Below are 144,179 nucleotides of genomic sequence, written 5' to 3'. Positions count from 1 at the left end.
GTTGATTCAAGAAAATATGAAGCAAGTCAAATTTCACAATAGAAGAAGGATGAAAGACCATGCAGAACTAATCCAAATCCGAACTAATTTCATCTATCTTGAATCAAATAGAGAGACAAAGCTAACACAAAAAGAAAGGGTTCATAAAAATGTTGAATTTAATATACGTTAACTCAAAAAAGTCTACACATTTTCGGTTGAACATCCTAATGTTGATTATTTTCGGTTCAAATAGTTTCAAGTTTTTGTGGTTGCTGTAACCTCTTTTCTTGTAAACTATTTCTTGTAAATTTTGTTATCTATTAATACAAATTTTTGACTTATCAAAAAAGAAAAATCAAAAAAGTCTACACACTTCGTTATAAGTCGGAAATTGATTTCTGAGACTAAATTGTAAACTAGATAAATTCATCTTTAACAGAAAAAGTTTGAAAAATGTATTGTAATTACAATCAATATGTTCTAAGGCAATACATCTAGTAAAAATGGCATTTCTATGTACGTTGATTCAAGAAAATATGAAGGAAGTCAAATTTCACAATAGAAGAAGGATGAAAGACCATGCAGAACTAATCCAAATCCTAATAAATTTCATCTATCTTGTATCAAATAGAAAGACAAAGCCAACACAAAAAGAAAGAGTCCATAAAAATGTTGAATTTTATATACGTTAACTCAAAAAAGTCTACGCATTTCGTTATAAGTCGGAAATTGATTTCTGAGACTAAATTGTAAACTAGAAAGAAGCATCTTTAAAAGAAAAAGTTTGAAAAATGTATTGTAATTACAATCAATACGTTCTAAGGCAATACGTCTAGTAAAAATTGCATTTCTATGTACGTTGATTCAAGAAAATATGAAGGAAGTCAAATTTCACAATAGAAGAAGGATGAAAGACCATGCAAAACTAATCCAAATCCTAAAAAATTTTATCTATCTTGAATCAAATAGAAACACAAAGCCAACACAAATAGAAAGAGTTCATAAAAATGTTGAATTTTATATACGTTAACTCAAAAAAGTCTACACATTTCGTTATAAGTCGGAAATTGATTTCTGAGACTAAATTGTAAACTAGATAAACTAATCTATAACAGATAAAGTTTGAAAAATGTATTGTAATTACAATTAATATGTTCTAAGGCAATAGGTCTAGTAAAAATTGCATTTCTATGTGCGTTGATTCAAGAAAATATGAAGCAAGTCAAATTTCACAATAGAAGAAGAATGAAAGACCATGCATAACCAATCCAAATCCTAACAAATTTCATCTATCTTGAATCAAATAGAAAGACAAATCCAACACAAAAAGAAAGAGTTCATAAAAATGTTGAATTTAATATACGTTAACTCAAAAAAGTCTATACACTTCGTTATAATTCGGAAATTGATTTCTGAGACTAAATCGTAAACTAGATAAACTCATCTTTAGCAGAAAAGGTTTGAAAAATGTATTGTAATTACAATTAATATGTTCTAAGGAAATACGTCTAGTAAAAATTGCATTTCTATGTACGTTGATTCAAGAAAATATGAAGGAAGTCAAATTTCACAATAGAAGAAGGATGAAAGACCATGCAGAACTAATCTAAATCCTAAAAAATTTCATCTATCTTGAATCAAATAGAAAGACAAAGCCAACACAAAAAGAAAGAGTTCATAAAAATGTTGAATTTTATATACGTTAACCCAAAAAAGTCTACACATTTCGTTATAAGTCGGAAATTGATTTCTGAGACTAAATTGTAAACTAGATAAACTAATCTTTAACAGACAAAGTTTGAAAAATGTATTGTAATTACAATATATATGTTCTAAGGCAATACGTCTAGTAAAAATTGCATTTCTATGTGCGTTGATTCAAGAAAATATGAAGCAAGTCAAATTTCACAATAGAAGAAGGATGAAAGACCATGCATAACCAATCCAAATCCTAACAAATTTCATCTATCTTAAATCAAATAGAAAGACAAATCCAACACAAAAAGAAAGAGTTCATAAAAATGTTGAATTTAATATACGTTAACTCAAACAAGTCTACACACTTCGTTATAAGTCGGAAATTGATTTCTGAGACTAAATTATAAACTAGATAGACTCATCTTTAACAGAAAAAGTTTGAAAAATGTACTGTAATTACAATTAATATGTTCTAAGGCAATACGTCTAGTAAATATTGCATTTCTATGTACGTTGATTCAAGAAAATATGAAGCAAGTCAAATTTCACAATAGAAGAAAGATGAAAGACCATGCAGAACTAATCCAAATCCTAACTAATTTCATCTATCTTGAATCAAATAGAAAGACAAAACCAACACAAAAAGAAAGAGTTCATAAAAGTTTTGAATTTTATATACGTTAACTCAAAAAGTCTACACATTTCGTTATAACTCGGAAATTGATTTCTGAGACTAAATTGTAAACTAGATAAACTAATCTTTAACAGAAAAAGTTTGAAAAATGTATTGTAATTACAATATATATGTTCTAAGGCAATACGTCTAGTAAAAATTGCATTTCTATGTGCGTTGATTCAAGAAAATATGAAGCAAGTCAAATTTCACAATAGAAGAAGGATGAAAGACCATGCATAACCAATCCAAATCCTAACAAATTTCATCTATCTTGAATCAAATAGAAAGACAAAGCCAACACAAAAAGAAAGAGTTCATAAAAATGTTGAATTTTATATACGTTAACTCAAAAAAGTCTACACATTTCGTTATAAGTCGGAAATTGATTTCTGAGACTAAATTGTAAACTAGATAGACTCATCTTTAACAGAAAAAGTTTGAAAAATGTATTGTAATTAAAATCAATATGTTCTAAGCCAATACGTCTAGTAAAAATTGCATTTCTATGTACGTTGATTCAAGAAAATTTGAAGGAAGTCAAATTTCACAATAGAAGAAGGATGAAAGACCATGCAGAACTAATCCAAATCCTAACAAATTTCATCTATCTTGAATCAAATAGAAAGACAAAGCCAACACAAAAAGAAAGAGTTCATAAAAATGTTGAACTTTATATACGTTAACTCAAAAAAGTTGACACATTTCGTTATAAGTCGAAAATTGATTTCTGAGACTAAATTGTAAACTAGATAAAATCATCTTTAACAGAAAAAGTTTGAAAAATGTATTGTAATTACAATTAATATGTTCTAAGGCAATACCTCTAGTAAAAATTGCATTTCTATGTACGTTGATTCAAGAAAATATGAAGGAAGTCGGATTTCACAATAGAAGAAGGATGAAAGACCATGCAGAACTAATCCAAATCCTAACAAGTTTCATCTATCTTGAATCAAATAGAAAGACAAAGCCAACACAAAAAGAAAGAGTTCATAAAAATGTTGAATTTTATATACGTTAACTCAAAAAAGTCTACACATTTCGTTATAAGTCGGAAATTGATTTCTGAGACTAAATTGTAAACTAGATAGACTCATCTTTAACAGAAAAAGTTTGAAAAATTTATTGTAATTACAATTAATATGTTCTAAGGCAATACGTCTAGTAAAAATTGCATTTCTTTGTACGTTGATTCAAGAAAATATGAAGCAAGTCAAATTTCACAATAGAAGAAGGATGAAAGACAATGCAGAACTAATCCAAATCCTAACAAATTTCATCTATCTTGAATCAAATAGAAAGACAAAGCCAACACAAAAAGAAAGAGTTCATAAAATGTTGAATTTTATATACGTTATCTCAAAAAAGTCTACACATTTCGTTATAAGTCGGAAATTGATTTCTGAGACTAAATTGTAAACTAGATAGACTCATCTTTAACAGAAATTTTTTGAAAAATGTATTGTAATTACAATTAATATGTTCTAAGGCAATACGTGTAGTAAAAATTGCATTTCTATGTGCGTTGATTCAAGAAAATATGAAGCAAGTCAAATTTCACAATAGAAGAAGGATGAAAGACCATGCAGAACTAATCCAAATCCGAACTAATTTCATCTATCTTGAATTAAATAGAAAGACAAAGCCAACACAAAAAGAAAGAGTTCATAAAAATGTTGAATTTAATATACGTTAACTCAAAAAAGTCTACACATTTTCGGTTGAACATCCTAATGTTGATTATTTTCGGTTCAAATAGTTTCAAGTTTTTGGGGTTGCAGTAACCTCTTTTCTTGTAAACTATTTCTTGTAAATTTTGTTATCTATTAATACAAATTTTTGACTTATCAAAAAAGAAAAATCAAAAAAGTCTACAGACTTCGTTATAAGTCGGAAATTGATTTCTGAGACTAAATTGTAAACTAGATAAATTCATCTTTAACAGAAAAAGTTTGAAAAATGTATTGTAATTACAATCAATATGTTCTAAGGCAATACATCTAGTAAAAATGGCATTTCTATGTACGTTGATTCAAGAAAATATGAAGGAAGTCAAATTTCACAATAGAAGAAGGATGAAAGACCATGAAGAACTAATCCAAATCCTAATAAATTTCATCTATCTTGTATCAAATAGAAAGACAAAGCCAACACAAAAAGAAAGAGTCCATAAAAATGTTGAATTTTATATACGTTAACTCAAAAAAGTCTACGCATTTCGTTATAAGTCGGAAATTGATTTCTGAGACTAAATTGTAAACTAGAAAGAAGCATCTTTAAAAGAAAAAGTTTTAAAAATGTATTGTAATTACAATCAATATGTTCTAAGGCAATACGTCTAGTAAAAATTGCATTTCTATGTACGTTGATTCAAGAAAATATGAAGGAAGTCAAATTTCACAATAGAAGAAGGATGAAAGACCATGCAGAACTAATCCAAATCCTAAATTTTTTTATCTATCTTGAATCAAATAGAAACACAAAGCCAACACAAATAGAAAGAGTTCATAAAAATGTTGAATTTTATATACGTTAACTCAAAAAAGTCTACACATTTCGTTATAAGTCGGAAATTGATTTCTGAGACTAAATTGTAAACTAGATAAAGTAATCTTTAACAGATAAAGTTTGAAAAATGTATTGTAATTACAATTAATATGTTCTAAGGCAATACGTCTAGTAAAAATTGCATTTCTATGTGCGTTGATTCAAGAAAATATGAAGCAAGTCAAATTTCACAATAGAAGAAGAATGAAAGACCATGCATAACCAATCCAAATCCTAACAAATTTCATCTATCTTGAATCAAATAGAAAGACAAATCCAACACAAAAAGAAAGAGTTCATAAAAATGTTGAATTTAATATACGTTAACTCAAAAAAGTCTACACACTTCGTTATAATTCGGAAATCGATTTCTGAGACTAAATCGTAAACTAGATAAACTCATCTTTAGCAGAAAACGTTTGAAAAATGTATTGTAATTACAATTAATATGTTCTAAGGAAATACGTCTAGTAAAAATTGCATTTCTATGTACGTTGATTCAAGAAAATATGAAGGAAGTCAAATTTCACAATAGAAGAAGGATGAAAGACCATGCAGAACTAATCTAAATCCTAAAAAATTTCATCTATCTTGAATCAAATAGAAAGACAAAGCCAACACAAAAAGAAAGAGTTCATAAAAATGTTGAATTTTATATACGTTAACCCAAAAAAGTCTACACATTTCGTTATAAGTCGGAAATTGATTTCTGAGACTAAATTGTAAACTAGATAAACTAATCTTTAACAGAAAAAGTTTGAAAAATGTACTGTAATTACAATTAATATGTTCTAAGGCAATACGTCTAGTAAATATTGCATTTCTATGTACGTTGATTCAAGAAAATATGAAGCAAGTCAAATTTCACAATAGAAGAAAGATGAAAGACCATGCAGTACTAATCCAAATCCTAACAAATTTCATCTATCTTGAATCAAATAGAAAGACAAAACCAACACAAAAAGAAAGAGTTCATAAAATTTTTGAATTTTATATACGTTAACTCAAAAAAGTCTACACATTTCATTATAAGTCAGAAATTGATTTCTGAGACTAAATTGTAAACTAGATAAACTAATCTTTAACAGAAAAAGTTTGAAAAATGTATTGTAATTACAATATATATGTTCTAAGGCAATACGTCTAGTAAAAATTGCATTTCTATGTGCGTTGATTCAAGAAAATATGAAGCAAGTCAAATTTCACAATAGAAGAAGGATGAAAGACCATGCAGAAATAATCCAAATCCTAACAAATTTCATCTATCTTGAATCAAATAGAAATACAAAGCCAACACAAAAAGAAAGAGTTCATAAAAATGTTGAATTTTATACACTTTAACTCAAAAAAGTCTACACATTTCGTTATAAGTCGGAAATTGATTTCTGAGACTAAATTGTAAACTAGAAAGAAGCATCATTAAAAGAAAAAGTTAGAAAAATGTATTGTAATTACAATCAATATGTTCTAAGGCAATACGTCTAGTAAAAATTGCATTTCTATGTACGTTGATTCAAGAAAATATGAAGGAAGTCAAATTTCATAATAGAAGAAGGATGAAAGACCATGCAGAATTAATCCAAATCCTAAAAAATTTCATCTATCTTGAATCAAATAGAAAGACAAAGCCAACACAAAAAGAAAGAGTTCATAAAAATGTTGAATTTTATAAACGTTAACTCAAAAAAGTCTACACATTTCGTTATAAGTCGGAAATTGATTTCTGAGACTAAATTGTAAACTAGATAAACTAATCTTTAACAGACAAAGTTTGAAAAATGTATTGTAATTACAATATATATGTTCTAAGGCAATATGTCTAGTAAAAATTGCATTTCTATGTGCGTTGATTCAAGAAAATATGAAGCAAGTCAAATTTCACAATAGAAGAAGGATGAAAGACCATGCATAACCAATCCAAATCCTAACAAATTTCATCTATCTTAAATCAAATAGAAAGACAAATCCAACACAAAAAGAAAGAGTTCATAAAAATGTTGAATTTAATATACGTTAACTCAAAAAAGTCTACACACTTGGTTATAAGTCGGAAATTGATTTCTGAGATTAAATTATAAACTAGATAGACTCATCTTTAACAGAAAAAGTTTGAAAAATGTATTGTAATTACAATTAATATGTTCTAAGGCAATACGTCTAGTAAATATTGCATTTCTATGTACGTTGATTCAAGAAAATATGAAGCAAGTCAAATTTCACAATAGAAGAAGGATGAAAGACCATGCAGAACTAATCCAAATCCTAACAAATTTCATCTATCTTGAATCAAATAGAAAGACATAGCCAACACAAACAGAAAGAATTCATAAAAATGTTGAATTTTATATACGTTAACTCAAAAAAGTCTACGCATTTCGTTATAAGTCGGAAATTGATTTCTGAGACTAAATTGTAAACTTGATAGACTCATCTTTAACAGAAAAAGTTTGAAAAATGTATTGTAATTACAATTAATATGTTCTAAGGCAATACGTCTAGTAAAAATTGCATTTCTATGTACATTGATTCAAGAAAATATGAAGCAAGTCAAATTTCACAATAGAAGAAGGATGAAAGACCATGCAGAACTAATCCAAATCCTAACAAATTTCATCTATTTTGAATCAAATAGAAAGACAAAGCCAACACAAAAAGAAAGAGTTCATAAAAATGTTGAATTTAATATACGTTAACTCAAAAAAGTCTACACACTTCGTTATAAGTCGAAAATTGATTTCTGAGACTAAATTATAAACTAGATAGACTCATCTTTAACAGAAAAATTTTGAAAAATGTACTGTAATTATAATTAATATGTTCTAAGGCAATACGTCTAGTAAATATTGCATTTCTATGTACGTTGATTCAAGAAAATATGAAGCAAGTCAAATTTCACAATAGAAGAAAGATGAAAGAACTAATCCAAATCCTAACAAATTTCATCTATCTTGAATCAAATAGAAAGAAAAAACCAACACAAAAAGAAAGAGTTCATAAAGATTTTGAATTTTATATACGTTAACTCAAAAAAGTCTACACATTTCGTTATAAGTCGGAAATTGATTTCTGAGACTAAATTGTAAACTAGATAAACTAATCTTTAACAGAATAAGTTTGAAAAATGTATTGTAATTACAATATATATGTTCTAAGGCAATACGTCTAGTAAAAATTGCATTTCTATGTGCGTTGATTCAAGAAAATATGAAGCAAGTCAAATTTAACAATAGAAGATGGATGAAAGACCATGCATAACCAATCCAAATCCTAACAAATTTCATCTATCTTAAATCAAATAGAAAGACAAATCCAACATAAAAAGAAAGAGTTCATAAAAATGTTGAATTTTATATACATTAACTCAAAAAAGTCTACACATTTCGTTATAAGTCGGAAATTGATTTCTGAGACTAAATTGTAAACTAGAAAGACTCATCTTTAACAGAAAAAGTTTGAAAATTGTATTGTAATTACAATCAATATGTTCTAAGGCAATACATCTAGTAAAAATTGCATTTCTATGTACGTTGATTCAAGAAAATATGAAGGAAGTCAAATTTCATAATAGAAGAAGGATGAAAGACCATGCAGAATTAATCCAAATCCTAAAAAATTTCATCTATCTTGAATCAAATAGAAAGACAAAGCCAACACAAAAAGAAAGAGTTCATAAAAATGTTGAATTTTATAAACGTTAACTCAAAAAAGTCTACACATTTCGTTATAAGTCGGAAATTGATTTCTGGGACTAAATTATAAACTAGATAGACTCATCTTTAACAGAAAAATTTTGAAAAATGTACTGTAATTACAATATATATGTTCTAAGGCAATACGTCTAGTAAAAATTGCATTTCTATGTGCGTTGATTCAAGAAAATATGAAGCAAGTCAAATTTCACAATAGAAGAAGGATGAAAGACCATGCAGAACTAATCCAAATCCTAACAAATTTCATCTATCTTGAATCAAATAGAAATACAAAGCCAACACAAAAAGAAAGAGTTCATAAAAATGTTGAATTTTATATACGTTAACTCAAAAAAGTCTACACATTTCGTTATAAGTCAGAAATTGAGTTCTGAGACTAAATTGTAAACTACATAAACTCATCTTTAACAGAAAAAGTTTGTAAAATGTATTGTAATTACAATTAATATGTTCTAAGGCAATACGTCTAGTAATAATTGTATTTCTATGTACGTTGATTCAAGAAAATATGAAGCAAGTCAAATTTCACAATAGAAGAAGGATGAAAGACCATGCAGAACTAATCCAAATCCTAACAAATTTCATCTATCTTGAATCAAATAGAAAGACAAAGCCAACACAAAAAGAAAGAGTTCATAAAAATGTTGAATTTTATATACTTTAACTCAAAAAAGTCTACACATTTCGGTATAAGTCGGAAATTGATTTTTGAGACTAAATTGTAAACTAGATAAACTCATCATTAACTAGTAAAATTTTGAAAAATGTATTGTAATTACAATTAATATGTACTAAGGCAATACATCTAATAAAAATTGCATTTCTATGTACGTTGATTCAAGAAAATATGAAGGAAATCGGATTTCACAGTAGAAGAAGGATGAATGACCATGCAGAACTAATCCAAATCCTAACAAATTTCATCTATCTTGAATCAAATAGAAAGAAAAAGCAAACACAAAAAGAAAGAGTTCATAAAAATGTTGAATTTTATATACGTTAACTCAAAAAAGTCTACACATTTCGTTATAAGTCAGAAATTGAGTTCTGAGACTAAATTGTAAACTAGATAAACTCATCTTTAACAGAAAAAGTTTGTAAAATGTATTGTAATTACAATTAATATGTTCTTTGGCAATACGTCTAGTAAAAATTGTATTTCTATGTACGTTGATTCAAGAAGGATGAAAATTGTATAGTAAAAATTGTATTTCTAGTAAAAATTAATATGTTCTTTGGCAATACATCTAGTAAAAATTGTATTTCTATGTAAAAATTGTATTAGTTCTGCATGGTCTTTCATCCTTCTTCTATTTTTAAATTTGACTTGCTTCAAATTTAACAATAGAAGAAGGATGAAAGACCATGCAGAACTAATCCAAATCCTAACAAATTTCATCTATCTTGAATCAAATAGAAAGACAAAGCCAACACAAAAAGAAAGAGTTCAGAAAAATGTTGAATTTTATATACTTTAACTCAAAAAAGTCTACACATTTCGGTATAAGTCGGAAATTGATTTCTGAGACTAAATTGTAAACTAGATAAACTCATCATTAACAGAAAAATTTTGAAAAATGTATTGTAATTATAATTAATATGTACTAAGGCAATACGTCTAATAAAAATTGCATTTCTATGTACGTTGATTCAAGAAAATATGAAGGAAGTCGGATTTCACAATAGAAGAAGGATGAAAGACCATGCAGAACTAATCCAAATCCTAACAAATTTCATCTATCTTGAATCAAATAGAAAGACAAAGCCAACACAAAAAGAAAGAGTTCATAAAAATGTTGAATTTTATATACTTTAACTCAAAAAAGTCTACACATTTCGGTATAAGTCGGAAATTAATTTCTGAGACTAAATTGTAAACTAGATAAACTCATCATTAACAGAAAAAGTTTGTAAAATGTATTGTAATTACAATTAATATGTTCTAAGGCAATACGTCTAGTAAAAATTGTATTTCTATGTACGTTGATTCAAGAAAATATGAAGGAAGTCAAATTTCACAATAGAAGAAGGATGAAAGACCATGCAGAACTAATCCAAATCCTAACAAATTTCATCTATCTTGAATCAAATAGAAAGACAAGGCCAACACAAAAAGAAAGAGTTCATAAAAATGTTGAATTTTATATACGATAACTCAAAAAAGTCTACACATTTCGTTATAAGTCAGAAATTGATTTCTGAGACTAAATTGTAAACTAGATAGACTCATCTTTAACAGAAAAAGTTTGAAAAATGTATTGTAATTACAATTAATATGTTCTAAGGCAATACGTCTAGTAAAAATTGCATTTCTATGTACGTTGATTCAAAAAAATATGAAGCAAGTCAAATTTCACAATAGAAGAAGGATGAAAGACCATGCAGAACTAATCCAAATCCTAACAAATTTCATCTATCTTGAATCAAATAGAAAGACAAAGCCAACACAAAAAGAAAGAGTTCATAAAAATGTTGAATTTTATATACGTTAACTCAAAAAAGTCTACACATTTCGTTATAAGTCGGAAATTGATTTCTGAGACTAAATTGTAAACTAGATAGACTCATCTTTAACAGAAAAAGTTTGAAAAATATTAATATGTTCTAAGGCAATACGTCTAGTAAAAATTGCAATTCTATTTACATTGATTCAAGAAAATATGAAGGAAGTCAAATTTCACAATAGAAGAAGGATGAAAGACCATGCAGAACTAATCCAAATCCTAACAAATTTCATCTAACTTGAATCAAATAGAAAGACAAGGCCAACACAAAAAGAAAGAGTTCATAAAAATGTTGAATTTTATATACGTTAACTCAAAAAAGTCTACACATTTCGTTATAAGTCGGAAATTGATTTCTGAGACTAAATTGTAAACTAGATAGACTCATCTTTAACAGAAAAAGTTTGAAAAATGTATTGTAATTACAATCAATATGTTCCAAGGCAATACGTCTAGTAAAAATTGCATTTCTATGTGCGTTGATTCAAGAAAATATGAAGCAAGTCAAATTTCACAATAGAAGAAGGATGAAAGACCATGCAGAACTAATCCAAACCCTAACAAATTTCATCTATCTTGAATCAAATAGAAAGACAAATCCAACACAAAAAGAAAGAGTTCATAAAAATGTTGAATTTAATATACGTTAACTCAAAAAAGTCTACACACTTCGTTATAAGTCGGAAATTGATTTCTGAGACTAAATCGTAAACTAGATAAACTCATCTTTAACAAAAAAAAGTTTGAAAAATGTATTGTTATTACAATCAATATGTTCTAAGGCAATACGTCTAGTAAATATTGCATTTCTATGTGCGTTGATTCAAGAAAATATGAAGCAAGTCAAATTTCACAATAGAAGAAGGATGAAAGACCATGCAGAACTAATCCAAATCCTAACAAATTTCATCTATCTTGAATCAAATAGAAAGACAAAGCCAACACAAAAAGAAAGAGTTCATAAAAATGTTGAATTTTATATACGTTAACTCAAAAAAGTATACACATTTCGTTATGAGTCGGAAATTTATTTCTGAGACTAAATTGTAAACTAGAAAGACTCATCTTTAACAGAAAAAGTTTGAAAAATGTATTGTAATTACAATTAATATATTCTAAGGCAATACGTCTAGTAAAAATTGCATTTCTATGTACGTTGATTTAAGAAAATATGAAGCAAGTCAAATTTCACAATAGAAGAAGGATGAAAGACCATGCAGAACTAATCCAAATCCTAACAAGTTTCATTTATCTTGAATCAAATAGAAAGACAAAGCCAACACAAAAAGAAAGAGTTCATAAAAATGTTGAATTTTATATACGTTAACTCAAAAAAGTCTACACATTTCGTTATAAGTCGGAAATTGATTTCCGAGACTAAATAGTAAACTAGATAGACTCATCTTTAACAGAAAAAGTTTGAAAAATTTATTGTAATTACAATTAATATGTTCTAAGGCAATACGTCTAGTAAAAATTGCATTTCTTTGTACGTTGATTCAAGAAAATATGAAGCAAGTCAAATTTCACAATAGAAGAAGGATGAAAGACCATGCAGAACTAATCCAAATCCTAACAAATTTCATCTATCTTGAATCAAATAGAAAGACAAAGCCAACACAAAAAGAAAGAGTTCATAAAATGTTGAATTTTATATACGTTATCTCAAAAAAGTCTACACATTTCGTTATAAGTCGGAAATTGATTTCTGAGACTAAATTGTAAACTAGATAGACTCATCTTTAACAGAAATTTTTTGAAAAATGTATTGTAATTACAATTAATATGTTCTAAGGCAATACGTGTAGTAAAAATTGCATTTCTATGTGCGTTGATTCAAGAAAATATGAAGCAAGTCAAATTTCACAATAGAAGAAGGATGAAAGACCATGCAGAACTAATCCAAATCCGAACTAATTTCATCTATCTTGAATCAAATAGAGAGACAAAGCTAACACAAAAAGAAAGGGTTCATAAAAATGTTGAATTTAATATACGTTAACTCAAAAAAGTCTACACATTTTCGGTTGAACATCCTAATGTTGATTATTTTCGGTTCAAATAGTTTCAAGTTTTTGTGGTTGCTGTAACCTCTTTTCTTGTAAACTATTTCTTGTAAATTTTGTTATCTATTAATACAAATTTTTGACTTATCAAAAAAGAAAAATCAAAAAAGTCTACACACTTCGTTATAAGTCGGAAATTGATTTCTGAGACTAAATTGTAAACTAGATAAATTCATCTTTAACAGAAAAAGTTTGAAAAATGTATTGTAATTACAATCAATATGTTCTAAGGCAATACATCTAGTAAAAATGGCATTTCTATGTACGTTGATTCAAGAAAATATGAAGGAAGTCAAATTTCACAATAGAAGAAGGATGAAAGACCATGCAGAACTAATCCAAATCCTAATAAATTTCATCTATCTTGTATCAAATAGAAAGACAAAGCCAACACAAAAAGAAAGAGTCCATAAAAATGTTGAATTTTATATACGTTAACTCAAAAAAGTCTACGCATTTCGTTATAAGTCGGAAATTGATTTCTGAGACTAAATTGTAAACTAGAAAGAAGCATCTTTAAAAGAAAAAGTTTTAAAAATGTATTGGAATTACAATCAATATGTTCTAAGGCAATACGTCTAGTAAAAATTGCATTTCTATGTACGTTGATTCAAGAAAATATGAAGGAAGTCAAATTTCACAGTAGAAGAAGGATGAAAGACCATGCAGAACTAATCCAAATCCTAACAAATTTCATCTATCTTGAATCAAATAGAAAGACAAAGCCAACACAAAAAGAAAGAGTTCATAAAAATGTTGAATTTTATATACGTTAACTCAAAAAAGTCTACACATTTCGTTATAAGTCGGAAATTGATTTCTGAGACTAAATTGTAAACTAGATAGACTCATCTTTAACAGAAAAAGTTTGAAAAATGTATTGTAATTACAATTAATATATTCTAAGGCAATACGTCTAGTAAAAATTGCATTTCTATGTACGTTGATTCAAGCAAATATGAAGCAAGTCAAATTTCACAATAGAAGAAGGATGAAAGACCATGCAGAACTAATCCAAATCCTAACAAATTTCATCTATCTTGAATCAAATAGAAAGACAAGGCCAACACAAAAAGAAAGAGTTCATAAAAATGTTGAATTTTATATACGATAACTCAAAAAAGTCTACACATTTCGTTATAAGTCGGAAATTGATTTCTGAGACTAAATTGTAAACTAGATAGACTCATCTTTAACAGAAAAAGTTTGAAAAATGTATTGTAATTATAAATACTATGTTCTAAGGAAATAGCTCTAGTAAAAATTGCATTTCTATGTACGTTGATTCAATAAAATATGAAGGAAGTCAAATTTCACAATAGAAGAAGGATGAAAGACCATGCATAACCAATCCAAATCCTAAAAAATTTCATGTATCTTGAATGAAATTGAAAGACAAAACCAACACAAAAAGAAAGAGTTCATAAAAATGTTGAATTTTATATACGTTAACTCAAAAAAGTCTACACCCTTCGTTATAAGTCTGAAATTCATTTTTGAAACTAAATTGTAAACTAGATAAACTCATCTTTAACAAAAAAAGTTTGAAAACTTTATTCTAATCACAAATAATATGTTATAAAGCATTACGTCTAGTAAAAATTGCATTTCTATGTACACTGATTCTAGAAAATATGAAGGAAGTCAAATTTCACAATAGAAGAAGGATAAAAGACCAGCCAGAAGTAATCCTAATTCTAAAAAATTTCATCTATTTGAATCAAATTGAAAGACAAAACCAACGCAAAAAAGAAAGAGTTCATAAAAACGTTGAATTTTATATATGTTAACTCAAAAAAGGTTACACACTTCGTTATAAGTCGGAAATTGATTTCTGAGACTGAATTGTAAACTAGATAAACTCATCTTTAACAGAAAAAGTTTGAAAAATGTATTGTAATTACAATTAATAAGTTCTAAGGCAATAGCTCTAGTAAAAATTGCATTTCTATGTACGTTGATTCAAGAAAATATGAAGGAAGTCAAATTTCACAATAGAAGAAGGATGAAAGACCATGCAGAACTAATCCAAATCCTAACGAATTCCATGTATCTTGAATGAAATAGAGAGACAAAACCAACACAAAAAGAAAGAGTTCATAAAAATGTTGAATTTTATACACGTTAACTAAAAAAAGGCTACACACTTCGTTATAAGTCGGAAATTGATTTCTGAGACTAAATTGTAAACTCGATATACTCATCTTTAACCGAAAAAGTTTGAAAACTTTATTGTAATAACAAATAATATGTTCTAAGGTATTAGGTCTAGTAAAAATTGCATTTCTATGTACACTGATTCCAGAAAATATGAAGGATGTCAAATTTCACAATAGAAGAAGGATGAAAGACAATCAACAACTAATCCAAATTCTAACAAATTTCATCTATTTGAATCAAATTGAAAGACAAAACCAACACAAAAAGAAAGAGTTCATAAAAATGTTGAATTTTATACACGTTAACTAAAAAAAGGCTACACACTTCGTTATAAGTCGGAAATTGATTTCTGAGACTAAATTGTAAACTAGATATAGTCATCTTTAACCGAAAAAGTTTGGAAACTTTATTGTAATAACAAATAATATGTTCTAAGGCATTACATCTAGTAAAAATTGCATTTCTATGTACGTTGATTCTAGAAAATATGAAAGAAAGCAAATTACACAATAGAAGAAGGATGAAAGACCAAGAAGAACTAATCCAAATCCTAAAAAATTTCATCTATCTTGAATCAAATTGAAAGACAAAACCAACACAAAAAGAAAGGGTTCATAAAAATGTTGAATTTTATATACGTTAACTCAAAAAAGTCTACACACTTCGTTATAAGTCGGAAATTGATTTCTGAGACTAAATTGTAAACTAGATATACTGATCTTTAACCGAAAAAGTTTGAAAATTATATTATAATCACAAATAATATGTTTTAAGGCATTACATCTAGTAAAAATTGCATTTCTATGTACGTTGATTCTAGAAAATATGAAAGAAAGCAAATTTCACAATAGAAGAAGGATGAAAGACCAGCCAGAACTAATCCAAATCCTAACAAATTTCATCTATCTTGAATCAAATTGAAAGACAGAACCAACACAAAAAGAAAGAGTTCATAAAAATGTTGAATTTTATATACGTTGACTCAAAAAAGACTACACACTTCGTTATAAGTCGGAAATTGATTTGTGAGACTAAATTATAAACTAGATAAACTCATCTGTAACAGAAAAAGTTTGAAAAATGTATTGTAATTACAAAAACTATGTTCTAAGGCAATACCTCTATTAAAAATTGCGTTTCTATGTACGTTGATTCAAGAAAATATGAAGGAAGTCAAATTTCACAATAGAAGAAGGAGGAGAGACCAATAAGAACTAATCCATATCCTAAAAAATTTCATGTATCTTGAATGAAATTGAAAGACAAAACCAACACAAAAAGAAAGAGTTCATAAAACTGTTGAATTTTATATACGTTAACTCAAAAAAGGCTACACACTTCGTTATAAGTCGGAAATTGATTTCTGAGACTAAATTGTAAACTAGATAAACTCATCTTTAAATGAAAAAAGTTTGAAAACTTTATTGTAATCACAAATATGTTCTAAGGCATTACGTCTAGTAAAAATTGCATTTCTATGTACACTGATTCTAGAAAATATGAAGGAAGTCAAATTTCACAATAGAAGAAGGATGAAAGACCAGCCAGAACTAATCCAAATTCTAACAAATTTCATCTATTTGAATCAAATTGAAAGACAAAACCAAGACAAAAAGAAAGAGTTCATAAAAATGTTGAATTTTATGTACGTTAACTCAAAAAAGGCTACACACTTCGTTATAAGTCGGAAATTGATTTCTGAGACTAAATTGTAAACTAGATGAACTCATCTTTAACAGAAAAAGTTTGAAAAATGTATTGTAATTACAATTAATAAGTTCTAAGGCAGTAGCTCTAGTAAAAATTGCATTTCTATGTACGTTGATTCAAGAAAAGATGAAGGAAATCAAATTTCACAATAGAAGAAGGATGAAAGACCATGCAGAACTAATCCAAATCCTAACGAATTCCATGTATCTTGAATGAAATAGAAAGACAAAACCAACACAAAAAGAAAGAGTTCATAAAAATGTTGAATTTAATATACGTTGACTCAAAAAAGTCTACACCCTTCGTTATAAGTCTGAAATTGATTTCTGAAACTAAATTGTAAACTAGATAAACTCATCTTTAACCGAAAAAATTTGAAAACTTTATTGTAATCACAAATAATATGTTCTAAGGTATTACGTCTAGTAAAAATTGCATTTCTATGTACACTGATTCTAGAAAATATGAAGGAAGTCAAATTTCACAATAGAAGAAGGATGAAAGACCAAAACTAATCCAAATTCTAACAAATATCATCTATTTGAATCAAATTGAAAGACAAAACCAACACAACAAGAAAGAGTTCATAAAAATGTTGAATTTTATATACGTTAATTCAAGAAAGGCTACACACTTCGTTATAAGTCTGAAATTGATTTCTGAGACTAAATTGTAAACTAGATAAACTCATCTTTAACAAAAAAAAGTTTGAAAACTTTATTGTAACCACAAATAATATGTTCTAAGGCATTACGTCTAGTAAAAATTGCATTTCTATGTACACTGATTCTAGAAAATATGAAGGAAGTCAAATTTCACAATAGAAGAAGGATGAAAGACCAGCCAGAACTAATCCAAATTCTAACAAATTTCATCTATTTAAATCAAATTGAAAGACAAAACCAAGACAAAAAGAAAGAGTTCATAAAAATGTTGAATTTTATGTACGTTAACTCAAAAAAGGCTACACACTTCGTTATAAGTCGGAAATTGATTTCTGAGACTAAATTGTAAACTAGATGAACTCATCTTTAACAGAAAAAGTTTAAAAAATGTATTGTAATTACAATTAATAAGTTCTAAGGCAGTAGCTCTAGTAAAAATTGCATTTCTATGTACGTTGATTCAAGAAAATATGAAGGAAGTCAAATTTCACAATTGAAGAAGGATGAAAGACCAGCCAGAACTAATCCAAATTCTAACAAATATCATCTATTTGAATCAAATTGAAAGACAAAACCAACACAAAAAGAAAGAGTTCATAAAAATGTTGAATTTTATATACGTTAACTCAAAAAAGGCCACACACTTCGTTATAAGTCGGAAATTGATTTCTGAGACTAAATTGAAACTAGATATACTCATCTTTAACAGAAAAAGTTTGAAAATTGTATTGTAATTATAAATACTATGTTCTAAGGAAATAGCTCTAGTAAAAATTGCATTTCTATGTACGTTGATTCAATAAAATATGAAGGAAGTCAAATTTCACAATAGAAGAAGGATGAAAGACCATGCATAACCAATCCAAATCCTAAAAAATTTCATCTATCTTGAATCAAATTGAAAGACAAAACCAACACAAAAAGAAAGAGTTCATAAAAATGTTGAATTTTATATACGTTAACTCAAAAAAGTCTACACACTTCGTTATAAGTCGGAAATTGATTTCTGAGACTAAATTGTAAACTAGATATACTGATCTTTAACCGAAAAAGTTTGAAAATTATATTATAATCACAAATAATATGTTTTAAGGCATTACATCTAGTAAAAATTGCATTTCTATGTACGTTGATTCTAGAAAATATGAAAGAAAGCAAATTTCACAATAGAAGAAGGATGAAAGACCAGCCAGAACTAATCCAAATCCTAACAAATTTCATCTATCTTGAATCAAATTGAAAGACAGAACCAACACAAAAAGAAAGAGTTCATAAAAATGTTAAATTTTATATACGTTGACTCAAAAAAGACTACACACTTCGTTATAAGTCGGAAATTGATTTCTGAGACTAAATTGTAAACTAGATAAACTCATCTGTAACAGAAAAAGTTTGAAAAATGTATTGTAATTACAAAAACTATGTTCTAAGGCAATACCTCTATTAAAAATTGCGTTTCTATGTACGTTGATTCAAGAAAATATGAAGGAAGTCAAATTTCACAATAGAAGAAGGAGGAGAGACCAATAAGAACTAATCCATATCCTAAAAAATTTCATGTATCTTGAATGAAATTGAAAGACAAAACCAACACAAAAAGAAAGAGTTCATAAAAATGTTGAATTTTATATACGTTAACTCAAAAAAGGCTACACACTTCGTTATAAGTCGGAAATTGATTTCTGAGACTAAATTGTAAACTAGATAAACTCATCTTTAAATGAAAAAAGTTTGAAAACTTTATTGTAATCACAAATAATATGTTCTAAGGCATTACGTCTAGTAAAAATTGCATTTCTATGTACACTGATTCTAGAAAATATGAAGGAAGTCAAATTTCACAATAGAAGAAGGATGAAAGACCAGCCAGAACTAATCCAAATTCTAACAAATTTCATCTATTTGAATCAAATTGAAAGACAAAACCAAGACAAAAAGAAAGAGTTCATAAAAATGTTGAATTTTATGTACGTTAACTCAAAAAAGGCTACACACTTCGTTATAAGTCGGAAATTGATTTCTGAGACTGAATTGTAAACTAGATATACTGATCTTTAACCGAAAAAGTTTGAAAATTATATTATAATCACAAATAATATGTTTTAAGGCATTACATCTAGTAAAATTGCATTTCTATGTAAGTTGATTCTAGAAAATATGAAAGAAAGCAAATTTCACAATAGAAGAAGGATGAAAGACCAGCCAGAACTAATCCAAATCCTAACAAATTTCATCTATCTTGAATCAAATTGAAAGACAGAACCAACACAAAAAGAAAGAGTTCATAAAAATGTTGAATTTTATATACGTTGACTCAAAAAAGACTACACACTTCGTTATAAGTCGGAAATTGATTTCTGAGACTAAATTGTAAACTAGATAAACTCATCTGTAACAGAAAAAGTTTGAAAAATGTATTGTAATTACAATTACTATGTTCTAAGGCAATACCTCTATTAAAAATTGCGTTTCTATGTACGTTGATTCAAGAAAATATGAAGGAAGTCAAATTTCACAATAGAAGAAGGAGGAGAGACCAATAAGAACTAATCCATATCCTAAAAAATTTCATGTATCTTGAATGAAATTGAAAGACAAAACCAACACAAAAAGAAAGAGCTCATAAAAATGTTGAATTTTATATACGTTAACTCAAAAAAGGCTACACACTTCGTTATAAGTCGGAAATTGATTTCTGAGACTAAATTGTAAACTAGATAAACTCATCTTTAAATGAAAAAAGTTTGAAAACTTTATTGTAATCACAAATAATATGTTCTAAGGCATTACGTCTAGTAAAAATTGCATTTCTATGTACACTGATTCTAGAAAATATGAAGGAAGTCAAATTTCACAATAGAAGAAGGATGAAAGACCAGCCAGAACTAATCCAAATTCTAACAAATTTCATCTATTTGAATCAAATTGAAAGACAAAACCAAGACAAAAAGAAAGAGTTCATAAAAATGTTGAATTTTATGTACGTTAACTCAAAAAAGGCTACACACTTCGTTATAAGTCGGAAATTGATTTCTGAGACTAAATTGTAAACTAGATGAACTCATCTTTAACAGAAAAAGTTTAAAAAATGTATTGTAATTACAATTAATAAGTTCTAAGGCAGTAACTCTAGTAAAAATTGCATTTCTATGTACGTTGATTCAAGAAAATATGAAGGAAGTCAAATTTCACAATTGAAGAAGGATGAAAGACCAGCCAGAACTAATCCAAATTCTAACAAATATCATCTATTTGAATCAAATTGAAAGACAAAACCAACACAAAAAGAAAGAGTTCATAAAAATGTTGAATTTTATATACGTTAACTCAAAAAAGGCCACACACTTCGTTATAAGTCGGAAATTGATTTCTGAGACTAAATTGAAACTAGATATACTCATCTTTAACAGAAAAAGTTTGAAAAATGTATTGTAATTATAAATATTATGTTCTAAGGAAATAGCTCTAGTAAAAATTGCATTTCTATGTACGTTGATTCAATAAAATATGAAGGAAGTCAAATTTCACAATAGAAGAAGGATGAAAGACCATGCATAACCAATCCAAATCCTAAAAAATTTCATGTATCTTGAATGAAATTGAAAGACAAAACCAACACAAAAAGAAAGAGTTCATAAAAATGTTGAATTTTATATACGTTAACTCAAAAAAGTCTACACCCTTCGTTATAAGTCTGAAATTCATTTTTGAAACTAAATTGTAAACTAGATAAACTCATCTTTAACAAAAAAAGTTTGAAAACTTTATTCTAATCACAAATAATATGTTATAAAGCATTACGTCTAGTAAAAATTGCATTTCTATGTACACTGATTCTAGAAAATATGAAGGAAGTCAAATTTCACAATAGAAGAAGGATAAAAGACCAGCCAGAAGTAATCCAAATTCTAAAAAATTTCATCTATTTGAATCAAATTGAAAGACAAAACCAACGCAAAAAAGAAAGAGTTCATAAAAACGTTGAATTTTATATATGTTAACTCAAAAAAGGTTACACACTTCGTTATAAGTCGGAAATTGATTTCTGAGACTGAATTGTAAACTAGATAAACTCATCTTTAACAGAAAAAGTTTGAAAAATGTATTGTAATTACAATTAATAAGTTCTAAGGCAATAGCTCTAGTAAAAATTGCATTTCTATGTACGTTGATTCAAGAAAATATGAAGGAAGTCAAATTTCAAAATAGAAGAAGGATGAAAGACCATGCAGAACTAATCCAAATCCTAACGAATTCCATGTATCTTGAATGAAATAGAGAGACAAAACCAACACAAAAAGAAAGAGTTCATAAAAATGTTGAATTTTATACACGTTAACTAAAAAAAGGCTACACACTTCGTTATAAGTCGGAAATTGATTTCTGAGACTAAATTGTAAACTAGATATACTCATCTTTAACCGAAAAAGTTTGAAAACTTTATTGTAATAACAAATAATATGTTCTAAGGTATTACGTCTAGTAAAAATTGCATTTTCTATGTACACTGATTCCAGAAAATATGAAGGATGTCAAATTTCACAATAGAAGAAGGATGAAAGACAATCAACAACTAATCCAAATTCTAACAAATTTCATCTATTTGAATCAAATTGAAAGACAAAACCAACACAAAAAGAAAGAGTTCATAAAAATGTTGAATTTTATACACGTTAACTAAAAAAAGGCTACACACTTCGTTATAAGTCGGAAATTGATTTCTGAGACTAAATTGTAAACTAGATATACTCATCTTTAACCGAAAAAGTTTGAAAACTTTATTGTAATAACAGAAAATACGTTCTAAGGTATTACGTCTAGTAAAAATTGCATTTCTATGTACACTGATTCTAGAAAATATGAAGGATGTCAAATTTCACAATAGAAGAAGGATGAAAGACCAGCCAGAACTAATCCAAATCCTAAAAAATTTCATGTATCTTGAATGAAATTGAAAGATAAAACCAACACAAAAAGAAAGAGTTCATAAAAATGTTGAATTTTATATACGTTAACTCAAAAAAGTCTACACCCTTCGTTATAAGTCTGAAATTCATTTTTGAAACTAAATTGTAAACTAGATAAACTCATCTTTAACAAAAAAAGTTTGAAAACTTTATTCTAATCACAAATAATATGTTATAAAGCATTATGTCTAGTAAAAATTGCATTTCTATGTACACTGATTCTAGAAAATATGAAGGAAGTCAAATTTCACAATAGAAGAAGGATGAAAGACCAAAACTAATCCAAATTCTAACAAATATCATCTATTTGAATCAAATTGAAAGACAAAACCAACACAACAAGAAAGAGTTCATAAAAATGTTGAATTTTATATACGTTAATTCAAGAAAGGCTACACACTTCGTTATAAGTCTGAAATTGATTTCTGAGACTAAATTGTAAACTAGATAAACTCATCTTTAACAAAAAAAGTTTGAAAACTTTATTGTAACCACAAATAATATGTTCTAAGGCATTACGTCTAGTAAAAATTGCATTTCTATGTACACTGATTCTAGAAAATATGAAGGATGTCAAATTTCAAATTAGAAGAAGGATGAAAGACCAGCCCGAACTAATCCAAATTCTAACAAATATCATCTATTTGAATCAAATAGAAAGACAAAACCAACACAAAAAGAAAGAGTTCATAAAAATGTTGAATTTTATACACGTTAACTAAAAAAAAGCTACACACTTCGTTATAAGTCGGAAATTGATTTCTGAGACTAAATTGTAAACTCGATATACTCATCTTTAACCGAAAAAGTTTGAAAACTTTATTGTAATAACAAATAATATGTTCTAAGGTATTACGTCTAGTAAAAATTGCATTTCTATGTACACTGATTCCAGAAAATATGAAGGATGTCAAATTTCACAATAGAAGAAGGATGAAAGACAATCAACAACTAATCCAAATTCTAACAAATTTCATCTATTTGAATCAAATTGAAAGACAAAACCAACACAAAAAGAAAGAGTTCATAAAAATGTTGAATTTTATATACGTTAACTCAAAAAAGGCTACACACTTCGTAATAAGTCAGAAATTGATTTCTGAGACTGAATTATAAACTAGATAAACTCATCTTTAACAGAAAAAGTTTGAAAACTGTATTATAATCACAAATAACATGTTCTAAGGCATTACATCTAGTAAAAATTGCATTTCTATGTACGTTGATTCTAGAAAATATGAAAGAAAGCAAATTACACAATAGAAGAAGGATGAAAGACCAAGAAGAACTAATCCAAATCCTAAAAAATTTCATCTATCTTGAATCAAATTGAAAGACAAAACAAACACAAAAAGAAAGAGTTCATAAAAATGTTGAATTTTATATACGTTAACTCAAAAAAGTCTACACACTTAGTTATAAGTCTGAAATTGATTTCTGACACTAAATTGTAAACTAGATAAACTCATCTTTAACAGAAAAAGTTTGAAAATGTATTGTAATTACAATTACTATGTTCTAAGGCAATATCTCTATTAAAAATTGCATTTCTATGTACGTTGATTCAAGAAAATATGAAGGAAGTCAAATTTCTCAATAGAAGAAGGATGAAAGACCATGCAGACCTAATCCAAATCCTAACAAATTTCATCTATCTTGAATCAAATAGAAAGACAAAGCCAACACAAAAAGAAAGAGTTCATAAAAATGTTGAATTTTATATACGTTAACTCAAAAAAGTCTACACATTTCGGTATAAGTCGGAAATTGATTTCTGAGACTAAATTGTAAACTAGGTAAACTCATCTTTAACAGAAAAAGTTCGAAAAATTTATTGTAATTACAATTAATATGTTCTAAGGCAATACGTCTAGTAAAAATTACATTTCTATGTACGTTGATTCAAGAAAATATGAAGGAAGTCAAATTTCACAATAGAAGAAGGATGGAAGACCATGCAGACCTAATCGAAATCCTAACAAATATCATCTATCTTGAATCAAATAGAAAAACAAAGCCAACATAAAAAGAAAGAGTTCATAAAAATGTTGAATTTTATATACGTTGACTCAAAAAAGACTACACACTTCGTTATAAGTCGGAAATTGATTTCTGAGACTAAATTGTAAACTAGATAAACTCATCTGTAACAGAAAAAGTTTGAAAAATGTATTGTAATTACAATTACTATGTTCTAAGGAAATACCTCTATTAAAAATTGCGTTTCTATGTACGTTGATTCAAGAAAATATGAAGGAAGTCAAATTTCACAATAGAAGAAGGATGAGAGACCAATAAGAACTAATCCAAATCCTACAAAATTTCATGTATCTTGAATGAAATTGAAAAACAAAACCAACACAAAAAGAAAGAGCTCATAAAAATGTTGAATTTTATATACGTTAACTCAAAAAAGGCTACACACTTCGTTATAAGTCGGAAATTGATTTCTGAGACTATATTGTAAACTAGATAAACTCATCTTTAACAGAAAAAAGTTTGAAAACTTTATTGTAATCACAAATAATATGTTCTAAGGCATTACGTCTAGTAAAAATTGCATTTCTATGTACACTGATTCTAGAAAATATGAAGGAAGTCAAATTTCACAATAGAAGAAGGATGAAAGACCAGCCAGAACTAATCCAAATTCTAACAAATTTCATCTATTTGAATCAAATTGAAAGACAAAACCAAGACAAAAAGAAAGAGTTCATAAAAATGTTGAATTTTATGTACGTTAACTCAAAAAAGGCTACACACTTCGTTATAAGTCGGAAATTGATTTCTGAGACTAAATTGTAAACTAGATGAACTCATCTTTAACAGAAAAAGTTTGAAAAATGTATTGTAATTACAATTAATAAGTTCTAAGGCAGTAGCTCTAGTAAAAATTGCATTTCTATGTACGTGGATTCAAGAAAAGATGAAGGAAATCAAATTTCACAATAGAAGAAGGATGAAAGACCATGCAGAACTAATCCAAATCCTAACGAATTCCATGTATCTTGAATGAAATAGAAAGACAAAACCAACACAAAAAGAAAGAGTTCATAAAAATGTTGAATTTAATATACGTTAACTCAAAAAAGTCTACACCCTTCGTTATAAGTCTGAAATTGATTTCTGAAACTAAATTGTAAACTAGATAAACTCATCTTTAACAGAAAAAATTTGAAAACTTTATTGTAATCACAAATAATATGTTCTAAGGTATTACGTCTAGTAAAAATTGCATTTCTATGTACACTGATTCTAGAAAATATGAAGGAAGTCAAATTTCACAATAGAAGAAGGATGAAAGACCAAAACTAATCCAAATTCTAACAAATATCATCTATTTGAATCAAATTGAAAGACAAAACCAACACAACAAGAAAGAGTTCATAAAAATGTTGAATTTTATATACGTTAATTCAAGAAAGGCTACACACTTCGATATAAGTCTGAAATTGATTTCTGAGACTAAATTGTAAACTCGATATACTCATCTTTAACCGAAAAAGTTTGAAAACTTTATTGTAATAACAAATAATATGTTCTAAGGTATTACGTCTAGTAAAAATTGCATTTCTATGTACACTGATTCCAGAAAATATGAAGGATGTCAAATTTCACAATAGAAGAAGGATGAAAGACAATCAACAACTAATCCAAATTCTAACAAATTTCATCTATTTGAATCAAATTGAAAGACAAAACCAACACAAAAAGAAAGAGTTCATAAAAATGTTGAATTTTATACACGTTAACTAAAAAAAGGCTACACACTTCGTTATAAGTCGGAAATTGATTTCTGAGACTAAATTGTAAACTCGATATACTCATCTTTAACCGAAAAAGTTTGAAAACTTTAATCTAATCACAAATAATATGTTATAAAGCATTACGTCTAGTAAAAATTGCATTTCTATGTACACTGATTCTAGAAAATATGAAGGAAGTCAAATTTCACAATAGAAGAAGGATGAAAGACCAGCCAGAAGTAATCCAAATTCTAAAAAATTTCATCTATTTGAATCAAATTGAAAGACAAAACCAACGCAAAAAAGAAAGAGTTCATAAAAACGTTGAATTTTATATATGTTAACTCAAAAAAGGTTACACACTTCGTTATAAGTCGGAAATTGATTTTTGAGACTAAATTGTAAACTAGATAAACTCATCTTTAACAGAAAAAGTTTGAAAAATGTATTGTAATTACAATTAATAAGTTCTAAGGCAATAGCTCTAGTAAAAATTGCATTTCTATGTACGTTGATTCAAGAAAATATGAAGGAAGTCAAATTTCACAATAGAAGAAGGATGAAAGACCATGCAGAACCAATCCGAATCCTAAAAAATTTCATGTATCTTGAATGAAATTGAAAGATAAAACCAACACAAAAAGAAAGAGTTCATAAAAATGTTGAATTTTATATACGTTAACTCAAAAAAGTCTACACCCTTCGTTATAAGTCTGAAATTCATTTTTGAAACTAAATTGTAAACTAGATAAACTCATCTTTAACAAAAAAAGTTTGAAAACTTTAATCTAATCACAAATAATATGTTATAAAGCATTACGTCTAGTAAAAATTGCATTTCTATGTACACTGATTCTAGAAAATATGAAGGAAGTCAAATTTCACAATAGAAGAAGGATGAAAGACCAGCCAGAAGTAATCCAAATTCTAAAAAATTTCATCTATTTGAATCAAATTGAAAGACAAAACCAACGCAAAAAAGAAAGAGTTCATAAAAACGTTGAATTTTATATATGTTAACTCAAAAAAGGTTACACACTTCGTAATAAGTCGGAAATTGATTTCTGAGACTAAATTGTAAACTAGATAAACTCATCTTTAACAGAAAACGTTTGAAAAATGTATTGTAATTACAATTAATAAGTTCTAAGGCAATAGCTCTAGTAAAAATTGCATTTCTATGTACGTTGATTCAAGAAAATATGAAGGAAGTCAAATTTCACAATAGAAGAAGGATGAAAGACCATGCAGAACTAATCCAAATCCTAACGAATTCCATGTATCTTGAATGAAATAGAGAGACAAAACCAACACAAAAAGAAAGAGTTCATAAAAATGTTGAATTTTATACACGTTAACTAAAAAAAGGCTACACACTTCGTTATAAGTCGGAAATTGATTTCTGAGACTAAATTGTAAACTCGATATACTCATCTTTAACCGAAAAAGTTTGAAAACTTTATTGTAATAACAAATAATATGTTCTAAGGTATTACGTCTAGTAAAAATTGCATTTCTATGTACACTGATTCCAGAAAATATGAAGGATGTCAAATTTCACAATAGAAGAAGGATGAAAGACAATCAACAACTAATCCAAATTCTAACAAATTTCATCTATTTGAATCAAATTGAAAGACAAAACCAACACAAAAAGAAAGAGTTCATAAAAATGTTGAATTTTATACACGTTAACTAAAAAAAGGCTACACACTTCGTTATAAGTCGGAAATTGATTTCTGAGACTAAATTGTAAACTAGATATAGTCATCTTTAACCGAAAAAGGTTGGAAACTTTATTGTAATAACAAATAATATGTTCTAAGGCATTACATCTAGTAAAAATTGCATTTCTATGTACGTTGATTCTAGAAAATATGAAAGAAAGCAAATTACACAATAGAAGAAGGATGAAAGACCAAGAAGAACTAATCCAAATCCTAAAAAATTTCATCTATCTTGAATCAAATTGAAAGACAAAACCAACACAAAAAGAAAGAGTTCATAAAAATGTTGAATTTAATATACGTTAACTCAAAAAAGTCTACACACTTCGTTATAAGTCGGAAATTGATTTCTGAGACTAAATTGTAAACTAGATAAACTCATCTTTAACCGAAAAAGTTTGAAAAATGTATTGTAATTACAATCAATATGTTCTAAGGCAATACGTCTAGTAAAAATTGCAATTCTATTTACGTTGATTCAAGAAAATATGAAGCAAGTCAAATTTCACAATAGAAGAAGGATGAAAGACCATGCAGAACCAATCCAAATCCTAACAAATTTCATCTATCTTGAATCAAATAGAAAGACAAAGCCAACACAAAAAGAAAGAGTTCATAAAAATGTTGAATTTAATATACGTTAACTCAAAAAAGTCTACACATTTCGTTATAAGTCGGAAATTGATTTCTGAGACTAAATTGTAAACTAGAAAGAAGCATCTTTAAAAGAAAAAGTTTGAAAAATGTATTGTAATTACAATCAATATGTTCTAAGGCAATACATCTAGTAAAAATTGCATTTCTATGTACGTTGATTCAAGAAAATATGAAGGAAGTCAAATTTCATAATAGAAGAAGGATGAAAGACCATGCAGAATTAATCCAAATCCTAAAAAATTTCATCTATCTTGAATCAAATAGAAAGACAAAGCCAACACAAAAAGAAAGAGTTCATAAAAATGTTGAATTTTATAAACGTTAACTCAAAAAAGTCTACACATTTCGTTATAAGTCGGAAATTGATTTCTGGGACTAAATTGTAAACTAGATAAACTAATGTTTAACAGACAAAGTTTGAAAAATGTATTGTAATTATAATATATATGTTCTAAGGCAATATGTCTAGTAAAAATTGCATTTCTATGTGCGTTGATTCAAGAAAATATGAAGCAAGTCAAATTTCACAATAGAAGAAGGATGAAAGACCATGCATAACCAATCCAAATCCTAACAAATTTCATCTATCTTAAATCAAATAGAAAGACAAATCCAACACATAAAGAAAGAGTTCATAAAAATGTTGAATTTAATATACGTTAACTCAAAAAAGTCTACACACTTTGTTTAAGTCGGAAATTGATTTCTGAGATTAAATTATAAACTAGATAGACAAATCTTTAACAGAAAAAGTTTGAAAAATGTATTGTAATTACAATTAATATGTTCTAAGGCAATACGTCTAGTAAATATTGCATTTCTATGTACATTGATTCAAGAAAATATGAAGCAAGTCAAATTTCACAATAGAAGAAGGATGAAAGACCATGCAGAACTAATCCAAATCCTAACAAATTTCATCTATTTTGAATCAAATAGAAAGACAAAGCCAACACAAAAAGAAAGAGTTCATAAAAATGTTGAATTTAATATACGTTAACTCAAAAAAGTCTACACACTTCGTTATAAGTCGAAAATTGATTTCTGAGACTAAATTATAAACTAGATAGACTCATCTTTAACAGAAAAATTTTGAAAAATGTACTGTAATTATAATTAATATGTTCTAAGGCAATACGTCTAGTAAATATTGCATTTCTATGTACGTTGATTCAAGAAAATATGAAGCAAGTCAAATTTCACAATAGAAGAAAGATGAAAGAACTAATCCAAATCCTAACAAATTTCATCTATCTTGAATCAAATAGAAAGAAAAAACCAACACAAAAAGAAAGAGTTCATAAAGATTTTGAATTTTATATACGTTAACTCAAAAAAGTCTACACATTTCGTTATAAGTCGGAAATTGATTTCTGAGACTAAATTGTAAACTAGATAAACTAATCTTTAACAGAATAAGTTTGAAAAATGTATTGTAATTACAATATATATGTTCTAAGGCAATACGTCTAGTAAAAATTGTATTTCTATGTGCGTTGATTCAAGAAAATATGAAGCAAGTCAAATTTAACAATAGAAGATGGATGAAAGACCATGCATAACCAATCCAAATCCTAACAAATTTCATCTATCTTAAATCAAATAGAAAGACAAATCCAACATAAAAAGAAAGAGTTCATAAAAATGTTGAATTTTATATACATTAACTCAAAAAAGTCTACACATTTCGTTATAAGTCGGAAATTGATTTCTGAGACTAAATTGTAAACTAGAAAGACTCATCTTTAACAGAAAAAGTTTGAAAATTGTATTGTAATTACAATTAATATGTTCTAAGGCAATACGTCTAGTAAAAATTGCATTTCTATGTACGTTGATTCAAGAAAATATGAAGCAAGTCAAATTTCACAATAGAAGAAAGATGAAAGACCATGCAGAACTAATCCAAATCCTAACAAATTTCATCTATCTTGAATCAAATAGAAAGACAAAACCAACACAAAAAGAAAGAGTTCATAAAAATGTTGAATTTTATATACGTTAACTCAAAAAAGTCTACACATTTCGTTATAAGTCGGAAATTGATTTCTAAGACTAAATTGTAAACTAGATAGACTCATCTTTAACAGAAAAAGTTTGAAAAATGTATTGTAATTACAATTAATATGTTCTAAGGCTTTTTTTTTTTTGCTAGGTCAAAAAAGTTTATTAAAGCAAAAAAACGTAATTACAAGAATTACAAAATTGGAGCACAATTCTCCCTACCCCCATAAACCAAAGGGGACTAAATAACGATTAAAAAATAACAAAAGCAATAACCACAAAAAAGAAAAATAAAAGAAGCTACCTATATCTATAGCCAACTCCTTTCAATTTACTTCTGCTGCTACCAACTCTATACGATTTGCTCTTAGAAAAAATTCCATCCATAATATCCGTATCAAAAGCATAATTACCCAAGACATCCTCATCTTCATCCTCATAAAACTCTCCGTCTTCATCATCAGATGCAAAGTTACCAGGGACAAGCTTAATAGGAGACAACTTACTAGGAGATTTTTCCTTTGATAATTCTTCCTTAGACAAAATATCTTGATCAGCCCTAAACTTTGCATCAGCTGAACTCTCCTCCACATCTTGAATTGTTTCAATAGCATTATATCTGTTTTTATTCAAAAGAAACTCCCCAGCCGTAAGCTGATCACAAAGAGGAGTAGGAGTTGCGGTCACAATCCTAACAGGTTTGGGAATCCTAGTTCCAACCAAACTTGTTATAGTTGATGGATTAGTTTCACCCACTTTTCCATTCTTAACTAAAACTGATTTTGAAGCCTGCGCTTGTTTAGTTCTCGCCAATTCAACATAGACAGATTCAAAATCAGCTTTGGCTTGTGCCATAACAACCTCCAACTGCTGAGCCTTCACCAGCTTAGCAGCAAACTCCACATCAGCTTCTTCACCAGCAATATTATCAACAACATCACGAACATCTACATTGACGTTGTGAGATTTTTTCTTACCCTTCTTCTTACGCCTAGCCACTTGCCATTCCCCACCAGCAGGTTTAGGAATATTGCTCACGCCAGGTTGAGAATCATCAACGCTAACTTGTTTGCTTACCACAAGTTGTCGCTCAGTATTTTCCTTGTGCTGCTTTCTACATTCATGATCAGTATGCCCAATCAACTTGCACTTGGAACAATATTTTGGAACTTTTTGAATCTCAACAGCTTGCCAAATATCTAAACCCCCAACCGTAATATGAATAGCATCAGTAGCTGCTTCAGCAAAATTAATATCCACCAAAACTGATGCAAAGTGACCATATTCATGAGCAAGAGTACGTCTATCAACCACAATTGGAGTTCCTGGAAAAGAAACCCACACGGAAGCATGAGATGATCTTTGTTTTTCAGCATCAAAACCAGGAAACCATTCAATTAGGGTTAGCTTTTGATGCCTAAAAAACCAAGCTTCAGCATTCAAAAGCTTGTCTTTTGCTGTTTGGAATTGTAACTTGATGGTGAAGAAACCTCTACTCATAGGAATTAGCTGAACCGCACCTTGACCTAGCTGCCATTGATGTTCCAAATCATCCTTCACCTCTTGGAAAGTAATTCCTTTGAAATCTAAACGTCCAATAAGGCTGAATTTCCAAATATCACAACCTTCCAAATAGAAAGATTCAGGTAAAACAATCGCTGGTTTGCCTTCTTTTAACGTTGGCAATGGTAAAGAACTGAGATCAATAGATGTTGTTGGAAGCTGTTGCTTCCCCTTCACCTGATCAGCATAAGTACGAGACCTAACATGAGACGCATGAGAAGCATCTCCCATCTCAAATCACCCGTAGATGATTGAGGAGAACCAAAAAAATTGAAAAGTTTGAAAACCCAAAACCCTAAGGAAAAATCGCCTCAGAGCCAAGAGAGAGAAAAAAGTTTTCAAGAAAAATAAAAAGTGTGTTAATTTTCTTGAATCAACCTATATAGAAATGCAATTTTTACTAGACGTAATGCCTTTAAACATATTATTTGTGACTACAATACATTTTTCAAAATTTTTCTGTTAAAGATGAGTTTCTCTAGTTTACAATTTAGTTTCAGAAATCAATTTCAGACTTATAACGAATGGTGTAGCCTTTTTTGAGTTAACGTATATAAAATTCATCATTTTTAAGAACTCTTTCTTTTTGTGTTGGCTCTGTCTTTCTATTTGATTCAAGATAGATGAAATTGGTTAGGATTTGGATTAGTTCTTCTTGGTCTTTCATCCTTCTTCTATTGTGAAACTTGCCTTCCTTCATATTTTCTTGAATCAACGTACATAGAAATGCAATTTTTACTAGAGATAATGCTTTAGAACATATTATTTGTGATTACAATACATTTTTCTAACTTTTTATGTTAAAGATGAGTTTATCTAGTTTACAATTTAGTTTCAGAAATCAATTTCAGACTTATAACGAAGTGTGTAGACTTTTTGGAGTTAAGGTATATAAAACTCAACATTTTTATGAACTCTTTCTTTTTTTGTTGGTTCTGTCTTTCTAATTGATTCAAGATAGATGAAATTTGTTTGGATTTGGATTAGTTCTTCTTGGTCTTTCATCCTTCTTCTATTGTTAAATTTGCTTTCCTTCATATTTTCTTGAATCAACGTACATAGAAATGCAATTTTTACTAGACGTAATGCTTTAGAACATATAATTTGTGATTACAATACATTTTTCAAACTTTTTCTTTTAAAGATGAGTTTATCTAGTTTAAGATTTAGTCTCAGAAATCAATTTCCGACTTGTAGACTTTTTTGAGTTAACGTATATAAAATTCAAAATTTTATGAACTCTTTCATTTGTGTTGGCTTTGTCTTTCTATTTGATTCAAGATAGATGAAATTTGTTAGGATTTGGATTAGTTATGCATGGTCTTTCATCCTTCTTCTATTGTGAAATTTGACTTCCTTCATATTTTCTTGAATCAACGTACATAGAAATACAATTTTTACTAGACGTATTGCCTTAGAACATATTAATTGTAATTAAAATACATATCTCAAAATTTTTCTGTTAAAGATGAGTTTATCTAGTTTACAATTTAGTCTCAGAAATCAATTTCCGACTTATAACGAAATGCGTCAACTTTTTTGGGTTAACGTATATAAAATTCAACATTTTTATGAACTCTTTCTTTTTGTGTTGGCTTTGTCTTTCTATTTGATTCAAGATAGATGAAATTTGTTAGCATTTGGATTAGTTCTGCATGGTATTTCATCCTTCTTCTATTGTGAAATTTGACTTCCTTCATATTTTCTTGAATCAACGTACATAGAAATACAATTTTTACTAGACGTATTGCCTTAGAACATATTAATTGTAATTACAATACATTTCTCAAACTTTTTCTGTTAAAGATGAGTTTATCTAGTTTACAATTTAGTCTCAGAAATCAATTTTCGACTTATAACGAAATGTGTAGACTTTTTTGAGTTAATGTATATAAAATTCAACCTTTTTATGAACTCTTTCTTTTTCTGTTGGCTTTGTCTTTCTATTTGATTCAAGATAGATGAAATTTGTTAGGATTTGGATTAGTTCTGCATGGTCTTTCATCCTTCTTCTATTGTGAAATTTGACTTCCTTCATATTTTCTTGAATCAACGTACAGAGAAATGCAATTTTTACTAGACGTATTGCCTTAGAACATATTAATTGTAATTACAATACATTTTTCAAACTTTTTCTTTTAAAGATGAGTTTATCTAGTTTACAATTTAGTCTCAGAAATCAATTTCCGACTTATAACGAAATGTGTAGACTTTTTTGAGTTAACGTATATAATATTCAACATTTTTATGAACTCTTTCTTTTTGTGTTGGCTTTGTCTTTCTATTAGTGATATACGTTTAGGGTAGGAAAGAGAATGTCCGTTTTTTTCTCTTTTTGGCGATTTTGGAAAACCAAATTTTTTCACGTTTAGGGTTTCAAGTTTTACGTTTTTGGATTATCAGAATCAATACGTTGATTCATGATGATTCATTCTTCAGTTAATATTCCTAGTAGCTCAAATCAGAATCATGATAAACCAGTTTCTTTTGCTGAAAAAGTTAGGGAACGTAAAACCCTAAACCCAACTTCAGTTGATATTTCTTTGTTACCAAACCCTACTCTTGTTGAAGGTGAGCCAGCTCTTGTCATTCCTAATGATTATTATCAGGAAGGGTGCAAACCATTTCAATATAGCTTCATAGCTAGGCTGGATGCTACAGGTTTAAAGTTTGTTGAGGTTCAAAAAATCCTTGAAAATCAATGGAAACTTAAGAATAGGTGTAAGTTTATACCTATGAGCAAAGGATTCTTTGTTATTATGTTATCTTCAGAATTGGACAAGGAGAAGATTCGTGCTGAAAAGTGGTTTGTCAATCAACAAATTCTGAGGTTGATTGATTGGTACCCAGGTTTTAATCCTGATAAACAAAGAACGTCCCATGCAGCTGTTTGGGTACGTTTTCTTGGTCTCCCTATTGAGATATGGACTGAGAGATCATTACTCTCTATTGGGAAAATCCTTGGAACACCCATTGTGGTGGATCAAAGAACCCTAAATCTGGAATATGGTCACTTCGCAGCTGTTTTGGTAGATATAGACTTTGCAAAGCATATTCCTGAGCGCATCTCTATCACTGCTGGAGGTAAAAAAATTTGGCAATATGTTGATATACCAAATTCACCTAAATTCTGTTTATCTTGCAATATTATTGGGCATGTTGATGGTGAATGCAAAAGGAAGAACAACATGAAGACTGCTGGTAAGGAAAAACAGATTGTTCATAAACCTACAATCCAAGTTTGGCAAGCAAAATTAGCTAATGCGGAGGGGGAGAAGTCTTTGAATAAGGGTAATATGGAGGATAATATGATTGGTGTACGTTCACAATCTGCTCATGCAGACCATGCAATAGTTAGGCAAGGGGCAACAAATACTCAATTTCAGTCCGACCAAAACTCCGTGAGCAAACCAAATCCTATTGAAACTGTTGGGTCTCGTGAAACTGAAGATAATGTACGTACATATTCTATCCATGCAGGCCATGCTGAAGCTCTTGAGTCTGGTGTTCAGTCCGTGTTAAAAAACACCTCTAATGACGTTATTGATGAAGCAAATCAGTTAGAAAAGGATCTTGCTCAATCTTCTGTTGAGTTGCATGAGGCTCAGATGAGATTTATTCATTGTAAAAATAGTATTGCAGCTAAGAAAGATAGAGCTTTACGAAAAAATCATGAAGACATGGCTGCTCAGAGTTTTTCTAAAGAAGAATGGACTGAAGTGAAAGGAAAGAAACCCCCTAACAAAGGTACTTTCTCTTTTACTCCTTTTGAGAATGATTATACTCCTTTTGTGGATGAGTTGATGCAAACTGAAGTTGCGGTTAAAAACAAATTTGGTGTTCTAGCATCTGAGTTAGGCCTTGATATGGTTATTATTGAGGAGGAGGAGGAGGAGGAACAAGTGGAATCTAGTGACTCAGATGTTAGTATGGGCTCTAAAAGTTGGGGTGAGGTTGATGCTGACATTTTAGCAAGGAAAAAAGCTAGGAAAGTTGCCAAACAGGCTGCTATTATTATAGCAAAGCGTTCTTTACAATCTGATTCAAGTTTGGAATCTTCCCCTAGCAAGTCTATTGAGGAATCTCCGAGCCATGTTCAAGCGGGGTTGGTTGATACTGTTTTCGATAAGAATAATATTTTGTCTAAGGAAGAATTATCAAAGGAAAAATCTCCTAGTAAGTTGTCTCCTATTAAGCTTGTCCCTGGTAACTTTGCATCTGAGGATGAAGACGGAGAGTTTTATGAGGATGAAGATGAGGATGTCTTGGGTAATTATGCTTTTGATACGGATATTATGGATGGAATTTTTTCTAAGAGCAAATCGTATAGAGTTGGTAGCAGCAGAAGTAAATTGAAAGGAGTTGGCTATAGATATAGGTAGCTTCTTTTCTTTTTCTTTTTTGTGGTTATTGCTTTTGTTATTTCTTTATCGTTATTTAGTCCCCTTTGGTTTATGGGGGTAGGGAGAATTGTGCTCCATTTTTTTAATTCTTGTAATTACGTTTTTTTGCTTTAATAAACTTTTTTGACCTAGCAAAAAAAAAAATAACTCAAAAAAGTCTACACATTTCGTTATAAGTCGGAAATTGATTTCTGAGACTAAACTGTAAACTAGATAAACTCATCTTTAACAGAAAAAGTTTGAGAAATGTATTGTAATTACAATTAATATGTTCTAAGGCAATACGTCTAGTTAGAATTGCATTTCTATGTACGTTGATTCAAGAAAATATGAAGCAAGTCAAATTTCACAGTAGAAGAAAGATGAAAGACCATGCAGAACTAATCCAAATCCTAACGGGAACGAAAAAACCACTTTATTAAAAAGTCTACTGCATGTATTTTTCATTTTTTTCTCTCTCTTGGCTCTGAGGCGATTTTTCCTTAGGGTTTAGGGTTTTCAAACTTTTCAATTTTTTTGGTTCTCCTCAATCATCTACGGGTGATTTGAGATGGGAGATGCTTCTCATGTGTCTCATGTTAGGTCTCGTATTTATGCTGATCAGGTGAAGGGGAAGCAACAGCTTACAACAACATCTATTGATCTCAGTTCTTTACCATTGCCAACGATAAAAGAAGGCAAACCAGCGATTGTTTTACCTGACTCTTTCTATTTGGAAGGTTGTGATATTTGGAAATTCAGTCTTATTGGACGTTTAGATTTCAAAGGAATTACTTTCCAAGAGGTGAAGGATGATTTGGAACATCAATGGCAGCTAGGTCAAGGTGCGGTTCAGCTAATTCCTATGAGTAGAGGTTTCTTCACCATCAAGTTACAATCCCAAACAGCAAAAGACAAGCTTTTGAATGCTGAAGCTTGGTTTTTTAGGCATCAAAAGCTAACCCTAATTGAATGGTTTCCTGGTTTTGATGCTGAAAAACAAAGATCATCTCATGCTTCCGTGTGGGTTTCTTTTCCAGGGCTTCCATTAGAATTCTGGACAGAAAAAACGCTATTGTCCTTGGCTAAATCATTAGGAACTCCAATTGTGGTTGATAGACGTACTCTTGCTCATGAATATGGTCACTTTGCATCAGTTTTGGTGGATATTAATTTTGATGAAGCAGCTACTGATGCTATTCATATTACGGTTGGGGGTTTAGATTTTTGGCAATCTGTTGAGATTCAAAAAGTTCCAAAATATTGTTCCAAGTGCAAGTTGATTGGGCATACTGATCATGAATGTAGAAAGCAGCACAAGGAAAATACTGAGCGACAACTTGTGGTAAGCAAACAAGTTAGCGTTGATGATTCTCAACCTGGCGTGAGCAATATTCCTAAACCTGCTGGTGGGGAATGGCAAGTGGCTAGGCGTAAGAAGAAGGGTAAGAAAAAAGCTCACAACGTCAATGTAGATGTTCGTGATGTTGTTGATAATATTGCTGGTGAAGAAGCTGATGTGGAGTTTGCTGCTAAGCTGGTGAAGGCTCAGCAGTTGGAGGTTGTTATGGCACAAGCCAAAGCTGATTTTGAATCTGTCTATGTTGAATTGGCGAGAACTAAACAAGCGCAGGCTTCAAAATCAGTTTTAGTTAAGAATGGAAAAGTGGGTGAAACTAATCCATCAACTATAACAAGTTTGGTTGGAACTAGGATTCCCAAACCTGTTAGGATTGTGACCGCAACTCCTACTCCTCTTTGTGATCAGCTTACGGCTGGGGAGTTTCTTTTGAATAAAAACAGATATAATGCTATTGAAACAATTCAAGATGTGGAGGAGAGTTCAGCTGATGCAAAGTTTAGGGCTGATCAAGATATTTTGTCTAAGGAAGAATTATCAAAGGAAAAATCTCCTAGTAAGTTGTCTCCTATTAAGCTTGTCCCTGGTAACTTTGCATCTGATGATGAAGACGGAGAGTTTTATGAGGATGAAGATGAGGATGTCTTGGGTAATTATGCTTTTGATACGGATATTATGGATGGAATTTTTTCTAAGAGCAAATCGTATAGAGTTGGTAGCAGCAGAAGTAAATTGAAAGGAGTTGGCTATAGATATAGGTAGCTTCTTTTATTTTTCTTTTTTGTGGTTATTGCTTTTGTTATTTTTTAATCGTTATTTAGTCCCCTTTGGTTTATGGGGGTAGGGAGAATTGTGCTCCAATTTTGTAATTCTTGTAATTACGTTTTTTTGCTTTAATAAACTTTTTTGACCTAGCAAAAAAAAAAAAGCCTTAGAACATATTAATTGTAATTACAATACATTTTTCAAACTTTTTCTGTTAAAGATGAGTCTATCTAGTTTACAATTTAGTCTTAGAAATCAATTTCCGACTTATAACGAAATGTGTAGACTTTTTTGAGTTAACGTATATAAAATTCAACATTTTTATGAACTCTTTCTTTTTGTGTTGGTTTTGTCTTTCTATTTGATTCAAGATAGATGAAATTTGTTAGGATTTGGATTAGTTCTGCATGGTCTTTCATCCTTCTTCTATTGTGAAATTTGACTTCCTTCATATTTTCTTGAATCAACGTACATAGAAATGCAATGTTTTACTAGACGTATTGCCTTAGAACATATTGATTGTAATTACAATACATTTTTCAAACTTTTTCTGTTAAAGATGAGTTTATCTAGTTTACAATTTAGTCTCAGAAATCAATTTCCGACTTATAACGAAGTGTGTAGAATTTTTTGAGTTCACGTATATTAAAATCAACATTTTTATGAACTCTTTCTTTTTGTGTTGGATTTGTCTTTCTATTTGATTCAAGATAGATGAAATTTGTTAGGATTTGGATTAGTTCTGCATGGTCTTTCATCCTTCTTCTATTGTGAAATTTGACTTGCTTCATATTTGCTTGAATCAACGTACATAGAAATGCAATTTTTACTAGACGTATTGCCTTAGAACATATTAATTGTAATTACAATACATTTTTGAAACTTTTTCTGTTAAAGATGAGTCTATCTAGTTTACAATTTAGTCTCAGAAATCAATTTCCGACTTATAACGAAGTGTGTAGAATTTTTTGAGTTAACGTATATAAAATTCAACATTTTTATGAACTCTTTCTTTTTGTGTTGGCTTTGTCTTTCTATTTGATCTAGATAGATGAAATTTTTTAGGATTTGGATTAGTTCTGCATGGTCTGTCATCCTTCTTCTATTGTGAAATTTGACTTCCTTCATATTTTCTTGAATCAACGTAAATAGAATTGCAATTTTTACTAGATGTATTGCCTTTGAACATATTGATTGTAATTACAATACATTTTTCAAACTTTTTATGTTAAAGATGAGTCTATCTAGTTTACAATTTAATCTCAGAAATCAATTTCCGACTTATAACGAAATGTGTAAACTTTTTTGAGTTATCGTATATAAAATTCAACATTTTTATGAACTCTTTCTTTTTGTGTTGGCATTGTCTTTCTATTTGATTCAAGATAGATGTAATTTGTTAGGATTTGGATTAGTTCTGCATGGTCTTTCTATTGTGAAATTTGACTTCCTTCATATTTTCTTGAATCAACGTACATAGAAATGCAATTTTTACTAGACGTATTGCCTTAGAACATATTGATTGTAATTACAATACATTTTTCAAACTTTTTCTGTTAAAGATGAGTTTATCTAGTTTACAATTTAGTCTCAGAAATCAATTTCCGACTTATAACGAAGTGTGTAGACTTTTTTGAGTTAACGTATATTAAATTCAACATTTTTATGAACTCTTTCTTTTTGTGTTGGTTTTGTCTTTCAATTTGATTCAAGATAGATGAAATTTTTTAGGATTTGGATTAGTTCTTCTTGGTCTTTCATCCTTCTTCTATTGTGTAATTTGCTTTCTTTCATATTTTCTAGAATCAACGTACATAGAAATGCAATTTTTACTAGATGTAATGCCTTAGAACATATTATTTGTTATTACAATAAAGTTTCCAACCTTTTTCGGTTAAAGATGACTATATCTAGTTTACAATTTAGTCTCAGAAATCAATTTCCGACTTATAACGAAGTGTGTAGCCTTTTTTTAGTTAACGTGTATAAAATTCAACATTTTTATGAACTCTTTCTTTTTGTGTTGGTTTTGTCTTTCAATTTGATTCAAATAGATGAAATTTGTTAGAATTTGGATTAGTTGTTGATTGTCTTTCATCCTTCTTCTATTGTGAAATTTGACATCCTTCATATTTTCTGGAATCAGTGTACATAGAAATGCAATTTTTACTAGACGTAATACCTTAGAACATATTATTTGTTATTACAATAAAGTTTTCAAACTTTTTCGGTTAAAGATGAGTATATCGAGTTTACAATTTAGTCTCAGAAATCAATTTCCGACTTATAACGAAGTGTGTAGCCTTTTTTTAGTTAACGTGTATAAAATTCAACATTTTTATGAACTCTTTCTTTTTGTGTTGGTTTTGTCTCTCTATTTCATTCAAGATACATGGAATTCGTTAGGATTTGGATTAGTTCTGCATGGTCTTTCATCCTTCTTCTATTGTGAAATTTGACTTCCTTCATATTTTCTTGAATCAACGTACATAGAAATGCAATTTTTACTAGAGCTATTGCCTTAGAACTTATTAATTGTAATTACAATACATTTTTCAAACTTTTTCTGTTAAAGATGAGTTTATCTAGTTTACAATTTAGTCTCAAAAATCAATTTCCGACTTATAACGAAGTGTGTAACCTTTTTTGAGTTAACATATATAAAATTCAACGTTTTTATGAACTCTTTCTTTTTTGCGTTGGTTTTGTCTTTCAATTTGATTCAAATAGATGAAATTTTTTAGAATTTGGATTACTTCTGGCTGGTCTTTCATCCTTCTTCTATTGTGAAATTTGACTTCCTTCATATTTTCTAGAATCAGTGTACATAGAAATGCAATTTTTACTAGACGTAATGCTTTATAACATATTATTTGTGATTAGATTAAAGTTTTCAAACTTTTTTTGTTAAAGATGAGTTTATCTAGTTTACAATTTAGTTTCAAAAATGAATTTCAGACTTATAACGAAGGGTGTAGCCTTTTTTGAGTTAACGTATATAAAATTCAACATTTTTATGAACTCTTTCTTTTTGTGTTGGTTTTGTCTTTCAATTTCATTCAAGATACATGAAATTTTTTAGGATTTGGATTAGTTCTTATTGGTCTCTCATCCTTCTTCTATTGTGAAATTTGACTTCCTTCATATTTTCTTGAATCAACGTACATAGAAACGCAATTTTTAATAGAGGTATTGCCTTAGAACATAGTAATTGTAATTACAATACATTTTTCAAACTTTTTCTGTTACAGATGAGTTTATCTAGTTTACAATTTAGTCTCAGAAATCAATTTCCGACTTATAACGAAGTGTGTAGTCTTTTTTGAGTCAACGTATATAAAATTCAACATTTTTATGAACTCTTTCTTTTTGTGTTGGTTCTGTCTTTCAATTTGATTCAAGATAGATGAAATTTGTTAGGATTTGGATTAGTTCTGGCTGGTCTTTCATCCTTCTTCTATTGTGAAATTTGCTTTCTTTCATATTTTCTAGAATCAACGTACATAGAAATGCAATTTTTACTAGATGTAATGCCTTAAAACATATTATTTGTGATTATAATATAATTTTCAAACTTTTTCGGTTAAAGATCAGTATATCTAGTTTACAATTCAGTCTCAGAAATCAATTTCCTACTTATAACGAAGTGTGTAGCCTTTTTTGAGTTAACGTACATAAAATTCAACATTTTTATGAACTCTTTCTTTTTGTCTTGGTTTTGTCTTTCAATTTGATTCAAATAGATGAAATTTGTTAGAATTTGGATTAGTTCTGGCTGGTCTTTCATCCTTCTTCTATTGTGAAATTTGACTTCCTTCATATTTTCTAGAATCAGTGTACATAGAAATGCAATTTTTACTAGACGTAATGCCTTAGAACATATTATTTGTGATTACAATAAAGTTTTCAAACTTTTTTCTGTTAAAGATGAGTTTATCTAGTTTACAATTTAGTCTCAGAAATCAATTTCCGACTTATAACGAAGTGTGTAGCCTTTTTTGAGTTAACGTATATAAAATTCAACATTTTTATGAACTCTTTCTTTTTGTGTTGGTTTTGTCTTTCAATTTCATTCAAGATACATGAAATTTTTTAGGATTTGGATTAGTTCTTATTGGTCTCTCATCCTTCTTCTATTGTGAAATTTGACTTCCTTCATATTTTCTTGAATCAACGTACATAGAAACGCAATTTTTAATAGAGGTATTGCCTTAGAACATAGTAATTGTAATTACAATACATTTTTCAAACTTTTTCTGTTACAGATGAGTTTATCTAGTTTACAAATTAGTCTCAGAAATCAATTTCCGACTTATAACGAAGTGTGTAGTCTTTTTTGAGTCAACGTATATAAAATTCAACATTTTTATGAACTCTTTCTTTTTGTGTTGGTTCTGTCTTTCAATTTGATTCAAGATAGATGAAATTTGTTAGGATTTGGATTAGTTCTGGCTGGTATTTCATCCTTCTTCTATTGTGAAATTTGCTTTCTTTCATATTTTCTAGAATCAACGTACATAGAAATGCAATTTTTACTAGATGTAATTCCTTAAAACATATTATTTGTGATTATAATATAATTTTCAAACTTTTTCGGTTAAATATCAGTATATCTAGTTTACAATTTAGTCTCAGAAATCAATTTCCGACTTATAACGAAGTGTGTAGCCTTTTTTTAGTTAACGTGTATAAAATTCAACATTTTTATGAACTCTTTCTTTTTGTGTTGGTTTTGTCTCTCTATTTCATTCAAGATACATGAAATTCGTTAGGATTTGGATTAGTCCTGCATGGTCTTTCATCCTTCTTTTATTGTGAAATTTGACTTCCTTCATATTTTCTTGAATCAACGTACATAGAAATGCAATTTTTAATAGAGATATTGCCTTAGAACATAGTAATTGTAATTACAATACATTTTTCAAACTTTTTCTGTTAAAGATGAGTTTATCTAGTTTACAATTTAGTGTCAGAAATCAATTTCAGACTTATAACTAAGTGTGTAGACTTTTTTGAGTTAACGTATATAAAATTCAACATTTTTATGAACTCTTTCTTTTTGTGTTGGTTTTGTCTTTCAATTTGATTCAAGATAGATGAAATTTTTTAGGATTTGGATTAGTTCTTCTTGGTCTTTCATCCTTCTTCTATTGTGTAATTTGCTTTCTTTCATATTTTCTAGAATCAACGTACATAGAAATGCAATTTTTACTAGATGTAATGCCTTAGAACATATTATTTGTTATTACAATAAAGTTTCCAAACTTTTTCGGTTAAAGATGACTATATCTAGTTTACAATTTAGTCTCAGAAATCAATTTCCGACTTATAACGAAGTGTGTAACCTTTTTTGAGTTAACATATATAAAATTCAACGTTTTTATGAACTCTTTCTTTTTTGCGTTGGTTTTGTCTTTCAATTTGATTCAAATAGATGAAATTTTTTAGAATTTGGATTACTTCTGGCTGGTCTTTCATCCTTCTTCTATTGTGAAATTTGACTTCCTTCATATTTTCTAGAATCAGTGTACATAGAAATGCAATTTTTACTAGACGTAATGCTTTATAACATATTATTTGTGATTAGATTAAAGTTTTCAAACTTTTTCGGTTAAAGATGAGTATATCGAGTTTACAATTTAGTCTCAGAAATCAATTTCAGACTTATAACGAAGTGTGTAGCCTTTCTTGAATTAACGTATATAAAATTCAACATTTTTATGAACTCTTTCTTGTTGTGTTGGTTTTGTCTTTCAATTTGATTCAAATAGATGATATTTGTTAGAATTTGGATTAGTTTTGGTCTTTCATCCTTCTTCTATTGTGAAATTTGACTTCCTTCATATTTTCTAGAATCAGTGTACATAGAAATGCAATTTTTACTAGACGTAATACCTTAGAACATATTATTTGTGATTACAATAAAGTTTTCAAATTTTTTCGGTTAAAGATGAGTTTATCTAGTTTACAATTTAGTTTCAGAAATCAATTTCAGACTTATAACGAAGGGTGTAGACTTTTTTGAGTCAACGTATATTAAATTCAACATTTTTATGAACTCTTTCTTTTTGTGTTGGTTTTGTCTTTCTATTTCATTCAAGATACATGGAATTCGTTAGGATTTGGATTAGTTCTGCATGGTCTTTCATCCTTCTTCTATTGTGAAATTTGATTTCCTTCATCTTTTCTTGAATCAACGTACATAGAAATGCAATTTTTACTAGAGCTACTGCCTTAGAACTTATTAATTGTAATTACAATACATTTTTCAAACTTTTTCTGTTAAAGATGAGTTCATCTAGTTTACAATTTAGTCTCAGAAATCAATTTCCGACTTATAACGAAGTGTGTAGCCTTTTTTGAGTTAACGTACATAAAATTCAACATTTTTATGAACTCTTTCTTTTTGTCTTGGTTTTGTCTTTCAATTTGATTCAAATAGATGAAATTTGTTAGAATTTGGATTAGTTCTGGCTGGTCTTTCATCCTTCTTCTATTGTGAAATTTGACTTCCTTCATATTTTCTAGAATCAGTGTACATAGAAATGCAATTTTTACTAGACGTAATGCCTTAGAACATATTATTTGTGATTACAATAAAGTTTTCAAACTTTTTTCTGTTAAAGATGAGTTTATCTAGTTTACAATATAGTCTCAGAAATCAATTTCCGACTTATAACGAAGTGTGTAGCCTTTTTTGAGTTAACGTATATAAAATTCAACATTTTTATGAGCTCTTTCTTTTTGTGTTGGTTTTGTTTTTCAATTTCATTCAAGATACATGAAATTTTGTAGGATTTGGATTAGTTCTTATTGGTCTCTCATCCTTCTTCTATTGTGAAATTTGACTTCCTTCATATTTTCTTGAATCAACGTACATAGAAACGCAATTTTTAATAGAGGTATTTCCTTAGAACATAGTAATTGTAATTACAATACATTTTTCAAACTTTTTCTGTTACAGATGAGTTTATCTAGTTTACAATTTAGTCTCAGAAATCAATTTCCGACTTATAACGAAGTGTGTAGTCTTTTTTGAGTCAACGTATATAAAATTCAACATTTTTATGAACTCTTTCTTTTTGTGTTGGTTCTGTCTTTCAATTTGATTCAAGATAGATGAAATTTGTTAGGATTTGGATTAGTTCTGGCTGGTCTTTCATCCTTCTTCTATTGTGAAATTTGCTTTCTTTCATATTTTCTAGAATCAACGTACATAGAAATGCAATTTTTACTAGATGTAATGCCTTAAAACATATTATTTGTGATTATAATATAATTTTCAAACTTCTTCGGTTAAATATCAGTATATCTAGTTTACAATTTAGTCTCAGAAATCAATTTCCGACTTATAACGAAGTGTGTAGCCTTTTTTTAGTTAACGTGTATAAAATTCAACATTTTTATGAACTCTTTCTTTTTGTGTTGGTTTTGTCTCTCTATTTCATTCAAGATACATGAAATTCGTTAGGATTTAGATTAGTCCTGCATGGTATTTCATCCTTCTTCTATTGTGAAATTTCACTTCCTTCATATTTTCTTGAATCAACGTACATAGAAATGCAATTTTTAATAGAGATATTGCCTTAGAACATAGGAATTGTAATTACAATACATTTTTCAAACTTTTTCTGTTAAAGATGAGTTTATCTAGTTTACAATTTAGTGTCAGAAATCAATTTCAGACTTATAACTAAGTGTGTAGACTTTTTTGAGTTAACGTATATAAAATTCAACATTTTTATGAACTCTTTCTTTTTGTGTTGGTTTTGTCTTTCAATTTGATTCAAGATAGATGAAATTTTTTAGGATTTGGATTAGTTCTTCTTGGTCTTTCATCCTTCTTCTATTGTGTAATTTGCTTTCTTTCATATTTTCTAGAATCAACGTACATAGAAATGCAATTTTTACTAGATGTAATGCCTTAGAACATGTTATTTGTGATTATAATACAGTTTTCAAACTTTTTCTGTTAAAGATGAGTTTATCTAGTTTATAATTCAGTCTCAGAAATCAATTTCTGACTTATTACGAAGTGTGTAGCCTTTTTTGAGTTAACGTATATAAAATTCAACATTTTTATGAACTCTTTCTTTTTGTGTTGGTTTTGTCTTTCAATTTGATTCAAATAGATGAAATTTGTTAGAATTTGGATTAGTTGTTGATTGTCTTTCATCCTTCTTCTATTGTGAAATTTGACATCCTTCATATTTTCTGGAATCAGTGTACATAGAAATGCAATTTTTACTAGACGTAATACCTTAGAACATATTATTTGTTATTACAATAAAGTTTTCAAACTTTTTCGGTTAAAGATGAGTATATCGAGTTTACAATTTAGTCTCAGAAATCAATTTCCGACTTATAACGAAGTGTGTAGCTTTTTTTTAGTTAACGTGTATAAAATTCAACATTTTTATGAACTCTTTCTTTTTGTGTTGGTTTTGTCTTTCTATTTGATTCAAATAGATGATATTTGTTAGAATTTGGATTAGTTCGGGCTGGTCTTTCATCCTTCTTCTAATTTGAAATTTGACATCCTTCATATTTTCTAGAATCAGTGTACATAGAAATGCAATTTTTACTAGACGTAATGCCTTAGAACATATTATTTGTGGTTACAATAAAGTTTTCAAACTTTTTTTGTTAAAGATGAGTTTATCTAGTTTACAATTTAGTCTCAGAAATCAATTTCAGACTTATAACGAAGTGTGTAGCCTTTCTTGAATTAACGTATATAAAATTCAACATTTTTATGAACTCTTTCTTGTTGTGTTGGTTTTGTCTTTCAATTTGATTCAAATAGATGATATTTGTTAGAATTTGGATTAGTTTTGGTCTTTCATCCTTCTTCTATTGTGAAATTTGACTTCCTTCATATTTTCTAGAATCAGTGTACATAGAAATGCAATTTTTACTAGACATAATGCTTTATAACATATTATTTGTGATTAGAATAAAGTTTTCAAACTTTTTTTGTTAAAGATGAGTTTATCTAGTTTACAATTTAGTTTCAAAAATGAATTTCAGACTTATAACGAAGGGTGTAGACTTTTTTGAGTTAACGTATATAAAATTCAACATTTTTATGAACTCTTTCTTTTTGTGTTGGTTTTATCTTTCAATTTCATTCAAGATACATGAAATTTTTTAGGATTTGGATTAGTTCTGGCTGGTCTTTCATCCTTCTTCTATTGTGAAATTTGACATCCTTCATATTTTCTAGAATCAGTGTACATAGAAATGCAATTTTTACTAGACGTAATACCTTAGAACGTATTTTCTGTTATTACAATAAAGTTTTCAAACTTTTTCGGTTAAAGATGAGTATATCTAGTTTACAATTTAGTCTCAGAAATCAATTTCCGACTTATAACGAAGTGTGTAGCCTTTTTTTAGTTAACGTGTATAAAATTCAACATTTTTATGAACTCTTTCTTTTTGTGTTGGTTTTGTCTTTCAATTTGATTCAAATAGATGAAATTTGTTAGAATTTGGATTAGTTGTTGATTGTCTTTCATCCTTCTTCTATTGTGAAATTTGACATCCTTCATATTTTCTGGAATCAGTGTACATAGAAAATGCAATTTTTACTAGACGTAATACCTTAGAACATATTATTTGTTATTACAATAAAGTTTTCAAACTTTTTCGGTTAAAGATGAGTATATCTAGTTTACAATTTAGTCTCAGAAATCAATTTCCGACTTATAACGAAGTGTGTAGCCTTTTTTTAGTTAACGTGTATAAAATTCAACATTTTTATGAACTCTTTCTTTTTGTGTTGGTTTTGTCTCTCTATTTCATTCAAGATACATGGAATTCGTTAGGATTTGGATTAGTTCTGCATGGTCTTTCATCCTTCTTCTATTTTGAAATTTGACTTCCTTCATATTTTCTTGAATCAACGTACATAGAAATGCAATTTTTACTAGAGCTATTGCCTTAGAACTTATTAATTGTAATTACAATACATTTTTCAAACTTTTTCTGTTAAAGATGAGTTTATCTAGTTTACAATTCAGTCTCAGAAATCAATTTCCGACTTATAACGAAGTGTGTAACCTTTTTTGAGTTAACATATATAAAATTCAACGTTTTTATGAACTCTTTCTTTTTTGCGTTGGTTTTGTCTTTCAATTTGATTCAAATAGATGAAATTTTTTAGAATTTGGATTACTTCTGGCTGGTCTTTTATCCTTCTTCTATTGTGAAATTTGACTTCCTTCATATTTTCTAGAATCAGTGTACATAGAAATGCAATTTTTACTAGACGTAATGCTTTATAACATATTATTTGTGATTAGAATAAAGTTTTCAAACTTTTTTTGTTAAAGATGAGTTTATCTAGTTTACAATTTAGTTTCAAAAATGAATTTCAGACTTATAACGAAGGGTGTAGACTTTTTTGAGTTAACGTATATAAAATTCAACATTTTTATGAACTCTTTCTTTTTGTGTTGGTTTTGTCTTTCAATTTCATTCAAGATACATGAAATTTTTTAGGATTTGGATTGGTTATGCATGGTCTTTCATCCTTCTTCTATTGTGAAATTTGACTTCCTTCATATTTTATTGAATCAACGTACATAGAAATGCAATTTTTACTAGAGCTATTTCCTTAGAACATAATATTTATAATTACAATACATTTTTCAAACTTTTTCTGTTAAAGATGAGTATATCTAGTTTCAATTTAGTCTCAGAAATCAATTTCCGACTTATAACGAAGTGTGTGGCCTTTTTTGAGTTAACGTATATAAAATTCAACATTTTTATGAACTCTTTCTTTTTGTGTTGGTTTTGTCTTTCAATTTGATTCAAATAGATGATATTTGTTAGAATTTGGATTAGTTCTGGCTGGTCTTTCATCCTTCTTCAATTGTGAAATTTGACTTCCTTCATATTTTCTTGAATCAACGTACATAGAAATGCAATTTTTACTAGAGTTACTGCCTTAGAACTTATTAATTGTAATTACAATACATTTTTTAAACTTTTTCTGTTAAAGATGAGTTCATCTAGTTTACAATTTAGTCTCAGAAATCAATTTCCGACTTATAACGAAGTGTGTAGCCTTTTTTGAGTTAACGTACATAAAATTCAACATTTTTATGAACTCTTTCTTTTTGTCTTGGTTTTGTCTTTCAATTTGATTCAAATAGATGAAATTTGTTAGAATTTGGATTAGTTCTGGCTGGTCTTTCATCCTTCTTCTATTGTGAAATTTGACTTCCTTCATATTTTCTAGAATCAGTGTACATAGAAATGCAATTTTTACTAGACGTAATGCCTTAGAACATATTATTTGTGATTACAATAAAGTTTTCAAACTTTTTTCATTTAAAGATGAGTTTATCTAGTTTACAATTTAGTCTCAGAAATCAATTTCCGACTTATAACGAAGTGTGTAGCCTTTTTTGAGTTAACGTATATAAAATTCAACATTTTTATGAGCTCTTTCTTTTTGTGTTGGTTTTGTCTTTCAATTTCATTCAAGATACATGAAATTTTTTAGGATATGGATTAGTTCTTATTGGTCTCTCCTCCTTCTTCTATTGTGAAATTTGACTTCCTTCATATTTTCTTGAATCAACGTACATAGAAACGCAATTTTTAATAGAGGTATTGCCTTAGAACATAGTAATTGTAATTACAATACATTTTTCAAACTTTTTCTGTTACAGATGAGTTTATCTAGTTTACAATTTAGTCTCAGAAATCAATTTCCGACTTATAACGAAGTGTGTAGTCTTTTTTGAGTCAACGTATATAAAATTCAACATTTTTATGAACTCTTTCTTTTTGTGTTGGTTCTGTCTTTCAATTTGATTCAAGATAGATGAAATTTGTTAGGATTTGGATTAGTTCTGGCTGGTCTTTCATCCTTCTTCTATTGTGAAATTTGCTTTCTTTCATATTTTCTAGAATCAACTTACATAGAAATGCAATTTTACTAGATGTAATGCCTTAAAACATATTATTTGTGATTATAATATAATTTTCAAACTTTTTCGGTTAAAGATCAGTATATCTAGTTTACAATTCAGTCTCAGAAATCAATTTCCGACTTATAACGAAGTGTGTAGCCTTTTTTGAGTTAACGTACATAAAATTCAACATTTTTATGAACTCTTTCTTTTTGTCTTGGTTTTGTCTTTCAATTTGATTCAAATAGATGAAATTTGTTAGAATTTGGATTAGTTCTGGCTGGTCTTTCATCCTTCTTCTATTGTGAAATTTGACTTCCTTCATATTTTCTAGAATCAGTGTACATAGAAATGCAATTTTTACTAGACGTAATGCCTTAGAACATATTATTTGTGATTACAATAAAGTTTTCAAACTTTTTTCATTTAAAGATGAGTTTATCTAGTTTACAATTTAGTCTCAGAAATCAATTTCCGACTTATAACGAAGTGTGTAGCCTTTTTTGAGTTAACGTATATAAAATTCAACATTTTTATGAACTCTTTCTTTTTGTGTTGGTTTTGTCTTTCAATTTCATTCAAGATACATGAAATTTTTTAGGATATGGATTAGTTCTTATTGGTCTCTCCTCCTTCTTCTATTGTGAAATTTGACTTCCTTCATATTTTCTTGAATCAACGTACATAGAAACGCAATTTTTAATAGAGGTATTGCCTTAGAACATAGTTTTTGTAATTACAATACATTTTTCAAACTTTTTCTGTTACAGATGAGTTTATCTAGTTTACAATTTAGTCTCAGAAATCAATTTCCGACTTATAACGAAGTGTGTAGTCTTTTTTGAGTCAACGTATATAAAATTTAACATTTTTATGAACTCTTTCTTTTTGTGTTGGTTCTGTCTTTCAATTTGATTCAAGATAGATGAAATTTGTTAGGATTTGGATTAGTTCTGGCTGGTCTTTCATCCTTCTTCTATTGTGAAATTTGCTTTCTTTCATATTTTCTAGAATCAACGTACATAGAAATGCAATTTTTACTAGATGTAATGCCTTAAAACATATTATTTGTGATTATAATATAATTTTCAAACTTTTTCGGTTAAAGATCAGTATATCTAGTTTACAATTTAGTCTCAGAAATCAATTTCCGACTTATAACGAAGTGTGTAGACTTTTTTGAGTTAACGTATATAAAATTCAACATTTTTATGAACTCTTTCTTTTTGTGTTGGTTTTGTCTTTCAATTTGATTCAAGATAGATGAAATTTTTTAGGATTTGGATTGGTTATGCATGGTCTTTCATCCTTCTTCTATTGTGAAATTTGACTTCCTTCATATTTTATTGAATCAACGTACATAGAAATGCAATTTTTACTAGAGCTATTTCCTTAGAACATAGTATTTATAATTACAATACAATTTTCAAACTTTTTCTGTTAAAGATGAGTATATCTAGTTTCAATTTAGTCTCAGAAATCAATTTCCGACTTATAACGAAATGTGTGGCCTTTTTTGAGTTAACGTATATAAAATTCAACATTTTTATGAACTCTTTCTTTTTGTGTTGGTTTTGTCTTTCAATTTGATTCAAATTGATGATATTTGTTAGAATTTGGATTAGTTCTGGCTGGTCTTTCATCCTTCTTCAATTGTGAAATTTGACTTCCTTCATATTTTCTTGAATCAACGTACATAGAAATGCAATTTTTACTAGAGCTACTGCCTTAGAACTTATTAATTGTAATTACAATACATTTTTTAAACTTTTTCTGTTAAAGATGAGTTCATCTAGTTTACAATTTAGTCTCAGAAATCAATTTCCGACTTATAACGAAGTGTGTAGCCTTTTTTGAGTTAACGTACATAAAATTCAACATTTTTATGAACTCTTTCTTTTTGTCTTGGTTTTTTCTTTCAATTTGATTCAAGTAGATGAAATTTGTTAGAATTTGGATTAGTTCTGGCTGGTCTTTCATCCTTCTTCTATTGTGAAATTTGACTTCCTTCATATTTTCTAGAATCAGTGTACATAGAAATGCAATTTTTACTAGACGTAATGCCTTAGAACATATTATTTGTGATTACAATAAAGTTTTCAAACTTTTTTCTGTTAAAGATGAGTTTATCTAGTTTACAATTTAGTCTCAGAAATCAATTTCCGACTTATAACGAAGTGTGTAGCCTTTTTTGAGTTAACGTATATAAAATTCAACATTTTTATGAGCTCTTTCTTTTTGTGTTGGTTTTGTCTTTCAATTTCATTCAAGATACATGAAATTTTTTAGGATATGGATTAGTTCTTATTGGTCTCTCCTCCTTCTATTGTGAAATTTGACTTCCTTCATATTTTCTTGAATCAACGTACATAGAAACGCAATTTTTAATAGAGGTATTGCCTTAGAACATAGTAATTGTAATTACAATACATTTTTCAAACTTTTTCTGTTACAGATGAGTTTATCTAGTTTACAATTTAGTCTCAGAAATCAATTTCCGACTTATAACGAAGTGTGTAGTCTTTTTTGAGTCAACGTATATAAAATTCAACATTTTTATGAACTCTTTCTTTTTGTGTTGGTTCTGTCTTTCAATTTGATTCAAGATAGATGAAATTTGTTAGGATTTGGATTAGTTCTGGCTGGTCTTTCATCCTTCTTCTATTGTGAAATTTGCTTTCTTTCATATTTTCTAGAATCAACGTACATAGAAATGCAATTTTTACTAGATGTAATGCCTTAAAACATATTATTTGTGATTATAATATAATTTTCAAACTTTTTCGGTTAAAGATCAGTATATCTAGTTTACAATTTAGTCTCAGAAATCAATTTCCGACTTATAACGAAGTGTGTAGACTTTTTTGAGTTAACGTATATAAAATTCAACATTTTTATGAACTCTTTCTTTTTGTGTTGGTTTTGTCTTTCAATTTGATTCAAGATAGATGAAATTTTTTAGGATTTGGATTGGTTATGCATGGTCTTTCATCCTTCTTCTATTGTGAAATTTGACTTCCTTCATATTTTATTGAATCAACGTACATAGAAATGCAATTTTTACTAGAGCTATTTCCTTAGAACATAGTATTTATAATTACAATACAATTTTCAAACTTTTTCTGTTAAAGATGAGTATATCTAGTTTCAATTTAGTCTCAGAAATCAATTTCCGACTTATAACGAAATGTGTGGCCTTTTTTGAGTTAACGTATATAAAATTCAACATTTTTATGAACTCTTTCTTTTTGTGTTGGTTTTGTCTTTGAATTTGATTCAAATTGATGATATTTGTGAGAATTTGGATTAGTTCTGGCTGGTCTTTCATCCTTCTTCAATTGTGAAATTTGACTTCCTTCATATTTTCTTGAATCAACGTACATAGAAATGCAATTTTTACTAGAGCTACTGCCTTAGAACTTATTAATTGTAATTACAATACATTTTTTAAACTTTTTCTGTTAAAGATGAGTTCATCTAGTTTACAATTTAGTCTCAGAAATCAATTTCCGACTTATAACGAAGTGTGTAGCCTTTTTTGAGTTAACGTACATAAAATTCAACATTTTTATGAACTCTTTCTTTTTGTCTTGGTTTTGTCTTTCAATTTGATTCAAATAGATGAAATTTGTTAGAATTTGGATTAGTTCTGGCTGGTCTTTCATCCTTCTTCTATTGTGAAATTTGACTTCCTTCATATTTTCTAGAATCAGTGTACATAGAAATGCAATTTTTACTAGACGTAATGCCTTAGAACATATTATTTGTGATTACAATAAAGTTTTCAAACTTTTTTCATTTAAAGATGAGTTTATCTAGTTTACAATTTAGTCTCAGAAATCAATTTCCGACTTATAACGAAGTGTGTAGCCTTTTTTGAGTTAACGTATATAAAATTCAACATTTTTATGAGCTCTTTCTTTTTGTGTTGGTTTTGTCTTTCAATTTCATTCAAGATACATGAAATTTTTTAGGATATGGATTAGTTCTTATTGGTCTCTCCTCCTTCTTCTATTGTGAAATTTGACTTCCTTCATATTTTCTTGAATCAACGTACATAGAAACGCAATTTTTAATAGAGGTATTGCCTTAGAACATAGTAATTGTAATTACAATACATTTTTCAAACTTTTTCTGTTACAGATGAGTTTATCTAGTTTACAATTTAGTCTCAGAAATCAATTTCCGACTTATAACGAAGTGTGTAGTCTTTTTTGAGTCAACGTATATAAAATTCAACATTTTTATGAACTCTTTCTTTTTGTGTTGGTTCTGTCTTTCAATTTGATTCAAGATAGATGAAATTTGTTAGGATTTGGATTAGTTCTGGCTGGTCTTTCATCCTTCTTCTATTGTGAAATTTGCTTTCTTTCATATTTTCTAGAATCAACGTACATAGAAATGCAATTTTTACTAGATGTAATGCCTTAAAACATATTATTTGTGATTATAATATAATTTTCAAACTTTTTCGGTTAAAGATCAGTATATCTAGTTTACAATTCAGTCTCAGAAATCAATTTCCTACTTATAACGAAGTGTGTAGCCTTTTTTGAGTTAACGTACATAAAATTCAACATTTTTATGAACTCTTTCTTTTTGTCTTGGTTTTGTCTTTCAATTTGATTCAAATAGATGAAATTTGTTAGAATTTGGATTAGTTCTGGCTGGTCTTTCATCCTTCTTCTATTGTGAAATTTGACTTCCTTCATATTTTCTAGAATCAGTGTACATAGAAATGCAATTTTTACTAGACGTAATGCCTTAGAACATATTATTTGTGATTACAATAAAGTTTTCAAACTTTTTTCTGTTAAAGATGAGTTTATCTAGTTTACAATTTAGTCTCAGAAATCAATTTCCGACTTATAACGAAGTGTGTAGCCTTTTTTGAGTTAACGTATATAAAATTCAACATTTTTATGAGCTCTTTCTTTTTGTGTTAGTTTTGTCTTTCAATTTCATTCAAGATACATGAAATTTTTTAGGATATGGATTAGTTCTTATTGGTCTCTCCTCCTTCTTCTATTGTGAAATTTGACTTCCTTCATATTTTCTTGAATCAACGTACATAGAAACGCAATTTTTAATAGAGGTATTGCCTTAGAACATAGTAATTGTAAATACAATACATTTTTCAAACTTTTTCTGTTACAGATGAGTTTATCTAGTTTACAATTTAGTCTCAGAAATCAATTTCCGACTTATAACGAAGTGTGTAGTCTTTTTTGAGTCAACGTATATAAAATTCAACATTTTTATGAACTCTTTCTTTTTGTGTTGGTTCTGTCTTTCAATTTGATTCAAGATAGATGAAATTTGTTAGGATTTGGATTAGTTCTGGCTGGTCTTTTATCCTTCTTCTATTGTGAAATTTGCTTTCTTTCATATTTTCTAGAATCAACGTACATAGAAATGCAATTTTTACTAGATGTAATGCCTTAAAACATATTATTTGTGATTATAATATAATTTTCAAACTTTTTCGGTTAAAGATCAGTATATCTAGTTTACAATTTAGTCTCAGAAATCAATTTCCGACTTATAACGAAGTGTGTAGCCTTTTTTTAGTTAACGTGTATAAAATTCAACATTTTTATGAACTCTTTCTTTTTGTGTTGGTTTTGTCTCTCTATTTCATTCAAGATACATGAAATTCGTTAGGATTTGGATTAGTCCTGCATGGTCTTTCATCCTTCTTCTATTGTGAAATTTGACTTCCTTCATATTTTCTTGAATCAACGTACATAGAAATGCAATTTTTAATAGAGATATTTCCTTAGAACATAGTAATTGTAATTACAATACATTTTTCAAACTTTTTCTGTTAAAGATGAGTTTATCTAGTTTACAATTTAGTGTCAGAAATCAATTTCAGACTTATAACTAAGTGTGTAGACTTTTTTGAGTTAACGTATATAAAATTCAACATTTTTATGAACTCTTTCTTTTTGTGTTGGTTTTGTCTTTCAATTTGATTCAAGATAGATGAAATTTTTTAGGATTTGGATTAGTTCTTCTTGGTCTTTCATCCTTCTTCTATTGTGTAATTTGCTTTCTTTCATATTTTCTAGAATCAACGTACATAGAAATGCAATTTTTACTAGATGTAATGCCTTAGAACATATTATTTGTTATTACAATAAAGTTTCCAAACTTTTTCGGTTAAAGATGACTATATCTAGTTTACAATTTAGTCTCAGAAATCAATTTCCGACTTATAACGAAGTGTGTAGCCTTTTTTTAGTTAACGTGTATAAAATTCAACATTTTTATGAACTCTTTCTTTTTGTGTTGGTTTTGTCTCTCTATTTCATTCAAGATACATGAAATTCGTTAGGATTTGGATTAGTCCTGCATGGTCTTTCATCCTTCTTCTATTGTGAAATTTGACTTCCTTCATATTTTCTTGAATCAACGTACATAGAAATGCAATTTTTAATAGAGATATTGCCTTAGAACATAGTAATTGTAATTACAATACATTTTTCAAACTTTTTCTGTTAAAGATGAGTTCATCTAGTTTTCAAATTAGTCTCAGAAATCAATTTCCGACTTATAACGAAGGGTGTAGACTTTTTTGAGTTAACGTATATAAAATTCAACATTTTTATGAACTCTTTCTTTTTGTGTTGGTTTTGTCTTTCAATTTCATTCAAGATACATGAAATTTTTTAGGATTTGGATTGGTTATGCATGGTCTTTCATCCTTCTTCTATTGTGAAATTTGACTTCCTTCATATTTTATTGAATCAACGTACATAGAAATGCAATTTTTACTAGAGCTATTTCCTTAGAACATAGTATTTATAATTACAATACATTTTTCAAACTTTTTCTGTTAAAGATGATATATCTAGTTTCAATTTAGTCTCAGAAATCAATTTCCGACTTATAACGAAGTGTGTGGCCTTTTTTGAGTTAACGTATATAAAATTCAACATTTTTATGAACTCTTTCTTTTTGTGTTGGTTTTGTCTTTCAATTTGATTCAAATAGATGATATTTGTTAGAATTTGGATTAGTTCTGGCTGGTCTTTCATCCTTCTTCAATTGTGAAATTTGACTTCCTTCATATTTTCTTGAATCAACGTACATAGAAATGCAATTTTTACTAGAGCTACTGCCTTAGAACTTATTAATTGTAATTACAATACATTTTTTAAACTTTTTCTGTTAAAGATGAGTTCATCTAGTTTACAATTTAGTCTCAGAAATCAATTTCCGACTTATAACGAAGTGTGTAGCCTTTTTTGAGTTAACGTACATAAAATTCAACATTTTTATGAACTCTTTCTTTTTGTCTTGGTTTTGTCTTTCAATTTGATTTAAATAGATGAAATTTGTTAGAATTTGGATTAGTTCTGGCTGGTCTTTCATCCTTCTTCTATTGTGAAATTTGACTTCCTTCATATTTTCTAGAATCAGTGTACATAGAAATGCAATTTTTACTAGACGTAATGCCTTAGAACATATTATTTGTGGTTACAATAAAGTTTTCAAACTTTTTTTTGTTAAAGATGAGTTTATCTAGTTTACAATTTAGTCTCAGAAATCAATTTCAGACTTATAACGAAGTGTGTAGCCTTTCTTGAATTAACGTATATAAAATTCAACATTTTTATGAACTCTTTCTTGTTGTGTTGGTTTTGTCTTTCAATTTGATTCAAATAGATGATATTTGTTAGAATTTGGATTAGTTTTGGTCTTTCATCCTTCTTCTATTGTGAAATTTGACTTCCTTCATATTTTCTAGAATCAGTGTACATAGAAATGCAATTTTTACTAGACGTAATACCTTAGAACATATTATTTGTGATTACAATAAAGTTTTCAGATTTTTTCTGTTAAAGATGAGTTTATCTAGTTTACAATTTAGTTTCAGAAATCAATTTCAGACTTATAACGAAGGGTGTAGACTTTTTTGAGTTAACGTATATTAAATTCAACATTTTTATGAACTCTTTCTTTTTGTGTTGGTTTTGTCTTTCTATTTCATTCAAGATACATGGAATTCGTTAGGATTTGGATTAGTTCTGCATGGTCTTTCATCCTTCTTCTATTGTGAAATTTGATTTCCTTCATCTTTTCTTGAATCCACGTACATAGAAATGCAATTTTTACTAGAGCTACTGCCTTAGAACTTATTAATTGTAATTACAATACATTTTTCAAACTTTTTCTGTTAAAGATGAGTTCATCTAGTTTACAATTTAGTCTCAGAAATCAATTTCCGACTTATAACGAAGTGTGTAGCCTTTTTTGAGTTAACGTACATAAAATTCAACATTTTTATGAACTCTTTCTTTTTGTCTTGGTTTTGTCTTTCAATTTGATTCAAATAGATGAAATTTGTTAGAATTTGGATTAGTTCTGGCTGGTCTTTCATTCTTCTTCTATTGTGAAATTTGACTTCCTTCATATTTTCTAGAATCAGTGTACATAGAAATGCAATTTTTACTAGACGTAATGCCTTAGAACATATTATTTGTGATTACAATAAAGTTTTCAAACTTTTTTCTGTTAAAGATGAGTTTATCTAGTTTACAATTTAGTCTCAGAAATCAATTTCCGACTTATAACGAAGTGTGTAGCCTTTTTTGAGTTAACGTATATAAAATTCAACATTTTTATGAACTCTTTCTTTTTGTGTTGGTTTTGTCTTTCAATTTCATTCAAGATACATGAAATTTTTTAGGATTTGGATTAGTTCTTATTGGTCTCTCATCCTTCTTCTATTGTGAAATTTGACTTCCTTCATATTTTCTTGAATCAACGTACATAGAAACGCAATTTTTAATAGAGGTATTGCCTTAGAACATAGTAATTGTAATTACAATACATTTTTCAAACTTTTTCTGTTACAGATGAGTTTATCTAGTTTACAATTTAGTCTCAGAAATCAATTTCCGACTTATAACGAAGTGTGTAGTCTTTTTTGAGTCAACGTATATAAAATTCAACATTTTTATGAACTCTTTCTTTTTGTGTTGGTTCTGTCTTTCAATTTGATTCAAGATAGATGAAATTTGTTAGGATTTGGATTAGTTCTGGCTGGTCTTTCATCCTTCTTCTATTGTGAAATTTGCTTTCTTTCATATTTTCTAGAATCAACGTACATAGAAATGCAATTTTTACTAGATGTAATGCCTTAAAACATATTATTTGTGATTATAATATAATTTTCAAACTTTTTCGGTTAAAGATCAGTATATCTAGTTTACAATTCAGTCTCAGAAATCAATTTCCTACTTATAACGAAGTGTGTAGCCTTTTTTGAGTTAACGTACATAAAATTCAACATTTTTATGAACTCTTTCTTTTTGTCTTGGTTTTGTCTTTCAATTTGATTCAAATAGATGAAATTTGTTAGAATTTGGATTAGTTCTGGCTGGTCTTTCATCCTTCTTCTATTGTGAAATTTGACTTCCTTCATATTTTCTAGAATCAGTGTACATAGAAATGCAATTTTTACTAGACGTAATGCCTTAGAACATATTATTTGTGATTACAATAAAGTTTTCAAACTTTTTTCTGTTAAAGATGAGTTTATCTAGTTTACAATTTAGTCTCAGAAATCAATTTCCGACTTATCACGAAGTGTGTAGCCTTTTTTGAGTTAACGTATATAAAATTCAACATTTTTATGAGCTCTTTCTTTTTGTGTTGGTTTTGTCTTTCAATTTCATTCAAGATACATGAAATTTTTTAGGATTTGGATTAGTTCTTATTGGTCTCTCATCCTTCTTATATTGTGAAATTTGACTTCCTTCATATTTTCTTGAATCAACGTACATTGAAACGCAATTTTTAATAGAGGTATTGCCTTAGAACATAGTAATTGTAATTACAATACATTTTTCAAATTTTTCTGTTACAGATGAGTTTATCTAGTTTACAATTTAGTCTCAGAAATCAATTTCCGACTTATAACGAAGTGTGTAGTCTTTTTTGAGTCAATGTATATAAAATTCAACATTTTTATGAACTCTTTCTTTTTGTGTTGGTTTTGTCTTTCAATTTGCTTCAAGATAGATGAAATTTGTTAGGATTTGGATTAGTTCTGGCTGGTCTTTCATCCTTCTTCTATTGTGAAATTTGCTTTCTTTCATATTTTCTAGAATCAACGTACATAGAAATGCAATTTTTACTAGATGTAATGCCTTAGAACATATTATTTATGATTATAATATAATTGTCAAACTTTTTCGGTTAAAGATCAGTATATCTAGTTTACAATTTAGTCTCAGAAATTAATTTCCGACTTATAACGAAGTGTGTAGCCTTTTTTTAGTTAACGTGTATAAAATTCAACATTTTTATGAACTCTTTCTTTTTGTGTTGGTTTTGTCTCTCTATTTCATTCAAGATACATGAAATTCGTTAGGATTTGGATTAGTCCTGCATGGTCTTTCATCCTTCTTCTATTGTGAAATTTGACTTCCTTCATATTTTCTTGAATCAACGTACATAGAAATGCAATTTTTAATAGAGATATTGCCTTAGAACATAGTAATTGTAATTACAATACATTTTTCAAAATTTTTCTGTTAAAGATGAGTTTATCTGGTTTACAATTTAGTGTCAGTAATCAATTTCAGACTTATAACTAAGTGTGTAGACTTTTTTGAGTTAACGTATATAAAATTCAACATTTTTATGAACTCTTTCTTTTTGTGTTGGTTTTGTCTTTCAATTTGATTCAATATAGATGAAATTTTTTAGGATTTGGATTAGTTCTTCTTGGTCTTTCATCCTTCTTCTATTGTGTAATTTTCTTTCTTTCATATTTTCTAGAATCAACGTACATAGAAATTCAATTTTTACTAGATGTAATGCCTTAGAACATGTTATTTGTGATTATAATACAGTTTTCAAACTTTTTCTGTTAAAGATGAGTTTATCTAGTTTACAATTCAGTCTCAGAAATCAATTTCTGACTTATAACGAAGTGTGTAGCCTTTTTTGAGTTAACGTATATAAAATTCAACATTTTTATGAACTCTTTCTTTTTGTGTTGGTTTTGCCTTTCAATTTGATTCAAATAGATGAAATTTGTTAGAATTTGGATTAGTTGTTGATTGTCTTTCATCCTTCTTCTATTGTGAAATTTGACATCCTTCATATTTTCTAGAATCAGTGTACATAGAAATGCAATTTTTACTAGACGTAATACCTTAGAACATATTATTTGTGATTACAATAAAGTTTTCAAATTTTTTCTGTTAAAGATGAGTTTACCTAGTTTACAATTTAGTTTCAGAAATCAATTTCAGACTTATAACGAAGGGTGTAGACTTTTTTGAGTTAACGTATATTAAATTCGACATTTTTATGAACTCTTTCTTTTTGTGTTGGTTTTGTCTTTCAATTTCATTCAAGATACATGGAATTCGTTAGGATTTGGATTAGTTCTGCATGGTCTTTCTTCCTTCTTCTATTGTGAAATTTGACTTCCTTCATATTTTCTTGAATCAACGTACATAGAAATGCAATTTTTACTAGAGCTACTGCCTTAGAACTTATTAATTGTAATTACAATACATTTTTCAAACTTTTTCTGTTAAAGATGAGTATATCTAGTTTCAATTTAGTCTCAGAAATCAATTTCCGACTTATAACGAAGTGTGTGGCCTTTTTTGAGTTAACGTATATTAAATTCAACATTTTTATGAACTCTTTATTTTTGTGTTGGTTTTGTCTTTCAATTTGATTCAAATAGATGATATTTGTTAGAATTTGGATTAGTTCTGGCTGGTCTTTCATCCTTCTTCTATTTTGAAATTTGACATCCTTCATATTTTCTAGAATCAGTGTACATAGAAATGCAATTTTTACTAGACGTAATTCCTTAGAACATATTATTTGTGATTACAATAAAGTTTTCAAACTTTTTTTTGTTAAAGATGAGTTTATCTAGTTTAAAATTTAGTCTCATAAATCAATTTCAGACTTATAACGAAGTGTGTAGCCTTTCTTGAATTAACGTATATAAAATTCAACATTTTTATGAACTCTTTCTTGTTGTGTTGGTTTTGTCTTTCAATTTGATTCAAATAGATGATATTTGTTAGAATTTGGATTAGTTTTGGTCTTTCATCCTTCTTCTATTGTGAAATTTGACTTCCTTCATATTTTCTAGAATCAGTGTACATAGAAATGCAATTTTTACTAGACGTAATACCTTAGAACATATTATTTGTGATTACAATAAAGTTTTCAAATTTTTTCTGTTAAAGATGAGTTTATCTAGTTTACAATTTAGTTTCAGAAATCAATTTCAGACTTATAACGAAGGGTGTAGACTTTTTTGAGTTAACGTATATTAAATTCAACATTTTTATGAACTCTTTCTTTTTGTGTTGGTTTTGTCTTTCTATTTCATTCAAGATACATGGAATTCGTTAGGATTTGGATTAGTTCTGCATGGTCTTTCTTCCTTCTTCTATTGTGAAATTTGACTTCCTTCATATTTTCTTGAATCAACGTACATAGAAATGCAATTTTTACTAGAGCTACTGCCTTAGAACTTATTAATTGTAATTACAATACATTTTTCAAACTTTTTCTGTTAAAGATGATTTTTTTTTTGATAAGTCAATTGTTTTTTTTGCTATGTCAAGAAAATATATTGATAAAAAAGATATTTACAAGATAGGTGAAGGAGAAAAGGGATCAGAGAAACCCCTAAAAAACTCCTAAAACCTATTCAAAACGATAATAAATTACATTTGGAAACTCAATAGAACTTAAAAAAACTGGTCGACCATCAAAGTGAAAACCAACCCCATACTCTAATAAACAACCACGCTTTGCCATTGCATCAGCTGCAAAATTTGCCTTTCTAAAAGAATGTTCAAAACGAATTGAACCATATAAACCTTTAACTTCCATCCATCTTTGCCTAGCAAACCAAGGAACGTTATCTTCTTCCAAAGCCTTCAACACACTTGTAGAATCTGATCTAATAACAATGCAAGCATATCCCCACTGAACTGCCCACTCCATACCCACAATAATACCATACAATTCAGCCAAATAATTAGAAGTAACTCCCAAACCAATACACATTGCACCTACCACTTCACAATTTGCATTCCTTGCAACAACACCAGCTCCCGCCACCCATGGATTACCTCTTGAGGCGCCATCCGTGCACAAAAGCAATTCATTATCATTAGGAGGAAACCAAAAACACTCCTTGGGATCAGTAAACTTCACCTTTCTATGCCGAACCCTAAAAAACTCCAGAATTCTCAAGTCATCCATAGAATTATGCATATAACTCTTCATACGAACTGAATAATCTTGCATCAAACTAAAAACACGTTTTTGAAATAAAGACCAACAAGGGTTCTTCTTTTCATACACTTTTTTGTTCCTAGTGAACCATAATTCTGAACGCACAACCAAATTCACTACCAACCACAAATCCTTAACAATACCACTACGATTTTTTGCCTTTTGGTAAGAAGTAATAATATCATAATTAGGTTTAATTTTGAAAATACCTTCAATCCACTCCCAAGCTTGACGCGCAAAATTACAGCTCCAAAGAATATGTTGGAGAGACTCCTCCTCAATCTGACACACACTACATTTAGATGCAAGTTGAATTTTAAATCTGCTACGTACCTTATCAAGAGTAGCACATGCACCACGAATAAACTTCCAGTTCTGAGCCGCCAAAGAAGGATGCACCACCATCTTCCATAACAACCCCGCCTCCCTCAAAATAGGATATTTATTCCTAATCAATTCCCTAGCTGACTTGACAGAAAATTTACCTTGTAAATCGGGCATCCAAAAACGCCTATCCACTACCATATGAATTTTTGGTAAATCCTGTTGCACCACACCAGCACTTAAAAGGAGTTGCGAATGAACTCCATGAATCTGCCAATCACCTTGCACAATAATATCACAAACACGAGCTGATCTGTCTAAATCCATGCGATTTAAAACACTAGCTAAGGTTGTATTTCCATACCATATATCAAAGAATAAAGAAGTATCCCTACCGTCACCAATAAAACACTTCGTGTTGTCCACCATCTCCTTATGAACCCAACGAAGACCAGGAAGAATAGAAGATTTCACCCCTGCCATCTTAATACGACCATCCCTACAAGTGAATTTGGCTTCCAAAAACCTCGCCCACCTCTTACGAGAAGATTTTATAGCCCACCACAATTTCATCAGCAAAGCTTTATTCATAGTCCTTAGGCTAGTGATCCCAAGACCACCTTCCTTTAAAGGACTACAAATCTTATCAAAACCAACTACAAAAGCTCTAGTAAGATTAGAATCACCCGACCACAGAAAATTACGCATCGCACGCTCACATTGAAGTGTGAATTTAACCGGCCATTTGTACACAGCCATGTTATGAATAGAATAACTTGAAAGAACATTCTTAACAAGCACAACCCTATCTTGAAAAGATAACATCTTACCTTTCAGAACCGAAAGTTGATCCCTCAACTTATCAACAACGTTGCTGATGTGACTATACTTAACCATCCCCGGCATCACCTTAACTCCCAAATATCTATCAGGAAAGTTAGATATTGCCATACCTAAGAAAGTTGCAATGGTCTGGCGCCTACTCAAAGTCCCACCACCGAAGTAGATCTTGCTCTTCTCCCTACAAACCCTCTGACCAGAAGCTTGTTGGTAATTCTCCAAAAGTTTCACCAGATTCTTCACACTCTTCATATTTCCCTTGCAAAAAATCATAATATCATCAGCAAAAAATAAATGAGTAGGAGCAATACCCTTACGTTTTACCATATAAGACATATCCTTATTCTGAAAGAGTTTAGTGATGTTGCGGCTAAGCACATCCTCAATCAAAACAAAAATAAGAGGAGATAGAGGATCCCCCTGCCATAAACCCCTATTAATCTTGAAATAACCCTCCGGACTACCATTAAGAAGAATAGAAATACGCGCCGAATCCAGAATTTTCCAAATCCAAGAGCACCAATCTTCAGAAAAACCATACCTTCTAAAAACCTCAAGAACAAAAGACCATCTCACCGTATCAAAAGCCTGAGAGATATCAAGCTTCAAACCCAAATTACCGTCCTTCCTTTTGATGTGCAATTCATTCACCATCTCAGAAGCTAAACTAATATTCTCATGGATATTCCTTCCCTTCATGAAATCCACTTGCTCTTCAGACACCAACTTTCCCAACACCCTACCAAGCCTAGTAGCCAAGATTTTAGTAAAAATCTTAAAAAAGAAATTACTTAAACCAATCGGCCTAAAGTTCTTCAACCTAGCAGCTCCCCAAACCTTTGCAAGCAAAAGAATAAGACTAGAATTAACCCCATTAGGAACGGTTTTAGAAGACCAGCAATAAGTAACCGCTAAAATCAGATCCCTTTGAATAATCTCCCAATAATGTCTATAAAAACACCCCGAGAAACCATCTGGACTTGGCGCACTATCAGCTCCCAAATCAAAAACCGCCTGTTTAATCTCATCACAAGTAGGAATAGCATCCAACATATGCGACTCTTCCACAGTAATAGAATCATGATCATAATCAAAAAGAGTTTCACTTACCTGACCATCCTCACCATTGAATTTAGCCTGATAGTAAGAAACCACATGAGCACTAAGATGAACCGGATCAGTAATAGTACTCCCATCTTCAGCAACAAGCTCCGAGATTGTTTTAGCACTTCTACGAATTTTAATAGAGTTGTGAAAGAAAGAAGTGTTACTAGAACCCTCCAACAACCACTGATTTCTAGATTTTTGCTTTAACATTATATGCTGCTGCCTTTGAATATCTTGAACCTCAACAAGAGGATCCTTCATATTATTAAGTTTTGAAACATCAAACGGATCTTCATCAGAATTTCTACTAGCTACCTCAAACTTAAGCGTTGCTTGCTTTAGTCTAGCATTGACATTACCAAAAACCATTTGATTCCATAACTTAATTGCCTCCTTCAACCGCTTCAATTTGAAAGGAAAGATAAAACCATGATTACCATACACCGGCGTCATCCAAGATAACTCCACCATCTTCAAAAAATCCGGATGAGAAAACCACATCTTCTGTATACGAAAAGGAGCACGTCTAGGCCTAGGATCACAAAAAGGAAAACCAATAAGAGTCGAATGGTCAGAAACTTCCCTAGGAAGAGCTTTACACCGCCAATTCGAAAACTTAGACAGCCAAGGTTCATTAATAATAGCACGATCCAACTTACTAATAATTCTACAAACACCAGTCTGACAATTGGTCCAAGTAAACTTAGACCCCAACGAATCTGCTTCAAACAAGTTATTATCCTCCATCCAATCCGAAAACTCATTAATACAAGAGAGACGAGTTGTCCTACCCCCTTTCTTTTCATCTTGACGAAGAACACAATTGAAATCACCCATAACCAACCAAGGAGTAGTTACGTCAACCGCTTCAAGTTGACTCCAAAGCCTCCTACGAAAAACTTGAATATAACTAGCATGAACAAAAGAGATAAGAACCCCCTCAGTTTTAACCGTAATGGCCTGTCTAGACATATTAATCACCACCGGCTCCTCAATACAATCATCCCAAAGAATCCACAAATTACCCAAAGAACTAGAAGTAGAATTATGAATTACCTTTTTATTATAACCAGCCAAATTTAACCTTATCATTACATTGTCAGTGCAACGAATCTTAGGCTCAGCAATACAAAGAACTACCGGCTTGTATTCATGCACCAATTTACGTAACTTACTACCCGCTTCCACCTTCGCCACCCCATTAATATTCCAATATAGAACTCTCATCAGGAAACACTCTTCTATTTATTATGAATAGCTTGTGGAATCTTGCTAGGAATCCTACTTTGTAAAACAGGAGAGACACCCTTCCTAACTCGGTTTCCCAAAGCATTCACTTCAGAATCCGAATCTGATTTGGAATCATTAAAACGTTGTTGAGAAGAACTAGAACTTGTAATCAAAACCTGGCTTGGTTTTCTACTTTTCTTTGGCATATCCACTGGTATTTCCGCCCACTTAACACCCTTAACACCTGATGAAGCTTTCTCAGGCGTCAACTCTTCATCCGAACTACCTCCAGAAGTGTTTTCTGCCGCATCCGAACCCCCTCCAGAAAAGTGTTCAACATCATCATTATCCACACCCAACTCATCATTCAAAACATTGAACTTATTAGGAGAAACCACGATAGAAGTTTCAGCAACAGCTCTGTAGCTTGAGATATTCTCAATATTATCAACCACCATGTCTTGCAAAGACTTATTACTAGCCTCAACCAGTGTAAAAGAAGAACTCGCCTCATTCCTGTCACTAGAGTGATTAGTTCTTGCCTTTTTTTTTTGCTAGGTCAAAATGGTTTATTAAAGCAAAAAAACGTAATTACAAGAATTACAAAATGGGAGGCGCTAGGCCTCCACACCCCCATAAACCAAAGGGGCAAAAAAACTCTAAAAAACGCATAAAATAAACTCTTAAGCACTAAAAAATAGCATAAAGAAGAAAAATAATAACGTTTTCGCCCCTTATTTCCAACTCTAAAATTCCTCTTCTTGGGAATGAGATCATCAATTATTTTAGTCAAATCATAGTGCCCCTTGAATTCATCTTCATAATTCATCTTGCCAATTTACCACTCTTAGTTGACTTAGATGAGGTTGCAATTTCAACCATTGACAACCCAATAACCGAACTCTTTTGCAATGCTAACGCCTTCTTAGCCTTCTCAAAAGCTTCAGACGCTGCATGAAGATTGGCTTCAGTATTCGCTAAATCATTCTCTAGCTGAAGAGTTTGCTCCAAACCACCAGCATTCTCCACTAAACCAGCTTCAACCACCCCATTCACCACAGCTCCACCGTGCCCTACAGCAAGAGCATCATCCACATTACCACCAGCACCGTTAACAACATCATGAACCACAATAGCACCATCGTTTACACCACCTACAGCAACAGCGTTTGTACCACCAGCAACAGTCACGGTTGCGTCAGCTCCATCACCCTTACGGTTTCTCCTATTACGCACATTCTGCCACTCCCCTTTCGCATCATCCTTAGACGTTTTCTCATCATTATTTGATTGTCTTCTACATTCAACATCATTGTGACCAATTATGCAGCACTTCATACAGAATTTAGGTAATTTTGGGATATCCAAGTATTGCCAAAACGTCCTCCCCCCAGCTGTTATCTTAATTCTACTTGGAATGTGTTTTGCAAAATCCACATCTACCAAAACTGAAGCAAAGTTTCCATACTCCAGATTTAGGGTTCTTTGATCAACCACAATAGGAGTCCCTAAAACTTTTCCCATAGATAACAAGTTCTTCTCAGTCCATAGTTCTGCATGTAAACCAGGAAAGTTAACCCATACGTTTGCATGGGAAGTTTTTTGACGATCAGGATCAAAACCTGGGTACCAATCCATTAACTTGAGTTCATGCTGTTGAACAAACCACTTTGTACGTCTGATTCTCTCCTTAGTTTCCTCATCTTGTAGCATAATAACAAAGAAACCTTTTCCCATAGTCATAAACCTAACAGAATTAGGATTAATCTGCCATTGAGATATTAAAAGAGTTTTTACCTCAAAGAACTTCAGCCCCGTGAAGTTTAGTCTTGCAATGAAACTGTGTTGAAAGGGTTTACAACCCTCTTCATAGTAATCCGCGGGTATAACAAGGGATGGTTCTCCATCAATCAGAGTAGGATTAGGTAAACTAGTAATATCAACTCCTGTTGGTTTTAGGGTTTGTTTTGCCCTTACCTTGTCCGCAAAGGATTGGTGTTGCTGAATCCGTGATGAACTAGGATTATTTTCTACCATATTGAATCCGTGATGAACTATGAAACCTACGTGAAAAAACTAAACCCTAGTGTTTTCGCCAGAGTTTCTCTTTCCTTCCTTCATATTTTCTTCAACGAAACAACAACCGAATTTGATCGATCACAAGTATTTCCATAATTAGGTATAACCGATCCTAGTAATTGGTAGAACCGATTGAACCCATGTATGTGATTTGGTATTTGATTAATCACATAGTAGTCTTGGAAAACAGGTGAACCAATTCTAAACTTGTTTGGAAGTGTGGTATAATCGATTAAAAGAATGCAAATCCATGTAAATATGAAATAAGGATTTGCAGTGAAAAGATGTCAACATAGTTTGAACACGAACAATAACTCTCATCATTTATTATTCAAAGATATTCCTTATTACTCAAGGTGATCATGTGCCGAAATAAATTGAGAATCTTTTAATTAAGGTTTTGGTTTTATATGCTTTAATTACCAGCAATTAAATGCATATCTCTAGAGAATAAAAATTAGTAATATGCTTTTTTTTTGTTAAGTCCAAGGTTTATTATAACAAAAAAGCGTAATTACAAGAATTACAAGATGGGAGGCTCAAGGCCTCCCCATCCCATAAACCAAAGGGGCAGGAAAACGCTAAAAGCTCATAAAATAAGCTCATAAACACAAATAAATAACATAAAGTGAAAAACTAGGAACATTAAAATCGTTTGCGCCCCTTGTTTCCAACTCTAAAATTCCTCTTCTTGGAATGACCCAGTAATTATTTGTGTCAAATCAAGGTCTCCATAAGGATGCTTGTATTCATCTTCATAAATATCATCATATTCATCCTCATCTGAAGCATAATTACCACCAGGAATAAGCTTAATAGGAGATTGAGCTTTTTTCTTAGGTGTCATTCGATCCATTAGCTCCTTTTTCTCCTTGAAATAGTCTTGTCTAAAGGCTGGATTCCTAATAAAATTTTCACACACTTCAATATTCTCAATGTTACTTGCCTCCTCTAATTCCTCCATAGATAAAATATTATTAATATCAAATTCGGTTGTTGTTCCCTTGTTATGATCATTGTCGCAACCTAGAGATTCATCATTGGCCTTATTGAACTCCAAGCTAGCATCAGATTGCAAAGACCGCAACGCCAAGTGTTTTGCAGCTTTCTTGGCCACTTTTCTAGCTTGTTTCCTTGCTATAATATCTGCATCAACGTCATCCCATTCTTTCGAACCCATACTAATGTCTGAGTCACTAGAATCATCTTGTTCCTCCTCCACCAAAACCTCACTAGAATCATTAGCAAGGCCTAACTCAGAAGCTAGAGCACCATACTTGTTTTATTCACCACTAATTCAGATTGAAAATGTGCATCCACATAAGGAGTTTCAAAAGATTTAAATTTAAAAGGTGTACCCTTAGTAGGGGAGTTCTTACCTTTAACTGTTTTCCAATCCTCTTTAGATGACTCTTGTTTAGAATTAGCCTCAGAATTAGTCACGGCTTGATTTTCAGCTTGCTTGGCATGCTTATTCTTATTCACGGACTCTGACTTGGAATAAGTTTCCAAAACCGAGTTGGGTACAGACCCTGGCTTTGTATTCAAACCTGGAGAGATATTCAAGGCCTGAGTATGACAATTCACGGGCATAATCTCAGAGTTTTCCTTGTACACGAACTGCTGCTGAGTTTCCAAAACCAAGTTTTGCTTGGATACGGACTCAAAGTTCTTATTGGGCACGAAAGTTTTCTTCTGCATAACCACACCAGATTCCACGTTAGTCCTTGACTGAGTTTGCTTGCCAGTAATCTCGAAATTACTTTGCATACTATCTGACGGAACAGCTTCATGAACTGCATGAACAGAATTTTTACGTGCTGCAATATCCTTTTTTGCTGCTATTGCATTTTTACATCTTATTAGTTTGAGCTGAGCTTCACGATACTCAACAAAAGAGCTATTAAGCTCACCCTCCATTTGTTTATCCTCAGCTAATTCTTTCTCTTGATATGAAGAAAATCCAATACCTTGGTCAGTTTGTGATGTAATAGCACCAACAGACTGAATACCTTCCTTTGCTTCAATATTATTGACGTTCTCTGCATGGTTTTCATGGGAAACAATAACTTCAGAATGAATGCCCTTGTCTGCATTGGAACCATTACCATTCACGTTATTTTTTCCACGTACTTCACTCCAAGCATACTTTTTATTTGGATTGTTAACCTCTTTATCATCTTTCTGAGCTTTTTGAGACACATTAGAAGATTTAGAACCTCCCAAAAGCTTGCGAGCAGCAAGACAATTTTCAAACTTATGACCAATAAACTTACAATGTGTGCAAAACTTGATATTCTCCAAATCTTGAACTTCAACATATTTTCAAAACTCATTACCATTAGCTTTCAAACGAATTCTTTTAGGAATTGGTTTAGAAAAATCAATATTAATAAGCATAGCAGCATAGTTTCCAACATCATGATCCAAAGTTTTCTGATCAATAGCAATTGGCTTCCCAAGAATTTTCGCAATAGATAATAGAATCCTTTTTGTCCATAATTCTATGTACAAGCCAGGGAAACTAACCCAAATAGAAGCGCAAGATGTATTTTGCCTCTCCGGATCAAAATTAGTAATATGCATTCACTAATTGGATATTTTCTATTGAAAGATTTCGGAAATATTGGACAAGCTTTTATTAGAATTATGAAAACCGAATTTTTCCATTCATTGTATATCTTGAGAATATTTTCGGTTTTGGAAATTCCTTTGTGTCCAAGCATCCTTGGTCTATAAATACCTAAGTTTGCATTTCTAGCAGACCATCCTAAGAGCCAGGCAAACTTATTTCTTGTTGTTTCTGGTGGAGCCGTCTATTCGGAGACGAAAGTATTCTAATTAGGTGAAATCTCTTACGAACGCTCGTTTAAAGACTTTTGTGGGATCAAGAAGCTCTACGAGTACCGTTGGTGGGAAACTAGATAATTGCAGTGTTATTAGTTTTCGATTGATTTGATTGACTAATGGTTGTTGAAACTTTGATTGCACCTAGTTTGTTTATTCTTGAGAATCTTATCTTCTGATATCACTCAAAATAAATCGAAGTATCGATGGGATATTTAGAACTGTTGTTAGATCTAAAGACATCTTGTGATAATCCATTGTTAAAAGACTCTGTTCTGTGCGTGATTGATCACAAGAGAATATTTGAAGACGAAGAAGATTTCTTATTGGTTTTCGTATCTTGTGAATTGTGTGCACAAACCTTGATCGGATGGGATCCAACTAGAATCAGATTTATTCGATTGAGTGCGAATCTATACTTTACTATTTGGGTAGTTAAACTTAGATAGATATAACCAAACAAATGAGTTTATTAGATTAAACGGAAGAGCCTTTGTCAACAACTCATCTATATCTTATAGCAAAGATTGATTAGAGTGGTTACCAAACAGATTCTTCCTTTGTTGTTTGGAATACGATCCAAAGGACTTGTTATTCACGTGCGTGACTCTAGAAGCCGAAGGCGCAGGGATACCGAGGGAACTAAGTAGCTAAGGGTAGCCTGCTTGGTCTCAACAATACGAAGTTGGTTTAGATTTTGTATAGAGGCTTTTTTCTGAGAGTATTCAAAATTGGATATATTTCAGAGGGACGTGATATATTTCAGTTCAGTCTCATTGGGAGATTGATAGGTCAAAAAAGTTTATTAAGCAAAAAGAACGTAATTACAAGAATTACAAAAAAGAAGCACAAAACTCCCTACCCCCATAAACCAAAGGGGACTAAAAACAAAAAAGAAATAACAAAAGTAGTAACCAGAAAATTAAAAGAAGCTACCTATATCTATAACCAACTCCTTTCAATTTACTTCTGCTGCAACCAACTCTATACGATGTGCTCTTAAAAAAATTCCATCCATAATATCCATATCAAAATCATAGTTACCCAAGACATCTTCATCTTCATCCACATAAAACTCTCCATCTTCATCCTCGGAGGCAAAGTTACCAGGAACAAGCTTAATAGGAGACAACTTACTAGGAGATTTTTTCTTTGAATTCATATTTTCCATTTGCTCCCTCTTTTCTTTGAGATATTTTCGTCTAAAAGCTGGACTTCTAATGAACTGAGCACGCACATCTTCCAACTGAATATTGCTTGCCACCTCTAATTCTTCCTTAGACAAAATATTATTCTTATCAAAAACAGTATCAACCAACCCCGATTGAATTTCCATGTTAGTGTTACGGCTTGGAGATTCCTCAATAGACTTGCTGGGAGAAGATTCCAAACTTGAATCAGATTGCAAAGAACGCTTTGCTAAAATATTAGCAGCCTGTTTGGCAACTTTCCTAGTTTTTTTCCTTGCTAAAATGTCAGCATCAACCTCACCCCAACTTTTAGAACCCATACTAACATCTGAGTCACTAGATTCTACTTGATCCTCCTCCTCTTCCTCAATAATAACATTATTAAGGCCTAACTCAGATTCCAGAACATCAAATTTGTTTTTAACCACAACTTCAGTTTGCATCAAATCATCCGCAAAAGGAGTATAATCCTTCACAAAAGGAGTAAAAGAGAAAATACCTTTGCTAGGGGGTTTCTTTCCTTTCACTTGAGTCCATTCATCTTTAGAAAAGCTCTGAGCAGCCATATCTTCCTTACGTAAAGCTATATCTTTCTGAGCTGCAATATTATTTTTACAATGAAAACTTCATCTGAGCCTCACGCAACTCAGCAGCAGATTTAGCTAGCTCCTTTTCCAACTGATTAGCATCAATAACGTCAGTAGGAGTGTTTTTAAGATTTATCAAATCAACCACGGTCTGACCTGCATGGCCTGCATTGATACAATCTGTACGTGTAATATCTTCACTAGCTGTAGCTCCAACAACTTCAGAAGTTCCTTTATTCATGACTCTTATTTGAGTTTCCAAATCAGACACGGATTGAGTTGTAGATATTTTGTTTATCCCGGTCTGAGCTGAAGAGTTTTGGTTCATCCCGGACTCTGCATTGATAGAATCTGTTCGTGTAATATCTTCTCTAGCTGTAGCTCCAACAACTTCAGAAGTTTCTTTATTCACGACTCTTATTTCAGTTTCCAATTCAGACACGGATTGAGTTATCCCGGACTGAGCTGAAGTTTGGTTCATCCCGGACTTTGCATGGTCTGCATGAGCAGATTGTGTACGTGCAGCAAGCACTTTCTTGGCTGCAATTGCGTTTTGCAATCTAAGCTGAGCCGCATCATCCCTCTCAGCTGAAGCATCAACCATATTATCCTCCTTATTCTCCAGATTCAAAGACTTCTGCTCTTCCTCATTAGTTTTAGGTGATTTTGCTTGCCAAACTTTATGAACAAGCTGTTTTTCCTTACCAGCAGCCTTCATGCTATTCTTCTTTTTGCATTCACCATCAACATGCCGAATAATATTGCAAGATAAACAGAATTTAGGTGAATTTGGTATATCAACATATTGCCAAATTTTTTTACCTCCTGCAGTGATAGAGATTCGGTCAGGAATATGCTTTGCAAAGTCTATATCTACCAAAACAGCTGCAAAGTGACCATATTCCAGATTTAGGGTTCTTTGATCCACCACAATTGGTGTTCCAAGGATTTTCCCAATAGAAAGTAAAGATTTCTCAGTCCATATCTCAATAGGGAGACCAAGAAAACGTACCCAAACAGCTGCATGGGACGTTCTTTGTTTATCAGGATTAAAACCTGGGTACCAATCAATCAGCCTCAGAATTTGTTGATTGACAAACCACAATAGAAGTTTCAGCAACAACTCTGTAGCTTGAGATATCCTCAATATTATCCACCACCATGTCTTGCAAAGACTTAGTACCAGCCTCAACAGGCGTAAAAGAAGAAATCGCATCATTCCCGTCACTAGAGTGATTAGTTCTTGCCAATTCACCACTCTTAGTAGACTTAGATGAGGTTGCAATTTCAACCATTGACAACCCAATATCCGAACTCTTTTGCAATGCTAACGCCTTCTTAGCTTTCTCAAAAGCTTCAGACGCTGCATGAAGATTGGCTTCAGTATTCGCGAAATCCTTCTCTAGCTGAATAGTTCGCTCCAAACCACCAGCACTCTCCACTAAACCAGCTTCAACCACCCCATTCACCACAGCTCCACCGTGCCCTACAGCAAGAGCACTATCCACATTACCACCAGCACCGTTAACAACATCATGAACCACAATAGCACCATCGTTTACACCACCTACAGCAGCGCCAACACCTACAGCAACGTTGTTTACACCACCTACAGCAGCGTCAACACCTACAGCAACGTTGTTTACACCACCTACAGCAGCGTCAACACCTACAGCAGCTCCATCACCCTTACGGTTTCTCCTATTACGCACATTCTGCCACTCACCTGTCGCATCATCCTTAGAAGTTTTCTCATCATTCTTTGGTTGTCTTCTACATTCAACATCATTGTGACCAATTATGCAGCACTTCATACAGAATTTTGGTGATTTTGGGATATCCAAGTATTGCCAAAACGTCCTCCCCCCAGCTGTAATCTTAATTCTACTTGGAATGTGTTTTGCAAAATCCACATCTACCAAAACTGAAGCAAAGTTTCCATACTCCAGATTTAGGGTTCTTTGATCAACCACAATAGGAGTCCCTAAAACTTTTCCCATAGATAACAAGTTCTTCTCAGTCCAAAGTTCTGCATGTAGACCAGGAAAGTGAACCCATACGTTTGCATGGGAAGTTTTTTGACGATCAGGATCAAAACCTGGGTACCAATCCATTAACTTGAGTTCATGTTGTTGAACAAACCACTTTGTACGTCTGATTCTCTCCTTAGTTTCCTCATCTTGTAGCATAATAACAAAGAAACCTTTTCCCATAGTCATAAACCTAACAGAATTAGGATTAATCTGCCATTGAGATATTAAAAGAGTTTTTACCTCAAAGAACTTCAGCCCCGTGAAGTTTAGTCTTGCAATGAAACTGTGTTGAAAGGGTTTACAACCCTCTTCATAGTAATCCGCGGGTATAACAAGGGATGGTTCTCCATCAATCAGAGTAGGATTAAGTAAACTATTAATATCAACTCCTGTTGGTTTTAGGGTTTGTTTTGCCCTTACCTTGTCCGCAAAGGATTGGTGTTGCTGAATCCGTGATGAACTAGGATTATTTTCTACCATATTGAATCCGTGATGAACTATGAAACCTACGTGAAAAAACTAAACCCTAGTGTTTTCGCCAGAGTTTCCTAAAATCTACAAACCATTTTCCATCAAAATAGATCCGTCAATTTTTTTTTACTAATCCTGGGTCATTGGTTTCAAACAGAATTAGGATCCCATCCAAATACTATCCTCTTGAGTTGCTTAAGAAACTGAAGGTACTGTAATGCTCAACATTTGGCACAATTACTATTGAAATCGGTAAAACTGGCTTTTAGATAGCATATTATGGAATTTTCCTAAAATATAAACACCATTTTCCATCAAAATAGATCCCTCCTTAGTTTTTTTACTAATCCCGGGTCATTGGTTTCAAACAGGATATTTTCCTAGTATATAGGTTTTTCTTTTTATAAGTCAAAAATTATATTAATAGATAACAAAATTTACAAGAGAGGTTTACAAGAAAAGAGGCTTAAAGCCCCAAAAAATTATAAATTTATAAACTAGTATATAGGAACTACCCTTGAAAGCGCTCTGGAACTAGAAAAATAATTTCAAGAGCTGATAAACCTTAAAATCTTTGTTGAAAACTGAGGACCATGAGATGTACTGACATCGTTGGCCCTTTTCCCATCAAAATACAATCCTCTTGAGTTGTTTAAGAAACTCAAAGTTCTGTAACACTCAACATTTGGCATAATTACTATTAAAATGGGTAAAACTGGCTTTTTAATAGCATATTATGGAATTTTCCTAAAATATATACACCATTTTTCATCAAAATAGATCCCTCAATTATTATTTTTACTAATCCCGGGTCATTGGTGTCAGACAAGATATTTTCTGAGTATATAGGAACTACCCTTGAAAGCGTTCTGAAAGTGCTATGGAACTAGAAAACGACCTTTAAGAGCTGATAAACCTTAAAATCTTGGTGGAAAACTGAGGACCATGTGAGATAATGACATCGTTGGCCCTTTTCCCATCCAAATACTCTCCTCTTGAGTTGTTTACGAAACTCAAAGTGCAGTAACGCTCAAAATTTGGCATAACTACTATTAAAATCGGTAAAACTGGCTTTTCGATATCATATTACGGAATTTTCCTAAAATCTAAACACCCTTTCCCATCAAAATAGATCCCTCCTTAGTTTTCTTACTAATCCCGGGTCATTGGTTTCAAACAGGATATTTCCCTAGTATATTGGAACTACCCTTGAAAGCGCTCTGGAACTAGAAAACGACCTTTAAGAGATTATAAACCTTAAGATCTTGGTTGAAAACTGAAGACCATGTTTTTTTTTGCTAGGTCAAAAAAGTTTATTAAGCAAAAAGAACGTAATTACAAGAATTACAAAAAAGAAGCACAAAACTCCCTACCCCCATAAACCAAAGGGGACAAAAAACAAAAAAGAAATAACAAAAGTAGTAACCAGAAAATTAAAAGAAGCTACCTATATCTATAACCAACTCCTTTCAATTTACTTCTGCTGCAACCAACTCTATACGATTTGCTCTTAGAAAAAATTCCATCCATAATATCCGTATCAAAAGCATAGTTACCCAAGACATCTTCATCTTCATCCACATAAAACTCTCCATCTTCATCCTCAGAGGCAAAGTTACCAGGAACAAGCTTAATAGGAGACAACTTACTAGGAGATTTTTTCTTTGAATTCATACTTTCCATTTGCTCCCTCTTTTCTTTGAGATATTTTCGTCTAAAAGCTGGACTTCTAATGAACTGAGCACGCACATCTTCCAACTGAATATTGCTTGCCACCTCTAATTCTTCCTTAGACAAAATATTATTCTTATCAAAAACAGTATCAACCAACCCCGATTGAATTTCCATGTTAGTGTTACGGCTTGGAGATTCCTCAATAGACTTGCTGGGAGAAGATTCCAAACTTGAATCAGATTGCAAAGAACGCTTTGCTAAAATATTAGCAGCCTGTTTGGCAACTTTCCTACCTTTTTTCCTTGCTAAAATGTCAACATCAACCTCACCCCAACTTTTAGAACCCATACTAACATCTGAGTCACTAGATTCTACTTGATCTTCCTCCTCTTCCTCAATAATAACATTAATAAGGCCTAACTCAGATTCCAGAACATCAAATTTGTTTTTAACCACAACTTCAGTTTGCATCAAATCATCCGCAAAAGGAGTATAATTCTTCACAAAAGGAGTAAAAGAGAAAATACCTTTGCTAGGGGGTTTCTTTCCTTTCACTTGAGTCCATTCATCTTTAGAAAAGCTCTGAGCAGCCATATCTTTCTGAGCTGCAATATTATTTTTACAATGAATAAACTTCATCTGAGCCTCACGCAACTCAGCAGCAGATTTAGCTAGCTCCTTTTCCAACTGATTAGCATCAATAACGTCAGTAGGAGTGTTTTTAAGATTTATCAAATCAACCACGGTCTGACCTGCATGGCCTGCATTGATACAATCTGTACGTGTAATATCTTCACTAGCTGTAGCTCCAACAACTTCAGAAGTTCCTTTATTCACGACTCTTATTTGAGTTTCCAAATCAGACACGGATTGAGTTGTAGATATTTTGTTTATCCCGGTCTGAGCTGAAGAGTTTTGGTTCATCCCGGACTCAGCATTGATAGAATCTGTTCGTGTAATATCTTCTCTATCTGTATCTCCAACAACTTCAGAAGTTTCTTTATGCACGACTCTTATTTCAGTTTCCAATTCAGACACGGATTGAGTTATCCCGGACTGAGCTGAAGTTTGGTTCATCCCGGACTTTGCATGGTCTGCATGAGCAGATTGTGTACGTGCAGCAAGCACTTTCTTGGCTACAATTGCGTTTTGCAATCTAAGCTGAGTCGCATCATCCCTCTCAGCTGAAGCATCAACCATATTATCCTCCTTATTCTCCAGATTCAAAGACTTCTGCTCTTCCTCATTAGTTTTAGGTGACTTTGCTTGCCAAACTTTATGAACAAGCTGTTTTTCCTTACCAGCAGCCTTCATGCTATTCTTCTTTTTGCATTCACCATCAACATGCCCAATAATATTGCAAGATAAACAGAATTTAGGTGAATTTGGTATATCAACATATTGCCAAAAAAATTTACCTCCTGCAGTGATAGAGATTCGGTCAAGAATATGCTTTGCAAAGTCTATATCTACCAAAACAGCTGCGAAGTGACCATATTCCAGATTTAGGGTTCTTTGATCCACCACAATTGGTGTTCCAAGGATTTTCCCAATAGAAAGTACAGATTTCTCAGTCCATATCTCAATAGGGAGACCAAGAAAACGTACCCAAACAGCTGCATGGGACGTTCTTTGTTTATCAGGATTAAAACCTGGGTACCAATCAATCAGCCTCAGAATTTGTTGATTGACAAACCACTTTTCAGCACGAATCTTCTCCTTTTCCAATTCTGAAGATAACATAATAACAAAGAATCCTTTGCTCATAGATATAAACTTACACCTATTCTTAAGTTTCCATTGATTTTCAAGGATTTTTTGAACCTCAACAAACTTTAAACCTGTAGCATCCAGTCTAGCTATGAAGCTATATTGAAAAGGCTTGCATCCTTCCTGATAATAATCATTAGGGATGACAAGAGCTGGCTCACCCTCAACAAGAGTAGGATTTGGTAACAAGGAAATATCAACTGAAGTTGGATTTAGGGTTTTACGTTCCCTAACTTTTTCAGCAAAAGAAACTGTTTTAGCATGGTTCTGATTTGAGCTACTAGGAATATTATCTAAAGAATGAATCATCATGAATCAACGTATTGATTCTGATAATCCAAAAACATAAAGCTTGAAACCCTAAACGTGAAAATATTTGGTTTTCCAAAATCGCCAAAAAGAGAAAAAAACGGACATTCTCTTTCCTCCCTCCAAGATTTTTTGAGCAACCCCCCGGTTGCGTCAGCTCCATCACCCTTACGGTTTCTCCTATTACGCACACTCTGTCACTCCCCTTTCGCATCAGCCTTAGACGTTTTCTCATCATTCTTTGATTGTCTTCTACATTCAACATCATTGTGACCAATTATGCAGCACTTCATACAGAATTTAGGTGATTTTGGGATATCCAAGTATTGCCAAAACGTCCTCCCCCCAGCTGTTATCTTAATTCTACTTGGAATGTGTTTTGCAAAATCCACATCTACCAAAACTGAAGCAAAGTTTCCATACTCCAGATTTAGGGTTCTTTGATCAACCACAATAGGAGTCCCTAAAACTTTTCCCATAGATAACAAGTTCTTCTCAGTCCATAGTGCTGCATGTAAACCAGGACAGTGAACCCATACGTTTGCATGGGAAGTTTTTTGACGATCAGGATCAAAACCTGGGTACCAATCCATTAACTTGAGTTCATGTTGTTGAACAAACCACTTTGTACGTCTGATTCTCTCCTTAGTTTCCTCATCTTGTAGCATAATAACAAAGAAACCTTTTCCCATAGTCATAAACCTAACAGAATTAGGATTAATCTGCCATTGAGATATTAAAAGAGTTTTTACCTCAAAGAACTTCAGCCCCGTGAAGTTTAGTCTTGCAATGAAACTGTGTTGAAAGGGTTTACAACCCTCTTCATAGTAATCCGCGGATATAACAAGGGATGGTTCTCCATCAATCAGAGTAGGATTAGGTAAACTAGTAATATCAACTCTTGTTGGTTTTAGGGTTTGTTTTACCCTTACCTTGTCCGCAAAGGATTGGTGTTGCTGAATCCGTGATGAAATAGGATTATTTTCTACCATATTGAATCCGTGATGAACTATGAAACCTACATGAAAAAACTAAACCCTAGTGTTTTCGCCAGAGTTTCTCTTTCCTCTCATGTTTTTTTTCCCTAACTAATGAGGGATCTATTTTGATGGGAAAATAGATGTAATGCCTTAGAACATATTATTTGTGATTATAATATAATTTTCAAACTTTTTCGCTTAAAGATCAGTATATCTAGTTTACAATTTAGCCTCAGAAATCAATTTCCGACTTATAACGAAGTGTGTAGCCTTTTTTTAGTTAACGTGTATAAAATTAAACATTTTTATGAACTCTTTCTTTTTGTGTTGGTTTTGTCTCTCTATTTCATTCAAGATACATGGAATTCGTTAGGATTTGGATTAGTTCTGCATGGTCTTTCATCCTTCTTCTATTATGAAATTTGACTTCCTTCATATTTTCTTGAATCAACGTACATAGAAATGCAATTTTTAATAGAGATATTGCCTTAGAACATAGTAATTGTAATTACAGTACATTTTTCAAACTTTTTCTGTTAAAGATGAGTTTATCTAGTTTACAATTTAGTGTCAGAAATCAATTTCAGACTTATAACTAAGTGTGTAGACTTTTTTGAGTTAACGTATATAAAATTCAACATTTTTATGAACTCTTTCTTTTTGTGTTGGTTTTGTCTTTCAATTTGATTCAAGATAGATGAAATTTTTTAGGATTTGGATTAGTTCTTCTTGGTCTTTCATCCTTCTTCTATTGTGTAATTTGCTTTCTTTCATATTTTCTAGAATCAACGTACATAGAAATGCAATTTTTACTAGATGTAATGCCTTAGAACATATTATTTGTTATTACAATAAAGTTTCCAAACTTTTTCGGTTAAAGATGACTATATCTAGTTTACAATTTAGTCTCAGAAATCAATTTCCGACTTATAACGAAGTGTGTAACCTTTTTTGAGTTAACATATATAAAATTCAACGTTTTTATGAACTCTTTCTTTTTTGCGTTGGTTTTGTCTTTCAATTTGATTCAAATAGATGAAATTTTTTAGAATTTGGATTACTTCTGGCTGGTCTTTCATCCTTCTTCTATTGTGAAATTTGACTTCCTTCATATTTTCTAGAATCAGTGTACATAGAAATGCAATTTTTACTAGACGTAATGCTTTATAACATATTATTTGTGATTAGATTAAAGTTTTCAAACTTTTTCGGTTAAAGATGAGTATATCGAGTTTACAATTTAGTCTCAGAAATCAATTTCAGACTTATAACGAAGTGTGTAGCCTTTCTTGAATTAACGTATATAAAATTCAACATTTTTATGAACTCTTTCTTGTTGTGTTGGTTTTGTCTTTCAATTTGATTCAAATAGATGATATTTGTTAGAATTTGGATTAGTTTTGGTCTTTCATCCTTCTTCTATTGTGAAATTTGACTTCCTTCATATTTTCTAGAATCAGTGTACATAGAAATGCAATTTTTACTAGACGTAATACCTTAGAACATATTATTTGTGATTACAATAAAGTTTTCAAATTTTTTCGGTTAAAGATGAGTTTATCTAGTTTACAATTTAGTTTCAGAAATCAATTTCAGACTTATAACGAAGGGTGTAGACTTTTTTGAGTCAACGTATATTAAATTCAACATTTTTATGAACTCTTTCTTTTTGTGTTGGTTTTGTCTTTCTATTTCATTCAAGATACATGGAATTCGTTAGGATTTGGATTAGTTCTGCATGGTCTTTCATCCTTCTTCTATTGTGAAATTTGATTTCCTTCATCTTTTCTTGAATCAACGTACATAGAAATGCAATTTTTACTAGAGCTACTGCCTTAGAACTTATTAATTGTAATTACAATACATTTTTCAAACTTTTTCTGTTAAAGATGAGTTCATCTAGTTTACAATTTAGTCTCAGAAATCAATTTCCGACTTATAACGAAGTGTGTAGCCTTTTTTGAGTTAACGTACATAAAATTCAACATTTTTATGAACTCTTTCTTTTTGTCTTGGTTTTGTCTTTCAATTTGATTCAAATAGATGAAATTTGTTAGAATTTGGATTAGTTCTAGCTGGTCTTTCATCCTCTTCTATTGTGAAATTTGACTTCCTTCATATTTTCTAGAATCAGCGTACATAGAAATGCAATTTTTACTAGACGTAATGCCTTAGAACATATTATTTGTGATTACAATAAAGTTTTCAAACTTTTTTCTATTAAAGATGAGTTTATCTAGTTTACAATATAGTCTCAGAAATCAATTTCCGACTTATAACGAAGTATGTAGCCTTTTTTGAGTTAACGTATATAAAATTCAACATTTTTATGAGCTCTTTATTTTTGTGTTGGTTTTGTCTTTAAATTTCATTCAAGATACATGAAATTTTGTAGGATTTGGATTAGTTCTTATTGGTCTCTCATCCTTCTTCTATTGTGAAATTTGACTTCCTTCATATTTTCTTGAATCAACGTACATAGAAACGCAATTTTTAATAGAGGTATTGCCTTAGAACATAGTAATTGTAATTACAATACATTTTTCAAACTTTTTCTGTTACAGATGAGTTTATCTAGTTTACAATTTAGTCTCAGAAATCAATTTCCGACTTATAACGAAGTGTGTAGTCTTTTTTGAGTCAACGTATATAAAATTCAACATTTTTATGAACTCTTTCTTTTTATGTTGGCTTTGTTTTTCTATTTGATTCAAGATAGATGATATTTGTTAGGATTTCGATTAGGTCTGCATGGTCTTCCATCCTTCTTCTATTGTGAAATTTGACTTCCTTCATATTTTCTTGAATCAACGTACATAGAAATGCAATTTTTACTAGACGTAATGCCTTAGAACATATTATTTGTGATTACAATAAAGTTTTCAAACTTTTTTTGTTAAAGATGAGTTTATCTAGTTTACAATTTAGTCTCAGAAATCAATTTCAGACTTATAACGAAGTGTGTAGCCTTTCTTGAATTAACGTATATAAAATTCAACATTTTTATGAACTCTTTCTTGTTGTGTTGGTTTTGTCTTTCAATTTGATTCAAATAGATGATATTTGTTAGAATTTGGATTAGTTTTGGTCTTTCATCCTTCTTCTATTGTGAAATTTGACTTCCTTCATATTTTCTAGAATCAGTGTACATAGAAATGCAATTTTTACTAGACATAATGCTTTATAACATATTATTTGTGATTAGAATAAAGTTTTCAAACTTTTTTTGTTAAAGATGAGTTTATCTAGTTTACAATTTAGTTTCAAAAATGAATTTCAGACTTATAACGAAGGGTGTAGACTTTTTTGAGTTAACGTATATAAAATTCAACATTTTTATGAACTCTTTCTTTTTGTGTTGGTTTTATCTTTCAATTTCATTCAAGATACATGAAATTTTTTAGGATTTGGATTAGTTCTGGCTGGTCTTTCATCCTTCTTCTATTGTGAAATTTGACATCCTTCATATTTTCTAGAATCAGTGTACATAGAAATGCAATTTTTACTAGACGTAATACCTTAGAACGTATTTTCTGTTATTACAATAAAGTTTTCAAACTTTTTCGGTTAAAGATGAGTATATCTAGTTTACAATTTAGTCTCAGAAATCAATTTCCGACTTATAACGAAGTGTGTAGCCTTTTTTTAGTTAACGTGTATAAAATTCAACATTTTTATGAACTCTTTCTTTTTGTGTTGGTTTTGTCTCTCTATTTCATTCAAGATACATGAAATTCGTTAGGATTTGGATTAGTCCTGCATGGTCTTTCGTCCTTCTTCTATTGTGAAATTTGACTTCCTTCATATTTTCTTGAATCAACGTACATAGAAATGCAATTTTTAATAGAGATATTGCCTTAGAACATAGTAATTGTAATTACAATACATTTTTCAAACTTTTTCTGTTAAAGATGAGTTTATCTAGTTTACAATTTAGTGTCAGAAATCAATTTCAGACTTATAACTAAGTGTGTAGACTTTTTTGAGTTAACGTATATAAAATTCAACATTTTTATGAACTCTTTCTTTTTGTGTTGGTTTTGTCTTTCAATTTGATTCAAGATAGATGAAATTTTTTAGGATTTGGATTAGTTCTTCTTGGTCTTTCATCCTTCTTCTATTGTGTAATTTGCTTTCTTTCATATTTTCTAGAATCAACGTACATAGAAATGCAATTTTTACTAGATGTAATGCCTTAGAACATATTATTTGTGATTATAATACAGTTTTCAAACTTTTTCTGTTAAAGATGAGTTTATCTAGTTTACAATTCAGTCTCAGAAATCAATTTCCGACTTATAACGAAGTGTGTAGCCTTTTTTGAGTTAACGTATATAAAATTCAACATTTTTATGAACTCTTTCTTTTTGTGTTGGTTTTGTCTTTCAATTTGATTCAAATAGATGAAATTTGTTAGAATTTGGATTAGTTCTGGCTGGTCTTTCATCCTTCTTCTATTGTGAAATTTGACATCCTTCATATTTTCTAGAATCAGTGTACATAGAAATGCAATTTTTACTAGACGTAATACCTTAGAACATATTATTTGTTATTACAATAAAGTTTTCAAACTTTTTCGGTTAAAGATGAGTATATCTAGTTTACAATTTAGTCTCAGAAATCAATTTCCGACTTATAACGAAGTGTGTAGCCTTTTTTTAATTAACGTGTATCAAATTCAACATTTTTATGAACTCTTTCTTTTTGTGTTGGTTTTGTCTCTCTATTTCATTCAAGATCCATGGAATTCGTTAGGATTTGGATTAGTTCTGCATGGTCTTTCATCCTTCTTCTATTGTGAAATTTGACTTCCTTCATATTTTCCTTAATCAACGTACATAGAAATGCAATTTTTACTAGAGCTATTGCCTTAGAACTTATTAATTTTAATTACAATACATTTTTCAAACTTTTTATGTTAAAGATGAGTTTATCTAGTTTACAATTTAGTCTCAGAAATCAATTTCCGACTTATAACGAAGTGTGTAACCTTTTTTGAGTTAACATATATAAAATTCAACATTTTTATGAACTCTTTCTTTTTTGCGTTGGTTTTGTATTTCAATTTGATTCAAATAGATGAAATTTCTTAGAATTTAGATTAGTTCTGGCTGGTCTTTCATCCTTCTTCTATTGTGAAATTTGACTTCCTTCATATTTTCTAGAATCAGTGTACATAGAAATGCAATTTTTACTAGACGTAATGCCTTATAACATATTATTTGTGATTAGAATAAAGTTTTCAAACTTTTTTTGTTAAAGATGAGTTTATCTAGTTTACAATTTAGTTTCAAAAATCAATTTCAGACTTATAACGAAGGGTGTGGACTTTTTTGAGTTAACGTATATAAAATTCAACATTTTTATGAACTCTTTCTTTTTGTGTTGGTTTTGTCTTTCAATTTCATTCAAGATACATGAAATTTTTTAGGATTTGGATTGGTTCTGCATGGTCATTCATCCTTCTTCTATTGTGAAATTTGACTTCCTTCATATTTTCTTGAATCAACGTACATAGAAATGCAATTTTTACTAGAGCTATTGCCTTAGAACATAGTATTTATAATTACAATACATTTTTCAAACTTTTTCTGTTAAAGATGAGTATATCTAGTTTCAATTTAGTCTCAGAAATCAATTTCCGACTTATAACGAAGTGTGTGGCCTTTTTTGAGTTAACGTATATAAAATTCAACATTTTTATGAACTCTTTCTTTTTGTGTTGGTTTTGTCTTTCAATTTGATTCAAATAGATGATATTTGTTAGAATTTGGATTAGTTCTGGCTGGTCTTTCATCCTTCTTCTATTTTGAAATTTGACATCCTTCATATTTTCTAGAATCTGTGTAAATAGAAATGCAATTGTTACTAGACGTAATGCCTTAGAACATATTATTTGTGATTACAATAAAGTTTTCAAACTTTTTTTGTTAAAGATGAGTTTATCTAGTTTACAATTTAGTCTCAGAAATCAATTTCAGACTTATAACGAAGTGTGTAGCCTTTCTTGAATTAACGTATATAAAATTCAACATTTTTATGAACTCTTTCTTGTTGTGTTGGTTTTGTCTTTCAATTTGATTCAAATAGATGATATTTGTTAGAATTTGGATTAGTTTTGGTCTTTCATCCTTCTTCTATTGTGATATTTGACTTCCTTCATATTTTCTAGAATCAGTGAACATAGAAATGCAATTTTTACTAGACGTAATACCTTAGAACATATTATTTGTGATTACAATAAAGTTTTCAAATTTTTTCTGTTAAAGATGAGTTTATCTAATTTACAATTTAGGGCCTGTTTGGTACAGTTTTGAAAAACAGTTTTCAAAAATAGTTTTCCACTGTTTTAAAAACATACCCTTTTTTTCCTTGTTTTCATTTTCTAAAAATTGTTTGGTAAACTGTTTTTGAAAACAAGGAAAACCAACTAAATCGGATCAAATGTAAAGATTCGTCTAAGAGATAGTGATATTAGCCATGACTCACTTGCAGTCATTCCCCATCTCTTACTTTGTTCTGAAAAGAAGAAAAGAATAAAGAAAAGAAAAAAAGAGAAAACACAGAAAACAATAATTTGTTGTTTTCATTTTTTTGTTTTTAAAAACAGAAAACAGATAGAAAACATTTTCTGAAAATGTCCTTACCAAACGCGTTTTCTCCTGTTTTCTGTTTTCTCTGTTTTTAAAAACAGAAAACTGTTTTTGAAAACTATACCAAACAGGACCTTAGTTTCAGAAATCAATTTCAGACTTATAACGAAGGGTGTAGAATTTTTGAGTTAACGTATATTAAATTCAACATTTTTATGAACTCTTTCTTTTTGTGTTGGATTTGTCTTTCTATTTCATTCAAGATACATGGAATTCGTTAGGATTTGGATTAGTTCTGCATGGTCTTTCATCCTTCTTCTATTGTTAAATTTGACTTCCTTCATATTTTCTTGAATCAACGTACATAAAAATGCAATTTTTACTAGAGCTACTGCCTTAGAACTTATTAATTGTAATTAAAATACATTTTTCAAACTTTTTCTGTTAAATATGAGTTTATCTAGTTTACAATTTAGTCTCAGAAATCAATTTCCGACTTATAACGAAGTGTGTAGCCTTTTTTGAGTTAACGTACATAAAATTCAACATTCTTATGAACTCTTTCTTTTTGTCTTGGTTTTGTCTTTCAATTTGATTCAAATAGATGAAATTTGTTAGAATTAGGATTAGTTCTGGCTGGTCTTTCATCCTTCTTCTATTGTGAAATTTGACTTCCTTCATATTTTCTAGAATCAGTGTACATAGAAATGCAATTTTTACTAGACGTAATGACTTAGAACTTATTATTTGTGATTACAATAAAGTTTTCAATTTTTTTTTGTTAAAGATGAGTTTATCTAGTTTACAATTTAGTTTCAGAAATCAATTTCAGACTTATAACGAAGGGTGTAGACTTTTTTGAGTTAACGTATATAAAATTCAACATTTTTATGAACTCTTTCTTTTTGTGTTGGTTTTGTCTTTCATTTTCATTCAAGATACATGAAATTTTTTTGGATTTGGATTGGTTCTGCATGGTCTTTCATCCTTCTTCTATTGTAAAATTTGACTTCCTTCATATTTTCTTGAATCAACATACATAGAAATGCAATTTTTACTAGAGCTATTGCCTTAGAACATAGTAATTGTAATTACAACACATTTTTCAAACTTTTTCTGTTAAAGATGTGTTTATCTAGTTTACAATTTAGTCTCAGCAATCGATTTCCGACTTATAACGAAGTGTGTAGCCTTTTGAGTTAACGTATATAAAATTCAACATTTTTATGAACTCTTTCTTTTTGTGTTGGTTTTGTCTTTCAATTTGATTCAAGATAGATGAAATTTGTTAGGATTTAGATTAGTTCTTCTTGGTCTTTCATCCTTCTTCTATTGTGAAATTTGCTTTCTTTCATATTTTCTTGAATCAACGTACATAGAAATGCAATTTTTACTAGATGTAATGCCTTAGAACATATTATTTGTGATTATAATACAGTTTTAAGACTTTTTCGGTTAAAGATGAGTATATCTAGTTTACAATTTAGTCTCAGAAATCAATTTCCGACTTATAACGAAGTGTGTAGCCTTTTTTGAGTTAACGTATATAAAATTCAACGTTTTTATGAACTATTTCTGTTTGTGTTGGTTTTGTCTTTCTATTTCATTCAAGATACATGGAATTCGTTAGGATTTGGATTAGTTCTGCATGGTCTTTCATCCTTCTTCTATTGTTAAATTTGACTTCCTTCATATTTTCTTGAATCAACGTACATAAAAATGCAATTTTCACTAGAGCTATTGCCTTAGAACATATTAATTGTAATTACAATACATTTTTCAAACTTTATCTGTTAAAGATGAGTTTATCTAGTTTACAATTTGGTCTCGGAAATCAATTTCCGACTTATAACGAAGGGTGTGGCCTTTTTTGAGTTCACGTATATAAAATTCAACATTTTTATGAACTCTTTCCTTTTGTGTTGGTTTTGTCTTTCTATTTCATTCAAGATACATGGAATTCGTTAGGATTTGGATTAGTTCTGCATGGTTTTTCATCCTTCTTCTATTGTGAAATTTGACTTCGTTCATATTTTCTTGATTCAACGTACATAGAAATGCAATTTTCAATAGAGCTATTTCCTTAGAACATATTAATGGTAATTACAATACATTTTTCAAACTTTTTCTGTTAAAGATGAGTTTATCTATTTATTTATTTTTATTTTTATTTTTTATTTTTTTAATTTTTTTTTTTTGATTTTTTTTTTCTTTCAGTGAGAAAAAAAGGGAAGTCCTCGTGTTGATTGCCTTTTAAAATTTCTTTTAAAATTTTTAAGGTCTTTTTTCTCTCTCTTGGCTCTGAGGCGATTTTTCACTAGGGTTTTGGGTTTTCAAACTTTTCAATTTTTTTGGTTCTCCTCAATCATCTACGGGTGATTTGAGATGGGAGATGCTTCTCATGCGTCTCATGTTAGGTCTCATACTTATGCTGATCAGGTGAAGGGGAAGCAACAGCTTCCAACAACATCTATTGATCTCAGTTCTTTACCATTGCCAACGTTGAAAGAAGGCAAACCAGCGATTGTTTTACCTGAATCTTTCTATTTGGAAGGTTGTGATATTTGGAAATTCAGCCTTATTGGACGTTTAGATTTCAAAGGAATTACTTTCCAAGAGGTGAAGGATGATTTGGAACATCAATGGCAGCTAGGTCAAGGTGCGGTTCAGCTAATTCCTATGAGTAGAGGTTTCTTCACCATCAAGTTACAATTCCAAACAGCAAAAGACAAGCTTTTGAATGCTGAAGCTTGGTTTTTTAGGCATCAAAAGCTAACCCTAATTGAATGGTTTCCTGGTTTTGATGCTGAAAAACAAAGATCATCTCATGCTTCCGTGTGGGTTTCTTTTCCAGGAACTCCAATTGTGGTTGATAGACGTACTCTTGCTCATGAATATGGTCACTTTGCATCAGTTTTGGTGGATATTAATTTTGCTGAAGCAGCTACTGATGCTATTCATATTACGGTTGGGGGTTTAGATATTTGGCAAGCTGTTGAGATTCAAAAAGTTCCAAAATATTGTTCCAAGTGCAAGTTGATTGGGCATACTGATCATGAATGTAGAAAGCAGCACAAGGAAAATACTGAGCGACAACTTGTGGTAAGCAAACAAGTTAGCGTTGATGATTCTCAACCTGGCGTGAGCAATATTCCTAAACCTGCTGGTGGGGAATGGCAAGTGGCTAGGCGTAAGAAGAAGGGTAAGAAAAAATCTCACAACGTCAATGTAGATGTTCGTGATGTTGTTGATAATATTGCTGGTGAAGAAGCTGATGTGGAGTTTGCTGCTAAGCTGGTGAAGGCTCAGCAGTTGGAGGTTGTTATGGCACAAGCCAAAGCTGATTTTGAATCTGTCTATGTTGAATTGGCGAGAACTAAACAAGCGCAGGCTTCAAAATCAGTTTTAGTTAAGAATGGAAAAGTGGGTGAAACTAATCCATCAACTATAACAAGTTTGGTTGGAACTAGGATTCCCAAACCTGTTAGGATTGTGACCGCAACTCCTACTCCTCTTTGTGATCAGCTTACGGCTGGGGAGTTTCTTTTGAATAAAAACAGATATAATGCTATTGAAACAATTCAAGATGTGGAGGAGAGTTCAGCTGATGCAAAGTTTAGGGCTGATCAAGATATTTTGTCTAAGGAAGAATTATCAAAGGAAAAATCTCCTAGTAAGTTGTCTCCTATTAAGCTTGTCCCTGGTAACTTTGCATCTGATGATGAAGACGGAGAGTTTTATGAGGATGAAGATGAGGATGTCTTGGGTAATTATGCTTTTGATACGGATATTATGGATGGAATTTTTTCTAAGAGCAAATCGTATAGAGTTGGTAGCAGCAGAAGTAAATTGAAAGGAGTTGGCTATAGATATAGGTAGCTTCTTTTATTTTTCTTTTTTGTGGTTATTGCTTTTGTTATTTTTTAATCGTTATTTAGTCCCCTTTGGTTTATGGGGGTAGGGAGAATTGTGCTCCAATTTTGTAATTCTTGTAATTACGTTTTTTTGCTTTAATAAACTTTTTTGACCTAGCAAAAAAAAAAAAGCCTTAGAACATATTAATTGTAATTACAATACATTTTTCAAACTTTTTCTGTTAAAGATGAGTCTATCTAGTTTACAATTTAGTCTTAGAAATCAATTTCCGACTTATAACGAAATGTGTAGACTTTTTTGAGTTAACGTATATAAAATTCAACATTTTTATGAACTCTTTCTTTTTGTGTTGGTTTTGTCTTTCTATTTGATTCAAGATAGATGAAATTTGTTAGGATTTGGATTAGTTCTGCATGGTCTTTCATCTTTCTTCTATTGTGAAATTTGACTTGCTTCATATTTTCTTGAATCAACGTACATAGAAATGCAATTTTTACTAGACGTATTGCCTTAGAACATATTAATTGTAATTACAATACAATTTTCAAACTTTTTCTGTTAAAGATGAGTCTTTCTAGTTTACAATTTAGTCTCAGAAATCAATTTCCGACTTATAACGAAATGTGTAGACTTTTTTGAGTTAATGTATATAAAATTCAACATTTTTATGAACTCTTTCTTTTTATGTTGGATTTGTCTTTCTAATTGATTTAAGATAGATGAAATTTGTTAGGATTTGGATTGGTTATGCATGGTCTTTCATCCATCTTCTATTGTTAAATTTGACTTGCTTCATATTTTCTTGAATCAACGCACATAGAAATGCAATTTTTACTAGACGTATTGCCTTAGAACATATATATTGTAATTACAATACATTTTTCAAACTTATTCTGTTAAAGATTAGTTTATCTAGTTTACAATTTAGTCTCAGAATTCAATTTCCGACTTATAACGAAATGTGTAGACTTTTTTGAGTTAACGTATATAAAATTCAAAATCTTTATGAACTCTTTCTTTTTGTGTTGGTTTTGTCTTTCTATTTGATTCAAGATAGATGAAATTTGTTAGGATTTGGATTAGTTCTTTCATCTTTCTTCTATTGTGAAATTTGACTTGCTTCATATTTTCTTGAATCAACGTACATAGAAATGCAATATTTACTAGACGTATTGCCTTAGAACATATTAATTATAATTACAGTACATTTTTCAAAATTTTTCTGTTAAAGATGAGTCTATCTAGTTTATAATTTAGTCTCAGAAATCAATTTTCGACTTATAACGAAGTGTGTAGACTTTTTTGAGTTAACGTATATTAAATTCAACATTTTTATGAACTCTTTCTTTTTGTGTTGGCTTTGTCTTTCTATTTGATTCAAAATAGATGAAATTTGTTAGGATTTGGATTAGTTCTGCATGGTCTTTCATCCTTCTTCTATTGTGAAATTTGACTTGCTTCATATTTTCTTGAATCAATGTACATAGAAATGCAATATTTACTAGACGTATTGCCTTAGAACATATTAATTGTAATTACAATACATTTTTCAAACTTTTTCTGTTAAAGATTTGTCTATCTAGTTTATAATTTAATCTCAGAAATCAATTTCCGACTTAAACAAAGTGTGTAGACTTTTTTGAGTTAACGTATATTAAATTCAACATTTTTATGAACTCTTTCTTTTTGTGTTGGATTTGTCTTTCTATTTGATTTAAGATAGATGAAATTTGTTAGGATTTGGATTGGTTATGCATGGTCTTTCATCCTTCTTCTATTGTGAAATTTGACTTGCTTCATATTTTCTTGAATCAACGCACATAGAAATGCAATTTTTACTAGACATATTGCCTTAGAACATATATATTATAATTACAATACATTTTTCAAACTTTGTCTGTTAAACATTAGTTTATCTAGTTTACAATTTAGTCCCAGAAATCAATTTCCGACTTATAACGAAATGTGTAGACTTTTTTGAGTTAACGTTTATAAAATTCAACATTTTTATGAACTCTTTCTTTTTGTGTTGGCTTTGTCTTTCTATTTGATTCAAGATAGATGAAATTTTTTAGGATTTGGATTAATTCTGCATGGTCTTTCATCCTTCTTCTATTATGAAATTTGACTTCCTTCATATTTTCTTGAATCAACGTACATAGAAATGCAATTTTTACTAGATGTATTGCCTTAGAACATATTGATTGTAATTACAATACAATTTTCAAACTTTTTCTGTTAAAGATGAGTCTTTCTAGTTTACAATTTAGTCTCAGAAATCAATTTCCGACTTATAACGAAATGTGTAGACTTTTTTGAGTTAATGTATATAAAATTCAACATTTTTATGAACTCTTTCTTTTTATGTTGGATTTGTCTTTCTATTTGATTTAAGATAGATGAAATTTGTTAGGATTTGGATTGGTTATGCATGGTCTTTCATCCATCTTCTATTGTTAAATTTGACTTGCTTCATATTTTCTTGAATCAACGCACATAGAAATGCAATTTTTACTAGACGTATTGCCTTAGAACATATATATTGTAATTACAATACATTTTTCAAACTTATTCTGTTAAAGATTAGTTTATCTAGTTTACAATTTAGTCTCAGAAATCAATTTCCGACTTATAACGAAATGTGTAGACTTTTTTGAGTTAACGTATATAAAATTCAAAATCTTTATGAACTCTTTCTTTTTGTGTTGGTTTTGTCTTTCTATTTGATTCAAGATAGATGAAATTTGTTAGGATTTGGATTAGTTCTTTCATCTTTCTTCTATTGTGAAATTTGACTTGCTTCATATTTTCTTGAATCAACGTACATAGAAATGCAATATTTACTAGACGTATTGCCTTAGAACATATTAATTATAATTACAGTACATTTTTCAAAAATTTTCTGTTAAAGATGAGTCTATCTAGTTTATAATTTAGTCTCAGAAATCAATTTTCGACTTATAACGAAGTGTGTAGACTTTTTTGAGTTAACGTATATTAAATTCAACATTTTTATGAACTCTTTCTTTTTGTGTTGGCTTTGTCTTTCTATTTGATTCAAAATAGATGAAATTTGTTAGGATTTGGATTAGTTCTGCATGGTCTTTCATCCTTCTTCTATTGTGAAATTCGACTTGCTTCATATTTTCTTGAATCAATGTACATAGAAATGCAATTTTTACTAGACGTATTGCCTTAGAACATATTAATTGTAATTACAATACATTTTTCAAACTTTTTCTGTTAAAGATGAGTCTATCAAGTTTACAATTTAGTCTCAGAAATCAATTTCCGACTTATAACGAAATGCGTAGACTTTTTTGAGTTAACGTATATAAAATTCAACATTTTTATGAATTCTTTCTGTTTGTGTTGGCTATGTCTTTCTATTTGATTCAAGATAGATGAAATTTGTTAGGATTTGGATTAGTTCTGCATGGTCTTTCATCCTTCTTCTATTGTGAAATTTGACTTGCTTCATATTTTCTTGAATCAACGTACATAGAAATGCAATATTTACTAGACGTATTGCCTTAGAACATATTAATTGTAATTACAATACATTTTTCAAACTTTTTCTGTTAAAGATGAGTCTATCTAGTTTATAATTTAATCTCAGAAATCAATTTCCGACTTAAACAAAGTGTGTAGACTTTTTTGAGTTAACGTATATTAAATTCAACATTTTTATGAACTCTTTCTTTTTGTGTTGGATTTGTCTTTCTATTTGATTTAAGATAGATGAAATTTGTTAGGATTTGGATTGGTTATGCATGGTCTTTCATCCTTCTTCTATTGTGAAATTTGACTTGCTTCATATTTTCTTGAATCAACGCACATAGAAATGCAATTTTTACTAGACATATTGCCTTAGAACATATATATTATAATTACAATACATTTTTCAAACTTTGTCTGTTAAAGATTAGTTTATCTAGTTTACAATTTAGTCCCAGAAATCAATTTCCGACTTATAACGAAATGTGTAGACTTTTTTGAGTTAACGTTTATAAAATTCAACATTTTTATGAACTCTTTCTTTTTGTGTTAGTTTTGTCTTTCTATTTCATTCAAGATACATGGAATTCGTTAGGATTTGGATTAGTTCTGCATGGTCTTTCATCCTTCTTCTATTGTGAAATTTGACTTCCTTCATATTTTCTTGAATCAACGTACATAGAAATGCAATTTTCACTAGAGCTATTGCCTTAGAACATATTAATTGTAATTACAATACATTTTTCAAACATTTTCTGTTAAAGATGAGTTTATCTAGTTTACAATTTAGTCTCATAAATCAATTTCCGACTTATAACGAAGTGTGTAGCCTTTTTTGAGTTAACGTACATAAAATTCAACATTCTTATGAACTCTTTCTTTTTGTCTTGGTTTTGTCTTTCAATTTGATTCAAATAGATGAAATTTGTTAGAATTAGGATTAGTTCTGGCTGGTCTTTCATCCTTCTTCTATTGTGAAATTTGACTTCCTTCATATTTTCTAGAATCAGTGTACATAGAAATGCAATTTTTACTAGACGTAATGACTTAGAACTTATTATTTGTGATTACAATAAAGTTTTCAATTTTTTTTTTGTTAAAGATGAGTTTATCTAGTTTACAATTTAGTTTCAGAAATCAATTTCAGACTTATAACGAAGGGTGTAGACTTTTTTGAGTTAACGTATATAAAATTCAACATTTTTATGAACTCTTTCTTTTTGTGTTGGTTTTGTCTTTCATTTTCATTCAAGATACATGAAATTTTTTTGGATTTGGATTGGTTCTGCATGGTCTTTCATCCTTCTTCTATTGTAAAATTTGACTTCCTTCATATTTTCTTGAATCAACATACATAGAAATGCAATTTTTACTAGAGCTATTGCCTTAGAACATAGTAATTGTAATTACAACACATTTTTCAAACTTTTTCTGTTAAAGATGTGTTTATCTAGTTTACAATTTAGTCTCAGCAATCGATTTCCGACTTATAACGAAGTGTGTAGCCTTTTGAGTTAACGTATATAAAATTCAACATTTTTATGAACTCTTTCTTTTTGTGTTGGTTTTGTCTTTCAATTTGATTCAAGATAGATGAAATTTGTTAGGATTTAGATTAGTTCTTCTTGGTCTTTCATCCTTCTTCTATTGTGAAATTTGCTTTCTTTCATATTTTCTTGAATCAACGTACATAGAAATGCAATTTTTACTAGATGTAATGCCTTAGAACATATTATTTGTGATTATAATACAGTTTTAAGACTTTTTCGGTTAAAGATGAGTATATCTAGTTTACAATTTAGTCTCAGAAATCAATTTCCGACTTATAACGAAGTGTGTAGCCTTTTTTGAGTTAACGTATATAAAATTCAACGTTTTTATGAACTATTTCTGTTTGTGTTGGTTTTGTCTTTCTATTTCATTCAAGATACATGGAATTCGTTAGGATTTGGATTAGTTCTGCATGGTCTTTCATCCTTCTTCTATTGTTAAATTTGACTTCCTTCATATTTTCTTGAATCAACGTACATAAAAATGCAATTTTCACTAGAGCTATTGCCTTAGAACATATTAATTGTAATTACAATACATTTTTCAAACTTTATCTGTTAAAGATGAGTTTATCTAGTTTACAATTTGGTCTCGGAAATCAATTTCCGACTTATAACGAAGGGTGTGGCCTTTTTTGAGTTCACGTATATAAAATTCAACATTTTTATGAACTCTTTCCTTTTGTGTTGGTTTTGTCTTTCTATTTCATTCAAGATACATGGAATTCGTTAGGATTTGGATTAGTTCTGCATGGTTTTTCATCCTTCTTCTATTGTGAAATTTGACTTCGTTCATATTTTCTTGATTCAACGTACATAGAAATGCAATTTTCAATAGAGCTATTTCCTTAGAACATATTAATGGTAATTACAATACATTTTTCAAACTTTTTCTGTTAAAGATGAGTTTATCTATTTATTTATTTTTATTTTTATTTTTTATTTTTTTAATTTTTTTTTTTTGATTTTTTTTTTCTTTCAGTGAGAAAAAAAGGGAAGTCCTCGTGTTGATTGCCTTTTAAAATTTCTTTTAAAATTTTTAAGGTCTTTTTTCTCTCTCTTGGCTCTGAGGCGATTTTTCACTAGGGTTTTGGGTTTTCAAACTTTTCAATTTTTTTGGTTCTCCTCAATCATCTACGGGTGATTTGAGATGGGAGATGCTTCTCATGCGTCTCATGTTAGGTCTCATACTTATGCTGATCAGGTGAAGGGGAAGCAACAGCTTCCAACAACATCTATTGATCTCAGTTCTTTACCATTGCCAACGTTGAAAGAAGGCAAACCAGCGATTGTTTTACCTGAATCTTTCTATTTGGAAGGTTGTGATATTTGGAAATTCAGCCTTATTGGACGTTTAGATTTCAAAGGAATTACTTTCCAAGAGGTGAAGGATGATTTGGAACATCAATGGCAGCTAGGTCAAGGTGCGGTTCAGCTAATTCCTATGAGTAGAGGTTTCTTCACCATCAAGTTACAATTCCAAACAGCAAAAGACAAGCTTTTGAATGCTGAAGCTTGGTTTTTTAGGCATCAAAAGCTAACCCTAATTGAATGGTTTCCTGGTTTTGATGCTGAAAAACAAAGATCATCTCATGCTTCCGTGTGGGTTTCTTTTCCAGGAACTCCAATTGTGGTTGATAGACGTACTCTTGCTCATGAATATGGTCACTTTGCATCAGTTTTGGTGGATATTAATTTTGCTGAAGCAGCTACTGATGCTATTCATATTACGGTTGGGGGTTTAGATATTTGGCAAGCTGTTGAGATTCAAAAAGTTCCAAAATATTGTTCCAAGTGCAAGTTGATTGGGCATACTGATCATGAATGTAGAAAGCAGCACAAGGAAAATACTGAGCGACAACTTGTGGTAAGCAAACAAGTTAGCGTTGATGATTCTCAACCTGCCGTGAGCAATATTCCTAAACCTGCTGGTGGGGAATGGCAAGTGGCTAGGCGTAAGAAGAAGGGTAAGAAAAAATCTCACAACGTCAATGTAGATGTTCGTGATGTTGTTGATAATATTGCTGGTGAAGAAGCTGATGTGGAGTTTGCTGCTAAGCTGGTGAAGGCTCAGCAGTTGGAGGTTGTTATGGCACAAGCCAAAGCTGATTTTGAATCTGTCTATGTTGAATTGGCGAGAACTAAACAAGCGCAGGCTTCAAAATCAGTTTTAGTTAAGAATGGAAAAGTGGGTGAAACTAATCCATCAACTATAACAAGTTTGGTTGGAACTAGGATTCCCAAACCTGTTAGGATTGTGACCGCAACTCCTACTCCTCTTTGTGATCAGCTTACGGCTGGGGAGTTTCTTTTGAATAAAAACAGATATAATGCTATTGAAACAATTCAAGATGTGGAGGAGAGTTCAGCTGATGCAAAGTTTAGGGCTGATCAAGATATTTTGTCTAAGGAAGAATTATCAAAGGAAAAATCTCCTAGTAAGTTGTCTCCTATTAAGCTTGTCCCTGGTAACTTTGCATCTGATGATGAAGACGGAGAGTTTTATGAGGATGAAGATGAGGATGTCTTGGGTAATTATGCTTTTGATACGGATATTATGGATGGAATTTTTTCTAAGAGCAAATCGTATAGAGTTGGTAGCAGCAGAAGTAAATTGAAAGGAGTTGGCTATAGATATAGGTAGCTTCTTTTATTTTTCTTTTTTGTGGTTATTGCTTTTGTTATTTTTTAATCGTTATTTAGTCCCCTTTGGTTTATGGGGGTAGGGAGAATTGTGCTCCAATTTTGTAATTCTTGTAATTACGTTTTTTTGCTTTAATAAACTTTTTTGACCTAGCAAAAAAAAAAAAGCCTTAGAACATATTAATTGTAATTACAATACATTTTTCAAACTTTTTCTGTTAAAGATGAGTCTATCTAGTTTACAATTTAGTCTTAGAAATCAATTTCCGACTTATAACGAAATGTGTAGACTTTTTTGAGTTAACGTATATAAAATTCAACATTTTTATGAACTCTTTCTTTTTGTGTTGGTTTTGTCTTTCTATTTGATTCAAGATAGATGAAATTTGTTAGGATTTGGATTAGTTCTGCATGGTCTTTCATCTTTCTTCTATTGTGAAATTTGACTTGCTTCATATTTTCTTGAATCAACGTACATAGAAATGCAATTTTTACTAGACGTATTGCCTTAGAACATATTAATTGTAATTACAATACAATTTTCAAACTTTTTCTGTTAAAGATGAGTCTTTCTAGTTTACAATTTAGTCTCAGAAATCAATTTCCGACTTATAACGAAATGTGTAGACTTTTTTGAGTTAATGTATATAAAATTCAACATTTTTATGAACTCTTTCTTTTTATGTTGGATTTGTCTTTCTATTTGATTTAAGATAGATGAAATTTGTTAGGATTTGGATTGGTTATGCATGGTCTTTCATCCATCTTCTATTGTTAAATTTGACTTGCTTCATATTTTCTTGAATCAACGCACATAGAAATACAATTTTTACTAGACGTATTGCCTTAGAACATATATATTGTAATTACAATACATTTTTCAAACTTATTCTGTTAAAGATTAGTTTATCTAGTTTACAATTTAGTCTCAGAAATCAATTTCCGACTTATAACGAAATGTGTAGACTTTTTTGAGTTAACGTATATAAAATTCAAAATCTTTATGAACTCTTTCTTTTTGTGTTGGTTTTTTCTTTCTATTTGATTCAAGATAGATGAAATTTGTTAGGATTTGGATTAGTTCTTTCATCTTTCTTCTATTGTGAAATTTGACTTGCTTCATATTTTCTTGAATCAACGTACATAGAAATGCAATATTTACTAGACGTATTGCCTTAGAACATATTAATTATAATTACAGTACATTTTTCAAAATTTTTCTGTTAAAGATGAGTCTATCTAGTTTATAATTTAGTCTCAGAAATCAATTTTCGACTTATAACGAAGTGTGTAGACTTTTTTGAGTTAACGTATATTAAATTCAACATTTTTATGAACTCTTTCTTTTTGTGTTGGCTTTGTCTTTCTATTTGATTCAAAATAGATGAAATTTGTTAGGATTTGGATTAGTTCTGCATGGTCTTTCATCCTTCTTCTATTGTGAAATTTGACTTGCTTCATATTTTCTTGAATCAATGTACATAGAAATGCAATTTTTACTAGACGTATTGCCTTAGAACATATTAATTGTAATTACAATACATTTTTCAAACTTTTTCTGTTAAAGATGAGTCTATCAAGTTTACAATTTAGTCTCAGAAATCAATTTCCGACTTATAACGAAATGCGTAGACTTTTTTGAGTTAACGTATATAAAATTCAACATTTTTATGAATTCTTTCTGTTTGTGTTGGCTATGTCTTTCTATTTGATTCAAGATAGATGAAATTTGTTAGGATTTGGATTAGTTCTGCATGGTCTTTCATCCTTCTTCTATTGTGAAATTTGACTTGCTTCATATTTTCTTGAATCAACGTACATAGAAATGCAATATTTACTAGACGTATTGCCTTAGAACATATTAATTGTAATTACAATACATTTTTCAAACTTTTTCTGTTAAAGATGAGTCTATCTAGTTTATAATTTAATCTCAGAAATCAATTTCCGACTTATAACCAAGTGTGTAGACTTTTTTGAGTTAACGTATATTAAATTCAACATTTTTATGAACTCTTTCTTTTTGTGTTGGATTTGTCTTTCTATTTGATTTAAGATAGATGAAATTTGTTAGGATTTGGATTGGTTATGCATGGTCTTTCATCCTTCTTCTATTGTGAAATTTGACTTGCTTCATATTTTCTTGAATCAACGCACATAGAAATGCAATTTTTACTAGACATATTGCCTTAGAACATATATATTGTAATTACAATACATTTTTCAAACTTTGTCTGTTAAAGATTAGTTTATCTAGTTTACAATTTAGTCTCAGAAATCAATTTCCGACTTATAACGAAATGTGTAGACTTTTTTGAGTTAACGTTTATAAAATTCAACATTTTTATGAACTCTTTCTTTTTGTGTTGGCTTTGTCTTTCTATTTGATTCAAGATAGATGAAATTTTTTAGGATTTGGATTAATTCTGCATGGTCTTTCATCCTTCTTCTATTATGAAATTTGACTTCCTTCATATTTTCTTGAATCAACGTACATAGAAATGCAATTTTTACTAGACGTATTGCCTTAGAACATATTGATTGTAATTACAATACATTTTTCTAACTTTTTCTTTTAATGATGCTTCTTTCTAGTTTACAATTTAGTCTCAGAAATCAATTTCCGACTTATAACGAAATGTGTAGACTTTTTTGAGTTAAAGTGTATAAAATTCAACATTTTTATGAACTCTTTCTTTTTGTGTTGGCTTTGTATTTCTATTTGATTCAAGATAGATGAAATTTGTTAGGATTTGGATTATTTCTGCATGGTCTTTCATCCTTCTTCTATTGTGAAATTTGACTTGCTTCATATTTTCTTGAATCAACGCACATAGAAATGCAATTTTTACTAGACGTATTGCCTTAGAACATATATATTGTAATTACAATACATTTTTCAAACTTTTTCTGTTAAAGATTAGTTTATCTAGTTTACAATTTAGTCTCAGAAATCAATTTCTGACTTATAATGAAATGTGTAGACTTTTTTGAGTTAACGTATATAAAATTCAAAAATTTTATGAACTCTTTCTTTTTGTGTTGGTTTTGTCTTTCTATTTGATTCAAGATAGATGAAATTTGTTAGGATTTGGATTAGTACTGCATGGTCTTTCATCTTTCTTCTATTGTGAAATTTGACTTGCTTCATATTTTCTTGAATCAACGTACATAGAAATGCAATATTTACTAGACGTATTGCCTTAGAACATATTAATTGTAATTACAGTACATTTTTCAAACTTTTTCTGTTAAAGATTAGTTTATCTAGTTTACAATTTAGTCTCAGAAATCAATTTCCGACTTATAACGAAATGTGTAGACTTTTTTGGGTTAACGTATATAAAATTCAACATTTTTATGAACTCTTTCTTTTTGTGTTGGCTTTGTCTTTCTATTTGATTCAAGATAGATGAAATTTTTTAGGATTTAGATTAGTTCTGCATGGTCTTTCATCCTTCTTCTATTGTGAAATTTGACTTCCTTCATATTTTCTTGAATCAACGTACATAGAAATGCAATTTTTACTAGACGTATTTCCTTAGAACATATTAATTGTAATTACAATACATTTTTCAAACTTTTTATGTTAAAGATGAGTCTATCTAGTTTACAATTTAGTCTCAGAAATCAATTTCCGACTTATAACGAAATGTGTAGACTTTTTTGAGTTAACGTATATAGAATTCAACATTTTTATGAACTCTTTCTTTTTGTGTTGGCTTTGTCTTACTATTTGATTCAAAATAGATGAAATTTGTTAGGATTTGGATTAGTTCTGCATGGTCTTTCATCCTTCTTATATTGTGAAATTTGACTTCCTTCATATTTTCTTGAATCAACGTACATAGAAATGCAATTTTTACTAGACGTATTGCCTTAGAACATATTAATTGTAATTACAATACATTTTTCAAACTTTTTATGTTAAAGATGAGTTTATCAAGTTTACTATTTAGTCTCAGAAATCAATTTCAGATGTATAACGAAGTGTGTAGACTTTTTTGAGTTAACGTATATAAAATTCAACATTTTTATGAACTCTTTCCTTTTGTGTTGGCTTTGGCTTCCTATTTGATTCAAAATAGATGAAATTTGTTAGGATTTGGATTAGTTCTGCATGGTCTTTCATCCTTCTTCTATTGTGAAATTTGACTTCCTTCATATTTTCTTGAATCAACGTACAAAGGAATGCAATTTTTACTAGACGTATTGCCTTAGAACATATTAATTATAATTACAAATACATTTTTCAAACTTTTTTTTCTTAAAGATGAGTTTATCTAGTTTACAATTTAGTCTCGGAAATCAATTTCTGACTTATGACGAAGTGTGTTGACTTTTTTGAGTTAACGTATATAAAATTCAACATTTTAATGAACTCTTTCTTTTTGTATTGGCTTTGTATTTCAATTTGATTCAAATAAATGAAATTTGTTATGATTTGGATTAGTTCTTCGTCATCTTTCATCCTTCTTCTAATGTGAAATTTTGCTTCCTTCATATTTTCTTGAATCAACGTACATAGAAATGCAATTTTTACTAGACGTATTGCCTTAGAACATATTAATTGTAATTACAATACATTTTTCAAATTTTTATGTTAAAGATGAGTTTATCTAGTTTACAATTTAGTCTCAGAAATCAATTTCCGATTTATAACGAAATGTGTAGACTTTTTTGAGTTAACTTATATAAAATTCAACATTTTTATGAATTCTTTCTTTTTGTGTTGGCTTTGTCTTTCTATTTGATTCAAGATAGATGAAATTTTTTAGGATTTCGATTAGTTCTGCATGGTCATTCATCCTTCTTCTATTGTGAAATTTGACTTCCTTCATATTTTCTTGAATCAACGTACATAGAAATGCAATTTTTACTAGACGTATTGCCTTAGAACATATTAATTGTAATTACAATACATTTTTCAAACTTTTTCTGTTAAAGATGAGTTTATCTAGTTTAAAATTTAGTCTCAGAAATCAATTTTCGACTTATAACGAAATGTGTAGACTTTTTTGAGTTAACGTACATAAAATTCAACATTTTTATGAACTCTTTCTTTTTGTGTTGGTTTTGTCTTTCTAATTCATTCAAGATAGATGAAATTTGTTACGATTTGGATTAGTTCTGCATGGTCTTTCATCCTTCTTCTATTGTGAAATTTGACTTCCTTCATATTTTCTTGAATCAACGTACATAGAAATGCAATTTTTACTAGACGTATTGCCTTAGAACATATTAATTGTAATTACAATACATTTTTCAAACTTTTTCTGTTAAAGATGAGTTTAACTAGTTTACAATTTAGTCTAAGAAATCAATTTCCCACTTATAACGAAGTGTGTAGACTTTTTTGAGTTAACGTATATTAAATTCAACATTTTTATGAACTCTTTCTTTTTGTGTTGGCTTTGTCTTTCTATTTGATTCAAGATAGATGAAATTTGTTAGGATTTGGATTAGTTCTGCATGGTCTTTCATCCTTCTTCTATTGTGAAATTTGACTTGCTTCATATTTGCTTGAATCAACGTACATAGAAATGCAATTTTTACTAGACGTATTACCTTAGAACATATTAATTGTAATTACAATACATTTTTGAAACTTTTTCTGTTAAAGATGAGTCTATCTAGTTTACAATTTAGTCTCAGAAATCAATTTCCGACTTATAACGAAATGTGTAGACTTTTTTGAGTTAACGTATATAAAATTCAACATTTTTATGAACTCTTTCTTTTTGTGTTGGCCTTGTCTTTCTATTTGATTCAAGATAGATGAAATTTGTTAGGATTTGGATTAGTTCTGCATGGTCTTTCATCCTTCTTCTATTGTGAAATTTGACTTCCTTCATATTTTCTTGAATCAATGTAAATAGAATTGCAATTTTTACTAGACGTATTGCCTTAGAACATATTAATATTTTTCAAACTTTTTCTGTTAAAGATGAGTCTTTCTAGTTTACAATTTAGTCTCAGAAATCAATTTCCGACTTATAACGAAATGTGTAGACTTTTTTGAGTTAACGTATATAAAATTCAACATTTTCATGAACTCTTTCTTTTTGTGTTGGCTTTGTCTTTCTATTTGATCAAGAAAAATGAAATTTGTTAGGATTTGGATTAGTTCTGCATGGTCTTTCATCCTTCTTCTATTGTGAAATTTGACTTGCTTCATATTTGCTTGAATCAACGTACATTGAAATGCAATTTTTACTAGACGTATTGCCTTAGAACATATTAATTGTAATTACAATACATTTTTGAAACTTTTTCTGTTAAAGATGAGTCTATCTAGTTTACAATTTAGTCTCAGAAATCAATTTCCGACTTATAACGAAATGTGTAGACTTTTTTGAGTTAACGTATATAAAATTCAACATTTTTATGAACTCTTTCTTTTTGTGTTGGCCTTGTCTTTCTATTTGATTCAAGATAGATGAAATTTGTTAGGATTTGGATTAGTTCTGCAAGGTCTTTCATCCTTCTTCTATTGTGAAATTTGACTTCCTTCATATTTTCTTGAATCAATGTAAATAGAATTGCAATTTTTACTAGACGTATTGCCTTAGAACATATTAATATTTTTCAAACTTTTTCTGTTAAAGATGAGTCTATCTAGTTTACAATTTAGTCTCAGAAATCAATTTCCGACTTATAACGAAATGTGTAGACTTTTTTGAGTTAACGTATATAAAATTCAACATTTTTATGAACTCTTTCTTTTTGTGTTGGCTTTGTCTTTCTATTTGATCAAGATAGATGAAATTTGTTAGGATTTGGATTAGTTCTACATGGTCTTTCATCCTTCTTCTATTGTGAAATTCGACTTCCTTCATATTTTCTTGAATCAACGTACATAAAAATGCAATTTTTACTAGACGTATTGCCTTAGAACGTATTAATTGTAATTACAATACATTTTTCAAACTTTTTCTATTAAAGATGAGTCTATCTAGTTTACAATTTAGTCTCAGAAATCAATTTCCGACTTCTAACGAAATGTGTAGAATTTTTTGAGTTAACGTATATAAAATTTTTAGATTTGTCTTTCTATTTGTTTTGGCTTTGTCTTTCTATTTGATTCAAGATAGATGAAATTTGTTAGGATTTGGATTAGTTCTGCATGGTCTTTCATCCTTCTTCTATTGTGAAATTTGACTTGCTTCATATTTGCTTGAATCAACGTACATAGAAATGCAATTTTTACTAGACGTATTGCCTTAGAACATATTAATTGTAATTACAATACATTTTTTAAACTTTTTCTGTTAAAGATGAGTCTATCTAGTTTACAATTTAGTCTCAGAAATCAATTTCCGACTTATAACGAAGTGTGTAGACTTTTTTGAGTTAACGTATATAAAATTCAACATTTTTATGAACTCTTTCTTTTTCTGTTGGCCTTTTCTTTCTATTTGATTCAAGATAGATGAAATTTGTTAGGATTTGGATTAGTTCTGCAAGGTCTTTCAACCTTCTTCTATTGTGAAATTTGACTTCCTTAATATTTTCTTGAATCAATGTAAATAGAATTGCAATTTTTACTAGACGTATTGCCTTAGAACATATTAATTGTAATTACAATACATTTTTCAAACTTTTTCTGCTAAAGATGAGTCTATCTAGTTTACAATTTAGTCTCAGAAATCAATTTCCGACTTATAACGAAATGTGTAGACTTTTTTGAGTTATCGTATATAAAATTCAACATTTTTATGAACTCTTTCTTTTTGTGTTGGCCTTGTCTTTCTATTTGATTCAAGATAGATGAAATTTGTTAGGATTTGGATTAGTTCTGCATGGTCTTTCATCCTTCTTCTATTGTGAAATGTGACTTGCTTCATATTTGCTTGAATCAACGTACATAGAAATGCAATTTTTACTAGACGTATTGCCTTAGAACATATTAATTGTAATTACAATACATTTTTCAAACTTTTTCTGCTAAAGATGAGTCTATCTAGTTTACAATTTAGTCTCAGAAATCAATTTCCGACTTATAACGAAATGTGTAGACTTTTTTGAGTTAACGTATATAAAATTCAACATTTTTATGAACTCTTTGTTTTTGTGTTGGCTTTGTCTTTCTATTTGATCAAGAAAGATGAAATTTGTTAGGATTTGGATTAGTTCTGCATGGTCTTTCATCCTTCTTCTATTGTGAAATTTGACTTCCTTCATATTTTCTTGAATCAACGTAAATAGAATTGCAATTTTTACTAGATGTATTGCCTTTGAACATATTGATTGTAATTACAATACATTTTGCAAACTTTTTCTGTTAAAGATGAGTTTATCTAGTTTACAATTTAGTCTCAGAAATCAATTTCCGACTTATAACGAAGTGTGTAGACTTTTTTGAGTTAACGTATATTAAATTCAACATTTTTATGAACTCTTTCTTTTTGTGTTGGATTTGTCTTTCTATTTGATTCAAGATAGATGAAATTTGTTAGGATTTGGATTAGTTCTGCATGGTCTTTCATCCTTCTTCTATTGTGAAATTCGACTTCCTTCATATTTTCTTGAATCAACGTACATAGAAATGCAATTTTTACTAGACGTATTGCCTTAGAACGTATTAATTGTAATTACAATAAATTTTTCAAACTTTTTCTGTTAAAGATGAGTCTATCTAGTTTACAATTTAGTCTCAGAAATCAATTTCCGACTTATAACGAAATGTGTAGACTTTTTTGAGTTAACGTATATAAAATTTTTAGATTTGTCTTTCTATTTGTGTTGGCTTTGTCTTTCTATTTGATTCTAGATAGATGAAATTTGTTAGGATTTGGATTAGTTCTGCATGGTCTTTCATCCTTCTTCTATTGTGAAATTTGACTTGCTTCATATTTGCTTGAATCAACGTACATAGAAATGCAATTTTTACTAGACGTATTGCCTTAGAACATATTAATTGTAATTACAATACATTTTTCAAACTTTTTATGTTAAAGATGAGTCTATCTTGTTAACAATTTAGTCACAGAAATCAATTTCCGACTTATAACGAAATGTGTAGACTTTTTTGAGTTAACGTATATTAAAATCAACATTTTTATGAACTCTTTCTTTTTGTGTTGGATTTGTTTTTCTATTTGATTCAAGATAGATGAAATTTGTTAGGATTTGGATTAGTTATGCATGGTCTTTCATCCTTCTTCTATTGTGAAATTTGACTTGCTTCATATATTCTTGAATCAACGTACATAGAAATGCAATTTTTACTAGACGTATTGCCTTAGAACATATTAATTGTAATTACAATACATTTTTCAAACTTTTTCTGCTAAAGATGAGTCTATCTAGTTTACAATTTAGTCTCAGAAATCAATTTCCGACTTATAACGAAATGTGTAGACTTTTTTGAGTTATCGTATATAAAATTCAACATTTTAATGAACTCTTTCTTTTTGTGTTGGCCTTGTCTTTCTATTTGATTCAATATAGATAAAATTTGTTAGGATTTGGATTAGATCTGCATGGTCTTTCATCCTTCTTCTATTGTGAAATTTGACTTGCTTCATATTTGCTTGAATCAACGTACATAGAAATGCAATTTTTACTAGACGTATTGCCTTAGAACATATTAATTGTAATTACAATACATTTTTTAAACTTTTTCTGTTAAAGATGAGTCTATCTAGTTTACAATTTAGTCTCAGAAATCAATTTCCGACTTATAACGAAGTGTGTAGACTTTTTTGAGTTAACGTATATAAAATTCAACATTTTTATGAACTCTTTCTTTTTCTGTTGGCCTTTTCTTTCTATTTGATTCAAGATAGATGAAATTTGTTAGGATTTGGATTAGTTCTGCAAGGTCTTTCAACCTTCTTCTATTGTGAAATTTGACTTCATTCATATTTTCTTGAATCAATGTAAATAGAATTGCAATTTTTACTAGACGTATTGCCTTAGAACATATTAATATTTTTCAAACTTTTTCTGTTAAAGATGAGTCTATCTAGTTTACAATTTAGTCTCAGAAATCAATTTCCGACTTATAACGAAATGTGTAGACTTTTTTGAGTTAACGTATATAAAATTCAACATTTTTATGAACTCTTTCTTTTTGTGTTGGCTTTGTCTTTCTATTTGATCAAGAAAGATGAAATTTGTTAGGATTTGGATTAGTTCTGCATGGTCTTTCATCCTTCTTCTATTGTGAAATTTGACTTCCTTCATATTTTCTTGAATCAACGTAAATAGAATTGCAATTTTTACTAGATGTATTGCCTTTGAACATATTGATTGTAATTACAATACATTTTTCAAACTTTTTATGTTAAAGATGAGTGTATCTAGTTTACAATTTAGTCTCAGAAATCAATTTCCGACTTATAACGAAATGTGTAAACTTTTTTGAGTTATCGTATATAAAATTCAACATTTTTATGAACTCTTTCTTTTTGTGTTGGCTTTGTCTTTCTATTTGATTCAAGATAGATGTAATTTGTTAGGATTTGGATTAGTTCTGCATGGTCTTTCTATTGTGAAATTTGACTTCCTTCATATTTTCTTGAATCAACGTACATAGAAATGCAATTTTTACTAGACGTATTGCCTTAGAACATATTGATTGTAATTACAATACATTTTTCAAACTTTTTCTGTTAAAGATGAGTTTATCTAGTTTACAATTTAGTCTCAGAAATCAATTTCCGACTTATAACGAAGTGTGTAGACTTTTTGAATTAACGTATATTAAATTCAACATTTTTATGAACTCTTTCTTTTTGTGTTGGATTTGTCTTTCTATTTGATTCAAGATAGATGAAATTTGTTAGGATTTGGATTAGTTCTGCATGGTCTTTCATCCTTCTTCTATTGTGAAATTCGACTTCCTTCATATTTTCTTGAATCAACGTACATAGAAATGCAATTTTTACTAGACGTATTGCCTTAGAACGTATTAATTGTAATTACAATACATTTTTCAAACTTTTTCTGTTAAAGATGAGTCTATCTAGTTTACAATTTAGTCTCAGAAATCAATTTCCGACTTATAACGAAATGTGTAGACTTTTTTGAGTTAACGTATATAAAATTTTTAGATTTGTCTTTCTATTTGTGTTGGCTTTGTCTTTCTATTTGATTCTAGATAGATGAAATTTGTTAGGATTTGGATTAGTTATGCATGGTCTTTCATCCTTCTTCTATTGTGAAATTTGACTTGCTTCATATTTGCTTGAATCAACGTACATAGAAATGCAATTTTTACTAGACGTATTGCCTTAGAACATATTAATTGTAATTACAATACATTTTTCAAACTTTTTATGTTAAAGATGAGTCTATCTTGTTAACAATTTAGTCACAGAAATCAATTTCCGACTTATAACGAAATGTGTAGACTTTTTTGAGTTAACGTATATTAAAATCAACATTTTTATGAACTCTTTCTTTTTGTGTTGGATTTGTCTTTCTATTTGATTCAAGATAGATGAAATTTGTTAGGATTTGGATTAGTTCTGCATGGTCTTTCATCCTTCTTCTATTGTGAAATTTGACTTGCTTCATATTTTCTTGAATCAACGTACATAGAAATGCAATTTTTACTAGACGTATTACCTTAGAACATATTAATTGTAATTACAATACATTTTTCAAACTTTTTCTGCTAAAGATGAGTCTATCTAGTTTACAATTTAGTCTCAGAAATCAATTTCCGACTTATAACGAAATGTGTAGACTTTTTTGAGTTATCGTATATAAAATTCAACATTTTTATGAACTCTTTCTTTTTGTGTTGGCCTTGTCTTTCTATTTGATTCAAGATAGATGAAATTTGTTAGGATTTGGATTAGTTCTGCATGGTCTTTCATCCTTCTTCTATTGTGAAATGTGACTTGCTTCATATTTGCTTGAATCAACGTACATAGAAATGCAATTTTTACTAGACGTATTGCCTTAGAACATATTAATTGTAATTACAATACATTTTTTAAACTTTTTCTGTTAAAGATGAGTCTATCTAGTTTACAATTTAGTCTCAGAAATCAATTTCCGACTTATAACGAATTGTGTAGACTTTTTTGAGTTAACGTATATAAAAATTTTAGATTTGTCTTTCTATTTGTGTTGGCTTTGTCTTTCTATTTGATTCAAGATAGATGAAATTTGTTAGGATTTGGATTAGTTCTGCATGGTCTTTCATCCTTCTTCTATTGTGAAATTTGACTTCCTTCATATTTTCTTGAATCAATGTAAATAGAATTGCAATTTTTACTAGACGTATTGCCTTAGAACATATTAATATTTTTCAAACTTTTTCTGTTAAAGATGAGTCTATCTAGTTTACAATTTAGTCTCAGAAATCAATTTCCGACTTATAACGAAATGTGTAGACTTTTTTGAGTTAACGTATATAAAATTCAACATTTTTATGAACTCTTTCTTTTTGTGTTGGCTTTGTCTTTCTATTTGATCAAGAAAGATGAAATTTGTTAGGATTTGGATTAGTTATGCATGGTCTTTCATCCTTCTTCTATTGTGAAATTTGACTTCCTTCATATTTTCTTGAATCAACGTAAATAGAATTGCAATTTTTACTAGATGTATTGCCTTTGAACATATTGATTGTAATTACAATACATTTTTCAAACTTTTTCTGTTAAAGATGAGTCTATCTAGTTTACAATTTAGTCTCAGAAATCAATTTCCGACTTATAACGAAATGTGTAGACTTTTTTGAGTTAACGTATATAAAATTTTTAGATTTGTCTTTCTATTTGTGTTGGCTTTGTCTTTCTATTTGATTCAAGATAGATGAAATTTTTTAGGATTTGGATTAGTTCTGCATGGTCTTTCATCCTTCTTCTATTGTGAAATTTGACTTGCTTCATATTTTCTTGAATCAACGTACATAGAAATGCAAATTTTACTAGACGTATTACCTTAGAACATATTAATTGTAATTACAATACATTTTTCAAACTTTTTCTGTTACAGATGAGTCTATCTAGTTAAAAATTTAGTCACATAAATCAATATCCGACTTATAACGAAATGTGTAGACTTTTTTGAGTTAACGTATATAAAATTCAATATTTTTATGAACTCTTTCTTTTTGTCTTGGCTTTATCTTTCTATTTGATTCAAGATAGATGAAATTTGGTAAGATTTGGATTAGTTCTGCATGGTCTTTCATCCTTCTTCTATTGTGAAATTCGACTTCCTTCATATTTTCTTGAATCAACGTACATAGAAATGCAATTTTTACTAGACGTATTGCCTTAGAACGTATTAATTGTAATTACAATACATTTTTCAAACTTTTTCTGTTAAAGATGAGTCTATCTAGTTTACAATTTAGTCTCAGAAATCAATTTCCGACTTATAACGAAATGTGTAGACTTTTTTGAGTTAACGTATATAAAATTTTTAGATTTGTCTTTCTATTTGTGTTGGCTTTGTCTTTCTATTTGATTCAAGATAGATGAAATTTTTTAGGATTTGGATTAGTTCTGCATGGTCTTTCATCCTTCTTCTATTGTGAAATTTGACTTCCTTCATATTTTCTTGAATCAACGTAAATAGAATTGCAATTTTTACTAGACGTATTTCCTTAGAACATATTGATTGTAATTACAATACATTTTTCAAACTTTTTCTGTTAAAGATGAGTCTATCTAGTTTACAATTTTGTCTCATAAATCAATTTTCGACTTATAACGAAATGTGTAGACTTTTTTGGGTTAACGTATATAAAATTCAACATTTTTATGAACTCTTTATTCTTTTGTTGGCTTTGTCTTTCTATTTGATTCAAGATAAATGAAATTTGTTGGGATTTGGATTTCTGCATGGTCTTTCATCCTTCTTCTATTGTGAAATTTGACTTCCTTCATATTTTCTTGAATCAACGTACATAGAAATGCAATTTTTACTAGACGTATTGCCTTAGAACATATTGATTGTAATTACATTACATTTTTCAAACTTTTTCCGTTAAAGATGAGTTTATCTAGTTTACAATTTAGTCTTAGAAATCAATTTCCCACTTATAACGAAGTGTGTAGACTTTCTTGAGTTAACGTATATTAAAATCAACATTTTTTGAACTCTTTCTTTTTGTGTTGGATTTGTCTTTCTATTTGATTCAAGATAGATGAAATTTGTTAGGATTTGGATTAGTTCTGCATGGTCTTTCATCCTTCTTCTATTGTGAAATTTGACTTGCTTCATATTTTCTTGAATCAACGTACATAGAAATGCAATTTTTACTAGACGTATTGCCTTAGATCATATTAATTGTAATTACAATACATTTTTCAAACTTTTTCTGTTAAATATTAGTCTATCTAGTTTACAATTTAGTCTCAGAAATCAATTTCCGACTTATAACGAAATGCGTAGACTTTTTTGAGTTATCGTATATAAAATTCAACATTTTTATGAACTCTTTCTTTTTGTGTTGGCCTTGTCTTTATATTTGATTCAAGATGGATGAAATTTGTTAGGATTTGGATTAGTTCTGCATGGTCTGTCATCCTTCTTCTATTGTGAAATTTGACTTCCTTCATATTTTCTTGAATCAATGTAAATAGAATTGCAATTTTTACTAGACGTATTGCCTTAGAACATATTAATATTTTTCAAACTTTTTCTGTTAAAGATGAGTCTATCTAGTTTACAATTTAGTCTCAGAAATCAATTTCCGACTTATAACGAAATGTGTAGACTTTTTTGAGTTAACGTATATAAAATTCAACATTTTTATGAACTCTTTCTTTTTGTGTTGGCTTTGTCTTTCTATTTGATTCAAGATAGATGAAATTTGTTAGGATTTGGATTAGTTCTGCATGGTCTTTCATCCTTCTTCTATTGTGAAATTTGACTTGCTTCATATTTTTTTTGAATCAACGTACATAGAAATGCAATTTTTACTAGACGTATTGCCTTAGAACATATTAATTGTAATTACAATACATTTTTCAAACTTTTTCTGTTAAAGATGAGTCTATCTAGTTTACAATTTAGTCTCAGAAATCAATTTCTGACTTATAACGAAATGTGTAGACTTTTTTGAGTTATCGTATATAAAATTCAACATTTTTATGAACTCTTTCTTTTTGTGTTGGCCTTGTCTTTCTATTTGATTCAAGATAGATGAAATTTGTTAGGATTTGGATTAGTTCTGCATGGTCTTTCATCCTTCTTCTATTGTGAAATTTGACTTCCTTCATATTTTCTTGAATCAATGTAAATAGAATTGCAATTTTTACTAGACGTATTGCCTTAGAACATATTAATATTTTTCAAACTTTTTCTGTTAAAGATGAGTCTATCTAGTTTACAATGTAGTCTCAGAAATCAATTTCCGACTTATAACGAAATGTGTAGACTTTTTTGAGTTAACGTATATAAAATTCAACATTTTTATGAACTCTTTCTTTTTGTGTTGGCTTTGTCTTTCTATTAGATCTAGATAGATGAAATTTTTTAGGATTTGGATTAGTTCTGCATGGTCTTTCATCCTTCTTCTATTGTGAAATTTGACTTCCTTCATATTTTCTTGAATCAACGTAAATAGAATTGCAATTTTTACTAGATGTATTGCCTTTGAACATATTGATTGTAATTACAATACATTTTTCAAACTTTTTCTGTTTAATATGAGTCTATCTAGTTTACAATTTAATCTCAGAAATCAATTTCCGACTTATAACGAAATGTGTAGACTTTTTTGAGTTAACGTATATTAAATTCAACATTTTTATGAACTCTTTCTTTTTGTGTTGGCTTTGTCTTTCTATTTGATTCAAGATAGATGAAATTTGTTAGGATTTGGATTAGTTCTGCATGGTCTTTCATCCTTCTTCTATTGTGAAATTTGACTTCCTTCATATTTTCTTGAATCAATGTAAATAGAATTGCAATTTTTACTAGACGTATTGCCTTAGAACATATTAATATTTTTCAAACTTTTTCTGTTAAAGATGAGTCTATCTAGTTTACAATTTAGTCTCAGAAATCAATTTCCGACTTATAACGAAATGTGTAGACTTTTTTGAGTTAACGTATATTAAATTCAACATTTTTATGAACTCTTTCTTTTTGTGTTGGATTTGTCTTTCTATTTGATTCAAGATAGATGAAATTTGTTAGGATTTGGATTAGTTCTGCATGGTCTTTCATCCTTCTTCTATTGTGAAATTCGACTTCCTTCATATTTTCTTGAATCAACGTACATAGAAATGCAATTTTTACCAGATGTATTGCCTTTGAACATATTGATTGTAATTACAATACATTTTTCAAACTTTTTCTGTTAAAGATGAGTCTATCTAGTTTACAATTTAGTCTCAGAAATCAATTTCCGACTTATAACGAAATGTGTAGACTTTTTTGAGTTAACGTATATAAAATTTTTAGATTTGTCTTTCTATTTGTGTTGGCTTTGTCTTTCTATTTGATTCTAGATAGATGAAATTTGTTAGGATTTGGATTAGTTCTGCATGGTCTTTCATCCTTCTTCTATTGTGAAATTTGACTTGCTTCATATTTGCTTGAATCAACGTACATAGAAATGCAATTTTTACTAGACGTATTGCCTTAGAACATATTAATTGTAATTACAATATATTTTTCAAACTTTTTCTGCTAAAGATGAGTCTATCTAGTTTACAATTTAGTCTCAGAAATCAATTTCCGACTTATAACGAAATGTGTAGACTTTTTTGAGTTAACGTATATAAAATTCAACATTTTTATGAACTCTTTGTTTTTGTGTTGGCTTTGTCTTTCTATTTGATCAAGAAAGATGAAATTTGTTAGGATTTGGATTAGTTCTGCATGGTCTTTCATCCTTCTTCTATTGTGAAATTTGACTTCCTTCATATTTTCTTGAATCAACGTAAATAGAATTGCAATTTTTACTAGATGTATTGCCTTTGAACATATTGATTGTAATTACAATACATTTTTCAAACTTTTTCTGTTAAAGATGAGTTTATCTAGTTTACAATTTAGTCTCAGAAATCAATTTCCGACTTATAACGAAGTGTGTAGACTTTTTTGAGTTAACGTATATTAAATTCAACATTTTTATGAACTCTTTCTTTTTGTGTTGGATTTGTCTTTCTATGATTCAAGATAGATGAAATTTGTTAGGATTTGGGTTAGTTCTGCATGGTCTTTCATCCTTCTTCTATTGTGAAATTTGACTTCCTTCATATTTTCTTGAATCAATGTAAATAGAATTGCAATTTTTACTAGACGTATTGCCTTAGAACATATTAATATTTTTCAAACTTTTTCTGTTAAAGATGAGTCTATCTAGTTTACAATTTAGTCTCAGAAATCAATTTCCGACTTATAACGAAATGTGTAGACTTTTTTGAGTTAACGTATATAAAATTCAACATTTTTATGAACTCTTTCTTTTTGTGTTGGCTTTGTCTTTCTATTTGATCTAGATAGATGAAATTTTTTAGGATTTGGATTAGTTCTGCATGGTCTTTCATCCTTCTTCTATTTTGAAATTTTACTTCCTTCATATTTTCTTGAATCAATGTAAATAGAATTGCAATTTTTACTAGACGTATTGCCTTAGAACATATTAATATTTTTCAAACTTTTTCTGTTAAAGATGAGTCTATCTAGTTTACAATTTAGTCCCAGAAATCAATTTCCGACTTATAACGAAATGTGTAGACTTTTTTGAGTTAACGTATATAAAATTCAACATTTTTATGAACTCTTTCTTTTTGTGTTGGCTTTGTCTTTCTATTTGATCAAGAAAGATGAAATTTGTTAGGATTTGGATTAGTTCTGCATGGTCTTTCATCCTTCTTCTATTGTGAAATTTGACTTCCTTCATATTTTCTAGAATCAACGTAAATAAAATTGCAATTTTTACTAGATGTATTGCCTTTGAACATATTGATTGTAATTACAATACATTTTTCAAACTTTTTATGTTAAAGATGAGTCTATCTAGTTTACAATTTAGTCTCAGAAATCAATGTCCGACTTATAACGAAATGTGTAAACTTTTTTGAGTTATCGTATATAAAATTCAACATTTTTATGAACTCTTTCTTTTTGTGTTGGCTTTGTCTTTCTATTTGATTCAAGATAGATGTAATTTGTTAGGATTTGGATTAGTTCTGCATGGTCTTTCTATTGTGAAATTTGACTTCCTTCATATTTTCTTGAATCAACGTACATAGAAATGCAATTTTTACTAGACGTATTGCCTTAGAACATATTGATTGTAATTACAATACATTTTTCAAACTTTTTCTGTTAAAGATGAGTTTATCTAGTTTACAATTTAGTCTCAGAAATCAATTTCCGACTTATAACGAAGTGTGTAGACTTTTTTGATTTAACGTATATTAAATTCAACATTTTTATGAACTCTTTCTTTTTGTGTTGGATTTGTCTTACTATTTGATTCAAGATAGATGAAATTTGTTAGGATTTGGATTAGTTCTGCATGGTCTTTCATCCTTCTTCTATTGTGAAATTCGACTTCCTTCATATTTTCTTGAATCAACGTACATAGAAATGCAATTTTTACTAGACGTATTGCCTTAGAACGTATTAATTGTAATTACAATACATTTTTCAAACTTTTTCTGTTAAAGATGAGTCTATCTAGTTTACAATTTAGTCTCAGAAATCAATTTCCGACTTATAACGAAATGTGTAGACTTTTTTGAGTTAACGTATATAAAATTTTTAGATTTGTCTTTCTATTTGTGTTGGCTTTGTCTTTCTATTTGATTCTAGATAGATGAAATTTGTTAGGATTTGGATTAGTTATGCATGGTCTTTCATCCTTCTTCTATTGTGAAATTTGACTTGCTTCATATTTGCTTGAATCAACGTACATAGAAATGCAATTTTTACTAGACGTATTGCCTTAGAACATATTAATTGTAATTACAATACATTTTTCAAACTTTTTATGTTAAAGATGAGTCTATCTTGTTAACAATTTAGTCACAGAAATCAATTTCCGACTTATAACGAAATGTGTAGACTTTTTTGAGTTAACGTATATTAAAATCAACATTTTTATGAACTCTTTCTTTTTGTGTTGGATTTGTCTTTCTATTTGATTCAAGATAGATGAAATTTGTTAGGATTTGGATTAGTTATGCATGGTCTTTCATCCTTCTTCTATTGTGAAATTTGACTTGCTTCATATATTCTTGAATCAACGTACATAGAAATGCAATTTTTACTAGACGTATTGCCTTAGAACATATTAATTGTAATTACAATACATTTTCAAACTTTTTCTGCTAAGGATGAGTCTATCTAGTTTACAATTTAGTCTCAGAAATCAATTTCCGACTTATAACGAAATGTGTAGACTTTTTTGAGTTATCGTATATAAAATTCAACATTTTTATGAACTCTTTCTTTTTGTGTTGGCCTTTTCTTTCTATTTGATTCAATATAGATGAAATTTGTTAGGATTTGGATTAGTTCTGCATGGTCTTTCATCCTTCTTCTATTGTGAAATGTGACTTGCTTCATATTTGCTTGAATCAACGTACATAGAAATGCAATTTTTACTAGACGTATTGCCTTAGAACATATTAATTGTAATTACAATACATTTTTTAAACTTTTTCTGTTAAAGATGAGTCTATCTAGTTTACAATTTAGTCTCAGAAATCAATTTCCGACTTATAACGAATTGTGTAGACTTTTTTGAGTTAACGTATACAAAAATTTTAGATTTGTCTTTCTATTTGTGTTGGCTTTGTCTTTCTATTTGATTCAAGATAGATGAAATTTGTTAGGATTTGGATTAGTTCTGCATGGTCTTTCATCCTTCTTCTATTGTGAAATTTGACTTCCTTCATATTTTCTTGAATCAACGTACATAGAAATGCAATTTTTACTAGACGTATTGCCTTAGAACGTATTAATTGTAATTACAATACATTTTTCAAACTTTTTCTGTTAAAGATGAGTCTATCTAGTTTACAATTTAGTCTCAGAAATCAATTTCCGACTTATAACGAATTGTGTAGACTTTTTTGAGTTAACGTATATTAAATTCAACATTTTTATGAACTCTTTCTTTTTGTGTTGGATTTGTCTTTTATTTGATTCAAGATAGATGAAATTTGTTAGGATTTGGATTAGTTCTGCATGGTCTTTCATCCTTCTTCTATTGTGAAATTCGACTTCCTTCATATTTTCTTGAATCAACGTACATAGAAATGCAATTTTTACTAGACGTATTGCCTTAGAACGTATTAATTGTAATTACAATACATTTTTCAATCTTTTTCTGTTAAAGATGAGTCTATCTAGTTTACAATTTAGTCTCAGAAATCAATTTCCGACTTATAACGAATTGTGTAGACTTTTTTGAGTTAACGTATATAAAAATTTTAGATTTGTCTTTCTATTTGTGTTGGCTTTGTCTTTCTATTTGATTCTAGATAGATGAAATTTGTTAGGATTTGGATTAGTTCTGCATGGTCTTTCATCCTTCTTCTATTGTGAAATTTGACTTGCTTCATATTTGCTTGAATCAACGTACATAGAAATGCAATTTTTACTAGACGTATTGCCTTAGAACATATTAATTGTAATTACAATACATTTTCAAACTTTTTATGTTAAAGATGAGTCTATCTTGTTAACAATTTAGTCACAGAAATCAATTTCCGACTTATAACGAAATGTGTAGACTTTTTTGAGTTAACGTATATTAAAATCAACATTTTTATGAACTCTTTCTTTTTGTGTTGGATTTGTCTTTCTATTTGATTCAAGATAGATGAAATTTGTTAGGATTTGGATTAGTTATGCATGGTCTTTCATCCTTCTTCTATTGTGAAATTTGACTTGCTTCATATTTTCTTGAATCAACGTACATGAAAATGCAATTTTTACTAGACGTATTGCCTTAGAACATATTAATTGTAATTACAATACATTTTTCAAACTTTTTCTGCTAAAGATGAGTCTATCTAGTTTACAATTTAGTCTCAGAAATCAATTTCTGACTTATAACGAAATGTGTAGACTTTTTTGAGTTATCGTATATAAAATTCAACATTTTTATGAACTCTTTCTTTTTGTGTTGGCCTTGTCTTTCTATTTGATTCAATATAGATGAAATTTGTTAGGATTTGGATTAGTTCTGCATGGTCTTTCATCCTTCTTCTATTGTGAAATTTGACTTGCTTCATATTTGCTTGAATCAACGTACATAGAAATGCAATTTTTACTAGACGTATTGCCTTAGAACATATTAATTGTAATTACAATACATTTTTTAAACTTTTTCTGTTAAAGATGAGTCTATCTAGTTTACAATTTAGTCTCAGAAATCAATTTCCGACTTATAACGAAGTGTGTAGACTTTTTTGAGTTAACGTATATAAAATTCAACATTTTTATGAACTCTTTCTTTTTCTGTTGGCCTTTTCTTTCTATTTGATTCAAGATAGATGAAATTTGTTAGGATTTGGATTAGTTCTGCAAGGTCTTTCAACCTTCTTCTATTGTGAAATTTGACTTCCTTAATATTTTCTTGAATCAATGTAAATAGAATTGCAATTTTTACTAGACGTATTGCCTTAGAACATATTAATTGTAATTACAATACATTTTTCAAACTTTTTCTGCTAAAGATGAGTCTATCTAGTTTACAATTTAGTCTCAGAAATCAATTTCCGACTTATAACGAAATGTGTAGACTTTTTTGAGTTATCGTATATAAAATTCAACATTTTTATGAACTCTTTCTTTTTGTGTTGGCCTTGTCTTTCTATTTGATTCAAGATAGATGAAATTTGTTAGGATTTGGATTAGTTCTGCATGGTCTTTCATCCTTCTTCTATTGTGAAATGTGACTTGCTTCATATTTGCTTGAATCAACGTACATAGAAATGCAATTTTTACTAGACGTATTGCCTTAGAACATATTAATTGTAATTACAATACATTTTTTAAACTTTTTCTGTTAAAGATGAGTCTATCTAGTTTACAATTTAGTCTGAGAAATCAATTTCCGACTTATAACGAAATGTGTAGACTTTTTTGAGTTAACGTATATAAAATTCAACATTTTTATGAACTCTTTCTTTTTGTGTTGGCCTTGTCTTTCTATTTGATTCAAGATAGATGAAATTTGTTAGGATTTGGATTAGTTCTGCATGGTCTTTCATCCTTCTTCTATTGTGAAATTTGACTTCCTTCATATTTTCTTGAATCAATGTAAATAGAATTGCAATTTTTACTAGACGTATTGCCTTAGAACATATTAATTGTAATTACAATACATTTTTTAAACTTTTTCTGTTAAAGATGAGTCTATCTAGTTTACAATTTAGTCTCAGAAATCAATTTCCGACTTATAACGAAGTGTGTAGACTTTTTTGAGTTAACGTATATTAAATTCAACATTTTTATGAACTCTTTCTTTTTGTGTTGGATTTGTCTTTCTATTTGATTCAAGATAGATGTAATTTGTTAGGATTTGGATAAGTTCTGCATGGTCTTTCTATTGTGAAATTTGACTTCCTTCATATTTTCTTGAATCAACGTACATAGAAATGCAATTTTTACTCGACGTATTGCCTTAGAACATATTGATTGTAGTTACAATACATTTTTCAAACTTTTTCTGTTAAAGATGAGTTTATCTAGTTTACAATTTAGTCTCAGAAATCAATTTCCGACTTATAACGAAGTGTGTAGACTTTTTTGAGTTAACGTATATTAAATTCAACATTTTTATGAACTCTTTCTTTTTGTGTTGGATTTGTCTTTCTATTTGATTCAAGATAGATGAAATTTGTTAGGATTTGGATTAGTTCTGCATGGTCTTTCATCCTTCTTCTATTGTGAAATTCGACTTCCTTCATATTTTCTTGAATCAACGTACATAGAAATGCAATTTTTACTAGACGTATTGCCTTAGAACGTATTAATTGTAATTACAATACATTTTTTAAAATTTTTTTGTTAAAGATGAGTCTATCTAGTTTACAATTTAGTCTCAGAAATCAATTTCCGACTTATAACGAAATGTGTAGACTTTTTTGAGTTAACGTATATAAAATTTTTAGATTTGTCTTTCTATTTGTGTTGGCTTTGTCTTTCTATTTGATTCTAGATAGATGAAATTTGTTAGGATTTGGATTAGTTCTGCATGGTCTTTCATCCTTCTTCTATTGTGAAATTTGACTTGCTTCATATTTGCTTGAATCAACGTACATAGAAATGCAATTTTTACTAGACGTATTGCCTTAGAACATATTAATTGTAATTACAATACATTTTTCAAACTTTTTATGTTAAAGATGAGTCTATCTTGTTAACAATTTAGTCACAGAAATCAATTTCCGACTTATAACGAAATGTGTAGACTTTTTTGAGTTAACGTATATTAAAATCAACATTTTTATGAACTCTTTCTTTTTGTGTTGGATTTGTTTTTCTATTTGATTCAAGATAGATGAAATTTGTTAGGATTTGGATTAGTTATGCATGGTCTTTCATCCTTCTTCTATTGTGAAATTTGACTTGCTTCATATTTGCTTGAATCAACGTACATAGAAATGCAATTTTTACTAGACGTATTGCCTTAGAACATATTAATTGTAATTACAATACATTTTTCAAACTTTTTATGTTAAAGATGAGTCTATCTAGTTTACAATTTAGTCTCAGAAATCAATTTCCGACTTATAACGAAATGTGTAGACTTTTTTGAGTTATCGTATATAAAATTCAACATTTTTATGAACTCTTTCTTTTTGTGTTGGCCTTGTCTTTCTATTTGATTCAATATAGATGAAATTTGTTAGGATTTGGATTAGATCTGCATGGTCTTTCATCCTTCTTCTATTGTGAAATTTGACTTGCTTCATATTTGCTTGAATCAACGTACATAGAAATGCAATTTTTACTAGACGTATTGCCTTAGAACATATTAATTGTAATTACAATACATTTTTTAAACTTTTTCTGTTAAAGATGAGTCTATCTAGTTTACAATTTAGTCTCAGAAATCAATTTCCGACTTATAACGAAGTGTGTAGACTTTTTTGAGTTAACGTATATTAAATTCAACATTTTTATGAACTCTTTCTTTTTGTGTTAGATTTGTCTTTCTATTTGATTCAAGATAGATGAAATTTGTTAGGATTTGGATTAGTTCTGCATGGTCTTTCATCCTTCTTCTATTGTGAAATTCGACTTCCTTCATATTTTCTTGAATCAACGTACATAGAAATGCAATTTTTACTAGACGTATTGCCTTAGAACGTATTAATTGTAATTACAATACATTTTTCAAACTTTTTCTGTTAAAGATGAGTCTATCTAGTTTACAATTTAGTCTCAGAAATCAATTTCCGACTTATAACGAAATGTGTAGACTTTTTTGAGTTAACGTATATAAAATTTTTAGATTTGTCTTTCTATTTGTGTTGGCTTTGTCTTTCTATTTGATTCTAGATAGATGAAATTTGTTAGGATTTGGATTAGTTCTGCATGGTCTTTCATCCTTCTTCTATTGTGAAATTTGACTTGCTTCATATTTGCTTGAATCAACGTACATAGAAATGCAATTTTTACTAGACGTATTGCCTTAGAACATATTAATTGTAATTACAATACATTTTTCAAACTTTTTATGTTAAAGATGAGTCTATCTTGTTAACAATTTAGTCACAGAAATCAATTTCCGACTTATAACGAAATGTGTAGACTTTTTTGAGTTAACGTATAATTAAATCAACATTTTTATGAACTCTTTCTTTTTGTGTTGGATTTGTCTTTCTATTTGATTCAAGATAGATGAAATTTGTTAGGATTTGGATTAGTTCTGCATGGTCTTTCATCCTTCTTCTATTGTGAAATTTGACTTGCTTCATATTTTCTTGAATCAACGTACATAGAAATGCAATTTTTACTAGACGTATTGCCTTAGAACATATTAATTGTAATTACAATACATTTTTCAAACTTTTTCTGCTAAAGATGAGTCTATCTAGTTTACAATTTAGTCTCAGAAATCAATTTCCGACTTATAACGAAATGTGTAGACTTTTTTGAGTTATCGTATATAAAATTCAACATTTTTATGAACTCTTTCTTTTTGTGTTGGCCTTGTCTTTCTATTTGATTCAAGATAGATGAAATTTGTTAGGATTTGGATTAGTTCTGCATGGTCTTTCATCCTTCTTCTATTGTGAAATTTGACTTCCTTCATATTTTCTTGAATCAATGTAAATAGAATTGCAATTTTTACTAGATGTATTGCCTTAGAACATATTAATATTTTTCAAACTTTTTCTGTTAAAGATGAGTCTATCTAGTTTACAATTTAGTCTCAGAAATCAATTTCCGACTTATAACGAAATGTGTAGACTTTTTTGAGTTAACGTATATAAAATTCAACATTTTTATGAACTCTTTCTTTTTGTGTTGGCTTTGTCTTTCTATTTGATCAAGAAAGATGAAATTTGTTAGGATTTGGATTAGTTCTGCATGGTCTTTCATCCTTCTTCTATTGTGAAATTTGACTTCCTTCATATTTTCTTGAATCAACGTAAATAGAATTGCAATTTTTACTAGATGTATTGCCTTTGAACATATTGATTGTAATTACAATACATTTTTCAAACTTTTTATGTTAAAGATGAGTGTATCTAGTTTACAATTTAGTCTCAGAAATCAATTTCCGACTTATAACGAAATGTGTAAACTTTTTTGAGTTATCGTATATAAAATTCAACATTTTTATGAACTCTTTCTTTTTGTGTTGGCTTTGTCTTTCTATTTGATTCAAGATAGATGTAATTTGTTAGGATTTGGATTAGTTCTGCATGGTCTTTCTATTGTGAAATTTGACTTCCTTCATATTTTCTTGAATCAACGTACATAGAAATGCAATTTTTACTAGACGTATTGCCTTAGAACATATTGATTGTAATTACAATACATTTTTCAAACTTTTTCTGTTAAAGATGAGTTTATCTAGTTTACAATTTAGTCTCAGAAATCAATTCCTGACTTATAACGAAGTGTGTAGACTTTTTTGAGTTAACGTATATTAAATTCAACATTTTTATGAACTCTTTCTTTTTGTGTTGGATTTGTCTTTCTATTTGATTCAAGATAGATGAAATTTGTTAGGATTTGGATTAGTTCTGCATGGTCTTTCATCCTTCTTCTATTGTGAAATTTGACTTCCTTCATATTTTCTTGAATCAATGTAAATAGAATTGCAATTTTTACTAGACGTATTGCCTTAGAACATATTAATATTTTTCAAACTTTTTCTGTTAAAGATGAGTCTATCTAGTTTACAATGTAGTCTCAGAAATCAATTTCCGACTTATAACGAAATGTGTAGACTTTTTTGAGTTAACGTATATAAAATTCAACATTTTTATGAACTCTTTCTTTTTGTGTTGGCTTTGTCTTTCTATTAGATCTAGATAGATGAAATTTTTTAGGATTTGGATTAGTTCTGCATGGTCTTTCATCCTTCTTCTATTGTGAAATTTGACTTCCTTCATATTTTCTTGAATCAACGTAAATAGAATTGCAATTTTTACTAGATGTATTGCCTTTGAACATATTGATTGTAATTACAATACATTTTTCAAACTTTTTCTGTTTAAGATGAGTCTATCTAGTTTACAATTTAATCTCAGAAATCAATTTCCGACTTATAACGAAATGTGTAGACTTTTTTGAGTTAACGTATATTAAATTCAACATTTTTATGAACTCTTTCTTTTTGTGTTGGCTTTGTCTTTCTATTTGATTCAAGATAGATGAAATTTGTTAGGATTTGGATTAGTTCTGCATGGTCTTTCATCCTTCTTCTATTGTGAAATTTGACTTCCTTCATATTTTCTTGAATCAATGTAAATAGAATTGCAATTTTTACTAGACGTATTGCCTTAGAACATATTAATATTTTTCAAACTTTTTCTGTTAAAGTTGAGTCTATCTAGTTTACAATTTAGTCTCAGAAATCAATTTCCGACTTATAACGAAATGTGTAGACTTTTTTGAGTTAACGTATATAAAATTTTTAGATTTGTCTTTCTTTTTGTGTTGGCTTTGTCTTTCTATTTGATTCAAGATAGATAAAATTTGTTAGGATTTGGATTAGTTCTGCATGGTCTTTCATCCTTCTTCTATTGTGAAATTTGACTTCCTTCATATTTTCTTGAATCAACGTACATAGAAATGCAATTTTTACTAGACGTATTGCCTTAGAACGTATTAATTGTAATTACAATACATTTTTCAAACTTTTTCTGTTAAAGATGAGTCTATCTAGTTTACAATTTAGTCTCAGAAATCAATTTCCGACTTATAACGAAATGTGTAGACTTTTTTGAGTTGACGTATATAAAATTTTTAGATTTGTCTTTCTATTTGTGTTGGCTTTGTCTTTCTATTTGATTCTAGATAGATGAAATTTGTTAGGATTTGGATTAGTTCTGCATGGTCTTTCATCCTTCTTCTATTGTGAAATTTGACTTGCTTCATATTTGCTTGAATCAACGTACATAGAAATGCAATTTTTACTAGACGTATTGCCTTAGAACATATTAATTGTAATTACAATACATTTTTCAAACTTTTTATGTTAAAGATGAGTCTATCTTGTTAACAATTTAGTCACAGAAATCAATTTCCGACTTATAACGAAATGTGTAGACTTTTTTGAGTTAACGTATATTAAAATCAACATTTTTATGAACTCTTTCTTTTTGTGTTGGATTTGTCTTTCTATTTGATTCAAGATAGATGAAATTTGTTAGGATTTGGATTAGTTATGCATGGTCTTTCATCCTTCTTCTATTGTGAAATTTGACTTGCTTCATATATTCTTGAATCAACGTACATAGAAATGCAATTTTTACTAGACGTATTGCCTTAGAACATATTAATTGTAATTACAATACATTTTCAAACTTTTTCTGCTAAGGATGAGTCTATCTAGTTTACAATTTAGTCTCAGAAATCAATTTCCGACTTATAACGAAATGTGTAGACTTTTTTGAGTTATCGTATATAAAATTCAACATTTTTATGAACTCTTTCTTTTTGTGTTGGCCTTTTCTTTCTATTTGATTCAATATAGATGAAATTTGTTAGGATTTGGATTAGTTCTGCATGGTCTTTCATCCTTCTTCTATTGTGAAATGTGACTTGCTTCATATTTGCTTGAATCAACGTACATAGAAATGCAATTTTTACTAGACGTATTGCCTTAGAACATATTAATTGTAATTACAATACATTTTTTAAACTTTTTCTGTTAAAGATGAGTCTATCTAGTTTACAATTTAGTCTCAGAAATCAATTTCCGACTTATAACGAAATGTGTAGACTTTTTTGAGTTAACGTATATAAAATTCAACATTTTTATGAACTCTTTCTTTTTGTGTTGGCCTTGTCTTTCTATTTGATTCAAGATAGATGAAATTTGTTAGGATTTGGATTAGTTCTGCATGGTCTTTCATCCTTCTTCTATTGTGAAATTTGACTTCCTTCATATTTTCTTGAATCAATGTAAATAAAATTGCAATTTTTACTACACGTATTGCCTTAGAACATATTAATATTTTTCAAACTTTTTCTGTTAAAGATGAGTCTATCTAGTTTACAATTTAGTCTCAGAAATCAATTTCCGACTTATAACGAAATGTGTAGACTTTTTTGAGTTAACGTATATAAAATTCAACATTTTTATGAACTCTTTCTTTTTGTGTTGGCTTTGTCTTTCTATTTGATCAAGAAAGATGAAATTTGTTAGGATTTGGATTAGTTCTGCATGGTCTTTCATCCTTCTTCTATTGTGAAATTTGACTTCCTTCATATTTTCTTGAATCAACGTAAATAGAATTGCAATTTTTACTAGATGTATTGCCTTTGAACATATTGATTGTAATTACAATACATTTTTCAAACTTTTTATGTTAAAGATGAGTCTATCTAGTTTACAATTTAGTCTCAGAAATCAATTTCCGACTTATAACGAAATGTGTAAACTTTTTTGAGTTATCGTATATAAAATTCAACATTTTTATGAACTCTTTCTTTTTGTGTTGGCTTTGTCTTTCTATTTGATTCAAGATAGATGTAATTTGTTAAGATTTGGATTAGTTCTGCATGGTCTTTCTATTGTGAAATTTGACTTCCTTCATATTTTCTTGAATCAACGTACATAGAAATGCAATTTTTACTAGACGTATTGCCTTAGAACATATTGATTGTAATTACAATACATTTTTCAAACTTTTTCTGTTAAAGATGAGTTTATCTAGTTTACAATTTAGTCTCAGAAATCAATTTCCGACTTATAACGAAGTGTGTAGACTTTTTTGAGTTAACGTATATTAAATTCAACATTTTTATGAACTCTTTCTTTTTGTGTTGGATTTGTCTTTCTATTTGATTCAAGATAGATGAAATTTGTTAGGATTTGGATTAGTTCTGCATGGTCTTTCATCCTTCTTCTATTGTAAAATTTGACTTCCTCCATATTTTCTTGAATCAACGTAAATAGAATTGCAATTTTTACTAGACGTATTGCCTTAGAACATATTAATATTTTTCAAACTTTTTCTGTTAAAGATGAGTCTATCTAGTTTACAATTTAGTCTCAGAAATCAATTTCCGACTTATAACGAAATGTGTAGACTTTTTTGAGTTAACGTATATAAAATTCAACATTTTTATGAACTCTTTCTTTTTGTGTCGGCTTTGTCTTTCTATTTGATTCAAGATAGATGAAATTTGTTAGGATTTGGATTAGTTCTGCATGGTCTTTCATCCTTCTTCTATTGTGAAATTTGACTTCCTTCATATTTTCTTGAATCAATGTAAATAGAATTGCAATTTTTTCTAGACGTATTGCCTTAGAACATATTAATATTTTTCAAACTTTTTCTCTTAAAGATGAGTCTATCTAGTTTACAATTTAGTCTCAGAAATCAATTTCCGACTTATAACGAAATGTGTAGACTTTTTTGAGTTAACGTATATAAAATTCAACATTTTTATGAAATCTTTCTTTTTGTGTTAGCTTTGTCTTTCTATTTGATTCAAGATAGATGAAATTTGTTAGGATTTGGATTAGTTCTGCATGGTCTTTCATCCTTCTTCTATTGTGAAATTTGACTTGCTTCATATTTTCTTGAATCAACGTACATAGAAATGCAATTTTTACTAGACGTATTGCCTTAGAACATATTAATTGTAATTACAATACATTTTTCAAACTTTTTCTGTTAAAGATGAGTCTATCTAGTTTACAATTTAGTCTCAGAAATCAATTTCCGACTTATAACAAAATGTGTAGACTTTTTTGAGTTATCGTATATAAAATTCAACATTTTTATGAACTCTTTCTTTTTGTGTTGGCCTTGTCTTTCTATTTGATTCAAGATAGATGAAATTTGTTAGGATTTGGATTAGTTCTGCATGGTCTTTCATCCTTCTTCTATTGTGAAATTTGACTTCCTTCATATTTTCTTGAATCAATGTAAATAGAATTGCAATTTTTACTAGACGTATTGCCTTAGAACATATTAATATTTTTCAAACTTTTTTTTGTTAAAGATGAGTCTATCTAGTTTACAATTTAGTCTCAGAAATCAATTTCCGACTTATAACGAAATGTGTAGACTTTTTTGAGTTAACGTATATAAAATTCAACATTTTTATGAACTCTTTCTTTTTGTGTTGGCCTTGTCTTTCTATTTGATTCAAGATAGATGAAATTTGTTAGGATTTGGATTAGTTCTGCATGGTCTTTCATCCTTCTTCTATTGTGAAATTTGACTTGCTTCATATTTGCTTGAATCAACGTACATAGAAATGCAATTTTTACTAGACGTATTGCCTTAGAACATATTAATTGTAATTACAATACATTTTTCAAACTTTTTATGTTAAAGATGAGTCTATCTTGTTAACAATTTAGTCACAGAAATCAATTTCCGACTTATAACGAAATGTGTAGACTTTTTTGAGTTAACGTATATTAAAATCAACATTTTTATGAACTCTTTCTTTTTGTGTTGGATTTGTCTTTCTATTTGATTCAAAATAGATGAAATTTGTTAGGATTTGGATTAGTTCTGCATGGTCTTTCATCCTTCTTCTATTGTGAAATGTGACTTGCTTCATATTTGCTTGAATCAACGTACATAGAAATGCAATTTTTACTAGACGTATTGCCTTAGAACATATTAATTGTAATTACAATACATTTTTTAAATTTTTTCTGTTAAAGATGAGTCTATCTAGTTTACAATTTAGTCTCAGAAATCAATTTCCGACTTATAACGAAATGTGTAGACTTTTTTGAGTTAACGTATATAAAATTCAACATTTTTATGAACTCTTTCTTTTTGTGTTGGCCTTGTATTTCTATTTGATTCAAGATAGATGAAATTTGTTAGGATTTGGATTAGTTCTGCATGGTCTTTCATCCTTCTTCTATTGTGAAATTTGACTTCCTTCATATTTTCTTGAATCAATGTAAATAGAATTGCAATTTTTACTAGACGTATTGCCTTAGAACATATTAATTGTAATTACAATACATTTTTTAAACTTTTTCTGTTAAAGATGAGTCTATCTAGTTTACAATTTAGTCTCAGAAATCAATTTCCGACTTATAACGAAGTGTGTAGACTTTTTTGAGTTAACGTATATTAAATTCAACATTTTTATGAACTCTTTCTTTTTGTGTTGGATTTGTCTTTCTATTTGATTCAAGATAGATGTAATTTGTTAGGATTTGGATAAGTTCTGCATGGTCTTTCTATTGTGAAATTTGACTTCCTTCATATTTTCTTGAATCAACGTACATAGAAATGCAATTTTTACTCGACGTATTGCCTTAGAACATATTGATTGTAGTTACAATACATTTTTCAAACTTTTTCTGTTAAAGATGAGTTTATCTAGTTTACAATTTAGTCTCAGAAATCAATTTCCGACTTATAACGAAGTGTGTAGACTTTTTTGAGTTAACGTATATTAAATTCAACATTTTTATGAACTCTTTCTTTTTGTGTTGGATTTGTCTTTCTATTTGATTCAAGATAGATGAAATTTGTTAGGATTTGGATTAGTTCTGCATGGTCTTTCATCCTTCTTCTATTGTGAAATTCGACTTCCTTCATATTTTCTTGAATCAACGTACATAGAAATGCAATTTTTACTAGACGTATTGCCTTAGAACGTATTAATTGTAATTACAATACATTTTTTAAAATTTTTTTGTTAAAGATGAGTCTATCTAGTTTACAATTTAGTCTCAGAAATCAATTTCCGACTTATAACGAAATGTGTAGACTTTTTTGAGTTAACGTATATAAAATTTTTAGATTTGTCTTTCTATTTGTGTTGGCTTTGTCTTTCTATTTGATTCTAGATAGATGAAATTTGTTAGGATTTGGATTAGTTCTGCATGGTCTTTCATCCTTCTTCTATTGTGAAATTCGACTTCCTTCATATTTTCTTGAATCAACGTACATAGAAATGCAATTTTTACTAGACGTATTGCCTTAGAACGTATTAATTGTAATTACAATAAATTTTTCAAACTTTTTCTGTTAAAGATGAGTCTATCTAGTTTACAATTTAGTCTCAGAAATCAATTTCCGACTTATAACGAAATGTGTAGACTTTTCTGAGTTAACGTATATAAAATTTTTAGATTTTTCTTTCTATTTGTGGTTGCTTTGTCTTTATATTTGATTCAAGATAGATGAAATTTGTTAGGATTTGGATTAGTTCTGCATGGTCTTTCATCCTTCTTCTATTGTGAAATTTGACTTGCTTCATATTTGCTTGAATCAACGTACATAGAAATGCAATTTTTACTAGACGTATTGCCTTAAAACATTTTAATTGTAATTACAATACATTTTTCAAAATTTTTATGTTAAAGATGAGTCTATCTTGTTAACAATTTAGTCACAGAAATCAATTTCCGACTTATAAAGAAATGTGTAGACTTTTTTGAGTTAACGTATATTAAAATCAACATTTTTATGAACTCTTTCTTTTTGTGTTGGATTTGTCTTTATATTTGATTCAAGATAGATGAAATTTGTTAGGATTTGGATTAGTTCTGCATGGTCTTTCATCCTTCTTCTATTGTGAAATTTGACTTGCTTCATATTTTCTTGAATCAACGTACATAGAAATGCAATTTTTACTAGACATATTGCCTTAGAACATATTAATTGTAATTACAATACATTTTTCAAACTTTTTCTGTTAAAGATGAGTCTATCTAGTTTACAATTTAGTCTCAGAAATCAATTTCCGACTTATAACGAAATGTGTAGACTTTTTTGAGTTATCGTATATAAAATTCAACATTTTTATGAACTCTTTCTTTTTGTGTTGGCCTTGTCTTTCTATTTGATTCAAGATAGATGAAATTTGTTTGGATTTGGATTAGTTCTGCATGGTCTTTCATCCTTCTTCTATTGTGAAATGTGACTTGCTTCATATTTGCTTGAATCAACGTACATAGAAATGCAATTTTTACTAGACGTATTGCCTTAGAACATATTAATTGTAATTACAATACATTTTTTAAACTTTTTCTGTTAAAGATGAGTCTATCTAGTTTACAATTTAGTCTCAGAAATCAATTTCCGACTTATAACGAAATGTGTAGACTTTTTTGAGTTAACGTATATAAAATTCAACATTTTTATGAACTCTTTCTTTTTGTGTTGGCCTTGTATTTCTATTTGATTCAAGATAGATGAAATTTGTTAGGATTTGGATTAGTTCTGCATGGTCTTTCATCCTTCTTCTATTGTGAAATTTGACTTCCTTCATATTTTCTTGAATCAATGTAAATAGAATTGCAATTTTTACTAGACGTATTGCCTTAGAACATATTAATTGTAATTACAATACATTTTTCAAACTTTTTATGTTAAAGATGAGTCTATCTTGTTAACAATTTAGTCACAGAAATCAATTTCCGACTTATAACGAAATGTGTAGACTTTTTTGAGTTAACGTATATTAAAATCAACATTTTTATGAACTCTTTCTTTTTGTGTTGGATTTGTCTTTCTATTTGATTCAAAATAGATGAAATTTGTTAGGATTTGGATTAGTTCTGCATGGTCTTTCATCCTTCTTCTATTGTGAAATTTGACTTCCTTCATATTTTCTTGAATCAACGTACATAGAAATTACTAGACGTATTTCCTTAGAACATATTAATTGTAATTACAATACATTTCTCAAACTTTTTCTGTTAAAGATGAGTTTTTCTAGTTTACAATTTAGTCTCAGAAATCAATTGCGACTTATAACGAAATGTGTAGACTATTTTGAGTTAACGTTTATAAAATTAAACATTTTTATGAACTCTTTCTTTTTATGTTGGCTTTGTCTTTCTATTTGATTCAAGATAGATGAAATTTGTTAGGATTTGGATTAGTTCTGCATGGTCTTTCATCTTTCTTCTATTGTGAAATTTGACTTCCTTCATATTTTCTTGAATCAACGTACATAGAAATGCAATTTTTACTAGACGTATTGCCTTAGAACATATTAATTGTAATTATAATACATTTTTCAAACTTTTTCTGTTAAAGATGAGTTTATCTAGTTTACAATTTAGTCTCAGAAATCAATTTCCGACTTATAACGAAATGTGTAGACTTTTTTGAGTTAACGTATATAAAATTCAGCATTTTAATGAACTCTTTCTTTTTATATTGGCTTTGTCTTTCTATTTGATTCAAGATAGATGAAATTTGTTAGGATTTGGATTAGTTCTGCATGGTCTTTCATCTTTCTTCTATTGTGAAAATTGACTTCCTTCATATTTTCTTGAATCAACGTACATGGAAATGCAATTTTTACTAGACGTATTGCCTTAGAACATATTAATTGTAATTACAATACATTTTTCAAACTTTTTCTGTTAAAGATGAGTTTATCTAGTTTACAATTTAGTCTCAGAAATCAATTTCCGACTTATAACGAAATGTGTAGACTTTTTTGAGTTAACGTATATAAAATTCAGCATTTTAATGAACTCTTTCTTTTTATATTGGCTTTGTCTTTCTATTTGATTCAAGATAGATGAAATTTGTTAGGAATTGGATTAGTTCTTCATGGTCTTTCATCTTTCTTCTATTGTGAAATTTGACTTCCTTCATATTTTCTTGAATCAACGTACATTGAAATGCAATTTTTACTAGACGTATTGCCTTAGAACATATTAATTGTAATTACAATACATTTTTCAAAATTTTTCTGTTAAAGATGAGTTTATCTAGTTTACAATTTAGTCTCAGAAATCAATTTCCGACTTATAACGAAATGTGTAGACTTTTTTGAGTTAACGTATATAAAATTCAGCATTTTAATGAACTCTTTCTTTTTATATTGGCTTTGTCTTTCTATTTGATTCAAGATAGATGAAATTTGTTAGGATTTGGATTAGTTCTGCATGGTCTTTAATCCTTCTTCTATTGTAAAATTTGACTACCTTCATATTTTCTTGAATCAACGTACATAGAAATGCAATTTTTACTAGACGTATTGCCTTAGAACATATTAATTGTAATTACAACACATTTTTCAAACTTTTTCTGTTAAAGATGAGTTTATCTAGTTTACAATTTAGTCTCAGAAATCAATTTCCGACTTATAACGAAATGTGTAGACTTTTTTGAGTTAACGTATATAAAATTCAACATTTTTATGAAGTCTTTCTTTTTGTGTTGGCTTTGTCTTTCTATTTGATTCAAGATAGATGAAATTTGTTAGGATTTGGATTAGTTCTGCATGGTCTTTCATCCTTCTTCTATTGTGAAATTTGACTTCCTTCATATTTTCTTGAATCAATGTAAATAGAATTGCAATTTTTACTAGACGTATTGCCTTAGAACATATTAATATTTTTCAAACTTTTTATGTTAAAGATGAGTCTATCTTGTTAACAATTTAGTCACAGAAATCAATTTCCGACTTATAACGAAATATGTAGACTTTTTTGAGTTAACGTATATTAAAATCAACATTTTTATGAACTCTTTCTTTTTGTGTTGGCTTTGTCTTTCTATTTGATCTAGATAGATGAAATTTGTTAGGATTTGGATTAGTTCTGCATGGTCTTTCATCCTTCTTCTATTGTGAAATTTGACTTCCTTCATATTTTCTTGAATCAACGTAAATAGAATTGCAATTTTTACTAGATGTATTGCCTTTGAACATATTGATTGTAATTACAATACATTTTTCAAACTTTTTATGTTAAAGATGAGTCTATCTAGTTTACAATTTAGTCTCAGAAATCAATTTCCGACTTATAACGAAATGTGTAAACTTTTTTGAGTTATCGTATATAAAATTCAACATTTTTATGAACTCTTTCTTTTTGTGTTGGATTTGTCTTTCTATTTGATTCAAGATAGATGAAATTTGTTAGGATTTGGATTAGTTCTGCATGGTCTTTCATCCTTCTTCTATTGTGAAATTTGACTTGCTTCATATTTGCTTGAATCAACGTACATAGAAATGCAATTTTTACTAGACGTATTGCCTTAGAACATATTAATTGTAATTACAATACATTTTTCAAACTTTTTATGTTAAAGATGAGTCTATCTTGTTAACAATTTAGTCACAGAAATCAATTTCCGACTTATAACGAAATGTGTAGACTTTTTTGAGTTAACGTATATTAAAATCAACATTTTTATGAACTCTTTCTTTTTGTGTTGGATTTGTCTTTCTATTTGATTCAAGATAGATGAAATTTGTTAGGATTTGGATTAGTTATGCATGGTCTTTCATCCTTCTTCTATTGTGAAATTTGACTTGCTTCATATATTCTTGAATCAACGTACATAGAAATGCAATTTTTACTAGACGTATTGCCTTAGAACATATTAATTGTAATTACAATACATTTTTCAAACTTTTTCTGCTAAGGATGAGTCTATCTAGTTTACAATTTAGTCTCAGAAATCAATTTCCGACTTATAACGAAATGTGTAGACTTTTTTGAGTTATCGTATATAAAATTCAACATTTTTATGAACTCTTTCTTTTTGTGTTGGCCTTGTCTTTCTATTTGATTCAATATAGATGAAATTTGTTAGGATTTGGATTAGTTCTGCATGGTCTTTCATCCTTCTTCTATTGTGAAATTTGACTTGCTTCATATTTGCTTGAATCAACGTACATAGAAATGCAATTTTTACTAGACGTATTGTCTTAGAACATATTAATTGTAATTACAATACATTTTTTAAACTTTTTCTGTTAAAGATGAGTCTATCTAGTTTACAATTTAGTCTCAGAAATCAATTTCCGACTTATAACGAAATGTGTAGACTTTTTTGAGTTAACGTATATAAAATTCAACATTTTTATGAACTCTTTCTTTTTGTGTTGGCCTTGTCTTTCTGTTTGATTCAAGATAGATGAAATTTGTTAGGATTTGGATTAGTTCCGCAAGGTCTTTCATCCTTCTTTTATTGTGAAATTTGACTTCCTTCATATTTTCTTGAATCAATGTAAATAGAATTGCAATTTTTACTAGACGTATTGCCTTAGAACATATTAATATTTTTCAAACTTTTTCTGTTAAAGATGAGTCTATCTAGTTTACAATTTAGTCTCAGAAATCAATTTCCGACTTATAACGAAATGTGTAGACTTTTTTGAGTTAACGTATATAAAATTCAACATTTTTATGAACTCTTTCTTTTTGTGTTGGCTTTGTCTTTCTATTTGATCAAGAAAGATGAAATTTGTTAGGATTTGGATTAGTTCTGCATGGTCTTTCATCCTTCTTCTATTGTGAAATTTGACTTCCTTCATATTTTCTTGAATCAACGTAAATAGAATTGCAATTTTTACTAGATGTATTGCCTTTGAACATATTGAATGTAATTACAATACATTTTGCAAACTTTTTATGTTAAAGATGAGTCTATCTAGTTTACAATTTAGTCTCTGAAATCAATTTCCGACTTATATCGAAACGTGTAAACTTTTTTGAGTTATCGTATATAAAATTCAACATTTTTATGAACTCTTTCTTTTTGTGTTGGCTTTGTCTTTCTATTTGATTCAAGATAGATGTAATTTGGTAGGATTTGGATTAGTTCTGCATGGTCTTTCTATTGTGAAATTTGACTTCCTTCATATTTTCTTGAATCAACGTACATAGAAATGCAATTTTTACTAGACGTATTGCCTTAGAACATATTGATTGTAATTACAATACATTTTTCAAACTTTTTCTGTTAAAGATGAGTTTATCTAGTTTACAATTTAGTCTCAGAAATCAATTTCCGACTCATAACGAAGTGTGTAGACTTTTTTGAGTTAACGTATATTAAATTCAACATTTTTATGAACTCTTTCTTTTTGTGTTGGATTTGTCTTTCTATTTGATTCAAGATAGATGAAATTTGTTAGGATTTGGATTAGTTCTGCATGGTCGTTCTATTGTGAAATTTGACTTCCTTCATATTTTTTTGAATCAACGTACATAGAAATGCAATTTTTACTAGACGTATTTCCTTAGAACATATTGATTGTAATTACAATACATTTTTCAAACTTTTTCTGTTAAAGATGAGTTTATCTAGTTTACAATTTAGTCTCAGAAATCAATTTCCGACTCATAACGAAGTGTGTAGACTTTTTGAGTTAACGTATATTAAATTCAACATTAAAGTATATTAAATTCCATTTATATTAAATTCAACATTTTCTGGCCCTCGGGTCATTACCACTTTTGTGCGAGTGAGAGGACTTAGGCAATGGGCTAGTTGGTGCAATCACACATTTTATGTTAATTATATTTCGTAGCACTGGTATCTACTAGCCAGGGTATTCGTTAAAGCCGAGGAAAGAGAATGTCCGTTTTTTTTCTCTTTTTGGCGATTTTGGAAAACCAAATTTTTTCACGTTTAGGGTTTCAAGTTTTACGTTTTTGGATTATCAGAATCAATACGTTGATTCATGATGAGTCATTCTTCAGTTAATATTCCTAGTAGCTCAAATCAGAATCATGATAAACCAGTTTCTTTTGCTGAAAAAGTTAGGGAACGTAAAACCCTAAACCCAACTTCAGTTGATATTTCTTTGTTACCAAACCCTACTCTTGTTGAAGGTGAGCCAGATCTTGTCATTCCTAATGATTATTATCAGGAAGGGTGCAAACCATTTCAATATAGCTTCATAGCTAGGCTGGATGCTGCAGGTTTAAAGTTTGTTGAGGTTCAAAAAATCCTTGAAAATCAATGGAAACTTAAGAATAGGTGTAAGTTTATACCTATGAGCAAAGGATTCTTTGTTATTATGTTATCTTCAGATTTGGACAAGGAGAAGATACGTGCTGAAAAGTGGTTTGTCAATCAACAAATTCTGAGGTTGATTGATTGGTACCCAGGTTTTAATCCTGATAAACAAAGAACGTCCCATGCTGCTGTTTGGGTACGTTTTCTTGGTCTCCCTATTGAGATATGGACTGAGAGATCATTACTTTCTATTGGGAAAATCCTTGGAACACCCATTGTGGTGGATCAAAGAACCCTAAATCTGGAATATGGTCATTTCGCAGCTGTTTTGGTGGATATAGACTTTGCAAAGCATATTCCTGAGCGCATCTCTATCACTGCTGGAGGTAAAAAAATTTGGCAATATGTTGATATACCAAATTCACCTAAATTCTGTTTATCTTGCAATATTATTGGGCATGTTGATGATGAATGCAAAAGGAAGAACAACATGAAGACTGCTGGTAAGGAAAAGAAGATTGTTCATAAACCTACAATCCAAGTTTGGCAAGCAAAATTAGCTAAACCTAATGCGGAGGAGGAGAATTCTTTGAATCAGGTTAATATGGAGGATAATATGGTTGATGTACGTTCACAATCTGCTCATGCAGAACATGCAAAAACGCAAGGGGCAACAAATACTCAATTTCAGTCCGACCAAAACTCTAAAGTTCAGTCCGTGTCTGAGTTGGAAACCCAGACAAGAGTCTTGAACAAACCAAACTCTGTGGCTGAATCTGGAATACAATCCGTGAGCAAACCAAATCCTATTGAAACTGTTGGGTCTCGTGAAACTGAAGATAATGCACGTACAGCTGCTCGTGAAACTGTTGGTGTCCAGTCCGTGTTAAAAAGCACCCCTACTGACGTTATTGATGAAGAAAATCAATTGGAAAAGGAGCTTTCTCAATCTTCTGTTGAGTTGCGTGAGGCTCAGATGAAGTTTATTCATTGTAAAAATAATATTGCAGCTAAGAAAGATAGAGCTTTACGTAAAAATCATGAAGACATGGCTGCGCAGAGTTTTTCTAAAGAAGAATGGACTGAAGTGAAAGGAAAGAAATCCCCTAACAAAGGTACTTTCTCTTTTACTCCTTTTGAGAATGATTATACTCCTTTTTCGGATGAGTTGATGCAAACTGAAGTTGTGGTTGAAAATAAATTTGGCGTTCTAGCATCTGAGTTAGGCCTTGATAAGGTTATTATTGAGGAGGAGGAGGAGGAGGAGGAACAAGTGGAATCTAGTGACTCAGATGTTAGTATGGGCTCTAAAAGTTGGGGTGAGGTTGATGCTGACATTTTAGCAAGGAAAAAAGCTAGGAAAGTTGCCAAACAGGCTGCTAAGATTATAGCAAAGCGTTCTTTACAACCTGATTCAAGTTTGGAATCTTCCCCTAGCAAGTCTATTGAGGACTCTCCGAGCTCTAACACGGAAATTCAAGCGGGGTTGGTAGAAAAGAGGGAGCAAATGGAAAGAAAATCTCCTAGTAAGTTATCTCCTATTAAGCTTGTCCCTGGTAACTTTGCATCTGAGGATGAAGAAGGAGAGTTTTATGAGGATGAAGATGAGGATGTCTTGGGTAATTATGCTTTTGATACGGATATTATGGATGGAATTTTTTCTAAGAGCAAATCGTATAGAGTTGGTAGCAGCAGAAGTAAATTGAAAGGAGTTGGCTATAGATATAGGTAGCTTCTTTTAGTTTTTCTTTTTTGTGGTTATGGCTTTTGTTATTTCTTAATCGTTATTTAGTCCCCTTTGGTTTATGGGGGTATGGAGAAGTGTGCTCCAAATTTGTAATTCTTGTAATTACGTTTTTTTGCTTAATAAACCTTTTTGACCTAGCAAAAAAAAAATACCATATAAGACATATCCTTATTCTGAAAGAGTTTAGTGATGTTGCGGCTAAGCACATCCTCAATCAAAACAAAAATAAGAGGAGATAGAGGATCCCCCTGCCGTAAACCCCTATTAATCTTGAAATAACCCTCCGGACTACCATTAAGAAGAATATAAATACGCGCCGAATCCAGAATTTTCCAAATCCAAGAGCACCAATCTTCAGAAAAACCATACCTTCTAAAAACCTCAAGAACAAAAGACCAGCTCACCGTATCAAAAGCCTGAGAGATATCAAGCTTCAAACCCAAATTACCATCCTTCCTTTTGATGTGCAATTCATTCACCATCTCAGAAGCTAAACTAATATTCTCATGGATATTCCTTCCCTTCATGAAAGCCACTTGCTCTTCAGACACCAACTTTCCCAACACCCTACCAAGCCTAGTAGCCAAAATTTTAGTAAAAATCTTAAAAAAGAAATTACTTAAACCAATCAGCCTAAAGTTCTTCAACCTAGCAGCTCCCCTAACCTTTGCAAGCAAAAGAATAAGACTAGAATTAACCCCATTAGGAACGGTTTTAGAAGACCAGCAATAAGTAACCGCTAAAATCAGATCCCTTTGAATAATCTCCCAACAATGTCTATAAAAACACCCCGAGAAACCATCTGGACCTGGCGCACTATCAGCTCCCAAATCAAAAACCGCCTGTTTAATCTCATCACAAGTAGGAATAGCATCCAACATATGCGACTCTTCCACAGTAATAGAATCATGATCATAATCAAAAAGAGTTTCACTTACCTGACCATCCTCACCATTGAATTTAGCCTGATAGTAAGAAACCACATGAGCACTAAGATGAACCGGATCAGTAATAGTACTCCCATCTTCAGCAACAAGCTCCGAGATTGTATTAGCACTTCTACGAATTTTAATAGAGTTGTGAAAGAAAGAAGTGTTACTAGAACCCTCCAACAACCACCGATTTCTAGATTTTTGCTTTAACATTATATGCTGCTGCCTTTGAATATCTTGAACCTCAACAAGAGCATCCTTCATTTCTATGTACGTTGATTCAAGAAAATATGAAGGAAGTCGAATTTCACAATAGAAGAAGGATGAAAGACCATGCAGAACTAATCCAAATCCTAACAAATTTCATCTATCTTGAATCAAATAGAAAGACAAATCCAACACAAAAAGAAAGAGTTCATAAAAATGTTGAATTTAATATACGTTAACTCAAAAAAGTCTACACACTTCGTTATAAGTCGGAAATTGATTTCTGAGACTAAATTGTAAACTAGATAAACTCATCTTTAACAGAAAAAGTTTGAAAAATGTATTGTAATTACAATCAATATGTTCTAAGGCAATACGTCTAGTAAAAATTGCATTTCTATGTACGTTGATTCAAGAAAATATGAAGGAAGTCAAATTTCACAATAGAAAGACCATGCAGAACTAATCCAAATCCTAACAAATTACATCTATCTTGAATCAAATAGAAAGACAAAGCCAACACAAAAAAAAGAGTTCATAAAAATGTTGAATTTTATATACGATAACTCAAAAAAGTTTACACATTTCGTTATAAGTCGGAAATTGATTTCTGAGACTAAATTGTAAACTAGATAGACTCATCTTTAACATAAAAAGTTTGAAAAATGTATTGTAATTACAATCAATATGTTCAAAGGCAATACATCTAGTAAAAATTGCAATTCTATTTACGTTGATTCAAGAAAATATGAAGGAAGTCAAATTTCACAATAGAAGAAGGATGAAAGACCATGCAGAACTAATCCAAATCCTAACAAATTTCATCTATCTAGATCAAATAGAAAGACAAAGCCAACACAAAAAGAAAGAGTTCATAAAAATGTTGATTTTAATATACGTTAACTCAAAAAAGTCTACATATTTCGTTATAAGTCGGAAATTGATTTCTGTGACTAAATTGTTAACAAGATAGACTCATCTTTAACATAAAAAGTTTGAAAAATATTAATATGTTCTAAGGCAATACGTCTAGTAAAAATTGCAATTCTATTTACATTGATTCAAGAAAATATGAAGGAAGTCAAATTTCACAATAGAAGAAGGATGAAAGACCATGCAGAACTAATCCAAATCCTAACAAATTTCATCTATCTTGAATCAAATAGAAAGACAAAGCCAACACAAAAAGAAAGAGTTCATAACAATGTTGAATTTAATATACGTTAACTCAAAAAAGTCTACACACTTCGTTATAAGTCAGAAATTGATTTCTGGGACTGAATTGTAAACTAGATAAACTCATCTTTAACAGAAAAAGTTTGAAAAATGTATTGTAATTACAATTAATATGTTCTAAGGCAATACGTCTAGTAAAAATTGCATTTCTATGTACATTGATTCAAGAAAATATGAAGGAAGTCAAATTTCACAATAGAAGAAGGATGAAAGACCATGCAGAACTAATCCAAATCCTAAAAAATTTCATCTATCTTGAATCAAATAGAAAGACAAAGCCAACACAAAAAGAAAGAGTTCATAAAAATGTTGAATTTAATATACGTTAACTCAAAAAAGTCTACACATTTCGTTATAAGTCGGAAATTGATTTCTGAGACTAAATTGTAAACTAGATAAACTCATCTTTAACAGAAAAAGTTTGAAAAATGTATTGTAATTACAATACATTTTTCAAACTTTTTCTGTTAAAGATGAGTTTATCTAGTTTACAATTTAGTCTCAGAAATCAATTTCCGACTTATAACGAAATGTGTAGACTTTTTTGAGTTAACGTATATAAATTCAACATTTTTATGAACTCTTTCTTTTTGTGTTGGCTTTGTCTTTCTATTTGATTCAAGATAGATGAAATTTGTTAGGATTTGGATTAGTTCTGCATGGTCTTTCATCCTTCTTCTATTGTGAAATCCGACTTCCTTCATATTTTCTTGAATCAACGTACATAGAAAGGCAATTTTTACTAGACGTATTGCCTTAGAACATATTAATTGTAATTACAATACATTTTTCAAACTTTTTCTGTTAAAGATGAGTTTATCCAGTTTACAATTTAGTCGCAGAAATAAATTTTCGACTTATAACGAAATGTGTCAACTTTTTTGAGTTAACGTATATAAAATTCAACATTTTTATGAACTCTTTCTTTTTGTGTTGGCTTTGTCTTTCTATTTGATTCAAGATAGATGAAATTTGTTAGGATTTGGATTAGTTCTGCATGGTCTTTCATCCTTCTTCTATTGTGAAATTTGACTTCCTTCAT

The 144,179-nt window shown here is 29.6% G+C and overlaps 1 protein-coding gene across 1 annotated transcript; it reads right to left on the bottom strand.

The window, feature by feature from the left end:
* Positions 1-31,432: 31,432 nt before the first annotated feature.
* On the bottom strand, positions 31,433-32,613 carry LOC113330841. The gene is made up of 2 exons (XM_026577648.1): positions 31,630-32,613; positions 31,433-31,438 (listed from the first exon to the last, which is right to left on the bottom strand). The coding sequence occupies exons 1-2, from the start codon at positions 32,611-32,613 to the stop codon at positions 31,433-31,435; spliced, it is 990 nt and encodes a 329-aa protein (XP_026433433.1).
* Positions 32,614-144,179: the final 111,566 nt, after the last annotated feature.

This window comes from Papaver somniferum, unplaced genomic scaffold (assembly GCF_003573695.1).
Source record: "Papaver somniferum cultivar HN1 unplaced genomic scaffold, ASM357369v1 unplaced-scaffold_119, whole genome shotgun sequence".
In the NCBI taxonomy this organism is placed as follows: Eukaryota; Viridiplantae; Streptophyta; class Magnoliopsida; order Ranunculales; family Papaveraceae; genus Papaver; species Papaver somniferum.
This window is presented reverse-complemented; position numbering and strand designations above follow the sequence as displayed.

Coding starts and splice junctions, on each gene's coding strand:
- LOC113330841 (XM_026577648.1), bottom strand. CDS start 32,613: ATGGGAGATGCTTCTCATGCGTCTCATGTTAGGTCTCGTACTTATGCT.